This window comes from Chlorocebus sabaeus, chromosome 1 (assembly GCF_047675955.1).
Source record: "Chlorocebus sabaeus isolate Y175 chromosome 1, mChlSab1.0.hap1, whole genome shotgun sequence".
NCBI classification, from domain to species: Eukaryota; Metazoa; Chordata; class Mammalia; order Primates; family Cercopithecidae; genus Chlorocebus; species Chlorocebus sabaeus.
In genome coordinates, this window is record NC_132904.1 from 108,107,568 (window position 1) to 108,251,300 (window position 143,733).

The 143,733-nt window shown below is 41.2% G+C and overlaps 6 protein-coding genes and 2 pseudogenes across 17 annotated transcripts in view; 4 read left to right on the top strand and 4 right to left on the bottom strand.

Annotated features, from left to right (window-relative positions):
- Positions 1-2,502: 2,502 nt before the first annotated feature.
- Positions 2,503-96,518, bottom strand: ALG9 (ALG9 alpha-1,2-mannosyltransferase). Of its 7 annotated transcripts, none has more exons than XM_008020826.3 (16): positions 96,186-96,497; positions 95,070-95,208; positions 93,074-93,208; positions 87,352-87,422; positions 82,709-82,797; positions 79,826-79,961; positions 75,564-75,651; positions 75,295-75,400; positions 66,187-66,309; positions 62,192-62,346; positions 60,108-60,237; positions 59,333-59,480; positions 58,035-58,164; positions 30,436-30,566; positions 6,709-6,827; positions 2,503-6,397 (listed from the first exon to the last, which is right to left on the bottom strand). In XM_008020826.3, the coding sequence occupies exons 1-16, from the start codon at positions 96,422-96,424 to the stop codon at positions 6,360-6,362; spliced, it is 1,977 nt and encodes a 658-aa protein (XP_008019017.1). In that variant the 5' UTR covers positions 96,425-96,497; the 3' UTR covers positions 2,503-6,359. The 7 variants fall into 7 exon arrangements, 3 of the variants coding, with proteins under 3 accessions (XP_008019017.1, XP_037861155.1, XP_008019020.1); XR_012094544.1 differs by lacking the exon at positions 2,503-6,397 and adding an exon at positions 23,725-23,983 and having other exon boundaries at positions 6,721-6,827; positions 96,186-96,512; XR_012094547.1 differs by lacking the exons at positions 2,503-6,397; positions 96,186-96,497 and adding exons at positions 23,725-23,983; positions 95,755-95,852 and having other exon boundaries at positions 6,721-6,827.
- Positions 85,753-86,628, top strand: LOC119626528 (guanine nucleotide-binding protein G(I)/G(S)/G(O) subunit gamma-5 pseudogene; annotated as a pseudogene).
- Positions 96,519-97,794: 1,276 nt separating the features above from the next.
- Positions 97,795-102,854, bottom strand: FDXACB1 (ferredoxin-fold anticodon binding domain containing 1). Its single transcript, XM_008020835.3, has 5 exons — positions 102,683-102,854; positions 102,179-102,335; positions 100,650-100,853; positions 100,324-100,482; positions 97,795-99,949 (listed from the first exon to the last, which is right to left on the bottom strand). The coding sequence occupies exons 1-5, from the start codon at positions 102,852-102,854 to the stop codon at positions 98,767-98,769; spliced, it is 1,875 nt and encodes a 624-aa protein (XP_008019026.1). The 3' UTR covers positions 97,795-98,766.
- Positions 102,855-102,878: 24 nt separating this feature from the next.
- Positions 102,879-107,793, top strand: CFAP68 (cilia and flagella associated protein 68). 3 transcript variants are annotated; one of them, XM_008020834.3, is made up of 4 exons: positions 102,879-103,158; positions 106,099-106,329; positions 106,860-106,926; positions 107,489-107,793. In XM_008020834.3, the coding sequence occupies exons 1-4, from the start codon at positions 103,135-103,137 to the stop codon at positions 107,596-107,598; spliced, it is 432 nt and encodes a 143-aa protein (XP_008019025.1). In that variant the 5' UTR covers positions 102,879-103,134; the 3' UTR covers positions 107,599-107,793. The 3 variants fall into 3 exon arrangements, with proteins under 3 accessions (XP_008019025.1, XP_037861158.1, XP_008019024.1); XM_008020833.2 differs by having other exon boundaries at positions 102,887-103,321; XM_038005230.2 differs by lacking the exon at positions 106,860-106,926 and having other exon boundaries at positions 102,879-103,321.
- A 4,921-nt stretch (positions 107,794-112,714) lies between these two features.
- LOC119626415 (putative ribosomal protein eL43-like) lies at positions 112,715-113,339 on the bottom strand (annotated as a pseudogene).
- A 19,066-nt stretch (positions 113,340-132,405) lies between these two features.
- The window catches only part of CRYAB (crystallin alpha B), a 14,276-nt gene continuing 2,948 nt past the window's right edge, over positions 132,406-143,733 (bottom strand). The window contains exons 1-4 of one of the 3 annotated variants that reach the window (XM_038005221.2): positions 142,478-142,582; positions 135,286-135,684; positions 134,083-134,205; positions 132,406-132,753 (exon numbers count right to left, since the gene is read on the bottom strand). In XM_038005221.2, coding sequence (XP_037861149.1) covers positions 132,550-132,753; positions 134,083-134,205; positions 135,286-135,486 — 528 coding nt within the window. In that variant the 5' untranslated portion in view covers positions 135,487-135,684; positions 142,478-142,582 and the 3' untranslated portion in view covers positions 132,406-132,549. Of the gene's footprint in view, positions 132,754-134,082; positions 134,206-135,285; positions 135,685-136,865; positions 136,924-142,477; positions 142,583-143,733 lie in introns of those variants that run through there. The other 2 variants (XM_008020848.3, XM_038005222.2) reach the window with 2 other exon arrangements.
- HSPB2 (heat shock protein family B (small) member 2) lies at positions 136,495-141,408 on the top strand. 2 transcript variants are annotated; one of them, XM_008020845.3, is made up of 2 exons: positions 136,495-136,684; positions 137,192-141,408. In XM_008020845.3, the coding sequence occupies exons 1-2, from the start codon at positions 136,591-136,593 to the stop codon at positions 137,644-137,646; spliced, it is 549 nt and encodes a 182-aa protein (XP_008019036.1). In that variant the 5' UTR covers positions 136,495-136,590; the 3' UTR covers positions 137,647-141,408. The 2 variants fall into 2 exon arrangements, with proteins under 2 accessions (XP_008019036.1, XP_008019037.1); XM_008020846.3 differs by having other exon boundaries at positions 137,354-141,408.
- The window catches only part of C1H11orf52 (chromosome 1 C11orf52 homolog), a 7,164-nt gene continuing 6,055 nt past the window's right edge, over positions 142,625-143,733 (top strand). The window contains exon 1 of the mRNA XM_038005225.2: positions 142,625-142,721. Within this exon, the coding sequence (XP_037861153.1) occupies positions 142,690-142,721 (32 nt within the window). The 5' untranslated portion in view covers positions 142,625-142,689. The remainder of the gene's footprint in view (positions 142,722-143,733) is intronic.

Here is a 143,733-nt window from a genome sequence, read left to right on the forward strand (position 1 = left end):
ATCTCTAGGCATCTCAAGCCCAGAAACCTGAGGCAAAACCAAAAACAAACAAAGAGCCCTACCACCTAAAGTATTTTATGAGAATTCACTGAAAAAAAGGAAAAAAAAGCTCATACTCAAGTAAAATGTTATTTAAACCCAATTGTTAATTTTAACAGACTATTTATTCTACCAGCCTACAACTGGAAATTCCCAGTCTTTCCTTGTCACTGTAATTCCATAATCTCACATCCCTAATCTAAATTTCCCACATTATATTTCTCACATGTGTTGGTTATCATTTGTTTAAATGTCAGGGCTATGCTGAATCTACAGCTGAAGAGAGCCAAAACAGTTTCAGTTTTAAAATATCCCTTGCTACTTAGTATTATTCAATCTAATGTATTTAATACGGTCATCTTGCAGTCAGACTTCCTTTTCCTAGCAGGACATGTAGCTGGTAGAGTCCCCAGCACCTCCTCACACCTGGAGGAGAGGCTTTCTGATCCAAATTTGTTCAGAAGGTCTCCTGGGCTAGGTCCGACCCTCTAAAAGCAAGTCATAATAGGAATATTCAGTAAAGGTACCCTGTCTTTTTAGAAGCTACCTTTCTAAAATGCTTTTGTGAAGAAGCCCTTGTATTTCAGGAGAATTGGCGAAATATACACATTCATATCTTCCAAATTGCCCTTTCTGAGTACTACAGGCAGAATTTATTATTTGACTTTTTTTTTTTTTTTGAGACAGAGTCTTGCTCTGTCACCCAGGTTGGAGTGCAATGGCATGATCTTGGCTCACTGCAAACTCCACCTCATGGGTTCAAGCGATTCTCCTGTCTCAGCCTCCCGAGTAGCTGGGATTACAGGCACCCACCATCATGTCTGGCTAATTTTTGTATTTTTGTAGAGATGGGGGTTTCACCATGTAGGTCAGGCTGGTCTTGAACTCTCGACCTCAAGTGATCCCACCCACCTCAGCCTCCCAAAGTGTTGGAATTACAAGCATGAGCCACCATGTCCGGCCAACTTGTCATATTTTCTATGGTTTAATCCATGCCAAGTTGAGAGCAACAGTTGGTACATTAGTCCCAGGTCTCTTTTTGTTTTTCTTTCTTCATTGTCAATAAACATGTACAGTACCAAAATGTTCGGGGAACCATGCTGAGCACCGGAAATACATAGCAGTGTGATGTGGTCTTTGCCCCTCATATGCCAACAATGTCCTTGTGAGACAGGGTTGCATGGTTTATATGTTAAGGTTCTACGCCATTAGTAAGGACACTGGGTAATCAAGAAGGCTCAGAAAAGAATGTAATCAAAGAGTCTGAAGTATAGAAAGCCTTCTTAGAAAAAGGAGACTCAGCCCTAAAAGTAAGAGTAACAAACAGGGAGAAAGATGACATTCTAGACAAGGGAAAAGAAATTAAGGTTGTGGACTTCTTCCTGGAATTATACTAATAAAAGCATCGTTTCTTCAAACAATTTGGGAGAAATAAATCAAACCAAGTTAAGGGCATCTGGGGTCCTATGGGAAGAAGAATGATAACCAATGGCACAACACCAGATAGCTGCTAGAAGTTATAGGGTATAAAGCCGATGGCATAGCAAGGACACTAGGAATTAATTTACAAAAAAATATTTATTCCAGCTGGGTGCAGTGGTGCATGCCTGTAGTCCTAGCTACTCAAGAGGTTGAGGCAGGAGGACTGTTTGTTGTTCAAGGCCAGCCTGGACAATATAACACATGCCATTTCTAAAATATAAAACAAGAAAAAATTTTAAAAAATTATTCCTTCTGACAACCCCAGCAAATGGGGAAATTACCTAAGTGTTAGATATAACTGGATCAAGATTTCTAAGAAAATTAGACTCTCACAGTCCAGTGATTCTCATTCCAAAAACTTAAGATGGATCCAGGAACTTCACCTCTTTTAGGTACAATGTTCATATACTGAGTAATTCTTTTTAATTTGTATTCATTTATTATTATTTTTTTGAGACGGAGTCTCACTCTTGCTGCTCAGGCTGGAGTGGAATGGTGCAATCTTGGCTCACTGCAACCTCCACCTTCCAGGTTCAAGCGATTCTCCTGCCTCAGCCTCCCAAGTAGCTGGGATTACAGGCATGCGCCACTACGCCCAGCTCTTTTGTATTTTTAGTAGAGACATGGTTTCACCACGTTGGTCAGGCTGATCTCGAACTCCTGACCTCAAATGATCCACCTGCCTCGGCCTCCCAGAGTGCTGTGATTACAGGCGTGAGCTACCGCGCCTGGCCCACATATTGAGTAATCCCTACTGTGCGTGGTTTTAACATAGGTAAAATAAAACTAATCTTCACTGGGTTTCCTGAAGTCTTCTAAAGTTTTTAGAATAAACATTCTGGGATATTTGGCCTGTAGAAGGCAGGTCTCCATACCGAGGAATAGGGCTGGAGTCAGGGAGAAAGAAGGAGTTGAGCTCCTTCAATTTCCACTTTCCAAGAAAGATTTAACAGCACAAAAGAAAACGTCACATTAAGAAAAAGAAAATCAAACTGCTACAATTTATTTAACTTTTTAACAGGAAATATAAGTATGTAATGTAAACACTGACACGTGAAATAAAGTACAAGGATCAGGAAGACAAGCGAATTGGATAATAGTCTTGCTTTAACACTTCACTGCTTCCTGATTTCATTTGCAGCATGAATCACATGGTTATACAGACTGGCAGAAGTAACGGCAACATTCAGATTTACAGATACACCAGAAAGCCTCTGAAATCCAACAATGCCGTATGGAAGTCTGATCTTTCTGCTGCAAAAAAAAAAAAAAAATTAAAGCTGGGCACAAGTCCATTTATCCATTTACCCAAGGCATTTAATGTAGGAGCATAAGAATGCACTGATTAACACATGAGCTTTAATATGCTTGTGGAGGCCAAGATTAAATTGTGCCTATCCTCCCTCTTCAGATAAAATAAAATTAACCAAATTAAAAGCAGAGCTGCCTGATACTGGCCAGAAGACTACATAATCACAGTGAATTCTTATTTCAATAAATCCCAGGAAATGCAAAACACAATAAATGATTGCCGTTGGAGCTTTGCCCAAATGGTCACCCTAGACCTCACGCTGCAGAATCGTATCGGGTTTTCAAGGTTCTTTCCTAGAACTCCAAAGTTGGAAAAATGACCTAGATAAATGGTTGGGATAAAGACCCATCATGATTTAAAACAAAGGGCCTATTTCCAAACTTGAATTCGGTAATAAAGAGTATGGGCTGTAATTTTCTGTGATTATCTCAAAAGATTAAAATAACCTGTCTTCTTTCTTATCAGATGACACCTACCAGATAGGAAGTAAATTTTGGTAATAGATGCCTACCGTGCAGACTGGTTCAGTAATGGTACTCAGCATCACAAGATTTGGGGATTCAGATAAGGCTGCTTTAGAGCTAGAAATCACAGAACCATGCATTTGCCAAGTATACCTACTTCCTCACTCACCCCATGATCAAAGGCTACTAAAAGTCATCTGGGCCGGGCGCGGTGGCTCACGCCTGTAATCCTAGCACTTCAGGAGGCCAAGACGGGAGGATCACGAGGTCAGGAGTTTGAGACCAGCCTGGCCAACAAGGTAAAAGCCCACCTCTACTAAAAATAGAAAAATTAGCTGAGCGCGGTGGTGCATGCCTGTAATCCCAGCTACTCGGGAGGCTGGGGCAGGAGAATTGCTTGAACCTGGGAGACAGAGGTTGCAGTGAGCTGAGGTCGCGCCACCGCACTCCAACCTGGGTGACAGAGCAAGGCTCTGTCTCGCAAAAAAAACAAAAAAAAATTATCTGTAGTCCCACATCCCTCTATACTCCATAATCTATGGAGAAATAAGTATCTTGCATGCTTCCTCCTTATGGCAAGCAGAACAGTCAGTGTAGGCGGAACACTGATTTTCTGAGGGAGAAATGCTACTCTGAGCAGGTGTTTTGAAACTGGTTTTCCCAGGCAAAGCTATCCTTCCTATATTACAAAGTGATGGAGATTTTTAAAAACGTGTTTATATCACATGGAAACACCTTCACAACAAAAAACATTCATTTCTATATTCCTTACCTATAACATTTGGCACAGTGTCCTGCCATTTATTGTGCTCTCACTAAAGACATACATAGAACAGTGAGATCCAAAATCAGGTTTTAAAAGTGTTAGGAACTGCTATTTCCAAGGAATCCCTGCATCAGTCCTGGCCTTTGTTTGTGCTATATTATAATTAAGGTGTTGTTTAAAAAAAAAACAAAACAAGCAAGATGATAAAACAGACCAGCATTATACTACTTTGATTAGAAAAAAGCCATTCATCATAGATGGACCTCCATTCCTGGATTCTTATTTACCTCTGCGAAACATAGAGGGCCTTAGCTACTGTGAAGAACAGCACATTATCACTGTAAGGCAAATGTTTCACTTATAATTCTCTGTCCTACAGTCAGATCATATGTGCCAGTTTTACACTGGAAAATAGTAATCAAGTATTGAGAATTAAATACTAGAGATCTTTCAAGCAAGGAGGAGCCCAGTCTATCTTTACACACTCCCCAGTTATTGTTCTGTACTGTCTAGACCTATTACCTCTCCAGTGCTTCAACTGTCTCTGATATTCCTGCAGAGCAGATCTCAAAAAGGAGCTTTTTAATATTGTAACTAGCCATTTCTTCTGTTATCACTTCTTTTCTTCTCTCTTGGCATCAGTTCCTATTAGAATGCCCTCCTCTTTGAAAATGAAAGATGGGGCTGGGTGCAGTGGCTCATGCCTGTAATCCCAGCACTTTGGGAGGCTAAGGTGGGTGGATCACCTGAGGTCAGGAGTCCAAGACCACCCTGGCCAACATGGTGAAACCCCAACTCTACTAAAAATACATAAATTAGCTGGGCGTGATGGTTCATGCCTGTAATCCCAGCTACTCGGGAGACATAAGAATTGCTTCAACCTGGGAGGCAGAGGTTGCAGTGAGCCGAGATCACGCCACTGCACTCCAGCCTGGGCGACAGAATGAGACTCCACCTCAAAAGAAAAAAAGAAAAATGAAAGATGGAACTTGTGAAAAATAGATTCATCCTATTTGCAGATATTCAGATCAGTTACCCTTAGGGAAATAAGGCACCTATAATGTGACCCCAGATTGACTACAGGAATAGTACTAATATTTGGATCCCGTGTGGCTGCAAAAGAAGACGACTTCCAAACAGAAGCACTACTTTCCTGCCACAGGTCAGGCTGCATCACACAGCACTGCTGTGCTAGTCTAACATACAGGCAGACTGGAGGCTCCAAAGAACTCAAAGAAATAGATACAATTCTTCCTTAAAATAGAAAGTTACAGTATCAGTTGGGTCTCTGGTTAACCTCATCAGTCCTTTCGAGTAATGTTTTCATGGTTGAGTGAGGAATATGGAGGAGCAACAGATGAGAGAGAGTAAGGAAACCTAGGTTCCAGTCCCAGCTCTCTTACTTACTGGCTGTGTGACCTCAGGCAACTATGTTTACCTCCCCTCACTCCCCACCCCAGCCTGTTTCCTTTTCTGTAAAATGGGGATAAAAATCACCTGCCTTGTCTACCACATGTTGTGACTGTGAGGATCAAATGAGATGCTGTGAAAGTGCCTTGTAAACTGAAGTACTGACAGTAAAGGCTTTTAAAGTAATAGTATATACTTATTACATTTTAATTAGGTCCTTATAATTGCCTATTTGACTAGAAGTGCCCCATGCAGGATGTGCCTCACAACAGACAGAACTAAAAAATAGGTGCTATATACACTGGTCCTTTTCACTGGGGGTGGTTAAAAAAAAAAGGAAAATTCTTCATTTCCTCAGCAGTGGCCTCAGATTACATTACTTAAAAATGTGATGTCATCCAAGTCTATCAATTGATAAAATTTTCTCCAAATATGTCCTATACAGTTGTAGTTTTGTCTGTTGATATCTTCACACGGAGGAGTCTAGAATTCAAAACATAGCATGCTAAAACTAAACAAAAAAACAATACAACCATATAGTTACAGTGGGTTGTAAAGGAAATGAAAATTAGAGGCATCATTATAATAAAATTAGGTCACAGTTTCTCAAATGGTCGCCTTTTTCCTGAGATAATTCCAGGACAGGGTCCTAGTCCTGTGAAGTGCTTTAAAGAAGCTTAGTCTTGCTGGAGGTGAAAAGGACATGTGGGCTGGCAACTAGGCTATGTTCATTTTCAGCACGAGGATTTGAACAAGAAGGTCTGCTAGGAGCTGCCAAACAGCTTTGGTGGAGAAGCCCATATGGCCTAAGAGAGGCTTGCTAGTTCTCAGATGCCAGGCCAGAGTGTGGAGAACAGCTTAACACAGCCATCCAGTCCCAGGATTTTCAATTCTTCCTGTAAGTTGGTTCTGCTCTTCTCCGGTCTAGTAAATAATTGAACAGAGGAAAAACAATGAGATATGGAGCAATATATCTATCTGTGCTTTAGGGCCTTTCTCTGCCTAGCTGCAAAAAGTTTACATGCAGAACAGAGACGTGACACAAAAGGAGCAAATGTGATTTTTGACTAGAGTTTGAAATAGACTTTGACTAGCCCAGAGCACCCAGATTCCAGCATTCGTGTCAGAAGACCTTTATTACAAAAGTTACAGGCGATGACTTGCAGGGAGTCAGGTCACTGGAATCACTAGTTAACAAGACCGTTGTCCTTTGGGGCCACAGGTGTGTTGCTAACCTCCACTTTTCTTCCTGATTTGCTTTGCTTTCCGGGGTTTGAGGATGGTGTAGTTTACATACACTGTATACTGATCTGACAGGAAAGGGACATAGAATGCCCGCAGCAGCTTTGAAGATCTGAAAAACAAGGGTTAAAAAAGAGAATTTTATCACTTGGGAGAATTTACTAATGGTACTAAATGTAATTAAAAGAAATAAACTAAGATCTGCAGTAAGGATTATATTTTATTCAAGTGGCACAGAAAAGTCTATTACTTAGGTACTAGATCATGATAAAAGACTTAATCAAGGCCGAGTACCTTGTCACCTAAATGAAAATTTATTATTGTCCCTAATAAGCTACAGTATATCCTTCAGAAGAGCCCTAGGTCTTCATTTTGCATTAGAATGTGCCATATAAAAATTCCACGTCAAAGGACTGCTATTGCTGAAACGAATTCTTAACACCAAAATGGTTTCTGCATCTAAGAAACTGTAGAGATGCCAAGTACTCAAATGACCTGGACTCCAGCTGTAAGTTTTCCTGGAGAGGGGAAGAAAACTACATCCTGGGTGCCTGTGCATAGTGTTCCAGTATTGTCTAAGTCAAGGAAAGCGTCTACACACAAGTTCATATTGTGACAACATGTCCCTGGTAAATTATAATATATCTACTTATTACTGAAACATGAGAACTGAAAACCTAAATTTCTCATCAATTTCTGAAGAATGTGAAAAGTGCTTATATTTTAAATATATTATCGGCCGGGCACAGTGGCTCACGCCTGTAATTCCAGCACTTTCAGAGGCCGAGGCAAGCAGATCATTTGAGACCAGGAGTTCGAGACCAGCCTGACCAACATGGTGAAACTCTGTCTCTATTAAATTAATAAATACAAAAAAATTAGCTGGGCATGGTGGCATATGCCTGTAATCCCAGCTACTTGAGAGGCTGAGGCAGGAGAATTGCTTGAACCCGGGAAGTAGAGGTTGCAGTGAACCGAGATCATGCCACTGCACTCTAGCATGGGCAACAGAGCGAGACTCCATCTCAACAAAAATTAAAAAATAAATAAATATATATATGATTTAATCCATTTGATAATTCTATGAGGAAGTGGTATTATTATCCCTATTTTATAAAAGGGAAACTAGGGCTTCAACTTGCACAGGGTTACACAGTAAGTGACAGAGGCCTCATTCAAATCCAGGTTTGACTCCGGAGTCTACACTCTTAACCATTACGGTTTATCATGCATCCCAGGAACAGACTAACAGGATTTGTCATTTCCTAGAAAAAGTTGTAGTGATAGTTTTAAATTCTGTATGGAGTATTACTTCCTCACTCTGATTTCTGAGTCTGAAAATCAAAAGTTGGCCTAGTTACTGCCATCCTGAATGAGGTAGCTGAAGGTGTTCCACTGCCAGTCCTTTTCCAAATTCTAAACTTGTAAATGTCATGTCAACGTGGCATTTGTACTGGCAGCCTACCCTTGGGTTTGGCAGACTCCTACAATGCCTGCACACAATGACACTGTGCTTGGCATGCATGCCTCTTAGAGATTCTTCCCAACTAGGATGCTGGCAGTGCCCTGTGCTCTGTGAGATTCACTTTACTTCAACAGTGAACTCTATCAAGGGCTCTGATAGAGAAAAGAGGTTTGGAGAAGAGACATGAGACAAAGCAGGGCTCCTACAAATAAAATGAACAGGAGGAAGCATCTACCCCAGTCAAGGAGAAGTTAATGGCCAGGCACGGTGGCTCAGGCCTGTAATTCCAATATTTTGAGAGGCTGAGGTGGGAGGATTGCTTGAGCCCAGGAGTTTGAGCCCAGCCTGGGCAACAAAGTGAGACCTGTGTTTACAAAAAAATGTTTAAAAATTAGCCTGGCAGGTTGGCACACACCCGCAGTCCCAGCTATTCTGAAGTCTGAGCTGCTAGTACAGCACGAGCCCATAAGCCCAGGAGGTTGAGGCTGCAGTGAGCTGTGATCATGCCACTGCACTCCAGCCTGGGTGACAGAGTGAGATATTGTCTTAAAAAAAAAAAAAAAAAAAAGAAAGAAAATTTACCATTTTCATCTACACTGCACAAATAAGGTGAAGGGTGAAGGGTAGAACAGAAAGATGCAAAATAGGGCAAATTCCTACAAGCTTTAGTAAAAAAAGTATAAAACTAACAAGTGTAATTTCCATTTTAGTTGACTCTATAATAAAAGTTTCATTAATATAGTCATTGTATATTTCTGGTCAACTCAGTCCTTGGTATAACCTCAGGGTCCAGTGGACCCAATTTTAGTTTTCAACTTTTTTTTTTTTTCCCAAGAGACAGGGTCTCACTATTTTGCCCAGACTGGCCTTGAACTCCTGGGCTCAAACAACCCTCCTGCCTCGGAATCCCAAAGTGTTGAGATTACAGGCGCGAGCTACCTCACCTGTCCCAGGTTTTTACTTTCTTTTTGTAGCAATTCCTTACTATTTGGGAGGATTGCTACTTCATAATTTTATTCTTTTTAGAGCCTTCCAAAGAACAAAGATAAATTATACTTATTTTCATTTATTTATTTTGAGACAGGGTCTCGCTCTGTTGCCCAAGCTAGAGTGTGGTAGCATGATCATAGTTCACTGCAGCCTTGACCTCCTGAGCTCAAGCAATCCTCCCGCCTCAGCTTCCTGAGTAGCTGGGCTACAGGGGTGCCTAGCTAATTTTTTATTTTTTGTAGAGATGGGGTTTCATTATGTTATCCAAGCTGGCCTTGAACTCCTGGGCTCGATAAATCCACCTGCCTCAGCCTTCCAAAGTGTTAGGATTACAGATATGAGCCACCATGCCCAGCCTATAAAATAACTTAAAAATAGGCCAGACGCAATGGCTTACGCCTGTAATCCCAGCACTTTGGGAGGCCAAGGCGGGTGGATCACGAAGTCAGGAGTTCAAGACCAGCTTGGCCAAGATGGTGAAACCCCGTCTCTACTAAAAGTACAAAAATTACAGCGTGCCTGTAATCCTAGCTACTCAGGAGGCTGAGGCAGGCCAATTGTTTGAACCTGGGGGGTGGAGGCTGCAGTGAGCCGAGATTGGGCCACTGCACTCCAGCTTGGGTGACAGAGCGAGACCCTGTCTCAAAAAAAAAAAAAAAAAAAAGGTAAAAATATAGAAGACAAAGAGGGTCCACTGGACTGAGATAGTAAATGGTGATGACTATTTTCCTGGTAGGCTGATAGATCATGTTCAAAAAAATGATCATTTTCTTAAATTATCAGAAAATGATCTTATTCTGATTCCACTCAGGAGTTGGAAAAAAAATATTTCCTGATCACTAGGTGTGAATAAAAGAGAAAAAAAAGAATAACAATAATTTAAAAAACTATCTTGGTCTGCACATGGGATATATCATCATCAAAAACACTGACTAGCAGCTGGGCGCAGTGGCTCACTTGAGGTCAGGAGTTCAAGACCAGCCTAGCCAACATGGTGAAACCCTGTCTCTACTAAAAATACAAAAATTAGCCAGGCATGGTGCCGGGTGCCTTTAATCTCAGCTACTTGGGTGGCTGAGGCAGGAGAATTGCTTGAACCTGGGAGATGGAGCTTGTAGTAAACTGAGATTGCGCCACTGCACTCCAGCCTGGGTGATGGGGCAAGACTCTGTCTCAAAAACAAAACAAAACAAAACAAAACAAAACAAAATAAAACACTGACTAGGCAGGTGTTGTGGTATGTTCCTGTAATCCTGGGTACATGAAAGAATTGCTTGGGCCCAGGAGTTCAAGGGCAACCTGGGCAAACACAGCAAAATCACATTTCTGAAAACCAAAAAAAGTTAAAAAATAACTAGCTGGACTGAAATAGAAGAAGGACTACTATGCATTATTGTTGAGTTCAAAAGAGAAGCTAAAACAAGGGTAAAAAATAAAAGAGATTGGGAGAAAATGCAATATATGTACCAGATGATTTGAATCTAGACTATATAAACTGTTTGGGCGATCAGTAAGACAATTCAACAGGAAAAATGACAAAAGATATGATTACAGAAGAGAAATGCAAATGGTTAATAAACATGAAATAATGATCAATCTTACCAGGAATCAGGGAAATGTAAGACTAGACACAATTTTCAATAATCAGGTTTGGAAAAGTTAAAAAGCCTGACAGTCTCAAACACTGATGAGGAATCAAGAAACAGATATTGCCAGCAAAAGTGTAAACCTGCATAGCCACTTAGAAAGGCAGTTTTAGCAGTATCAATTAAAACGAAAATTATGCAGTCCCTATGATACAGCAAAGGACTTTTACTTTGTACTTTACGCTATGTTATTTATTTATTTGCTTGTTTTACAAACAACCTACTTGGTTTTCCATTTGCTATGATTAAAAATTTCAAATATATATAAAAGTAGATAAATTTATTACTTATAATAATGTTTTAAAACCAGTAGACAAATTTTTAAATAAAGGAAACCCTCAATTTTCAAAAACAAAAAGCAACCAAACAAACAAAAAAATCAATGTGCCTACTATGTAAGCATTTGTGTGCTGGCTCTGAAGATATATAAGTCTCTCCTCTCAAAGGGCTAATAAGCTAATTGGGTAGAACAGATTATGAACGATACATCATCATAACTTAGCATATGGTAAATTCTAAACAACTGACACAGAAGTTCAAAGTGATAATGCAAACATTCAGACAGGAGGTCAAATGCTGAGGGCTGGGTAGGTAGGTGTATAAGCAGCATTTAATAAACATGTAGCACATCATTTCATTTTATCCATCCAATATTCCAAGGTACACTAAGCAGGAAAAGCAACTTGTCTAACCATAACCAAATCTACAGGCATCTCAGGTTAATACTCTGTGCATTCAGCAGCAAATAGAGGTGGGCTGAATAAAACCCAAACTCTTTCTCACTGCCTACAAATCCCTAGGAGATCCAGCCCTTGCCTGATTGTCCCACCTCACCTTGTGCCATCTTCCTCCTGGACCTCTACACTCCGGTCACACCAGCCCCCTTTCAGTTCTTCAAAAATACAAGCTCCTACCTTAGAGCCCTTGCATATGCTGTTGCCTCAGCCAGGAACACTCTTCCACCCTGTTTTTCTCATGACCGAGTTCATCTCATTTTTCATGTCTCAGCATAAAAGTTACCTCCTTTGGCCAGGCGCAGAGGCTCACACCTGTAGTCCCAGCACTTTGGGAGGCCAAGGCCAAGGTGGGTGGATCACTTGAGGTCAGGAGTTCAAGACCAGTCTGGCCAACATGGTGAAACCCCGTCTCTATTAAAAATACAAAATTAGCCGGCTGTGGTGGCATCTGCCTGTAATCCCAATTATTTGGGAGGCTGAGGCAAGAGAATCACTTGAACCTGGGAGGTGGAGGTTGTAGTGAGCCAAGATTGTGCCACTGCACTCCAGCCTGGGTGACAGGGCGAGACTCTGTCTCAGCAAAAAAAAAAAAAAAAAAAAAAGTTACTTCCTTTGAGAGGTCTTCCAACAATCCTAGGAAACCCTAGGTTTCCACCTCTCACTTCTTTTCTCTCAGCGCACCTGTGCGTTTCTTCATTATACAGTTCACAATTTGTATTATTTATTTGTTGGTTAACTAGTTTATTATCTACCCTCCCCCACAAAACACACCCAAATTCCAGGGGCCATGCCTGTTTTATCTGCCAACATGTGCCTGGCATATAGTAAATGCTGAAAAACAAATGTTGGATGGATGGAAGGAAGGATGAATGGATGAACTGCTGAAGAGAGTGAGGGAGGGATATCACACAAATGAGATATGAGTTTAATTCAATTTAGTTTAACTACAAGTAAATGAGCTCCATGTCAAGCAATGGGTTAAATGTCAGGAACACAATGATGGTTCCTCCTACTCTTAATGAGGAATTCAAAGTCCAAGTGAATTTGTGGTTTGGAATAACCATCTTGCTAAGGACAAACATGGGTCTGACTTAGCTACATCATGAGATCCAAGAAACATCCTGATTTGCCAAGCTCCCTCAGTGTATAATCACAAGAAATTTGGCATCAAATTCTAAATAATATATTCAAGAAATAAGGAGGCATTTCTAGTTAAACCAGAACACAAAACTACAAAAAAGGCGAGAATTACATAGAAGGAAAAGCTAAGAAGGATCTATTTAACATCAGAGTGTGGCACTGGAAAAAAATCCTTTAGAAGACAAAAACCTCCTTTTCTCCTGCAGATTCTGGTTGTGATCTTTAATAGCATTATCTATCTATAACACACAAAGCCACTAACTAATTTTTTCCAGAAGATGGAATCAGAAAGCAGCCAATATATGCTTAGGCCCATTCTCATCTCTAAGCTGGGATGGGAATATATTGTAATTTCTTTTTTTTCTTTTGAGACAGGATCTCACTCTTTCACCTGGGCTGGAATGTAGTAGTGTGATCCCAGCTCACTGCAGCCTTGACCTCAAGGGTTCAAGTGATCCTCCCATCTTAGCCTCCTGAGTAGTTGGGACTAAGGTGTGTGCCACCATTCCCAGCTTTTTACTTTTTGTAGAGACGGGGTTATACTATGTTGCCCAGACTGGTCTCAAACTCCTGGGCTCAAGCAGTCCTCCCACCTTGGCCTCCCAAAGTGCTAGGATTACAGGTATGAATCACTGCACCTAGCTTGTGTGTGTGTGTGTGTGTGTGTTTTTAAACAAAAGAACAAGCTGGCTTGAATTCTTCCTTTCTAACATTCCAGCTGCTTTTCTAGATTATTTTGTCATCAAAAGCTTTAATATACTAAGCATAACTGGGCCATTTTGAATTGTTGTATTGTTATTGAAAAAAGGAAACCAAATTGGTAATTTACCTTTATAAAAGGAAAGAGCAGGCTGGGCGCAGTGGCTCACGCCTGTAATCCCAGCACTTTGGGAGGCCGAGGGGGGCAGATCACGAGGTTAGGAGAGCGAGACCATCCTGGCTAACATGGTGAAAACCCGTCTCTACTAAAAATATAAAAAATGAGCCAGGCATGGTGGTGCCCGCCTATAGTCCCAGCTACTCGGGAGGCTGAGGCAGGAGAATAGCGTGAACCCGGGAGGCGGAGCTTGCAGTGAACCGAGATCCAGCCACTGCACTCCAGCCTGGGTGACAGAGCGAAACTCTGGCTCAAAAAAAAAAAAAAAAAGGAAAGAGCAGTTGTGCACTGGAATGACATGTGGTGCACACATTTATACACATGGAAACAGAGATCAGACTGATTCACAGACAAAACTAATACCTATCAAAACTCATACAATAATGTCTGTAATAAAGTGAAATGCCAAAGTACTGCCCTAGGGCAGCACAGGCAGCATGATTTAGGGAGACATAAATATGTGCCTCTATCATGGAAACTGAAATACTTCCCCTGCCAGTGAGAAAGTCACTCAAGTGATTCAAGGATGAAACAGACCTGGACAAAGCAATTGCCTGAACAGCATAATTAGCTCACGGCTCAGAATGTTTTCTAATTCAATTACCAGCCCTATTTATCAGGGCTGAGGAGCATTCGGCTGTGGAGATTTAAATCTGCTCTTGCTGACGTCAATGAATGACTGGCTGCCAGTCCCTGATGTCACCAGTTCAGCAGGCACAAATGGAAATGCTGGGTCAATTTTTCATTTTAAAAAGAAAACATCCTAGTATCCAGGTTTTCTCTCTCTTTTAAAAGACAGGCTCTTGCTCTGTTGTCCAGGCTGGAGTGCAGTGGCATGATCATAGGTCACTGCAGCCTTAACCTCCTGGGTTCAAGTGATCCTCCCTGATCTGTCTCCAGAGTAATGGGGACTACAGGTATGTGCCACCACACCCAGCTAATTTATTATCATTATTATTATTTATAGAGACAGAGTCTCACTATGTTGCCCTGGATGGTCTTAAAGCTTCAAGCAATCCTGTGGTCTCAGCCTCCCAAAATAGTGGGACTGCAGGCATGAGCCACCATGCCTGGCCCAGGTCTTGTCCTGTCTTCTTTCTCCTCTTCTCTCTTCTCTTCTCCTCTCCTCTCTTTCTTTGTTTCTTCTCTTATCTATCTATCTATCTATCTATCTATCTATCTATCTATCCATCCATCCATCCATCCCATCATCCATCCATCCATCCATCCATCCATCCATCCATCCATCCATCCATCAGTCCAAGCATTAATATCCCCTGTAAACCTGTAATCTAAGCCCACTGCCAGTTGTCTTTCCAGCTGCAGCTTTTTCAAGTTAGTTTCTTTCTCTCTTGCATTTAGCTCACCTTTCAGTGAGAGATTTTCTACAACCGTTAGTGCAGAACTTGGCTTTTGCAGCTATCTTCAGTTCTGAAGAGAATTTCAGAATTCCTTCAAGACTTAGTGACAGTCAACCTATAGTTCCATATCAAGCAATTTAAGCACGTCTCAAAAAGCTGGTATGCAGCAAAAATGTGATGGTTATGTTTTTAACACGAAATGTGGTGAGAGACATTATTTTAATGATAACTAATGCAAAGGTGACTTACAACCCTGTTATACAAAAGAGGAGTTCCATGCTGTATGTTATACTCCACCAGTCCCTTGAGGATGGAATTTTATCTAACTGCTCTATCTCTAGTTTTTAGGAAAGTGCCACAGAAAGTCCTCAACAAATAGTCTGTGAATGAATGAACGCCTATGCTGTGACTCTTAAACCAGAGCATCTGGTTTACCTCCCACCCTTCTTACAATATTCATCTTCCACAAGGAAAAGGAAATATCAAAAATAATCTGGTTATTTTTTCTGTTCTCTTCCTAAGCAATTCAATCCTAAAGCCATTACACGGGGCAGAGCAAAGCAGAAGTCTAGAGTGGGGAGTTGGGGGACTGTGGTGGCTATGCGATGTCAGAGTGCAAGGGAGGCATGGAAGGCGTGTGGCAAAGAAAATACACTGCAGAAGGTCCCATAATTGTATAATGGCAATATACTCCGCAGGTGGCCGTTTATACAGAATTTGCTGAATCAGCATTACCCATGTGACCAGTATATTTTACTTTGAGCAGGCATGTTCAATAGACCCTTGATGTTCAATAAATATTCATGATTTTGACTATCTCGAGCAACCTCCAAAAATCCATTATGTGTAATGACTAGGAAGTTTACTGAGGCACAAACCAGAATCGTGGCATCGTGAGCCTGGCACACAGAGTGAATCATTCCACCGATTTGTGGCCTTGGCCAACATCTGGCATAACATCATAACCTTTTGATCAGTCACCTTTAGCAAATATTCAGAATGAGGAACTGGGGAAAAATGCTATTAGGCAACTGGCTATTTTCTGACCTCAGTCCCATCAAGGTTGCTGGAGAAATGCTCTTCACCAGTCTTTTTTCCCATCTGACAGTTACTTAGATACAAAAGGTACTCTATGTTCCATTCATCAGTCCTGTGGAGAAGATGCCAACATTTGAGAGAGTTTTTATCCCTGCTCTTCGGACCCTCATTTGGGCTTCTTTTATGTGACAAATAGAAGGATTGGGGGTCACATCAGCAAATGATTCTGGCAAGCTTTACAGAGATGAAATAAACAATGAGTATGCTTTAAAATAACTCAATAATCTTTATTTTACCAAATAAGGGCATCAGAAGCTTCTGAAGAAAACCTTATACCATCTTTTTTCTATTTACTCTAGTATAAATCCAGTTTTAAGAATGTGAAATACATAATCAATACATATTTTCTAAGACTCTATAATGTGCTAGGAGTTGTAGAGAATCAACATGTAATGTGGTTCTAACTCTCAAGGAACTCAGAACAAAGACTTCAGATGATGCTGCCTGCTTAGGCTAAGGCAGCTAAAAGTAGCAGTGGTCCTAAAACAGGTTCATGCTCTTCAAACCTGAGAGCCTCTATGGCATGGACTTAGAGAACAGATGGTCTGTAAATGGTTTCTTTCTAGAGAACTCATTTCACAACAATAGAAAACAGACTCTCTAAGCTTCAGAAAAATGAAAAAAGGTTTATTCTTCTTAAAATGTCAGCAGATTTTAATGATTAACAACTGAATAATGGCAAAACACCATGTGTTTTGAAGCCAAATCTGGCCTGGGGTAGCTCTGCCAGATGAAGGGTCTCAAGAAAGCATCCTGGGAGAATAAGAAGAGGAAAAGTCAAAAACTGACAGAGAGTGAAACAGAAAGTATAAGAGAATAAAAGTTGATAAATACCAAAGTATAGAAACTCTGATCTCTTCTTCCTGTTTCTCAGTATTCTTGGCATTGCTGAGGAAGCTAAGGGCACCACCATGATTGACATGCAGGGAAAAAACAAAAACACTTCAATTACTGCTTAGGAGGGAGAACTAATTCTACCCAAAGGATGGAAGCACCATCTGAAGCATGTCAAACTGTTGGCCTGTAACCAAATTCTGCCATGGGGTGGAGTCTCCCCTTCCACCTGGGTAATAAGAAGCTGCAGATGGAAACAGCCTGCTGGACTATTGCGTATACCATATGCCTCTTCTGTAAGAAATCACCTTTAAAAAGAAAAGTTCCAAAGATTATCCAGTTTGGATGGAGAATGGCATTACAAGATATGTAGTGGCTTTAAAGCATGTCCATACTTCTTTGACACTCCTCCCATCAACAGAGGAAGCCTAATTCTTTTCCCCTTGAGCATGAGTTATTCAACTGGCTTGCTGCCAACGAACAGAATGAGGAGGAAGTGATACTGTGTGACTTCCAAGGCTAGGTCAAAAAAAACTATGCAGATCTTGAGATGCTTACTCTTGGAAGTCAGCCACCATGCTATAAGGAAGCCCAAGCCACATAGAGAAGACACAGATAGGTGTTCTGGCTGACAGCCCCAGCTGAGATCTAGCCAAGAGCCAGCATCCAGACATATGAGTGAGAAAGCTGCCCAGCTGCCTCCAGCCCCAGCCACTATCTGATGGCTAATGCATTAGAGATCCTGAGTAAGAACTGGCTGGCTGAGCCCATCAACTCCCAGAACCATGAGAAGAAACAATAATCAACTATTGTCGTTTTATGCCACTAAGTATGGATGACTGTTACACAGCAATAGCTGGAACAAATGCTTCTGGCTAATTTGCCCTTTATAGTGATCAATCCAATGGTCTTATCTTCCACAGAGAAATAGTTCTGCTTATGCTGGAGCTCAGGGCTGGCTCCCTTCAACCAGATTACTCTCTACAACATAGGACAAAAATGAATGTAAGTGCCATGGACTCTTTAGGCCTCAGAGCTGCTGGGTTCACCTCTTAGAGGCTAAAAGGAAAGCCATGGTCTTAGTAAAGTCCCCAGAACAGCCAAAGTTCAGTGGCTACTGAGAATCTTATGCTAGGCACTGAAAGAACATAATAAGCAGCATATGTTATCAGCACAGTCCCCAACTTGCTGCTGCAGAGGCCCTTTGACTAGAAAAGGCCCCTCTCCTGCCATACCTGCTAAAGGTTTCAACATCTAACTCCTTATTTGTATTTACTCTTCATCTGCAATTGCCTGGCCAACATGGTGAAACCCTGTCTCTACAAAAAACACAGAATTCAGGCGTGGTAGTCCGTGCCTGTAGTCCCACCTATTCGGGAGGCTGAGATGGGAGGATGGCTTGAGCCCAGGAGGTGGAGGTTGCAGTGAACAGAGATTGTGTCACTGCATTCCAGCGTGGGCAACAGAGCGAGACCCTGTCTCAAAAAGAAAAAAATAGAGAAAAATAAAATCTCACAATCCCCAAACTAAAGGTGAAAGCAAAGCAAGCAAGACAAAAGGGACCTATAATGAAGGAAGAAACAGCGGGTGGAAAGTGGCTGTGCAAAGCACTGACAGGGACTCCCAACTTGTTTCCGAAGCTACAAACAGGCCTTGTTGCTCATGAAGCCAACTCCAATATCCTGGAGAGGCATTTCCCACCAGACTCGCACAACCAAACACTCTCAGCACACTTAGATAGGCACCCACCATTGAGCTGGTGATTTATTGCAACCCTCTCCCTTCACTCCTCTCTGGGGACTCTCAGAGTAGGCAATACAACTGCCCACTTGTCAGCTATTTCATTCGTGTAGCAATTATATCATGCTTTGAAGAAAAAAAAAATTCTCTTTTATTTTAGAAAGTATGTAATATGAGATGGCCACAGAGTAACAAATGTGTCTGGTCTAAAAAGTGATATTGTCAAATAGCTTGGATTCCATATCCTGAGAGTTTGATAAACCTTTATAAAATTAGCCAGAGAGACATGGCAAACTCAGGGAATGGAAGTTGCAGCTCTGGTACTAGTTGTGTGAGCAGGGACTAGAACATGGTGATTAAGATCTTATGCCTGGATCGTCTCTCAAACTAATGGGGTCTGGGGTTTGTAGGCCTCTAATAAGGCAAAGCAGCAGCCAATTAGGAAAAGAAGTGAATGAACATCTGGGCTGTCATTCTCCCAAATGGTCTAATACCATTTAGCCTTATTTAGTAAGTACTACTCCATCAGTACAACAATAAGGATGTTGCTTATCTTGCAACAACTTCAACAGGCTTCTTCATACATTCACAGACATGTGGAATTCCTAAATTTGCCCCAGTCACAAACTTGTCCCAATCATCTTTTGGTTGCAACTCCCAGAAGTGGAGACTCCAATTACATATAACTCACAGTATAATTTTTTTTTTTTTTTTTTTTTTTTTGAGACTCAGTCTCGCTCTGTCACCAGGCTGGAGTGCAGTGGTGTGACCTCGGCTCACTCCAACCTCCACCTCCCGGGTTCAAGCGATTCTCCTGCTTCAGCCTCCCAAGTAGCTGGGACTACAGGCACGCACCACCACGCCCAGCTAATTTTTGTATTTTTAGTAAAGACGGGGTTTCACTATGTTGGCTACAACGGTCTCGATCTCTTCACCTCATGATCCACTCGCCTTGGCCTCCCAAAGTGCTGGGATTACAGGCGTGAGCCACCGTGCCTGGTCGATTCCATTTTTTTTTTTAAACAAACAAACAAACATGCTGGTACTGCCTTCAAACTACACCAACTGCTTCTCTTTCAGATAGCTGAGGCCCAATCTAGGCTACAATAAGAAGAAATGTCAGCAAGTTAAATCAAATAAGTAAACTACGGGCAAATTCATGTAGTAAATGGACTGTGGAGCAAAGAAACTATATCTATATATCTTCTTTCTGCTATCCTGCTTTTTGGAACAAGTCTCTTTATTCGGGTCACATTAAAGCAAGATGATCATATATTTCAATTTATCCAGGACAGGACCCCTTTTACTTTCAAAAGACTTCTGATATGGATGATACATTATAGATTACCTTACATAAAAGCAAATTCAAACCACCCAAAGAAGTAAATAGAACTTTTTGATGTTGACTTTTAGGCCTCTCATCCAACAGGCATTTTATATTTTTCCACTTTTACTCATGATTGCTTCTTGAATTAAATAAGTGATTCTTCCCTCTTTACCACCAGTACTTATTTAATCCTACTTTTCTTCAGCTCAAGCACCCCCTCTTTCAGGAAGCCTTCCAAGTGTACTCTAACCTCCATAGGTCCCTCCTTTTTTTTAAAGTTCTAGCATGATTTGGTGCCTCTATGGTCTTAACACTATTTTCTTTTTTTCTGAGATGGAGTCTCGCTCTGTCGCCCAGGCTGGAGTGCAGTGGCACGATCTCGGCTCACTACAAGCTCTGCCTCCCAGGTTCACACCATTCTCCTGCCTCAGCCTCCCAAGTAGCTGCGCCTACAGGCGCCTGCCACCACGCCCAGCCAATTTTTTTTTGTATTTTTAGTATTATTTTTTTGTATTTCACCGTGTTAGCCAGGATGGTCTCGATCTCCTGATCTCATGATCTGCCTGCCTCGGCCTCCCAAAGTACTGGGATTACAGGTGTGAGCCACTGCGCCTGGCCTGGTCTTAACACTATTTTCAAGTTGTTTTCATATGTGTAGGTCTTCCTACAAAAGTTATGTTATTCAAGGGAAAAGTCTGTGTCTAATCACTTCTTTTATGTGCCTTAAAGAATCTAACTCTAGGCTGGGCGTGGTGGCTCATGCCTATAATCCCAGCACTTTGGCAGGCTGAGGCAGGTGGATCACAAGGTCAGGAGATTGAGACCATCCTGGCTAACATGGTGAAACCCTGTCTCTACCAAAAAATACAAAAAATTAGCCAGGCGTGGTGGCATGTGCCTGTAGTCCCAGCTACTTGGGAGGCTGAGGCAGGAGAATCACTTGGACACAGGAGGCAGAGGTTGTAGTGAGCCAAGGTCATGCCACTGCACACCAGCCTGGGTGACAGAGCGAGACTCCCTCTCAAAAAATAAAAAATAAAATAAAAAAGAATCTAACTCTATAACAAGGACATACCAGATATTCAGTAAATACTTTCTGATCTCCAAACCTGCCCAACCAGCTGACTTAGGAACATACCAGGAAGACTCCAAGTGTCTCACCCCTGCTCCACTTGCAACACCCTGTACTTTCCTCTTCAAGCACATAGTACATATTGTAATTACCTATTGATTTGCGTGGCTATTTGTTGAAGGTCAGCCTCACCATTGTATTGTAAGGTCCAAGAGGACAGGGACCTGGTATGTACTGTTGTTTATCCCTGTCTACCTACAGTCTATCATAGTGCCTGGCAGTGTTCAATCAATATTTGCTAACTGGAGAAGAGTGATGGGTGGACAGACAGACAATGGAAGAAAGAATAAATGATCTGAGAGAAATAAACAATAAAAAAAGCAGGTTTAGATTTTAGGAACTTAAACATTTGAGAAATTAACCTACTTACATTTCTAAACAGATCATGTGGCTATGTGTCATAGGCCTATTAAAATCTTTTCCTTTTCTCAGAAAGAGCCAGTGAATAGTGAGGTGTGCAGTCCCATCTTATCTAGGGTCTAAGACATAAGTGACCATTATATATGAATGGACCATTATTTCTCCTTAATATATAAATTGCTAAAGTACAAAAACCATTGTTTCAAGATGACAGAGGAACTTTAATTGCTCCAGTAAATAAGTGTGAAGGCATTTCAAGATTATGCTCACAAAAGCATTTCATGCACCATCTCAGCTCTGAGGCACACAGGCTCTGACAATATAGTCTACCTTAATTGGCCCAAAGTCAGCAACATCATATGTCATGGTGCTCACAGATAGAAACTGCTGTGGCAAAACTGGCTGTAGCATCCTGCTGTTTTTGCAGTTAGACCAATATATGCTAGAAAATGCTGAGGAAGATAAATGTAAAGAAAATCGCATAATTCTGGAACGCTAGATAGCCTGCTAATTAATTAAAAGGCTTAACATTTCCATAATGTTTTAGAATGTAAACGGACTTTCATATATTCAATCTCATTTAATTCTTATACAATCCTAGAAAATACATAAAATAGTTACCTGTTTTACTGATATGGAAATTTTGGAATCAGAATGGTACGAACACCAAGTGGCCAGGATTAAATTCACAGGTCTTCAAACCCCATGCTGCCTTCACTGTCCTTTACATATGAACTGTACCTCTTTGGCTCTTGACCCAAATGATTCTTTCTTTCTCAACAGGTGGTTGTGAAAATCAGGCTCTGAACAGTTTATGGGAAATGAAAATTCTCTGAAGGCATTCCCCAGTTACCAGCAAGGTTGCTTGAGATCTGCTGTCCCCTCAGAGCTGGGGATCTTTCCAGGCCCAGGTCTCGTGTTGTCACAGTTTCCTCAAATCAAAAATGAAGGCACAATAGAGCCCCACCCCAAATATTATAATAAACAACAAGCCAGGTACCAAAGAACACGTGTGATGCTGAGAACTTCCTACCATCACTGCTGCTTCTATCTCTCCAGCTGTCTATTACTACTCCAGTTCTGGCAATGTTTTGAACACCCATCCATGATCCTACCACCTTTCACTGTCTCCCACTCTCCCAATACTTTCCCCCAACTTCCCTCCTTACCAGCTTCTTAAAGTCATGGTCACTCATTAGATCACTTCCCTGCAGAAACCTTCAGTTCTCTTGTCCCTTCAGGCTGTGTTGAACTTTCTTAACTAAAGCCCAAGCCCCTACACAAAGATGTACAGAGAAGGTTCATAGCAGCATTATTCCTAATAGCCAAAAAGTGTGAACAATGGAAATGTCCACCAGTTAGTGAAGGATTAAACAATGGAACAGTCAGTATTCAGCAATAAAAACAGACAACTACTGATAAATGCTATAACATGAATGAACCTCAAAAACAGGCTGAGTGAAAGAAACCAGACTCTAAACTCCACATATGATTCCACTTACATGAAATGTCCAGAAAAGGCAATCTACAGAAGCAGATAATAGATTAGCGGGATCCCTGGAGATGGCAGTGGGAATGAGGTATCTTACTGGAGTGATAACAGTGTTTTAAAATTGAACTGTGGTAATGGTTATACAACTTGGTAACTTCAGTAATAATCATTTAATTGCATACTTTAAAATGGATGAACTGGATGACATGTAAATTACATTGCAATAAAGTTAAAAAACAAAAACAAAAACAAAACACCCTGGTTAAATTTACCTGTTTTGTGCCTCACAGTGAAGCTGTAACTATACATAAGTGAAGAAGAAAAAAGCAACTACATGGCCCCATTTAAGGCTCCAACGGGTTCTGGATCCTATCCTCCAATCACACTGTATTTCTCCAGCTTCTGTGTCTCTCGCTCTCCTCAATTATTTCACACCTTCTTTCTCCTCAAATCTCTTACCACCTCATCCCTTAAGCTCCTTTCTCAGCTGATAATCCCACTTCCTACTTCACTGAGAAAGGCAAGGCCATTGGAAGAAAATGTCCAGATTCCTACCATCACACTCCCAAAAATGCAATACTTCAGTATAAATTTAGCAACATTCATGGATAGGATGACTCAGTATTGTCAAGATGTCAGTTCTTCCCAATTTGATCTATAGATTAAATAAAATCTCAATCAAAATCCCAGCAAGTTATTTTGTGGATGTTGACAAACTGATTCTAAAGTTTATATGGAGAGGCAAAAGGCCCAGAATCCAGAAAATAATATTAAAGAAGAATAAAGTTGGCGAGGTGCAGTGGCTCATACCTGTAATCCCAATACTTTGGGAGGCTGAGGTGGGAGGATCACTTGAGGTCAGGAGTTCGAGACCAGCCTGGCCAACACTGTGAAACTCCATCTCCACTAAAAAAAAAACAACAATAGCCAGGCGTGGTGGCACATGCCTGTAATCCCAACTACTTGCGTGGCTGAGGCAGGAGAATCTCTTGAACCCGGGAGGCAGAGGTTGCAATAAGCCAAGATCGTGGCACTGCACTCCAACCTGGATGACAGAGTAAGACTCCATCTCGGGGAAAAAAAAAAAAGAATAAAGTTGGGGGATTGACACTACCCAACTGTGAGACTTACTATAAAGCTACAATAATCAAGACAGTGTGATACTGGAAAAAGAAAAGACAAATAGGTCAGTGGAACAGAATAGAGAGCCCAAAAGTAGATCCACATAAATACAGTCAAATATAAATCTCTGACAAAGGAACAAAGGCAACACAATAAAAAACAGATAGTCTTTTCAACAAATGGTGCTGGAACAACCGTGCATCCTCATGCAAAAAAAATTAATTTAGACACAGATCTTATACACTCCACAAAAATTAACTCAAAACAGGCCATAGACCTAAATATAAAAAGTAAAAGTATAGGCTGGGCATGGTGGCTCACACCTGTAATCTCAACACTTTGGGACACCGAGGTGGGGTGGATCACTTCCGGTCAGGAGTTCCAGACCAGCCTGGCAAACATGGTGAAACCTTGTCTCTACTAAAAATACAAAAATGAGCTGGGCATGGTGGTGGGCGCCTGTAATCCCAGCTACTTGGGAGGCTGAGGAAGCAGAATCGCTTGAACCTGGGAGGTGGAGGTTGCAGTGGGTTGAGAGTGTGCCACTGCACTCCAGCCTGGGCGACAGAGCAAGATTCCGTCTCAAAAAAGAAAAAGAAAAAGAAAAAGAAAACCAACAAAGCTGAAAGTATAAAACTCCTAGAAGATAATATAGGAGAAAATCTAAATGAACTTGGGTTTGGCAATGACTTTTTAGATACAACACCAAAGGCATGATTTATGAAAAAAGAATTGAGAAGATGGACTTCGTTAAAATAAAATATTTCTGCTCTGTGAAAGACACTGTCAACAGTGAGAAGCCAAGCCACAGACTGGGAGAAAATACTTGCAAAAGACATATCAAATAAAGGACTGTTATCCAAAATACACAGGGAACTCTTAAAACTCAACAATAAGACTGGGTGTGGTGGCTTATGCCTGTAATCCGAGCGTTTTGGGGTGCTGAGGTGAGAGAACTACTCGAGCCCAGGAGTTAGAGGTTACAGTGAGCTATGACTACACCATTGTACTCCGGCCTGGGTGACAGAGTGAGACCCTGTCTCAAAAACAAACAAAAAACCCAACACTAAAAAAACGAACAACCCAATTAAAAAATGCCCAAAGACTTAACAAACACCTCACTGAAAAAGATACTCAGATGGCAAATAAGCACATGAAAAGATGCTCTGCATCATATTAGAGAAATGTAAATTAAAACAACAATGAAATACCACTATACACCCATTAGAATGGCCAAAATTCAAAACACTGATAATCCCAAATGGCTGCAAGGATGTGGAGCAACAGGAACGCATTCATTCATTGCTGGTAGGAATGCAAAATGATACAGCCACTTTGGAAGACAATCTGGCAGCTTCTTGCAAAACTAAACAGACTCTTACCATACAATCCAGCAATCATACGCCTTGGTATTACCCGAAGGGAGTTGAAAATGTATGTCCACACAAACACCTGCACAGGGATGTTTATAGCAGCTTTATTCATAATTGCTATTATGGGCTGTTTGTGTCCCCTCGAAATTCATATGTTGAAGTCTAATCACCAATGTGATGGTATTTGGAGGTGGGCCTTTGGGAGGGAATTAGGTCATAAGAGTGGAGCGCTCAAGAATGGGATTAATGTCCTTATAAGACGAGGCTAGAGAGCTGGCTTGTCTTCTTTCAGCCATGTGAGGATACAAGTCAGCTGTCTGCAGCCAGAAAGATGGCCTCTACCAGAACTTTACTATACTGGCACCGTGATGTTGGTCTTCCAGCCTTCAAAACTGTGAGAAGTAAATGTTTGTTGTTTAAGCCACCCAGTTTATGATCATTTGTTATAGCAGTCTGAACTAAGACCACTGTCAAAACTTGGAAGCGACCAAAGATATCCTTCAGTAGGTGAATAAACTGTGGCACATCCAGACAATGGAATATTACTCAGAGTTCAAAAGAAATAAGCTATTAAGCCATGAAAAGACTCAGAAGAAACTTAAATGCAGCTTGCTAAGTGAAAGAACTCAATATGAAAAGCTTGCTGTATGATTCAAGCTATACAACATTCTGGAAAAGGCACAACTATGAAGACAGTAAAAAGATTAGTGGTTGTCCGGGAATATAGCAGGGGAGAATAGAGCATGGAGGTAGAGCACAGAGTTTTGGAGCAGTGAAACTATTTCACATGAAACAGTAATGGGAGACACATGACATTATGCCATAGAACTGTGTAACACCAAAAAGTGAACCCTGGGCCAGACGTGGTGGCTCACGCCTGTAATCCCAGCACTTTGGGAGGCCGAGGCGGGCAGATCACGAGGTCAGGAGATCAATACCATCCTGGCCAACATGGTGAAACCCCGTCTCTACTAAAAATACAAAAAATTAGCCGGGCATGGTGGCGGGCGCCTGTAGTCTCAGCTACTCGGGAGGCTGAGGCAGGAGAATGATGTGAACCTGGGAGGCGGAGCTTGTAGTGAGCCGAGATTGAGCCACTGCACTCCAGCCTGGGTGACAGAGAGAGACTCTGTTTCAAAAAAAAAAAAAAAAAAAAGAGTGAATCCTAATGTAAACCGTGCGCTTTGGATGATAATGATGTGTCTATGTAGGTTCATCCACTGCTTTTTTGTTGTTGTTGTTGTTGCTGTTTTGAGACAAGGTCTCGCTCTATCGCCCAGGTTGGAGTTGGAGTGCAGTGGTGCGATCTTGGCTCACTGCGACCTCTGCCTCCCAGGTTCAAGCAATTCTCATGTCTCAGCCTCCTGTGTAGCTGAGACTATAGGTGCGCACCACCACACCCAGCTAATTTTTTTTGTATTTTTAATAGAGACAGGGTTTCATCATGTTGGCCAGGCTGGTCTCGAACTCCTGGCCTCAAGTGATCTACCTGCCTCAGCCTCCCAAAGTGCTGCAATTACAGGTGTGAGCCACTGCACCTGGCCATACTAAAAGTTTTTTTAAAAAAGATAAAAAATCTCCAGTTATCACTTTTCCTGACACCCACCACCAGATATAGTCCTATTTCCCTGCTTCCCTGTATAGCAAAACTCTTCAAAAGACTTGCCCATATTTGCTATCCCAATTCTTCTACTGTTCTCACTTCAACCTTTCTAATCAATCTCTCCAGTCCCTACACCCCACCCACTTCACCCAAATTGCCTTTACTAGTTGCCAAATCTAATGGACAGTTGTTATTCTTCATTTGACCTGTTTTATGAACAGCTTCTGACACAGGTGACCACTCCTTCCTCCTGAAAACATTTTCTTCCCTTAGCTTCCAGGGTACTCTCCTCTCCTGAGTTTCCTACTACTTTACTGATGATCGCCCTCAGTCACCTTTGCTGGTTCCTCCTCTTCTCCCTAATCTCTACATACTGGAGTTTCCCTGGCCTCATCTCGTCCCTAAATTCATTCTCTCCTTTGGTGATCTCATCTAGTCTCATGTTTTTAAAAAATATCATCTAAATGCCAACAGTTCTAAATGAGTCTGAGTCTCTAGCTCAGACTTCCCCATTGAACTCTAGACTGTATGTCTAGCTGTGGGTTCAATAATTCTATTTGCCTGGCAACTGACCAGTTAAGTTTGACTGATATCGAACTTAACTAAAGCTTATCTCTCACTGTACCCCTAAAACCTGTTCTACTTGCAGTTTCTCCCATCTCAATTAATAGCAATTTCAGTTTTCTAGTTTCTTGGATCAAAATCCCTAGGGATCATCTTTCCCTCCTTTCTTTCACACCTCAAATTCAGTGCATTTCTCTATATCCTCAGCATAACTACTTCTCATTATCTCCACTGCCCTCTCCCTGATCTGAAGAACCCTCATCTCTTGCCTGGCCTATTGCAAGAGTGGCCTAACTGGTCTCCCTGCTTCTATTCTTACTTGCTACCATTTATTCTCAGCACAGAACTGAAAATGATCCTTTTAAAAGTTATATCAAGTCTCTGCTCAAAACCCTACAGTGGCTTCCCATTTAATTGAGAGTATAGGCCTTTCAACAGCCTACAAAGCTCTTTATAACCTGCACTCTCACTCCTACTGCACTCTGACCACACCACCTGCTATTCTTCACTCTTGCTCAGCTCCAGCCTCACTGGCCTCCTGTTTCTTCCTCATGCCACAGCGTTTCACTAGCTGTTCCCTCAGATGTCCACATGGCTAATGCCCTTACATCTTTCAAGTCTTTGTTTGAATATCATCTTTTCATTGAGGGCAGCTCTGACCACTCTAGCTCAAAGTGTAACCCCCAGCTCTCATGGAACTCTCAATGCTTCTCTTAACCTAATACACTTTTTCCTTGCATTTATCATCCTCTAATATACTATATAACTTATTTTCTTATACATTATATGTCTTCCCTACCCACCTCCAAACAAGCTTCACTAGAAGAAAGTCTTTGTTTTATTCACTGTATGTCCAAATCACCTAGAACACTGCAGGCTCCCAAAAAATATTTGTTAAGGGCCAGGAGTAGTGGTGGCTCACGTCTATAATCCTAGCACTTTGGGGCTGAGGTCACGCCACTTTGCTCCAGACTGGGAGACAGAGCAAGACTCCATCTCAAAAAAAAAAAAAGAAATTGTTAAGGCTGGGTGCCATGGGTCATCCCAGCACTTTGGGAGACTGAGGTGAGCGGATAGCTTGAGTTTACAAGTTTAAAACCAGCTTGGGCAATATGGCAAAACCCCGTCGCTACAAAAAATACAAAAATTAGCTGGGCATGGTGGCAGGTGCCTTGGGAAGCTGAGGTGGGAGGATTGCTTGAGCCCAGGAGGTAGAGGTTACAGGGAGCTGAGATTGTGCCACTGCACTCCAGCGTGGTGAGAAAGTGAGACTGTCTCAAAAAAAATGTTTGTTGTTGTTGTTAAGAAGAAGCACTATTTCCCATTATGTAGAAATGGCACTCCTAGAAATTATGTATCAGATACTTGAGGGAATGACTTCAGGCTACAAAAAGACTTACAGGATGAGAGTGTGGCTCAAGAGACTATATTCGAGAATCACTCAAGAACTCAGGTGCCTCTTGACTGCCCTCCTCTCCCCAACCATCCCATCCTTGCCAGTTGTAATTATCTATAAAGTCACTGAAGAGATTCAGTCTAAAAGCACAATGACCTGCCTGGGCTACCACAGCTCACCAAACTCAGTTTTGGCCTCACTTCTATGACCAAGCTAGTGACCTGGTATCCAGGTCAGCATCTCGGCCTTCCTGCTAGTCCAGCTTTAACTGAACTCACTCAGAACTAGATTCTTGCTTACTCGTGAAGAACCAGCCTTATACCTCCATTTCAGTAATTAGGGACCCTTGCCTTTCTCTCCATATTTCATTTCCTGTCTTGGTATCCTGATCAATATTTTGGTTCCTCAGACTTACACCTAGTACCTGTGCTTACTTCACCTTTATGGAGTCCTGTCCTGGGCCCAGTCCCAGTTTCTGAGCCCCAGACCTGACTCTCAGGACCAGGTCCTCTGTCTTTTGCTTCCTTCCAGACCTCCTGGCTCCTGGGCTCTGCTCACCAGGCCTCCCTGTATCTCCCTAACTCCAACTGTCTATTTACCTGGACCTCTGCCCTCAGACAGCTTGGCCCCTCCAACTCCCCTTCCCCATTACTCCCTTACCTGAATGCTTGATCCCCTCTTATCATTAATTCTGAGACCTTTCTGAAGAGCGAGCCAAGCCCTGGTCCATTTGGTCTCTCTATTTAAGACTGAATAAGGTGTATCTCAGCCCTGGCTGAGCCTTGAGCCTGAAAATAATGAATATGAACTTCTAGTTCCTCAAAGGGCATAGTCAATCTTCCTAACAGTGTCAAAATGCTCTCAGCTGAAGCTGGTTGCCAAAAATAATCAGTGTCAAACACTTGTGCTTTCTTCAGCAGACCTATGTGCTTTACTTGGATCCTTTCACTTGGGTGAAACCAGAATATACTTTGCATTCTGCTGCCTCAAAAAAGAAATCCTTTAGATTTATCAGGAAACTGGGCCCAAATAAAAAGAAAACGATGGGCCGGGCACGGTGGCTCACGCTTGTAATCCCAGCACTTTGGGAGACCAAGGCGGGTGGATCACCTGAGGTCAGGAGTTGGAAAAGAGCCTGGCCAATATAGCAAAACCCTGTCTCTACCAAAAATAGAAAAATTAGCCAGGCGTGGTAGTGTGTGCCTGTAATCAGGTACTTGGGAGGCTGAGGCAGGAGAATCACTTGAATCCGGGAGGCAGAGGTTGTAGGGAATTGAGATCACACCAGCCTGGGCAACAGAGTGAGACTCCATCTCACACACACACACACACACACACACACACACACAAACACACACACAATGGCTACTAGAGTCAGCCCAGGACTGGAAATTATAAAATCCTAGAATCCAATTTTTACCCTTACTAGTCCTGGAATATCCCATAGGATTAAAGTCACATACCTAGAAGCATCAAGGAATGGTCTATAGGCCAAGCTGATCCATTCTTCTTTATTGGATGAATATTTTGGCTCCCGAGGTGTTTCTCTCATGGTGTCCAAATCCACTAAATAATGGCATTTACTGATATCGATCTGAAATGGAGAAAGGCCAACTCTTCATTAGTAATTTCAAAGGTTCCTTCTGGGTAGAGAACAGCAACTGCAATCCTAAGAATTCACAGAGCTTTGGAGGAACAAACATCCAAGTCTTCAGACAATGTTGCCTGTGCTCTCTCCACTCAGATAAGAGTATTCAGGCTCTTGTGGGGGACAGGCACACTCATTCAGACATATGTAGGCTTTGGCTGGTCTGATTCCAGGTTGAGTTCTTAAGTCCTTCTAGTCCCATAGACACTTCCAAAGCCACCACAAGCCCACAGTCTACCTCTGGAAAACCTATCGTCTTCTGCTCACTAATGCTCCCTTCCAGTCCATCACCTCTTATTCCACAGACTCAAAGGGCATGACTAAACACAGATGCTAATGTGTGAGAAGGCCTGCCTCTCCTGACAGCCATGGGAGGTTACACTACACCTCACAGGGGTACAGAAATATCATGCATATCATCTCCTTCAAATATTCAACAGAATTGACAGAGACATGGGAACAGCCCCTGCAGCAAAAGTTTAGTAAAAGTGAGATATCAGAACTCTGCTTCTGTTAATACTATGTATTATATTAATATTGTGTATTAACAAAAGCAGAGTCAGCCAGTTGCTGATAACATGGATCTATCAGAATATTATAAATGCTCAAAGGAGAATATTAAAATATTTCATTTAAAACAATGCTGAGCCAGGTGCGGTGACTCTCGCCTGTAGTCCCAGCACCTTGGGAGGCCGAGGTATGCAGATCTCGTGAACCCAGGAGTTCAAGACCAGCCTGGGCAACATGGTGAAACCCCATCTCTATAAAAAATATATAAAAATTAGCTAGGTGTGGTGGCACACACCTTTAGTTCCAGCTACTCACGAGGCTGAGGTGGGAGGATCACTTGAGCCTCAGAGGTCAAGGCTGAAGTTAGCCAAGATCATGCCACTGCATTCCAGCCTGGGCAAAAGAGAGACCTGCTTCAAAAAAATATTTTTAAAACAATTAAAACCAAAAAAGAGTCCTCTTAGGTAGTTAGACGTCAGCTAAGATAAAGACTATTTGAAACATGTACAGATATGCAGCAAATATCACACTTGACGTTGAAGGACTAAAAGCTTTTCCTTTGGGATCCAGAGTAAGTCAAGGTTGCTTGCTATCACTACTCTGTTCAACACTGTACTAGAGAATCTAGTCAGTAGGGTAAGACTAGAAAAAGAAACACAGGGCAGAATAAACAGAAAGGAAGAAACAAAACTCATTCATCACAATGATATAATTGGTCCAAAAGACTCTACAAATAAATTTTGGAATTATTAAGAGAGTTTAGCAAAATTCAGACTTAAAGGATATCAATCAATGTCATATACTCCATAGCAATAAACAAAATGAAATTTTATAAAAATACAATTTAAAGCATTTGAAAATGTTTACCTTAGAATAAATCTAATAAAACATGAGAGTGCTCTATAAAAAAGTACATAATCTTATTGGCCAGGCACGGTGGCTCACGCCTGTAATCCCAGCACTTTGGGAGGCCAACGCGGAGAGATCACTTAAGGTCAGGGGTTCGAGACCCACCTGGCCAACATGGGGAAACCCCATCTCTACCAAAAATACAGAAATTAGCTGGGTTTGGTGGCACATGCCTGTAATCCCAGCTACTTGGGAGGCTGAGGCAGGAGAATTGTTTGAACCTGGGAGGCGGAGGTTGCAGTGAGCCGAGATTGCGCCATTGCACTCCAGCCTGCAACAGAGTGAGACTGTCTCAAAAAAAAAAAAAAAAAAAAGAAAGGATAGAATTTTATCAACAAACACCCATCAACAGATAGATTCATGTGGTATATCCACATCATTAAAATGTGGTATATCCATACAATAGAATAGTACTCAGCCATAACAAGGAATGAAGTTCTGATACATGTTACGTCACAGATAAACCTTAAAAATATTGCTGTGACTGAAAGAGGCCAGGCACCAAAGTCCACATATATATGATTCCATTTATATGAAATGTTCATAATAGGCAAATCCTCTAAGACAGAAAGCAGAGGTTACTATGAACTGGGGAGTGGCTGCTTAATGGATATTTAATGGGTACTGGTTTTTTTTGGGGGGGCATAATAAAAATCTTCTAAACTTGGATACTGGTGAGAGTTGCACATTATAAATGTACTAAAAGCCATTGACTTGTATACTTTAAAATGATTAAAATTGTAAATTTTATGTTGTGCACATTTTACAATTAAAAAATCATTAAAATTGTAAATTTTATCTCAAATAATTTTTTGTTACACAATAAAGTAGACCTTATTAATGAAGTGATATATATTCTATTCCTAAACAAAAACCTTACTATTATAAAGATGTCAATTCTAAACAAGTTGATTGATAAATTAAATATAACCTCAATCAAAATCCCAACAGACTTTTTTGAAACTCAACAAGCGGATTCTAAAACGTGTATGGAAAGGCAGAAGGACAAGAATAGCCAAGGTACTCTTAAAAAAGAAGAATAGGCTGGGCGTGGTGGCTCACACCTGTAATCCCAGTACCTTGGGAGGCCAAAGTGGGAAGATAGCTTGAGGCCAAGAAATCGAGATCAGCCTAGGCAAGACAGTGAGCCTCTGCTTCTACAAAAATTTAAAACTTAGCCGGGCATGGTGGTGTACACCCATAGTCCTAGCTACTCAGGAGATTGAGGCAGGAAAATTGCTTGAGCCAGGAAAATTGCCTGAGCCCAGGAGGTTGAGACAGCAGTAAACTATGATCATGCCACTGCATTCCAGCCTGGATGACAGAGCAAGACCTCATCTCTACAAAGAAAAACAACAAGGTGGGGGCTTAGTTACTATGAAGCTATAGAAATTAATACAGTAGGCCATGTGCAGTGGCTCATGCCTGTAATCCCAGCACTTTGGAAGGCCGAGGCAGGTGGATCACCTGAGGTCAGGAGTTTGAGACCAGCCTGGCCAACATGGTGAAACCCCGTCTCTACTAAAAATACAAAAATTAGACAGGCATGGTGGTGGGCATCTGTAATCCCAGCTACTCAGGAGGCTGAAGCAGGAGAATTCCTTGAATCCGGGAGGTGGTGGCTGAAGAGAGCCAAGATCGTGCCACTGCACTCCGGCCTGGTGACAGAGCAAGACTCTGTCTCAAAAAAAAAAAAGAAAGAAAAAGAAAAAGAAAAAAAATTAATACAGTGAGGTATCAGTGCAGGAATAGATCAACAGACCAATGAAATAGAACAAAGAGCCTAGATCAGACACAGGTACATGTAGACCCTTATTTATGACAGACGTGACACCACCAAGAAGTGGATGGTCTTTTCACCAACTGGTGCTGGGACAACTGGATATCCCTTATGGGAAAAATGAAAATGAACCTCAACCTCACTCCACATGCAAAAATCAACTTTAGATGGATTATAGGCCTAAAAATGAAAATATAAAGCTCTTAGAAGATAAAAGAATAGCTTCAAGATCTTGAGTAAAAGAGTTTGTAGATAAAGCATTAATTATAAAAAAGAATGACAGATACATTTGACTATATTAAAGTTGAGAATATTTTTTCATCAAAAGACACATTAAGGCCAGGTGCAGTGGCTCACACCTGTAATCCCAGCACTTTTGGAGGTTGAGGTGGAAGGATCACTTGAGGCCAGGAGTTCGAGACCAGCCTGAGCAAAATAGTGAGACCCCATCTCTACAAAAAATAAAAAAATTAGCTGGGCGTGGTGGTGCACACCTGTGGTCCTATTTGGGAGGCTGGGGCAGGAAGACTGCTTGAGTCCAGGAGGTAGAGGTTGCAGTGAGTCAAAAAACATTAAGAATTTAAAAAACACAGAATGAGAGAAGATATATGTAATACATTTAACCATCAAGGATTCGTATCTAGAATATATAGAACTCCCACTAATCAACAAGACAAAGACAAACCACCGAAAAGAAAAACGGGAAAGTGACTTAGGTACTTCATAAGAAGAAACTGAAATGGCCAAAACAAGTGAAAATGTGTTCAACCTCATTAGTAACCAGTAAATGCAAATGAAAACCACAATAAAAAATCACAGTATCGAGTGTTGGCCAGAATGTGAAGCAACAATTATAAATTACTGGCAGGAAATAAAGTTGGTAAGAGATCTTTAGAAAACTATTTGGCAAAATCGACTAAAATTGAACATATGTATTTTCTATGATCTAACAATTCTACCCCTAGTTATTAGATTGAACCACATGAAATTATTATTTGATGTTTGAGCCACAAAAATGGTAATTTCATACGGTTCAACCTAATGTATATCCAACAGAAATGCCTGCACCGAAAGAAAAGAATGTCCAAAGTGGTGTTATTTGTAGTAACCCAGATTGGAAACAAAAACACCCATCAACAATAAAATAATAAATAAATTGTGGTAAAGTCATACAATGAAATATTAGTAAGAGAGAATAAATTATAGCTATAGCAATAACGTGTGATTATTATAAACAAAATGTTGAGTGAAAGGATCAAGACACAAAAGGATAAATGCAGTGTGATTCAGGCAAAATGAACCTAAATCATTTAGGGACACATGTAAAAGTCATAAATCTAAAGAGAAAAGCAAGAAAATCATTACCACAGGAGTCAGGAGACTCCCTCAGAACAGGGGTGTGGGTAGGTGATCAAAAAGAATGCTGGGGGAGCTCCTGGGTGCTGGCAATGTTCTATTATTTGACCTGGGTTACCCAGACACTTGCTCTATTATTATTACTACTAATTTACTGTACAAATACTTTATACACATTTAGGCTTATAGATTATACATGACTAGAAGGTTTTTTAAAAGTGCATACAAGAACAAGTTGGTCATCTCTGGCTTACAGTAAACTCTGTTCTTCCCCAACCTCCACCTTACAGGAATGTTCTCATTCTCTCCCAGCATTATTTATATGTAAAAAAGACTTCAGTCTCACATCTGTCTCTACATATGGCCTATTCCTCCAGGGGAGAGAAAGCACACTGAGAATTGACGTCAGACCCAATTCCATTCCACATAACTCTCTAAAAATGATCCTTTGCATAAACACTTCAGGAAGTAGCCTTTTTGGTCTGAACACCCACTCTGTATCTCCCAAGGATTATAAGAACATGAAACAAGTTTTTAAAAGCTTTACAAGTGCCGTGCCTCTGTAAGCAAACAGAACCAGCAACAGACAGAGACACTGAGGGTCTTATGCTTAGACTTCTTTTGGTTAGGGAGCCCTCAGTATGACATTTTAATACTTGACCTCAACGTGGTTTTTTCTGGCCAGGCACACTACAGGTCTGGTTATCTAGATTTGGTGTCGGGTACAAGGCCTACCAGGGATGTGGGTGGAAACTAATTAATACGTGACTGTATCAGTCAGATTAGGCTTCACTTACCATATCACCCCTAAGCAAATTCCATTTAAAGTAAAGGTCTTAGAAAGATATCAAGGCCCAATCTGAGCAACATAGTGACAGCCCATCTCTACAAAAAAAAATTTTTTTTAAAATTGGCTCAGCGTGGTGGCTCGCACTTGTAGTCCTAGTCACTTGGGAGACCGAGGCGGGAGGACCGCTTGAACCCAAGAGTTCGAGGCTACAGTCAGCTACGATTGTGCCACTGCACTCCAGCCCAGGAAACAGAGCAAGACCCTGTCTCTAAAACAAAAAAAAAAAAAATAAGAAGGACACCAAAGCAAAATCATATTAATCAAGAGGCTAATCCATTAGAAAAACTTTTAACCTCTTTTTCACCATCTCTGAGAAGCAGCTGATGAACAACTCAAACACACAAGGACAAAGGCCTCCAGCAGAAAATGATTAGGTATGATCAAGGACAAGTTCTTCATTCAAGAACAACTAAGGTTATTAGAAAAGGAGCTCAAAGTCAGCCAGCCCAGATTCAGGCCTGGGTTCTACCACAAACTGGCTGAGTGACTCACAATCTTTTTAGTTCTTATACCTCATTTTCTTCTTCTGATAATAAAGATAATACCACTTACCTCAAAGAGTTATAATGAGGATTAAATAAGATGATTCATTTAAATAAAACTGGTAAACTGGAAAGGACTATAAAAATAGCTGTAATAGCGGAAGGAACCCTTGACCAGCTCTATGAAATGTGAGTATTCAGCTGGTAGAAACAATCCCTGGAACAGTAGCACCCATTAAAATAAATGATCCTTGTTTCAACCTAAGTTAGTGTCTATTATCAATTTAAGTTAAACCCAACATACAGGACAGGATTACAATGTTAACCACTCACAGTCCCCAATTAGCAATGAATTAGCAGTATCCACCAAATGATATCAAAATAAATCTTCTTGGTTTTAGGTTACATTTTCTTGCCTCTTCACAATTCAGTAGTTTTGATTCGTTGTGGGGCACTATGATTTTACACTTTTGAGTATTGAATTTGTTGAATTTGTTTGAAGGGTGATACAATTTGCCCTGACAGGCAATAAAATTGTTTGCAGATCAAAAAGCAAAAAAGGAATCTTCTAGGCATCCTCAAAGCATTTATTAAATATCTATTTGGTGAATCCTAAACTAGAGTATATAAAATTGCATATAAGTCATAACATGTCCTTGTTCTTTTCTTCTGCTCACTGCAGCCTCAACCTCCTGGGTTCAAGTGATCCTCCCAAGTAGTTGGCACTACAGGCATACACCACCATGCCTAGTTAATTTTTTTATTTTTATTTTTTGTAGAGACGGGGTCTTGCTATGCTGCCTAGGCTGGTCTTGAACTTCTGGCCTCAAGCAGTCTTCCTACCTCAGCTTCCCAAAGTGCTAGGATAAGAGGTATGAGCCACCATGCCCAGCTGACCAATCTTTCTTTCTTTCTTTTGGAGACAGAGTCTCACTCTGTCACCCAAGCTGGAGTGCAATGATGTGATTACAAATCACTGCAGCCTCAACCTCTTGAGCTCAAGTGATCTTCCCAGCTCAGCCTCCCAAGTGGTTGGGACCACAGGCATGTGCCACCATGCCTGGCTAATTTTTACATTTTTAAAAAATACAGACCCCAGGTTGGTCTTGAATTCCTGGGCTCCAGTGATTCCTCCCGCCTTGGTCTCCAAAAGTTCTGGGTTATAGGCATGAGCCACCACACCCCAGCCCCAGCCATTCTTAAATTTATAATTTAGGTAAGGAAATGACATCAGCATATATGAAATACAGAAAGTGTTATTAAAAATTCAGAGTTCAGAGAGGATGAGATCACTGGAGGCTACAGTAGTTGAAAAGACTTCCTAGAGCTGGTAATAAAAGTTAAAGAGAAAACAAAGGGAAAAAGGCAGAAAGGAGCATGGTTGACAGGGGGAAGAAGAAGAGTATCTACCTGTCCCAAAAGGTGTCTGTTGAGAAACAAAATGAGAGCGAGACAGTCTAAGGACTGATAATAGACGATCCAAAGGAAGAGAATCTGGATTTTGTGCATCAGCAATCTATTCTAGGTTTTTCAGCCAAGAAGTAAGATGATAAAAACAGGGACTTAGAAAGAGAGGTCTATACTGGTTATGCTGCAGAAGATGAGGCAAGAAAGTGTTGGAGGAAAAAGTTGAAGTAACTACTCTAGTTACTACTGTAATATCCAGTTGTGAAGTGATATTGCCTTCTGATATTTCTTTCTTTCTAGACAGGGACTCAGTCACCCAGGTTGCAGTGTAGTAGTGCAAATCACAACTCACTGCAGTCTTGACCTCCCCAAGCTCAAGTGATCCTACTACCTCAGCCTCCTAAGTAGCTGGGACAACAGGTGCACAACACCACGCCTGGCTAATTTTTTTTGTATTTTATAGAGTCGGGGTTTCACCATGTTGCCCAGGCTGGTCTCGAACTCCTGGGCTTAAGTGATCCACCTGCTTCTACATCACCTTCTGATATTTCTGTGGCAGTGGGAATGAAGAAGAAAGGACAAATCTCACTTTTATTTCTCTCCTTTTTTTTTTGAGATAGATTTTGCTCTGTTGCCCAGGCTGAAGTGCAGTGGCGCGGTCTCGGCTCACTGCAACCTCCACCTCGCAGGTTCAAGCAATTCTCCCCTGTCCCAGCCTCCTGAGTAGCTGAGATTACAGGCGCCCGCCACCACGGCTGGCTAATTTTTATATTTTTAGTAGAGATGGGATTTCACCATGTTGGCCAGGCTGGTCTCAAACTCCTGACCTCAAGTGATCTGCCCACTTTGGCCTCCCACAGTGCTGGGATTTCAGACGTGAGCCACCACACCTGGCCCTCACTTCTGTTTCAAATGAAATCAGTGACAAGTGAACTAAGGCTGCAGTGAAGAATAGGTTTGGGTGACATTGAGGAAAGATGATAACTTGTGTCTTACACCTAATGAGGTGGAAAGAAGCATGGTGTATTCAAGTACAGTCATGCATCACTTAACGAGGGAGACAGGTTTTGAGAAATGTGTCTTAGATGATTTCATCATTATGTGAACATCATAGAGTGTATTTACACAGACCTAGACAGTATAGCCTATGACACACCCAGGCTATATGGTATAGCCATAATAATCTTGTGGGACCACCATCAAATACGCAGTCTGCCCTAGATCAAAGTGTCACTGAGCAGCACACAACTGTAATTGAAAGAAGACCAATATGACTAAAATACTGAGTTAGAGAACTGTTTTCTGTTCCTACTCCTGGAACACTCCTTGTTGTCCCCTCATAAATTCTTACTCACCCTTCAGATTTCAGCTAAAAATGATTTCCTTAAGAAAGACTTCACTGACCTCTTAAACTAGGGCAGGTCCTAAATTACATGCTCTCATAGCAACCAATACTTCTCAAAACATTTTACAATTATATTCTATTAATTAATTGGGAAATTCACTGTAAGCTCCATAAAATCTGGGGTTGTGTCTATCTCATTCACTCTTCTATGCCAAAAACCTAGCACAGTACAAAACATACGGCAGGTCCTAAGTAAATGTCTATTTAACAAATATGTGCAAGAATGAATGAAAAAAAGGGAGAGGAAGTGAAGGAGGGAAGAAAAACTGAAAGAGTAGAAGAGAGACAAGAAACAAGCAGATAGGGCCAAAGACCACAGATAAAGCTGAGAAGACACATGTAGTACTCGGAAGAAGGAAGAAGTGGAAGAAGCCAAGGATGAAAGGAACCAGAAGACAGGACATAGAAGAATCAAAGAAGTACACAGTTTTGAAAATCTGGGTGGAGAGTAGATTTCAAATGCTACAGAAAGGCTATGAGGAGCTGAAGACTGAGAAAAGGCAACAGGAGGAATGGGTTCAATGGTTGTATCAAATAATTTTATCGCAGTTTAGAATGCCATGTGGGGACAAGGAAAGAACTAATAGTCCAACCTCCTATTCTCAGTGACCTTCTCTGCTGTCTATCCAGCTGCCTGAGCCAAAGCCCCACAAGTCCTAAGACAGGAAGGATGTGAAGTTGCATTCAATCATCTATCAGCTGGAAATGACAATGACGCAAGTAGCTGTAAAAATAGAGATCTCTGGCAAGGGCCAACATGAGGTTCAGGGAACATCACAGAGAAACCATCTCCACACAGAAGACAGATCTTATTTCTCAAATGTCACTGAAAATCCTCTGGTAAACAACTGTCATCATGACTCCTCTAAGAGTCCAAGGGGATAATGTGAAAGATCAATCTAAATCAGCTGCCCTGTAAACTCCTGGGCAAGTGGGAGGATTAAAGCTGAGAAAACTGTTTACACAGTTTGCCCACAGCTAAGTAAAATTTGGTCATAACTGAGGCTATCCAACAGCCACAATGGCTGACATATGTTATTAATTTAATACTTAGCTTTTAAGCAGCATTCAAAATGTCTTCCTTCCAAACACATAATAAATTCTGATTCATCACATCTCCTCAAATCCCTCTGTGAGCAACTGCAGCAAGGCCCAAGCCTTCTTATAGCTGAACCTTATGAGCTCTGTGAAAGCAAGAACTGAATCTGTCTTTATCAGTACAATAAACCTGGTGACTGGTACAGTACCTGGCATACCTCAGGCAGTCAAAAAGTATTTATGGAAGGAAAGAATGGTGACCAGCTGCACCAGGATGCTGGACAACTTCCAACACCAAGCTGTTCAAAACTATGACCAGCTTATTTGTAAGTGCCAAGAATTTCTTCCCTTCGCTTTTAGCCCCTGGAGGACAATCTATTTCCTCCCTAATACCATACAATAAAGATCACATCATATTATAATAAATCCACTAAACAAAATCAAGGTGTTGGCATCTGGTAAGGGCCTTCTTACTGTGCCATCAAAATGTATGACTCCATTCAGATCTATGAATGCGTTCCTGCTATTGGGAAAGGGATTAGAGAATCCAAAGGAAATAAACAGAATAATCACACTTAAGAGCAACTGTTTTAGTCCACTCTGTGTTGCTATAACAGAATATCTGAGACAGGATAATTTATAAAGAACAGAAATTTACTTCCTTACAGTTTTGGAGGCTGATGAGTACAAAATCAAGGTGCTGGCATCTGGTAAGGGCCTTCTTACTGTGCAATCTCATGGCAGAAGGCAGCACATAGTAGAAAGGCAAAGACATGGCAAGAGACAGCAAGAGAGGGAGGAACTCATCCTTTTATAACGCACTAACTCTCGAGATAAACCACTCCCGTGATAATGGCATTAATCTACTCATGAGGGCAGAGCTCCCATGACCCAAACACCTTCCATTAGGTCCCACCTCCTAACACTGACACATTGGGGATCAAGTTCCCAATACATGAACTTTGGGGGACACAAACCATAGCATTAACTCAAAGTCCAAATTGGTATTTCTTGCCTTTCTCATTTCACAGACAAGATGTTAGAGATAATCAAGTCCAGTTCTGCAACCTTCCAAAACTTTCTGCATGTAAAGAAGTTCTAAGATGTCTTTCGACTTCATTTTAGCCGCAACTTTTTTACTATAAAAAATACAAATGTAGGGCCAGGTATTGTGGCTCACACTTGTAATCCCAGCACTTTGAGAAGCTGAGGTAGGAGGATCACTTAAGGCCAGGGGTTCAAGGCCAGCCTGGGAACATAGTGAGACCCCGTCTCCAAACACACACACACACACACACACACACACACACACACACAAATTAGCCAGGTATGGTGGTGTGCACCTGTAATCCTCATTACTCGGGAGGCTGAGGTGGTAGGATTGCTTGATATCAGGAATTTGAAAGTGCAGTGAACTATGAATGCACCATTGCACTCCAGCCTGGAAAACAGAGTGAGACCTTGTCTCTAAAAACAAAATTTTTTTAAAAGTAAAAAGAAATCCTAATGCATATGCTCTACATATTTGAAAATGGATTATCAGTACTTTTTTCCTATAAGGTCCTACTTTCATGCTCTGTATTTGTACAAGTGGGCTTTTCCCCTTCTGCTCCACAGGAGGCTTCTGTCCTCCTTGAGTTCACCTTAACACACCTGCATTACTGTTTGACAGGTGTACCGCCCCAGTCAAACATCCTACTTGGCACTCTCCCCAGAGCAGCACCAAAAGCCAAAGCCCCTTGGAGATCATCCCCAACTCCTGGAATCTCCAGCTTATTCTACATTTCTCATGTCTCTCCATCATGCCAGACTAGAGTCAAGCTCAACAGGGTCTTCTTTTCCCAGTGACTCCGCCAAGCCCATTCCGTTGGCTGTGGTTTTGCTTGATCATAGGTAGGAACAGTGGGAATCTGTTCCTACAGAAATGGTCCATTCACATGTATCACTAACGAGATGACGAGGCATTTGGCTGAGTCACAGTGACTTCCGCTGTTTACCCAGGCTTCTTTGAATTTCTTCACTTTGACATTCAGAGCACTGGGCAGAAATCACACTGCATTAATATCCACTTGTGGGACTTTGAGATAGATACAGATTATATCAGCAAGCAACCATAAAACAAACATTGGGAGTGGCTAATGCTCCAAAATGACAGCAACAGAAAAGCAGATTATAATAATGTTCTGTGCTGGGCCCAGTGGCTCACACCTGTAATCCCAGCCCTTTGGGAGGCCAAGGTGGGCAGATCACTTGAGCCCCGGAGTTTGAGTCCAGCCTGGGCAGCAGGGTGAAATGCTGTCTCTACAAAAAATACAAAAATTAGCCAAGCATGGTGGCACGTGCCTGTAGTTCCAGTTACTCGAGAGGCTGAGGCAGGAGGATCACTTAAGCCTGGGAGGTCAAGGTTGCAGTGAGCTGTGTTCGCACCACTGCACTCCAGCCTGGGTGACAAAGCACAACTCAGTCTCAAAAAAAAAAAAAAAAAACGGCCAGGTGCTGTGGCTCACACGTGTAATTATAACACTTTGGGAGGTCAAGGCAGGCAGACTGCTTGAGCCTAGGAGTTCAAGACCAACCTGGGCAAAATGGTGAGACCTCATCTCTACAAAAAATACAAAAATTAGCTGGGTGTGGTGGTGTGCACCTGTAGTCCCAGCTACTCAGGAGGGCGAGGTGGGAGAATCACCTGAGTCCAGGAAGTTGAGACTGTAGTGAGCCATGATCACGCCACTGCGCTCCAGCCTGGGTGATAGTGCAAGACCCTGTCTCAAAAAAAAGGCCAGGCACAGTGGCTCATGCCTGTAATCCCAGCACTCTGGGAGGCAGAGGTGGGAGGATCACCTGAGGTTGAGAGTTCAAGACCAGCCTGACAACATGCAGAAACCCCATCTCTACTAAAAATACAAAAATTTTGCCGGGAATGGTGGTGCATTCCTGTAATCCCAGCTACTCGGGAGGCTGAGGCAGGAGAATTGCTTGAACCTGGGAGGCGCAGGTTGTGGTGAGCCGAGATCACACCATTGCCTTCCAGCCTGGGCAACAAAAGTGAAACTCCATCTCAAAAAAAAAAAAAGCTCTGTATCTTCTGCCTCCGACTAAGTGCTCTTTTTATTTAAATCTAGCTAATATTTTCATTTGTATCAGGAAATGGGACCGCTGAATACTCTGCCTCTAGCTCTGTGATTTAGGGAAGTAACTTAACCTAGGCTCAGAGATTTTACCACCTTTCCAAAAGGTTTGGAGCGCAAACCAATAAGATCCCTCTCAACTCTAGAGAAAGCAATTTCTCAACTCTAGAGAAAGCAAATGTAGAGAAAGCAATTTCCTCACAATTGCAAATATATTCCCCTTTGCTGATTCTACTCTTCTCTAAACTACTGCTGTTCATCATTACATACATTTCCATATTAAAAGCCCTGTGCTGGAGGTAACAAATATACAGGATTTGGTTTTACACTGCCAAGTCTCGGGCAATCAGAAAGTCTACGTCTTGCTTCTAGTACTGAACACAGTTAAGAAACATGTCACAAATGGCAAAGGCAAAGTAAGATCATTCAGTTCTCTCAATTTGTTGATGTCAAGGAGCTATTTAAAGCCAATGTTAAATATAGAAAGGTTAAAGAAATTTTGTGGGCTTACGTGCCTGAAAAATTCTAAATTTTTACAGTGCTTCTTCATCTCTAAGTGCTTTACCAATATAAAAAGTCTGATTTGGGAACAGGTCACATGTCTTATCTACAGAGCCTAGATCACCACACAGATCTATCCTGAAGTTAGGTGATGGCAAATACAGAAAGCTCCAGCTGTTGTTTCCTTTCCCACTGTTCATATTCGACATCACCAATCAATTGCGGCACTCTTCCACTGAGCTTGGATTCAATGTCATCATCCTCTTTCATCCCAGGCTCCAGTGAGCCACTACCAACTGATGAGAGGTGTTACATGAAATGAAACTATTTGTCCCCCTTGTGAAACTAGTACATAAGGGTGAACACCCAGGATGGTGGTGCTGCAACTCAGTAAAGCCCAACTGGGTGATTATCTCTTAGTTCTCAACAACATGTCTCAAAATAAACAAGTTACTTTATACAAAAATGCAGATTTAGAAATCTGAGAAATCATGGGAGACTGCTTGCTTTCTTTCGTTTCACAATAACAAATTCTGCGTTTCTTTCATAAATCGGACTTTTGAAATATAGGTGTATATAAAATATTTTAAGAATGCATCTATGATATAGAATGAAATTCATTAGTATTTATGACTAAAGTCACAATCACTGCCATCAAGAACGTCCTATTAAATACTAAATTAGGAAACAAAAGAAAAATCACACAAAGTTTAGAGAATTTCTACTTACAGAGTTAAGTCGACATATATACAAATAGTCACCATTTTTGTCAAAGTCTCCATTTTTTTCTTTACGGGTTGTGTATTGTTATTACAGTTTAAAAGGGGACCAGAGGAAGACAAATAAATGGATAGATATCTTCCCTTTAGGAGCTTCCAACTTATGATGGACAATATCAGATGTATGAACTTTAAATGGCATTCACCCAGCCAATAGAATAAAGCCATTATACCAAAGCATAAGTAAAAAGTAATGGGAAGTTAATTTTCAATTATCCAGAGTTGGCAAAACATGCTTATAAAATCTTTTCCTATCATAATTTCTGTGCTTCATCAGTTAGTTTGCATTATCATCAGTTCTTGCTATATACTTTACAATCTAAGAAGAGGGAATGTCTTTTTAAACGCAAACCTTTTCACAGTTCTTTTCATCACTCATTCAGAAGAACATAAATTCAATAGATAAAGTTCTACCCAGGTTAATATTTGCATCAACGTATGAAATTTTATTAAGTTGCATGAGGGAGGCGTGGCTCCCAGGCTTTGAATTCGTTTCCATAAATGATCCTGAACAGAGAATTCAGAAACATCTGTGTGAAATAGACCTATCATAGCTAAAAGAAAAGTATTCCATCTTCCTGCAACATATCAAACTTGATAGGGAACCAGTTAGGACACAAATCTGCCAAATACAAACCTTTGTCAATTTACATTAGAAACAAATGACAGGAGAAAGCTAGACATGATCCCTGTTCTTCAGGTTCTTGTAACCTGGTACTCTCACAGGAATATAAACAATCTTGAAAAATGGTAGTGGCTGGGTGCAGTGGCTCATTCCTGTAGTCCCAGCACTTTGGAAGGAGGAGGCAGGCAGATCACAAGGTCAGGAGATCGAGACCATCCTGGCTAACATGGTGAAACCCCATCTCTACTAAAAATACAAAACGTTAGCCGGGTGTGGTAGTGGGTGCCTGTAGTCCCAGCTACTCAGGAGGCTGAGGCAGGAGAATGGCATGGACCTGGGAGGCGGAGCTTGCAGTGAGCCAAGCTCTTGCCACTGCACTCCAGCCTGGGCACAGAGTGAGACTCTGTCTCAAAAAAAAAAAAAAAAGAAAAAAAAAAAAAGAAAAGAAAGAAAAATGGTAGTGCTTGGGTCCTAATTGGTCCAAATTTCTACTATTAACAAGGTTTGGGGAGGCCTCTCTTTAGTTCAAAGGGACTAAATGAAGGGCTACCTGGGTATTTCACTTAAATTTTAAAAAATCACCTGCTATGTATAATCCCTATGTCAGGCACTGTGAAGGTTTCAAAGATTAATGAAAAACATGAACCCTTGTTTTTAAACAAATGTAAAATTTGCCAGAGAATACAGTCACATACATAAATATGTGAGAACAATGAAACAGAGAAGAAATGAGAAATGCTTCTGCTCAATTAACTAAAATCTAGAAACCTCAAGCCATTTAATTTTCCCCAAATATTTAATGTTCTTTCATACTTCAAGTCTTTGCATAAGCTGTTCCTTCTGACTGGAATGTCAATTTCCCCTTCCTCTGCCAGAAAATTCTTAATCAGCCTCTAAGACTCAATTCCTATGCTACCTCTTACGTGAGGCTGAAGTAGCAGGAGTTCTCTCACCTTCCCTATGCACATTATGGCACTCAGTACACCGTTTAAATAATATTTTAAGTTTGTTTATTCTACTAGATTCTGAGGGCAAGATTCATGTCCTTTTCTAAATTCACCTTTAGGTTTATCAAAATAATATATGCAGCCAGGTGAGGTGACTCACCCCTGTAATCCCAGCACTTTGGGAGGCTGAGGTGGGCGGATCACCTGAGGTTGGGAGTTTGAGACCAGCCTGACCAATACGGAGAAACCCTGTTTGTACTAAAAATACAAAATTAGCCGGGCATGGTGGCGCATGCCTGAAATCCCAGCTACTCAGGAAGCTGAGGCAGGAGAATCGCTTGAACCCGGGAGGTGGACGTTGCGGTGAGCTGAGATCACACCATTGCACTCCAGTCTGGCCAACAAGAGCAAAACTCCATCTCAAAAAATAAAAATAATAATAATAATAATAATAATATATGCAGCCAGGCGCAGTGGCTCATGCCTGTAATCCCAACACTTTGAGAGGTCAAGGTGGGAGGATCTCTTCAGTTTAGGAGTTTGAGACCACCCTGGGCAACACTGCCAGACACTGTCTCTACAAAAAACAAAAAATGGCTGTGCGCGGTGGTTCATGTCTGTAATCCCAGCACTTTGGGAGGCCAAGGCGGGCAGAATGCCTGAGGTCAGGCATTTGAGATCAGTCTGGTCAACAAGGTAAAACCCTGTCTCTATTAAAAACACAAAAAAATTAGCCAGGCGTGGTGGTGTGCGCCTGTAACCCCAGCTACTCGGGAGGCTGAGGCAGGGGAATTGTTTGAACCAGAGAAGTGGAGGTTGCAGTGAGCCGAGACTGCGGCACTGCACTCCAGCCTGGGTGACACAGCAAGACACCATCTCAAAAAAAAAAAGATAGGAGATGAACATGATTGTGCTGATAATATTTATAGATCATTGTCTTCTTGAGCCAGTGATTCAAAACTGTTTGAATTATGCTGCCAATGGATAGTCTTGAGCATGCTTACGGGACAGACAAGGCTTTCTGTCCAAACCCCAACAATAGGAAAATCAACTTTATTTAAATTTTTATTTAATTCCTTAATTCACTTCTGCCTGGAAGAGTTTAATAACCTACTTGCCTTATACACTGCGGCATCCTCTTTAGTCCTAGGTTTCTAAAAAAAAGTGTTCCTCGGAGCTTGTAAATCAGTGAACCACATCTATTTTTTTGAAGTAATCAAGATATAATTTGTGGAAAGAGTAGCGAAGACAGTATTAAATACGACTAAATGACTTAAGAAGAGGTCCGAAGGCTAAGAGGGAAAAATTACTTGATAGAAAACTTATCTTCCAATTTTGAGTTGAAAGTCCTTATGTTCAAGGAAGAAAAACTTGAGGTCAACTGAAAACACACTGAACGTTGCTCAAGTCCACCACAGATCTTCTTGGTAGGGGTATCAAAGATTTCACAGTGACAGCCCCCATTATGGTTATTTATTTTTTTTCCATGATGAAATTAAAACATTATTTATTACAAAAAAAAAACTTTAAAAATCACTCACAGTCCTCCCACCCAAAGAAAATCACCATCGGCCTGTTAGTGTATATCCCAGAACTTCTCTGCAGATACTGATTTTTTTTTTTTACAAGATCTGGATCATGCTATATATATATTGTTTCACTGTGACTATTTTTAGCTTGAGAGTCCTCAGTTTATATCCCTGAAAACACCAAGTATCTACTGCCCCATAGGTCTAAAAGCTAAAGTAACATGACTTGAATTACAACCAGAGAGAATAAATTTATTCTCTCAATTTTATAAATATCTCACACTGCAAAATCTGAGATCATAACCACATCATCTACAATTCAAAAATCAAAAGACTGGATTTAAATCTGCCTTAAAGTATAACCAAAGAGCCCATTTTTTTTTGTTTCTTCAGATTTAATCATTCTTTCTTGCATCAAAAATAACAAAATTGTAGGGTGACATTAACACATGATCATGAAACAAAAATGTGTTTCATTTCATTAGTCACAGGCTACATATCAACCAGCTGTCGAAGCTAAAAATATGGCTTAATTTAAATTTTGTAAAACACAAGCATTTAAGACTCATTTTGAAAGAAATGTGACTTCTGTTTCAACCCACTAGAAGCTTTAGAGAAGAACAAATAAGCACCTCTAAACCAAAAGAAAAAAAGGTAATAGTGGGGGAATTCAAGCCAATTTATCGATCATCAATATCACATTGTTTACATCTTATCAACAAGCATATGTTAAGGATAACAATTTAATACCACTCCAGATGTAAACAAAACTACATATTCTCAAAGGAAATAAAAGGCCTGAAACAGAGGTTGAGATCCCAATAATAAAAGGTATGTATTTTGTCGGGGGAGGAGCGAGCTAAGGAGAGCTGGGTAGTAATAAATACTGTCACAGCTTTTCCCCATCAGCTGTAACAGAAACTTTGTCAGGGTTGCAGTCTTCAGTGACATCATCTCGACTCTCAAACACCAGCATCACACTCTTGGAGTAGGACACAGCACAGAGTAAGCCTCTAACAGGACTCATCTCTTCCAGGATAGAAGCAGCATGTAGACTTTCATCTCTGGTCATGAGGGCCCCGGCTCAGGACACATGTCTCAAGGTAAACTGTGCTGCCATAAAATATTTCACAGGAAAATAGGTAATGGGATGTTGCGGGAAGTCAGGGACCCCGAATGGAGGGACCAGCTGAAGACATGGCAGAAGAACATAAATTGTGAAGATTTCATGGACATTTATTAGTTTCCCAAATTAATACTTTCATAATTTCTTATGCCTGTCTTTACTGTAATCTCTGAACATAAATTGTGAAAATTTCACGGACACTTATCACTTCCCCAATCAATACTCTTGTGATTTCCTATGCCTGTCTTTGCCTTAATCTCTTAATCCCATCATATTCGTAAACTGAGGAGCAATGTCACCTCAGAATCCTGTGATGATTGCATTAACTGCACAAATTGTTTAAACAATATGAAATCTGGGCACCTTGAAAAAAGAACAGGATAACCACAATGTTCAGGGAACAAGAAAGATAATCTTAAAGTCTGGCTGCCTGAGGGCCGGGCGAAACAGAGCCATATTTACCTTCTTTCAAAAGCAAATAGGAGAAATATCGCTGAATTCTTTTTCTCAGCAAGGAACAACCCTGAGAAAGAGAATGTGTTCCTAAGGGGAGGCCTCTGAAATGGCTGCTTTGGGAACGTCTGTCTTATGGTTGTAGATAAGGGATGAAATAAGCCCCGGTCTCCCATAGCGCTCCCAGGCTTATTAGGACGAGGAAATTCCCACCTAATAAATTTTGGTCAGACTGGTTGTCTGCTCTCAAACCCTGTCACCTGATTAAATGTTATCAATGATAATGTGTGCCTGAAACTTCATTAGCAATTTTAATTTCTCCCCGGTTCTGTGATCTCACCCTGCCTCCATTTGCCTTGTGATATTTTATTACACTGTGAAGCATGTGATCTCTGTGACCCACACCCTATTCGTACACTCCCTCCCCTTTGAAAATCACTAATAAAAACTTGCTGGTTTAGCAGCTTGGGGGGCATCACGGAACCTGCCGACATGTGATGTCTCCCCCAGACACCCAGCTTTAAAATTCCTCTTTTGTACTCTTTCCCTTTATTTCTCAGACCAGCCAACACTTAGGGAAGATAGAAAAGGACTCACGTTGAATATCAGGGGTGGGTTTCTCCCGATAATGGGATAAGCTAAAATATAAACACTCTGATTGGATTTCAGGTGTAGTTTCAGCAAATTGGAAAGGTGTCCAAAGAAATGTCAATGGTCTTAGAAATTCCCAGTCATTTAAAAGGAAAATACACTTCGCTTGATTCCAGAGAAGAATCACAGACTCTCTTAACTTCCAGTCAATGCTCTTGCCACTATCATGTGGCCAATCATCAATACCCTCCCATGATATTTCCTTTATTGAAATAAGGACATGGAGGCCTGGGAGAAAACATCTGAAAGGGAAAAATTTCAAGTATTTTTCTGTCTTTTCATTTCCTCTTTTAGATATGCTCCAGTTAAATTTTAAAAAGTAGTTGTCCTCCAGAGCCACAGACTGTCTTAGTTTTTTGTCTCCCATATAGCCTTGCTAAATACATATTTGTTGATCGAACCTTTAAACTCACAAGTAAAAATTTATTGCACTGTAAAAATCTAAACTCACAGGTAAAAATTTTTGTTCATTCAATCATTATAGATCACGGGCACATTAATTTCTAAATGCCAACATAATGGATACTAAAAAATTAATTTTAAAGAAGTATTTTGAACATTCTTCAATTAAATTCTTAGTAGATTCTAATCTAATTGCACTGTATATATTATAGCAGTTTGAATCTGCTTGCCTTGATACCCAAGACTGATAACAATTCGTGAGGAAACAAATAGGGCAAGTTATTTTTTCCTCCAACAAGGACTTCCAAAAAGGGCAGGAGAAAGGAAAAAATGAGAGAAAGGAAGAAAAAGAGAAGAAAGGAAAGAGTGTTAGAGGGAAATCCTGATCATTTTTATTCACTGTTAAACATGATATTTACTACTTAAAGTACCCGTCACATATAAACTAGAAATGGAAAGTAATTTTTTTAAAAAGTAATGAGTTGGGCACAGTGGCTCACACCTGTAATCCCACCACTTTGGGAGGCCAAGGCAGGAGGATCACTTGAAGCCTGGAATTTGAGACCAGCCTGGGCAAGAGAGTGAGGCCCTCTCTCTACAAAAAAAATTTAAAAATTAGCTAGGGGTAGTGGCTAATTTAATTTTTTTTTTTTTTTTTTTTTTTTTAAACAGAGTCTTGCTCTGTCACCCAGGCTGGAGTGCAGTGGCGCCATCTCAGTTCACTGCAACCTCCGCCTCCCAGGTTCAAGCAATTCTCCTGCCTCAGCCCCCTAAGTAGCTGGGATTACAGGTGCATATCACCATGCCCAGCTAATTTTTGTATTTTTAGTAGAGACAGAGTTTCACCATGTTGGCCAAGCTGATCTCGAACTCCTGACCTCAGGTGATCCACCCACCTCCCAAAGTGCTGAGATTACAGGCGTGAGCCACCATGCCCAGCCAAATTCTTTGCAGAGACAGGGTCATTACAGCATCTGTAGTCCCAGTTACTCAGGAGGCTGAGGTGGGAAGATCGATTGAGCCCAGGAGTTTGAGGCTACAGTAAGCTATGATGATGACACTGCACTCCAGCCTGGGTGACAGAGTGAGACTCTGCCTCTAAAAAACAAAACAAAACAAACAGAAAGTAATGCTCAGCTACTTAATGTCTATTTGGCCTTGTAACATCAAAGAATGACTATCACACAAAAACAAGAAAGAGGCAGTATGAAATAATATTGAAGAATCCTGAAACCAAGCCTTTTATCCTAGGGCTAATCTTTATCAAGTTATAATCTCTCTAGATCTCAGTTCTTTCACCCATAAAATAAAAAGATCACAGACTATATTTTAAGTTCCCTTCTAATCTAAGATTCTTTTTACTGGTTACATTGGAAAAGCAGGGATAAAAAAGAATGAAATAAAGAATGTTTTGACTGATATATAGTCAATTCTGTTCTAATACTAGTTTTGAAAATGCAAATTTTTTTCCAACACAAGGGATATATTAGGGAACACTTTGAGCATAATTTAATTTTTGTATTTGATTATGTCATTTAATTCACAGGAAACACTAGGTGAATGCAGAAAAGTACACTCAGTGGAACCAATCAGCATAGGAATACACATAGTGCATACACACACAAATATATCCACCGGCTTTCTCAGTTCACTGTGTTATAAGCCACATCCACTTGTTCATCTTTGTTATTATAACTTTTGTTAAGATTTCAGATAATCCTTTTACTACTACAAGCTGCAATCCTTCCAATGCCAGGCCACAAAGAAACTTCAAGTCTTCTGCAAAGTAAACTGCCACATTTATTGTAGTATTTATGCACTTTTAACCATTTAACATATGTAAAATCATGCTACCATTTTTTTTTTTTTTTTTTTTTTTTTTTTTTTTTTTTTTTTTAGGCGGAGTTTCGCTCTGTCGCCCAGGCTGGAGTGCAGTGGCCGGATCTCAGCTCACTGCAAGCTCCGCCTCCCGGGTTCACGCCATTCTCCTGCCTCAGCCTCCCGAGTAGCTGGGACTACAGGCGCCCGCCGCCTCGCCCGGCTAGATTTTTGTATTTTTTAGTAGAGACGGGGTTTCACCGGGTTAGCCAGGATGGTCTCGATCTCCTGACCTCGTGATCCGCCCGTCTCGGCCTCCCAAAGTGCTGGGATTACAGGCTTGAGCCACCGCGCCCGGCCCATGCTACCATTTTTAATCTTTTTTTAATTTTTATTTTTTTCAGAGACAGGGTCTTGCTATGTTGTCCAGGCTGGAGTGTAGTGGCATGATTGTAGCTCACTGTAGCCTCAAACTCCTGGGCTCAAGCAATCCTCCTACCTCAGCCTTTGAGTAGTTAGGACTACAGGCATGAGCCACCATACCTAGCTAATTTATTTATTTATTTTTGTAGAGATGGAATCACCCTATGTTGTCTCAAACTCCTGGCCTCAAGCTATCCTCCTGCCTCAGCCTCCCAAAGTACTAGAATTATAGGCATGAGCCATCATGCATGGCTAATTTTTAATATCTCTTTTTTTTTTTTTTTTTTTTTTCTGAGATGGAGTCTTGCACTGTTGCCCAGGCTAGAATGCAGTGGCAAGATCTCAGCTCACTACAAGCTCCACCTCCTGGGTTCACGACATTCTCTTGCCTCAGCCTCCTGAGTAGCTGGGACTACAGGTGCCTGCCACCATGCCCGGCTAATTTTTTGTACTTTTAGTAGAGATGGGGTTTCACTGTGTTAGCCAGGATGGTCTCGATCTCCTGACCTTGTGATCCACCCACCTCGGCCTCCCAAAGTGTTGGAATTACAGGCGTGAGTCATTGCGCCTGGCCTAATCTCTTTTTCAACTGACAAAGTTTTTTTAAGTATTATGTCCCTAACTCCGTTTTCCCAACAAGCTTTGTGGTTTCTACTGCATAATAATTTTTTGTAATTTTATATCTTATTGTAGTAGAACTGACTATATTACTGCTTAGGAAAAAAATCAGTGACCAATCTATGTTTTCAAGGATAACAGATGGAGGACAGGCACGGTGGCTCATGCCTATAATCCCAGCTCTTTGAGAGGACAAGACAATAGGATCGCTTGAGACCAGTCTGGACAACACAGCAAGACTTTGTTTCTAGAAAAAATAAAACTATTAACTGTGCATGGTGATGCATGCCTGTAGTCCTAGCTACTCAGAAGCTTGAAGTGGAAGGATCGCTTGAACCCAAGAATTTGAGGTTACAGTGAGTTATGATGGCACCACTGCACTCCAGCCTGGGTGACAGAACAAGATACAGTCTCTTAAAAAAGAAAGAAAACAGGAAAACTTCCAGCAAGTCTGCTTAAGCATTAAAGTCAGAAAAAAGTCTTTTTCTGTAAGCTGTCTCCTGAAGAGCTGTTTTTTCCTCCAAGGTTTCATCCACTGACTAGGTAGCTCCTAAATCATATACCAGATTTGGAGCTGGAAGTGTACCATTCACCTTGAAATAGTGAACAAAAATTTGAATTTTTCAAGAACTAAAGAGGTGACACTGAATGTATCTTCCAAATTTAGACCTTGATTCTGGCAGAAAATCTTGGCAATCTTGGCATGTACCACTGTAAATGCTTCCTGTTCAATAATGAGATATTCAATAGCTACTCAATACTTACTATGAAAAAATATGCAGCAAAAACATTATTTCTGCAATATAGTTATAATGATACAGTACAAAGCACAGAACCTTTACACTTATTCACTCCTAATTATTGATTAGCCCAGAGGTAAAGAAAATAGTGAAATAAAAAAAGTCATACATCTTTCCTCGTTTCCATGCAGAATAGAAACAGGACAGGTTGGAGGACTTAGCACAGAAGCCAAAGCCTGGCTAAAACCTGCCACTCAGAGCTAAAGGGCAGGTAAAAATAATGCTGCTATTTAGCACGCACAAGAAAGATAGAGAATGTCATTGTTTTGTCTTCTTGAATAAACCTGGACAAAAAACCAGGACTTATGCCAAAAGTAACAAACATAAGCATTGTACAACATGTCCTTCTATACATGGGGCAAAGTCATGGGCATTACAGTCATGAGCCTGGCACTATTTCTTTTTTTTTTTTTTTTTTTTTTTTTTTGAGACGGAGTCTTGCTGTGTCACCCAGGCTGGAGTGCAGTGGCCGGATCTCAGCTCACTGCAAGCTCCTCCTCTCGGGTTCACGCCATTCTCCTGCCTCAGCCTCCCGAGTAGCTGGGACTACAGGCACCCACCACTTCGCCCGGCTAGTTTTTTGTATGGTTAGTAGAGACGGGGTTTCACCGTGTTAGCCAGGATGGTCTCGATCTCCTGACCTCATGATCCGCCCGTCTCGGCCTCCCAAAGTGCTGGGATTACAGGCTTGAGCCACCGCGCCCGGCCCTGGCACTATTTCTTAAACAATTAAACGCAACACCCTTTAAAAAATAATTGTGACTTTTGTTTACATACAAATGCACATATCTATGCAAAGGGGAAAAAGTGAAAGGAAAGAAACACCAAAATGGCAACAGTAGTAATACCTGGGTAATGAGATGACAGATTGATTTTTTTTCTTGTCTATAACTTCCATTATTTTACGATGAATATATATTACTTTTACTATCACAGGAAAACAAATATCTTTTTAAACAGTTAACTGAAAGAGGTAAATCCCTTATCATAGTTCATGTAGAATGAATAGTAAGCCAGAATGAGAGTCAAGTGGATGATGAAAAACAGAGTAGTAAGCCAGCAAACATCCCTGCTACTTCCAAAGGGTCAAAGGTGAGTAGACTGGATTTGGAGAACACCCCATCCCTGACCCCCATGAAGGAAAATCACTGAAACTAGAGCACAAAGGCAACTCTGCAGGAAATCTCATCTTCAGGAATGTGGATGGGTGCAATGACAGACACTATCTATGGATGTCCAATCTTTTGGCTTCCCTGGGCCACACTGGAAGAAGAATTGTCTTGGGCCACACATAAAATACACTATCACTAACAAAAGCTGATGAACTAACAAAAAAGGTCCATGCCTAATTTTCATGATTCTGTCACCACAGATAAGCAAAAAAGTCCTCGCATTCAAAGGGCTGGACACAGCTGCCACCCGGCAGACATAAATCACTTGTTTGTCCCTGCTTTTATCAGCCAGCATTTTGGTGATTCCTATTGGCATTCTGAAAAATCATCACCTTTTGGGCAAAGCTCATATAGAGTCATTTAATCAAATTTAACACTGTCTAACAGCAGAGAATATGGAAATACAATATAACTAAGACAACCAGTGATAAAAGCATAAGACATGTGCAAAAGGCCACTACAAATTTTCTAGCCAGCTTTCTCTCAACAATATTACCACAATGACAATGAATATTCATTACCCATTGAGAAAGCACATAAAAGTGAACTACTGGGCATATGACACTGTCCTAGACACTATAGTGAACACAAAAGCAACAAAGTGCAGTCATTCTCTTCATAGCATTCACACATTTGATGGGGAAAGATATGATATCAGAAATACTTAAATCAGACCAAGATAATTAAATGGTTAAATGAACTGCACACATAAATACTGAAGACACTTAAAGGAAGGTCTGCTCAATATGGACTTAAATAGTTCGCTTCAAAGAGGAAGATAATTTTGACAGTGTGAGAAGAGACACAAGGGTGGTTCAGGCACAGTTACCACTGTAAGCGAAGTCACTGGGGTGGAAAAGGCAATGATGAGTCTGGACACACTGGAATAAAATTACCAGGATGGGGAAAAATAAAAAGAAGGAAGGGGAGAGATTGGGTTTCTTTACCTCAAATCTGTCTAATATACCATTATGAGATTAAGAACACTTGTGCAAGCATAAGAACATTGCATTTCTGCTAAGAGAGATATAATATCAATCATCATAATTCCAAAGTAGGTGCCATTTTACAGATAGAAACTGAAATTAAACAGAGAAGCTAACTAATTTGCCCAAGGTTATCAAGTTTAGCAACAGAGATGAGATTTGAATACAGGCCTACTCAACTCTAAAGTCTATGCTCTTTTTTTTACTACTCCATTTTTACTACCTCTTCCTAAAGCAAAGCTCCGATAACATCACTGAATTCATACTGTCCCCCTATGACAGTGTATTTTCCCACCCTTTGACTGCCCAGCATCTCTAGTGATGCCCTGCACTCAGGAGACTCATATCTGCAGATAAAATTAAAATGACCCGTAACAGTCTACCCTGCTCAAGGGTATTTCCATTGTAACAGGAATCAGAGCCTTAAATTAAAAGAATCAAGCTTCAATATAAACCATGTGGTAGAAATGCCTATCTTACAAGGGGACAGCTCAAGGCTGTGTCTTTAAGATGTCCATTTTCATAGCTTATAGTTAAAACTCATACAATAAGAATCTCACTCATAAATGCTGAGGGTCTCCATGGAACTCTAAGCAGCTCCAATCTGGGCGACAAAAGACCAGATGTGGCTGCAGGTTTGCTTCAAAAGAGAATTGGACGTCTCGCTATTTTACATTTTAAGCATATGACATAAGAAAATGTAAATTAAATAAAGCTGACATTTAAACTGTCACATATTTCTTTAACGGACAGGTTGCCAAAAAATGTGCTTTCTAATCATTCTAGACAATGATCTTATACTGTCTTTGTGACCCGAGAGAGGCATTATGTTTATTACTTCTTACCTTTTCCATTATCAAAGATTTCACAGGCATCAAATGTCAAAAGTGTCATCTTTCAAAGGAACTGAAATAAAATTCGCATGGGATCTCAGAATGTGTAAAGACAAGTAGGGAGAAGATCATGGTCCTGACAGAAGTTGCTCCCTGGCACTCACCATGGAAACAGTCTTCACTGTTCATTTGTTAAAATTGGCATATACTAATAGCTAGGTCAAAGGTCCACCTGATAACTTGAAAGTTCCCCATGGAGGATTTTAATAGGCCAAGGAATTATATGAGTTTCGGAATAATGGTTCAAATTTCTACCACAGGAAAACTTCCAGCCTACCCAAAAGCTTCGAAATTAAATTATTCAGAAAATAAAGAGGTTACATTTTACACAGAAAATAAAGAGGTTAATTTGAAAATAAAAGTGATACTGTTTACTCTTTTTCAACAAAAGCTGTTATACCCCTCACCCTAAAAATATCAGTTTTTTCTAAGACAGGGTCTCACTCTGTTGCCCAGGCTGGAGTGCAGTAGTGGAATCATGGCCCACTGCAGCCTTGAACTCCTGGGCTCAAGGAGTTCCTCCTGCCTCAGCCTTCTGAATGGCTGGGGTTACAGGCGCAAGCCACCATGCCTGGCTTATTTTTTAATTTTTTGCAGAGATACAGTCTTGCTGTGTTGCCCAGGCTGGTCTCAAACTTCTGAACTCAAGCAATTATCCCACCTCTGTCTCCCAAAGTGCTGGGATTACAGGTGTGAGCCACAGCGCCCGGCCTTAAAAATTGCTTTCTAAGAAATTCTCATTTTATCAATGCTCTAATATACATGCCAATAGACTTTTAGGCATAGAATTCCTTTCAGAGATGCAAGAAGAGAATGTAGCCCTTACATATCTGGATGGCTCTTCTAGATTCTGGTCATTCATGTCAGTAGGAACAATCCGGGTAGCCAGTGGTCCTTCTGCAAAAGGTTTTGGTAACTGACCTCTGAACTCTGATGGAATGAACTGAAGCTGCCAACTGTCAGAAACACAAGGAGAATAAGAAAAACACAGGGGGATAATATTGCTAAATGTACTTGAAACAAGCAAGCCAGAAAAAATCATGTGAAAAACATTTATCTTGAAGAAAAAATATTTCTGCTAAAACCTCAACCAGGGAGCATAGAGGCAGAGGTCACAAGTCAGTCCAAAATCATTGAGAAATTTACAATTAGCTGTCTCTTGACCCATTTCACCAACTGTTAGCAGTGAAATTCAGAACCAAATGGTCATATCATCAAAAAACCAGAGAAGTGCCAATGTTTATTATCAATTACCATGTGGGCAGAGAGACTTATCAAATAAAGCAAATTAGCAGGTGTAGAGAAAAAGAATGAAATGTAATATATGGCACTGAGAACACACTATGGGAGAAATACTTTGTTCCAGAGTAACCCTCAAACATATCTCTATCTATAAAACTATTTCAAATGTAAAAGGCAAAGGCCAAAGTCAACACTTAAAAAACAAGTTTTAATTTAATAATTAATGACTGACACAGGGTCTTTATGAAGCATAAGAAACTACTACCCAGTAAAGCTAAGCTAAAGAAGCCAGTTCTCAAATGGAGCAACATGACTCAACCAGATTTCCCTTTAACCTACACAGGACTCTTCTCTGGCCAAATGAAGCAACCTGCAAAGAACTTTAGGGCCTACGCTCTCAGAACCACAGAAAGCATAAAGAAAACTGGTATAGATATTTTAACCACAGCCTTCCCCAGTGTCCATATAATGGTGGAGAACTTTCACTATTGTTGGATCAAAAATGTCTTCTCTCTTCTAGCTGGAGTTTCTAGACCGCTTTTAGAAGTGGATTAACATGAGGTAATTATAGAAATGTAAATATGAATCCCCAGGAAGAGCCACTGGCAAAAGCCTAGGACCCAGGGCATTTTCAGAAGTTCCCAGACACCTGCAGTTATGGGCAGTACAGAATGCCTACCTAGATCCAGCCCTCAGTCTAATGAGCCCAATGAACACAGGAGGCAGGTGTACAGTACACAGGCCCCACAGCTCTCTAAGGTGGTAAATAATTCAATAACTCTCTGTGAAAATTCCAAAAGAAAACAAAAATTCAAAGACACTGACATAGAACTACTCTATTTACTCCTTCATTAAAACCCTGGGAATTAAAGGACAACTTACTTATCGGGAAGAAGGAAGCTGCTGGGAAATCGATACCACTCTTTTCCTACACAGACATTCACAGGTCTGCCTTCTGGGACAGTGTGGATGGTTGGATCTGTAGCAATTCGGTAAAATTCTGGATACAAATCAAGGGGCCCGTGATATCCTGGAAGGGAGAACAGTTAGTGAGAGCCAGAGATGAGTAAGATGAGATTCTGACTTTAATTATACTGCACATTAATGTCACACTCTAAGCCACACGAAATTTAAAAGGCAGGAAGGGCCACAGCTATTCCAGCACGAAGCCTGCTCTACATGTATAAAACGTCTCTCTAGCTGGGAACATGGTTACAGCAGAGGCCCTATTCTGCCAAAAATAATTGGCTTTCTTGCCCCTCTCTTTGCTCTTTCTCCTTTTTAACTTCATTTTCCTTGAACATATTTTAATATTATGGATCCAAACAATGATTATAAGAAAAAATATAATCAGGAGAAGTTAGCCCAAATTTGCATTTTAAGTTTAAGTCTTCCTTAATTTACCAGCATTCATTAAAAGAAAAAAAAAATAGACAAAAAATGTACAGTTAATCACACTAAAAGGAATTCTCAATCTTCTCTTCAATCCTATGATGTAGAAGTCACATCCCACTCATTAATATTAAGTCTACAGGTTCTCTTTTTAGAAATGGCCTTCTTAGTGTAAGCCAAATGTGTATTATATAATCATGAATCAAGTAAAACCTAAGGGGAAGCGACTCGTCAGTGTAGGTTAAGATATTCTTAGAAGGTCTACCTCTGAACAGTGCCACAGAGCGAGAAAACGACAAAAGCCCAAACAGGAAGACAGTTCCTAATGCCAGCCAATTCGACGTCACAGTATAGTGCTCCAGGCGGTATCGTTGAAACACAAAGTGGTAACATTTCTGGAAGTACAGAAAACTGGCTGATAAAGGAAAATATAACTTGTAGAATAGACATAATTACAAGACATCACAGTAACATCAAAAGCGAAGCCAAAAAAGAGGTTCTATTAGGGATCTGAGCATTTGCAAACAGTGAGGTACCTACTCAAAACTCTAAGATAAAAGCCAGCTCCTCTAAGACTACCTGCAGTCTTGGCCAGGCAGAGGGCTTGCCAACAATGAAATCTCACTAGCTGCACAGGAAAATTATTTGAATATTTTTCTAGCATTTATAGTCCTAATAAGTTATTTTTTTAAGTATTTAAGCAATGGTTTTTTGGTAGTTTTGACATATAAAGTATTTCAATTTGTTTTTGATACAATGAGTACTAATCTTTACTATCAAAGTTTTTATGAAAGCTTTTAGTATCAAAAAAAGTCTCATGACCAAATAAAAAAGCATTCCCTTTACAGAACACTAGGCACATGCTCTTAATTATATGCTAAATGACTTTGCAAACTAGATGAATATAATATAAACATGCATGCATGAATTCTGCTGTCTTTGAGTTCCTTCTACTCAGACTTCTTCCCTTCCTTCCTTCCCTGCTAGACAGAAACTACTTTCAGAAAGCAATTTTCCAATATATAACAAATGGCACAAATCTGTTTGAACCCTTTTCATATTTTTTGGAATCTATCCTGAGGAATCAATCCAAATATCTAAATGAAGATATTTATCCTAGCAGTATTTATAATACTGAATAAATGAGCAACCTAAATTCTACCATGAATTATATCCAATAATTATATTATACAAAATCAAGTCAATATATTACATGTTACATGATAATGTCATATATTATATCTGACTCAGAACATTCTACAGCTACTAAAATGATAACCACAGAGAATGTTATAATATTAAATTAGAAGGGCTATAAAGTTACATGTATACTTATCACAACTATAACAAACCTTGGTATATGATATACAAAAATACTGGGAGGAGTTTTTGTTAGGTTAATGGAACTAATTTTTCTTTTACCACTTCCCAAATTATCTGCAATAAAGTTCAATTACTTTTATAATTAAAATTATTTTTCAAAACTATCAACTAATATTGATGAACCTTGAAAACATTATGTTAAGAGAAGCCAGTCACAAAAGACCACATATCATATGTTTCCATGTATAGGAAATGTTCAAAATAGGCAAATCTGTAGGAATAGAAAGTAGAGTAATGGTTATTTAGGGTTGGGGAGAAATGGGAAAGGGAATGGGGGAACAAAAGCTAAAGGGTACAGGCTTTTTGATCTAAAACTGACTGTGGTGACAGTTGCACACATCTGTGAATAGACTAAAAACCACTGAATCATACCCTTTAAATAGGTAAACTATATGGTTTGTGAATTATATCTCAAAAAACCTGTTAAGAAAAAAACCTATCATCCTAATTATTTTTTTTTCTGCCAACTGCAAATGGTAGCAGAGGGCAATACAGGGTTCTGAGGGTACTGAAGCCGTCAGTACAGAGTTGTTCAAACAGAGTTAAGATGAGCTCTGCCAGAGAATTGACCTGGGCAGGTTTTCAACCAGGATTACAAAGTACCCCATACTGTGAACTGCCTGCTGTGATCCCAAACTCTTGAGCAAGTTTTGTTATGATCTAGCAGTTCAAAGAGCAGACGTTCCATTACCTCTGCCACAGAATGGAATTCTGCAATTGGATTCTTGTTGGTAACAGAGGCAAAGTAACACACAAATTAACACTGCAAACATGTAATCAGCAAATATGAGTATGGTAAACAGCTAAGCAATATAAGAAGCTTTAATAATATGATCTATATCAGGTTTAATGTTATGGATAAAATATCTTAGGTGGAAGCATTCTGTAATTTGCACTTAAGTTTTGTGAGCAATTATTTAATAAGTAAAAAAGAATGAGGTAGATATACTTCTCCCTGAAACTTACCTGAAGTGCAGAAAGAGCCACGGCACCACAGAGACATATAAGTGGATACACGGGGAAAAGAAATCTCTCCTCTTTGTGAGGCTGGATGAAGAAAATTATAAACCAAATATACATTGGAGCCAAAGTAAGCCAATATGGGTGGCCTAAATTCTGAACTGCAAGACACAGAAAAACATTCATCTTTCATTATATTAGAACAAAATGACGTATTTAGTTTCAGTGTTATCTTGATCTCATATTTGGGAGTATGCCCTAGGACACTCCACAAAATGTTTCTACTCTTGTATTCACACTTTCTCCAATGCAATACAGGCATCAAAAGGAGAGAGGAATATACTCCTTAGCTCTCCCAAGAGATCTAAACTCTAACAACAAGCACAATACTAGATTTGGTTAGGACACAAATGAATGTAAAGTTAATGGCTAATAGAACTTAATAAATTCCACATTAGATGAAGAAAAAAAAAGGCGTCTCCTTTAATGAGTCCTGCCACTAAGACGAAAGGTTCCTGAGTTTAACCAAAAACATAACATAAATTCATTTCTTGGGTTTTAATTCTGATGTTGTGTTTAATACATGAATCCTCTTATCTATACACCAATCAGTCTGTTCAAATAGCCATGGATGGATCAAAGGAAAAAAAAATTGTTGGATTCTCAAACTCATTACTGGTTTTCATCAAGCCACAAATGACAGAGTTTGCTTCAAAGCAAACATAAAAATGCTCTTAAAGGAAGTTCAGTGATTGTTTTCTCTCCATTTTTTGCAATACGCATCCACTCCAGATCCCCAAATTGGAACAAAAATGTACTTAAAGCATGTGAAAGAATTAAAAGAATGTAATGAACACGAAAACCCAAGAACCTGCTGGAAAGTTCCCGTGGTTAGGTACATGAGCAATGAGTGACAAGCCTGCAACCCACAGTGAAGGCATCTCCTACTGCGTTTACATGAGCGATAATGAGCAATGCAAACACAGGCAAATGGTAGATAGACAGCGCCACCTGGTGTCCACCATGTTAATGGTAAGCTACAAGATCAGGACTATCATCAAGACCCTCTTTAGCTATGCCTAATTTAGCATTCCTAGGCTATCAGTATCACCGCAGAAATTCTTTAGGAATGATAAAAATTCTTGAACAACAATAACAAGATTTTTTTTCAACTTTTGCTCTAAGATATTATGGGATTTTAGATTAGATTATTTAGATATTTAGGATATATACCTTTCTAGGTAGTATATTTTAAGGTGGAGGTTTTTGTTTGTTTGTTTTTTGAGATGGAGTCTCTCTCTGTCGCCCAGGCTGGAGTGCAGTGGCATGATCTTGGCTCACTGCAACCTCCACCTCGCAGGTTCAAAGATTCTCCTGCCTCAGCCTCCTTAGTAACTGGGATTACAGGCATACATCAACACACCAGGCTAATTGTTATATTTTTAGTAGAGATGGGGTTTCACACTGTTGGCCGTGCTGGTCTTGAACTCCTGACCTCAGGTGATCCACCTGCCTCAGCCTCTCAAAGTGCTGGGATTACAGGCGTGAGCCACCGTGCCTGGTCTAAGGTGGGGTTTTTTAATTAGAATAAAATAAATCCATTTATTGTCCACAAGTAAATGGTCCTTTTCTCTTCTGTACCTTAAAGGCTAACGAGTAATCTTTTTTTTAATAAGGCAAAAAATTTTGAAATGTCCTCCATAAAATATACAAAATCACAACCACAGCTAGATATGATGAAATCATGGGTAATTTATTTCCTGCTTCTTTATAATTTTCTATGGAGGACTTTTTTTTCTCTTCAGACAGGGTCTCTCTCTGTCACCCAGGCTGGAGTGTAGTGGCACAACCATGGCTCACTGTAGCCTTGACCTAGGCTTAAGCAATCCAGCCTCCCAAATAGCTGGGACTACAGGTGTGCACCATCATGCCCCGTCAATTTTTTAATTTTTTTGTAGTGACAGACAGGGTCTTGCTGTCTCACCCAGGCTGGTCTTGAATTCCTGGGTTCAAGCAATCCTTCCACCTCATCCTCCCAAACTACTGGGATTATAGGCATGAGCCACCGTGCCTGGTCTTTTTTCTCTTAAAAAGGTATTGGTTCTATTGTAAAAATCCCATTAAAATATAAAGAAGAAAACAGAAAATGTTTGTTTTCTTACTAGGTAGACATGTGCATACATTATGCATTTTAAATCAATTTTTATACTTAAATTTTTATCATACTGTAGGGAACAGCTTAATATTCTGGTTTTTTACTGATGTTACAAGCATTTCCAAATTTTCCAAAAGCATAAATAATTATTATTGTTTTTAAAAACAGAGACACAGGTCTCACTATGTTGCTCAGAGTGGTCTCGAACTCCTGGGCTCAAGCAATCCTCCCAACTTAGCCTCCCGGGCAGCTGGGACTATAGGCACGTGCCACTGCTCCCAGCTATCATAAATTATTTTTATAGTCAGAAAAATAGCTATTTTCAAAAAAAGAAAAAGTGATCCTTAAGAAATAGAAGGGATAGAGGAATAAGTTAACACCTCAAGGGAGCAAACAGCTGAGTCTAAAATGTGGGACATTATGCAAGATGATGGCCTGGTTTCTTTAAAGAAATCTTTGAAAGAAAAAAAGTAAGATGGGGGTCTTCTTAAAAAGCTTAAGACACTAAATTCAGTATGTGACCCTTGTTGAGATTCTGCTTTTAAACTAACTATAAAAGGCTATTTTTCAGACAATCTAGGAAATCAACTGGGTATTAGATGGTATTAAGAAATTACTGATAATTTTGTTAGGATAATGGCATTATGGCTATGTTAAAACAAAAGTCCTAACACCAAAAAAAGTGACTCTGAAGGCTACTCTAATATTCTTATAATAAAATGAACTCATTATAAACCATTAATAGTAGAAAAGCAGAATGGAGGTGGGATGGGGGAACTGATCATATGGCATCCAAATCAGACTGAAAAGTCTGAAATTAAATCTTTTTCAAAACCTCATATGAATTTCTGCTCAAATCTGTCTTCCATAAAAGAAACGAGAGGCACTAGATATCCAGAGCCACGACAACTTGAGAAAACACCAGCTGTGCATTACAGAATCAGAGCAAGCAAAGCAATGACAAACCAAACTTTCTCCAATAAGGCAGACACAGAAACAAAAAGGAACAAAGAAAAGCATCACGCTTCTGAGGAAGTCCAAAGCTTCCTGTACTTCAATGTCAAATTTGGGGAAATCCCTGTATGGTTCAGATTTTATACTTTTGTTTGAAAAAATCTCATGGATTACCTTAAGCAACCTATCAGGTTAATACACACTTCTTTAAAAGACAGAAAACTCAGATAGGCTTGTACTCTTCTGAGATTTTTTTTTTTTTTTTTTTTTTTTTTGAGATGGAGTTTTGCTCTTGTCGCCCAGCTGGAGTGCAATGGCGCAGGATCTTGGCTCACTATAACCTCTGCCTCCTGGGTTCAAGCAATTCTCCTGCCTCAGCCTCCCTAGTAACTGGGATTACAGGCGCCCACCACCACATATGGCTAATTTTTGTATTTTTAGTAGAGATGGGGCTTCACCAAGTTGGCCAGGCTGGTCTTTAACTCCTGACCTCAGGTGATCCAACCACCTTGGCCTCCCAAAGTGCTGGGATTACAGGCGTGAGCCACCACGCCCGGCCTCCTTGTGAGATTTTATAAACATTTTTACTTCCCTGGGTGATTGTGTAAATTATATTGACTTCCTCACTTAAAGCAATAATGAAGCTCTTCCTCCTGTCAATTTAATTTGCCCCAACGTACCAAATCTTCATAATGGTTCAACAGATCAACAAATACAGACTGAAAATTCAGTAAGCCAACCATTTCCATAGGAAGAATGTGGAAAACGAAGTAAGTAGGATTTTCCTTCAGTTCTTGGTATACATCATTACTTGCTCTTTCCTCCCAAAACACCTATCTGGTATCAAGGTATCTCTTACACCACTCACCATGGTATCTCTTAGACCACTCACCATGAAATCTCTGCAGCAAGTATTCCATAAGAGAAGTCAGTGGTAGGACTAGGAGAGCCAAAGCAAAGCCTACATTGAAATTCAGAAATCCATTAATTAAATAGAAATACCAGGGTTCTGTACCTGAGGGAGACATAAAGGTAAGAAATCATTAGTGGATGCCTTTAACACCTATTACGGTGCTTGACATAAAATGTTCTTTGTTTGAGTAACACTGATGATCCTATGTCTCATGGGAATGAGAGTCCACAGCCCACTCTTCCCATGCTAAGCCACACAAAAGAAGCACAAGATGGAAGAGAATGGGACTGGTCATGAGGATTTAGGGAGAAATCAAGTTTCAAATATTTTCTATACTGTATTTTCTTTTTTATTTTTTTTTTTTTTGAGACGGAGTCTCGCTCTGCTGCCCAGGCTGGAGTGCAGTGGTGCGATCTTGGCTCACTGCAAGCTCCACCTCCCGGGTTCATGCCATTCTCCTGCCTCAGCCTCCCGAGTAGCTGGGACTACAGGCACCTGCCACTACGCCCGGCTAATTTTTTTGTATTTTTAGTAGAGACGGGGTTTCACTGTGTTAGCCAGGATGGTCTCGATCTCCTGACCTCGTGATCCGCCCGCCTCAGCCTCCCAAAGTGCTGGGATTACAAGTGTGAGCCACCGCGCCCGGCCTATACTGTATTTTCTATACTGACCACTATATCTAGCCCAAATTGCTATGCCCAAATGGAACTAATACTTTTGAGAACCACCAAATAATTTAAATAGCTTTAGAGTCACACAAGGCTAAAATAATAAAACTGCCATTTCAATTTAACTATTCTCTCAACATCGTGCAGACTGAAGGAAAGAGTGATAAAAGAACTTAGCTGGTGGCTGGGTGTGGTGGATCATGCCTGTAAGCCCAGCTACTAGGGAGGCTGTGATGGGAGGACTGCTTGAGCCCAGGAGGTTAAGGCTGCAGTAGACTGTGCCACTGCACTCCAGCCTGGGTGACAGAGTGAGACCCTGTCTCAAATAAAAATAAAAATAAGGAAATTAGTTGGAGCTATTCAGGCCTGTCCCATTTTGTTTTCACCTGCTTGTCCCATTTACATTCTAGCATCTTTCCCCTTGATATGCTCAACCACTATTTTATAGTCGCGTACACTGGGCAACATGTGTTTGGTAAAAAGCAACAACCTGTTTTTCTTAGATCATGTTCAGAGACCCAGGCCTTGCTCAGAAGCTTTAAGGATTCAGAATGAAGCAAAATCACTAAAAACACAAGCCTCACTCACACTCGTTTTTATTCTTGAACTCAAAATCCTTACACCCAAATGATGAGAAGCAGATCCCCTCTGCACATTTAGCAGGTTTTTCATCTGCTTTTCCCCTCTGTATGATTACTTCAATCAAGCAGTGAATGACACATGCGGGTTTTAATCACTGTGTGTTGTGACACCCGCCTTGCACCATAGCAATTTCCTGCAATCAGCATTGCTTAAAAGGGTAATCAGAAGGCAGAGGAATAGTCAGAAAAACCTGACATTCTTGCAGCTTGCACAGCAAAATAAGATTAGAAACCAAACCCATAATGCTAGGAACATTTAGGGGAGAAGTAAGAGAGAAGGAGGTTACACTAAGGAAGAGTTCAAGTTCAACTGTGTGTCACTTTTGGGGGAAGCTCACTCCTTCCTGTCTCAATACGATGATAGAGATTATTCATGAACAGAGGTCCTATTCCAGGCCCAGTTCATCAGGGACATTTTAATCTTGTATTCTTTACAAATATGCATTTGGGTTACAGAAAACCAACGGATGATTTTATTTTCAAATAAAAAATGTCTTCTCTGAATCTTAATTAGAATTTAACAACATATTTTTTAAACTGAGTCCTTTAGAATCCAATTTCCAGAGAGGTAAGCTTTTGCACAATCCTCTCCTGACCACCAGTGCGGAGGCAGTGCTAGCAACCTCTGACTCACCTTTTTCTTAACAGGATTCTGGAAATCTGAGCTTGTGAAGAAAAACCATAGAGTGACCAGACAGAAAGGGAGTTATCCTTTCTATTATCTATTGCAGATGTTAAGCACCAATAAGAAAAGTCACTTGTCTCTTTGATATTTGCAAATATAGACTGTTTTTTTCAGGAAAGTACTTTAGCTTCCAGAAAATATTTGTCTCTAACACAATTTACTATACCTTCCTGTTAGAGCTATCTTTTTATCTAGGTATACTGTACTCTGAGATGAGGAAACAAAAGTATTAAGTTGGTAAATGCAATCATTTTTATGTGTTCAGAGCTCATAAATCAAGTTTCCAACTAGGCTGTGAATATTTCATAATAGACTGTTATTTCCCTGAAAGATGGGGCAAAAACTGGGGGATAAGCCAATAGTGAAGAAGGTTCAAGTGTCAACAGTCTTAAAAACAAGGGCAAAAGGGAACAAAAAGAGTGACTTCTCTCAGCCAGAGTCCTCCCCCGCTTGATGACACATCTGCCTTAGGAAAGGAAAGGGTATAAACTTTTATCTCTTTCCAGGGAGATATTTAATGCTGCTGCTCAGAAAACATCAGAGCTGAACTATGCAAAAAACCATGTCAGAATGACAAGCTAAGCGCTGAACTGGTACAAGATGTTTAGGTGAAGGAAAGCTGGCAGCAGGGTCTCTGTAGGGGGTGACTCACCCATCTTCCTCTTTATGGAAAGTGCCTCAAGTCCTTTCAATCAAATGAGCTAAGGGAAGCTTTCAAAGAAGCTAAAAGAAGGGATAATGTTTACTGCTCCATAGATTGAACGAAGAAGAACTACTTCCCAAAGTTATAATTTTATAGAACTGTAGGAACTAAATCATAGTAAGTCATCCTTATAAATGTCAAATTTGTACCACCGAGAGGGAAAAGCCACTAAGGTTCAAGAGAGATGACTAACAGAAGAGCAAAAGCTCTAGAACAGTTCTGGCTGGCAGTGAATTCTAAGAAGGACTGATAAGACCCCACTGGGGCTTCTTCCTCTGCCACTGCAATTATGGAAACCTGTGGGCCTCCCAACAGAGGGCATTTGTGGGTATCGTCTGAATCTTTCCATCCAGTGATCAGACAGATGTCGATAAAACATATAAACAGGCAATGGGATCCTGTCCTAAGCTGCAAAGTGGCATCCTGAGCAGACTCACTGTTCTTTCTGAGGCAAGAGCATTTCCTGTAAGTGTATTCCCATGCCTTCTCCAGGCCTATGGACACCTCAGCAGAGAGCACCACTCTTCACTCACCAGACAAAAATAGTTGCCAACATCAACATCTGAGAACTTGAAAAGTTATGAGGGGCAAAATCAGAGCCAAGACCAATCATTTTCTTTTCTGCAACACTAAATTTCACCTCTTCATCTCTGACCCCACAGAGATGTTTTGCCTAAGACTTCACAATTCTAGTCTAGCCTCTAAATTTTTTAAGTGCCTAGTATTCTTTACCTTATCCAAACACTCCTTCTTTCTTCAACAAAAGGGTCTGGTACGGCGCTCCCAAGTGAAAGAGAACTTGCCAGTGTGCATGTCACTCTGCCACTCAAGCTCACTAGGGGCTCCTGATCACTTGCCAAGCCAAAATGCACAAACCTTCAAAGGTATAATTTTCCACCTATTCTATAGATTGGATTCTATCTTCTGCCACCCTCAACTCATGTTCTGTTTTTGTAAGCTTATTCTCTGGTAAAGTCTCAGTAGTCACACTCCAGGGTTTTTGCTAAGGGTCTTGTTTTTGGTGGAAAGAACACGGGCTTTGAAGTCAGACAACACCGGACTCTCATCCTACTTTTGCTACTTATTTAACTATGTGGCATATTCCTCACCATCTCAATCTCAGTTTCTTCATCCAGGAATAAAGATAAGTAAGGACTGTCTCAGAGTTTTCTGAGGGGAAGAAGATGGTATGTGAATAACTTCTGACGCATAGTAGGCACTCAATAATCAGAAGATACTGTAATTAATATCTTTGAAAATTTACTCCCTTTATTTCCCCCAGCTTCAAATGAAAGGTGTCAGCTCAAGTCTAGAATGTCTCACTAATACGTGCTATCTAGCCAGGAAAGTGTAGAAAGGTCCCTTTGAAAACCCCAAGAAGTTCATGACCAGCCTGACCAACATGGAGAAACCCCGTCTCTACTAAAAATATAAAATTAGCTGGGCCTGGTGGTCCATGCCTGTAATCCCAGCTACTCGGGAGGCTGAGGCAAGAGAATTGCTTGAACTCAGGAGGCAGAGGTTGCGGGGAGCCGAGGTCGCCCCATTGCACTCTAGCCTGGGCAACAAGAGTGAAACTCCATCTCAAAAAAAAAAAAAAAAAAAAGAAAGAAAAGAAAAGAAAACCAAGAACAACAGAGAGGGTAAATATATAATCATAACCACAATGGAGTGACTGAAATCATCTTGCTCATGTGTGAATAGTTTCTACCTAAAATCCAACCAATGCTGTAAAAACAAGTTTTTATAAAGAACTCAATATTCAATCTTTTTGCCTCAGTAGTCCCTATATTTGACATTCCATTTGTCAGAAATGTATCCCCCTAGCATTTACTAAGGACACTCCTACTCTTCCTTCCAGGCTCAGCTCAAGAGCCACACCTTTCTTGACACCACCAGAGGGACTTGCTCTTGCTCCTATGATTCCCTATCTTTCCCCTGTAGCACATAAGACACTGTCCTGTAATTATCTGTTTGTGTGTCTGCAGCCTAATTAGACAGTAAGTACTATGAGGACACAAGATTAATGCTCAAAAGCAATTTATTCAATTTTTTTTTTTTTTTTTTTTTTTGAGACAGGGTCTCACTCTGTCACCCAGGCTGGAGTGCAGTGGTGCAGTTTCGGCTCACTGCAACCTCTGTCTCCTGGGTTCAAGCAATTCACGTGCCTCAGCCTCCCGAGTAGCTGGGATTAAAGGCGAGCACCACTACGCCCAACTAATTTTTGTATTTTTAGTAGAGACGGGGTTTCACCATGTTGGCCAGGCTGGTCTCGAACTCCTGGCCTCAAGCGATCCACTCACCTTGGCCTCCCAAAGTGCTGGGATTACAGGCCTGAGTCACTGCACCTGACCTTCAATGTTTCTTTAACTGAAGTCCATTTGTCCATCCATTCAAGAAATATTAATAGCCTTAGTATGTTCTTATATATGAGAAATAGCACTAAGAGATATATGCAAAAACTATCAGCACAATGCATTTTTTTCCTGTTTTTAAACTTTTTTTATTTTAAGTTCTGGGGTACACATGCAGGACGTGCAGGTTTGTTACACAGGTAAACTTGAGCCATGGTGGTTTGCTGCACAGATCAACCGATCACCTAGATATTAAGCCCAGCATGCATTAGCTATTATCCTATGCTCTCTCCCTCTCTCCCTCCCACCGTCCCCCTCCACAGGCCCCAGTGTGTGTTGTTCCCCTCTGTGTGTCCATGTGTTCTCATCGTTCAGCTCCCATTCATAAGTGAGAACATGTGGTGTTTGGTTTTCTGTTTCTGTGTTAGTTTGCTGAAGACAATGGCTTTCAGTTCCATCCATGTCCCTGCAAAGGACATTATCTTGTTCCTTTTTATGGCTGCATAGTATTCTATGGTGTATACAGCACAATGCATTTTTAATTTTCAGATAAGAAACTGTGTGCTTAACATAGCTAATGAGGCAGCTGGAGCAGGAGACTCTTGTAAAACAGCCAAAACAATGCCAAATAGTGCCCAAAATGTAATAAAGTGAAAGAGCTGGTATTTCCAATACAAAAGACATGCTATTTCGCTGTCTGACAAGTTTACTACCTCAAAACATCTAGTAAAACACAAGGCTTTTATATATACAAATGGACTCACCAATTATAATAAAATTAGCTGACAATCATGAAGTACTTTTTTATTTAAAAAGTATTTTATTTATATCTATTATAGTATTCTTATTTGGTATCAAGAAAATCTCAAGCTAGCACCACAACAGGTCTAACTAAACTGATTCTAGGATACCATAGTAAATGACACACTAATGTAACCCAATTTATTCTTGACAGATCTTTACTGTAAGTCTGGACTATACAAGGAATTCCTACTCCTAAGATGGAAGAAGTATTCTCTCTGCAGGGCTCCTAAACCAAAAAGGAGTTAACATTCTAAAAGAATGGAAATCAGGCTGGACATGGTGGCTTATGCCTGTAATCCCAGCACTTTGGGAAGCTGAGGCAGGCGGATCATTTGAGGTCAGGAGTTTGAGACCAGCCTGGCCAACATGGTGAAATCCCCATCTCTACTAAAAAATACAAAAATTAGCCAGGCATGGTGGTGGGTGCCTGTATCCCATCTACTCAAGAGGCTAAGGCAGGTGAATAGCTTGAATCTGGGAGGCAGAGGTGGCAGTGAGCAGAGATCGCTCCACTGCACTCCAGGCTGGGTGACAGAGTGAGATTCTGTCTCAAAAAAAAAAAAAAAGAATGGAAATCAGACAAAATTTTTTTTTACCAAATTCAAAGATGAGGTAAAGGCACACAAATCCTGACATCAAGAAACAACTCTCTGAAGTCTGGCTGACTGCAGCACTGTATCAGTCCTATTCATGGTTGGTAAGGCAATTCTCTGTTTCAACAAAGTTTTTGCTACCCCCAGGAAAGTGCTCAGTTTCTATACATCCAAAATAGCAAAATCTGAACTGAAGCTATCCCAGGTTCATTAGAGTAGGCAGAAAGAAGTTCCAAGGACTCTTTCCCAGTAAAACGCTGACTGAAATGAACAGCAAATGCCAATGTTCCAGGAAAGACTGGCCACTGCTCCACTGGATCTCAAAACCTACCGCAGGGGTTCCTGAATGACCCACTGTTAAACTAGCACTGTAAACTGAAATCAGAATTTATTCCTTCTTTCCTACTTTCCCTACCAGCCTGATTATTCCTATATTTAAGAGCTTCATCCCTGGGCACGGTGGCTCATGCTTGTAATCCCAGCACTTTGGGAGGCCGAGACTGGTGGATCACCTGAGGTCAGGAGTTGGCAACCAGCCTGGCCAACATGGCGAAACCCGGTCTCTACTAAAAATACAAAAATTAGAAGGGTGTGGTGGCGGGCACCTATAATTCCGGATACTCAGGAGGCTGAGGCAGGAGAATTGCTTGAACCCAGGAGGGGAGGCTACAGTGAGCAGAGATCACGCCACTGCATCCAGTCTGCGTGACAAGAGTGAAACTCCGTCTCAAAAATAAATAAATAAATAAATAAATAAAGAGAGAGAGATTCATCAATCCAGAGGGATACAAAAACATCTGTCACTTTCATAAGTCTCTCACAAAAGCGTTTTATAAATAAGGAGTCAGAATATCAGCAACCCATTATAAAGGTGAAGTCAACTTTTAAAAATTAACATAAATTAACTCAATTTATTCACCCATACAGAGTAGATATTGTGTTACTAATAGGCTCTCTGTGAAACAATTTCTACTGTGCAATCTAGATCTAAGATCTTTTATTGTCCTGTGAAATAGAATAAAATTTTACAGGTAAACTAAAACAAGAGGCAACCACAAACATGCAAACTCTCCCTAGCTAAAGGGAGACACCTAGAGGCAAAAGCTTAACACTGGGGCCTTTTCTCACATCCCTGGGGGTCTTAGAGCCATAAAGGAGCTTTTTTAAAGTTCTTTCACTTAGTAATTATTCTCTAATAGTGCAGTCTGCGAATTCAATCCACTGAACAAAGCACTGCTTATCTTAACCTATTACTTGCCATCTAGAATCATATTCCCAAAATTCCAGGAGACTCAAGTAAATCTCATTCATATTCTTTCTTTAAATCTCCTTATTCAATCTGTTGGCTCTATTGGCAAAATGGCACAGGCAAATGATGGACATGGCTAGTGATAAGATTTAAATTGATAGGGGTACAGATAGACACAATCTTAACCTGCTTCATAGCAGAACCCCAAAGCAAGCACTTATACAGAATGTTCCAAGACCCTCAAAAGATTAAGGCCGAAGAAACTATAATTATTTTAATGAAAAAACTGCCTCTCTCATGAAATGTTTGCTGACCTTGCTGATTTGATCCAAAAGATCTCTAGTTCATCCCCCAATTACTGTAACTAACTCAAATTCCTTCAGAGGCCGAATGAAACTGGCTGGTGGAGTGAAAGGCATCAGGGAAGCAGTGGAGATGGGGTAAACTGAAGACTGCATTCCCAGACTAAAGGCATTCCATTTTTTCTTTTAACCCTAAGCTCATCAACTTCCCCACCCTCCCATGCTGACCCCAGACCAGCCCCATTCACTGTAACTTTGTCTACAGATTTTCCAAACTTTCTCCCCAAATGCTGGAATTGAAGTAAAGCAAATCTGGAAGAGAAAAAGTAACATCAAATGTGTGTATATATAGAAAATGTCTGGGCCAGGCATGGTGGCTCATGCCTGTAATCCCAGCACTTTGGGAGGCTGAGGCGGGTGGATCACCTGAGGTCAGGAGTTCAAGACCAGCCTGGCCAACATGGAGAAACTCTGTCTCTACTAAAAATACAAAAAAATTAGCCAGACATGGTGGCGGGCTAATAGCTGTAACCCCAGCTATTCGGGAGACTGAGGCAGGAGAATTGCTTGAACCCGGGAGGTGGTGGTTGCAGTGAGCCAAGATCATGCCATGGCACTCCAAGCCTGGGCAACAAGAGTCTAACTCCATCTCAAAAAAACAAACAAACAAAAAAATGTCTAGGGTATACTCCCATGTGTTAGTAATAGTTATATGGAGAGTATTATGCTTTTATTTTCTTCTCCTATCATACTGATTTTTTAATAAGAAGAGAAAAAAGTAACTTTTAATTAAAAATAAAAAAGCATCAAAAGCCACAGCATACCCAGAGTCCTCAAAATTCTGAAAGTGAAAACAACAAACAGGAAAAATAGAGAGCCAGTATTGGAATATCACATTCATCAAGAAGAAATATTTGAGTGGCTATGTGTCATCATTGTGCTATACTCAGATGTCATTTTTAAATAGGAAAAGATAAAATCAGCAAAGAACTGCTATATGTAACGAAATGAGGCAACTGAATTAAAATGTTGAAGTTTAGGCAATTAAGCCATCTCCTAACACTTGCCCAAATTTCACGAAGCCTTACCATAAAGATCAGGTCCATGAGGAGTAAAGACATTATACAAAACAATGTTGAGTGGTGCAATCACCAACTTCCCATAATAGTAGCTGTCAATGACCACCACAGGCACCTAAAACAGAGCAGAAAATAGTTTTGCTCTGGAAACATTCTCAAAATGCTAATAGTATAAACCTGAGAATGAAAAACAGAATAAACTCCTAATGTTCCTTTTTTCACATCAAAGTTGCTTTCATTACAACTTTAGGACAAAACAAGTAAAAAAGAAAACTCACCAGAAAGAGTATGAGGGCCACCAGCGACCAATGAAAGAAACTCTTCCACCTGTGTTTCATGACCAGCAAATCAAAGGCGATGGGTAAACTATTTAACAGAGAAACAGACAGTGGGGAGTTAAATAAATACTGACAGAGACAGGTCAGATTCACACATACCTCAAGCTGAACTGAGCATACAATGCCTCTGTCAGTTATACTGAGGGAAGAAACCTGGTATGTGAGAGGATGTCCTCATAGGACCCATCAGAGTGCACTGTATCCCATGGATGCACAAGAAATAGAATTACTGAGCTGCTGGAATTAATTCCATTTGATACACATTTATGGGTAATGGAAATTTAAAATATAAGTATATGTGCCCTACTGTCTTTTTTTTTTTTTTGAGATGGAGTCTCGCTCTGTTGCCCAGGCTGGAGTACAATGGCGTGATCTCGGCTCACTGCACGTTCCACTTCCAGGTTCATGCCATTCTCCTGCCTCAGCCTCCCAAGTAGCTGGGACTACAGGTGACCGCCACCAGCCCTGACTAATTTTTTGTATTTTCAGTAGAGACGGGGTTTCACTGTGTTAGCCAGGATGGTCTCGATCTCCTGACCTCACAGTCCACGTGCCTCGGCCTCCCCAAGTGCTGGGATTACAGGCGTGAGCCACCGCACCCGGCCTCTGTGCCCTACTGTCTTATACCCACCCTGCCAAAGAAGTAAGTACTAACCTCTCCCTTCCATGATTTACTAGGATTTTAGTAATAATGTTATTACAGACTTTTTTTTTTTGAGACAGGGTCTCACTCTATTGCCCAGGCTGCAGTGCAGTGGTGCAATCTCGGCTCACTACCACCTCCATCTCCTAGGTTCCAGCATTCTCCTGCCTCAGCCTCCCAAGTAGCTGGGACTACAGGCACACACCATCAGCCCCAGCTAACTTTTTTTTTTTTTTTTTTGAGACAGAGTCTCACTCTGTCACCTAGGCTGGGTGTAGCGGCATGATCTTGGCTCACTGCAACCGCCGCCTCCTGGGTTCAAGCGATTCTGCTGCCTCAGCCTCCCAACTGGGACTACAGGCGCGCACCACCACACCCCACTAATTTTTTTGTATTTTTAGTAGAGACGGGGTTTCACCATGTTGGCCAGGCTGGTCTCAAACTCCTGACCTCAAGAGATCTGCCTGTCTCACCCTCCCAAAGTGCTGGAATTACAGGCATGAGCCACCATGCCTGGCCCCATCTTTGATTTTATATGGCATCATCATCTCTATCATTGATTTAGCAATGTTGTGTGCTGTCATGGTACCTCTTCTGTGATTTGAACCTCCATGTTGTTACGTAAATTCTGCATTAACATTTTGTTTTTATTTTTTGTCACCCCAACTCCTTCCATTTCCATAGTACTTGTATTTCTCCTTTGATAAGTCATACTTTTAATTACTTGTCCAATATCTGTCTTTCCTACTAAACTGTTAAGTTCCAAAAGGGCAGGAAGCATGACTATCTAATTTCTAAAATATCAGTAGTATCTAGCACAAAGCATTCAATGAATGACAGTATACTGATTGCTAACTGACTGTGATCCTCAAATCACTTATCTTGGTAAAGGCGGACTCATCGAAATGTGGCACCCAAGAGCTATTTGAGGAACTCAGTGAAATTCAATGTAGATGGAATAGAGAATGAAAGGAATGGAAGAACTGACAAAAAGAAGCTGGAGAAGTAAAAGAAAGACCATGCAGGGCGTTGTGTGTTATCTTTGAGTCTGGATACCACAGGGCAGGGGTTGGCCTGACAACCCCTTTTATTTAAAGGACCTGACAGTATATATTTTATTTAAAGGACCTGACAGTATATATTTTAGGCTTTGCAGGCCACATATGTTCTCTGTTGCATAGTCTTCCTCCTCTGTGTATGTTTGTTGTTTTTTAAAAACCCTTTAAAAATGTAAACACTATTTAGTTGTTGGGCTGTACAAAAACAGATCAGTCAGCCAACCCTCATGACATAAAGCAATGGAGAAGCTACCACAGAGTTTAAAACAGGGAGGTGATACAACCACATCTGCATTTGAGGAACATAACTCCAGTGAGTTTGGAGAGCTGATTTACAGGGGTCAATACTAGAGACAAGGAGATCATTTAGGAGGCCGTGTAGTGATCCAGGAACAAGGGGGAGGGAAGACAAGTAATCAGATTTAAAAGATATTCAGGAGATACAATCAATTAACACGGATGGGAAAGAGAGAAGAGTACAGACAATTTTCAGGTTTCTGGGTCAGTACTGAGGAGACAGCAGTACTAGTTACTGGAATAGAAACACAAGTAAAGGAACAGCTATGGAGAGAAGATAACGAATTCAGCAGCCATCTACTAAGCAGCTGGGAATATATGAATGAAGCTCAAGAGAGATAACTGGACTAGACATTAAGCTATGGGAATCACCAAGATGGCTGAGAGACAGCAGAAAGTACAGAGGAGGGCCTAAGATACAATCCTGAGGAATATGAAAATCTGAGAACGTGCAAAATAGAATAGAAGAAAGGAATGGAGGTAAGGAAACCAGCCTTTAAAAGGCAATTAAGAAAATTTAAAATGGCCTATTCTCTCAGTAACTCCCCTTATAAAAATTTACCCCATAGGTAAATTTCTATAAGTGCACAAAGATATCTGTATAATAATGTTCACTGGGCCGGACACGGTGGCTCACACCTGTAATCCCAACACTTTGGGAGGCCGAGACAGGCGATCACGAGGTCAGGAGTTTGAGACCAGCCTGGCCAATATGGTAAAATCCCATCTCCACTAAAAACACAAAAATTAGCTGGGCGTGGTGGCATGCACCTGTAATCCCAGCTACTTGGGAGGCTGAGGCAGGAGAACTGCTTGAACCTGGGAGACAGAGGTTGCAGTGAGCCAAGATCATGCTACTACACTCCAGCCTGGGTGACACAGCAAGACTCCATCTTAAAAAAAAAAAAAAAAAATTGTTCACTGAAGCATTGGGTATAACAGTAAAAAAATGAAAACCAAATGTCTACCAATAAGGCAATAATTAAGTAAACCATGGAATGTTATGCAACCAATATAAACAATGATATAAATCTATTAATATGTAGAATACCTATATATATACAGAATAATTCCATTTAAGAACGTAGATTGGTATGTATACAAATATTTATACACACAGGATAATTTTTCTGGAAAGACATATACCAAACTATTAGCAGTGACTATCTTTGAGGATTGAGCTAGCGGAGAAGAAAATTAGGAATTATTTTTACCTTATACAATCTGGTACTTACTTTTTTTTTTTTTTTTACAATAAAGATATAATCCTTCTAAAATAACCTTAACATCAGATTAAAATATTTTCCTAAATTACCTGTGGTACAGGTAAGAAATTAAGGCAGCACACATTAGAACAGAAGTAGTGGGAACAAAGAGTATAGAAGGAGCTTGGTGGGAAAAAAGATGTTGGGGGCAAGAAAGAAGACTGGGCCAGGCGCAGTGGCTCATACCTGTAATCCTAGCACTTTGGGAGGCCAAGGCCGGCGGATCACCTGAGGTCGCGAGTTCAAGACCAGCCTGACCAACATGGAGAAACCCCATCTCTACTAAAAACACAAACTTAGCCAGGCATGGTGGCACACGCCTGTAGCCCCAGCTACTTTGGGGGTTGAGGCAGGAGAATCGCTTGAAACCAGGAGGCAGAGGTTGTGGTGAGCCAAGATCATGCCATTGCACTCCAGCCTGGGCAACAAGAGTGAAACTTCATCTCAAATATAATAATAAATAAATAAATATAAAGAAAGAAGGAAGATAGGAGGAAACTCAGATTTCAAACCCGAGTGAAAAAATTCACAGAAGAGGGTGGTGCCGTGTGGAGAAAACATCAGCTGTAGAGTCAAAAAGGCCTGGATTCAAAAGCAAACATAATCTTAAAGGTAAATTATTCAAACTCTCGGAGTCTACTTTCTCATTTATAAAGCACTAATAATTGTATTTCTCCTGCAGAGTTGTTGTAAGGTTTCAAGATAAGGTTTACAAAGGGTTTCACTGTGCCTAACACATAGCAGATGCTCAATGGTCATGACTCTTATTAGAATTAATCATAATAGTAAGTGCTAAGAGAAATATTCTTACATTTCCCAGAATCTTTGAAAGCCCAATTGATTAACTTCAGATTCTATGCAGATAATATGGAGCTAATCCAACATTAAGGTTTACTATATGCCCAGAGATACACGGGAGAAGAACTGTTAGTTTCTTACCCAAGAGCTGCACTGAATGGCCAGCCTAAGATAGCCCCAGCTGCTACTCCCAGCACAGCAATGGAAGTCTTGTCCATATACCATCCAGTCATGGCTATCAACGTAGTGTACATACAGAAGCTACTAGGAAGGAATGCTGCAAGAGTAAAGAAGTAAAAAAAGGCAGGAGGACAAGAGTTCGAGGTTAACTAGGTATCAATTAAAAACTGATTAACAATTTACCTACATTGTAAAATGTCAATAAACAGGTACATATTTTGGGAAATGCTATATTAGAAAGGACAGCAAAGTGATATTCCTTTAAAAAAAAAAATGAAGTTCAATGACTCTTATTTTCTCACTCCTGGTTTTTTGGGTTTTTTTTTAAGACGGAGTCTTGCTCTAACACCAGGCTGGAGTGCAGTGGCCAATCTCGGCTCACTGCAACCTCCGATTCTCTGGTTCAAGCGATTCTCTTGCCTGAGCCTCCCGAGTAGCTGGGATTACAGGTACACACCACCACCCCCAGCTAATATTTGTATTTTTAGTAGAGACAGGGTTTCACCATATTGGCCAGGCTGGTCTTGAACTCCTGACCTCGTTATCCACCCACCTCGGCCACCCAAAGTACTGGGATTACAGGCATGAGCCACCGTGCCTGGCCTCTCCCTCCTGTTTTTTTAGGTACCAACCCAATTATACAATTCTAACCATGTAATTCCTCTCCCAACCTACACCTCAAATCAAAAACTCACAGAATTCCATGCTCCTCAGGAACACCCCATGATTATATTTCCAGGAAGGGAATATGCTTTAAAAGACTCAGAACCATTGTTGACAATTTCCTTCTGAAGAAGCTTATCTTCCGTTGGTCTTCTGAGACTGTCCTGGTCCTAAACTCTAGCCCAGGAAATTCTAGAAAGCCTCCTCAAGGGCGAGATATTGTATGGCAGCAATGCTTTGTACCCTCCATCTGCTGACACAGATAGTCTGGCCTTTAGATAGCCCCCTAATTAGTTCCATCTACCTCAACCTTGTTGTTGTATACAGCAGAGGACAGACAGGGTCTCTGGAACAGAAACAATTGATTAAAGTGTTTATAGTAACTCTGAACAAAAATGCACATCTGCCTCTTCCACTGCAGAAAGTCTGATTCAGTAGGGAAGAAAAATCAGTATCAACTACAAAACAACCACAATTAATAGGAGTGAGGTTTTTTTAAACTCAGCAAACGGTTCAGAGGCTCTGTATGAAAAGATGCTTTCAACTTATCTGTGTCTCAAATGAGATTACAAAACTAAAGATATTCTCAGGAATTTTCCACATATAAAGATCAATTGTAGGAGTAGCAGGCCAGGCACATGTCTTTAATCTCAGTACTCTGGGAGGCCAAGGTAGGGGGACTGCTTGAGGCTAAGAGTTTGAGACCAGCCTGGGCAACACAGTGAAACTCCATCTCTACAAAAAATTTTAAAACTAGCCAGGCATTGTGATGCATGCCTATAGTCCTAGCTACTTGGGAGGCTGTAGCGGAAAGACTGCTAGAGCCCAGGAATTCAAGGCTGCAGTGAGCTATGATTCTGCCACTGCACTCTAGCCTGCCTAGATGAAGAGCAAGACCTTGTCACTTGAAAGAAAAGATGCCGGATGCAGTGGCTCCCACCTGTAATCCCAGCACTTTGGGAGGCTGAGGCAGGTGGATTATGAGGTCAGGAGTTTGAGACCACCCTGACCAACATGGTGAAACCCCATCTCTATTAAAAATAAAAAAATTAGCTGGGCACGGTGGCACGTGCCTGTAATCCAAGCTACTCAGGAGCCTGAGGCAAAAGAATCGCTTGAACCTAGGAGGAGGGGGTTGCAGTGAGCCGAGGTGGCATCACTGCACTCCAGCCTGGGCAACAGAGCAAGACTCTGTCTCAAAAAAAAAAAAGAAAAGAAGTAGCAAAGCAACTTTAAAAACATGTGAGGTATACCCTTTACCAGTAAATGTCAAATAACAGTGATGCCATCCAAAGCTGTCAGTTCCAGCTGCAGTGTAGAGGACAAAGGGAGCAGAGTAATCTGAGGTAGGGCACAGATGCATTTAGGACAGGCTCTCAAAGTCACTCTAGAGTATAGCCCTGACATCTCTGCAGAACAACATCAATTTTGATATACTTAATACGGGAAAAGTAAGTACGTAATTTTGTGCCAGATACTATGTTTTTGCATATACTCAATGTATATACTAGATCCGGGAACACACAAGCAGAAACTAAAATTAAGACAATTATATCCAGTAACTTAATTTTTCTGGAGAACTGGGAATAGACTACCATTTGGCAGTGGGCTACCTTGATTCAGCTTATACAACCCAAGTGTTCAATGGCAGCACAGTCTGAAAGCCAGTGCTCTAGAGTGAGGTTTTTATTCTAAATTTCCAGAAGCTTATTATCAAAAGAAAACCCAACAAAAGATGTACATAGAATACATCTCAAATAATGTATCATCAGTGGAAAACAGAACCATCAACAACAAGGTCTTTATGTACAAATAACTTCCTTAAACAAAATAAAAGAATTACTTTCTTTCCCCTAATGGCCAAGAAAGGAAGTGTGTGGTTGATGCAAGAATGGAATAAAAAACATCCTGGTGAGACTATCAGCTCTACCATTTATGAATTTTGACTTTTAGTAAATCATTTTATCTACATTTCAATGTCTTTACCTGCAAAAGTAAGAAAATATTTTTCTCACATGGTAGGACTGTTACAAAGTTCAATCAAGATAATGTAGATAACAGCCCTCTGGAAATTATTGACATGTTCTACAAATATAACCTACATTTGGACAAGTGCTTCCTTTAAATGCAACTGTCAACTATTGGTGAATGTGCAATTCCCTTATCTCCCCTTTTACTTACCTGATGATGAGCAAAACATGCCAGTGCTGAGAACCAAGAAGGCTAGCATCATTCGACTCACGTGCAACCCAAACTTCTTGCACACAGCCCTAGGAAAAACACAAGATTATCAGCATGGAAAATATTAGGAATAGACATCTCAAATCGAAGGAGAAAAACATGCACCACAGGTAACACTCAAGATCTAAAGTCAAACACAAAACTACCTTGACAGGTTTGTTAGCAATTCACTGTGCATAAGAAACCCAAACATTCTTGTTTCTGACACAGAAGAGAAGCTCTCTACCTAAAATAAAATGTATTCTTTACATGCTAAGATTATATCTATCAAGTGGAAAATAGAATGATGTGGTGAAAAACAATAGACCTTAGATTCAGGTGGGCACACATTCAAATTCTGTCTCTGCCACTTACTAGCAGTGAAACCCTACTCTGGTTGAATAATCTCTCTGTCTGATTCCTCAAGCATAAAATAAGGACAATAACACAAACTTTGTAAGGTTTCTGTGAGGACAATGCAAGGAAAAGTGCTTAGGAGAGTGTCTGGCACACAGTTGCTCAATAAATGGTAGTTGTCAGAAAAAAAAAAAGGCTAGGAGATAGATGAAAATGTGAGTAAGTGGTTAACTAAACCAGCGTTTCTCAAACTTAATTAATTACATATCTTCTACTTCTTTCTCGTAGGTGTGAACCCCACAAATTAAACGTATTTAGGCATTACTACTGCTTTGCTTAGTCAATGTTTGTTCAGACACATCCGTGTGTTCATCATTTCCCAGCTCAGATTCCTTACTGCATTTCAGAGCTTCTTTCTGAAATAATTTTGCTTTTTCCTACGTATCTCTTTTAGAAGTTCTTTTAGTGAGAAATCTGTTAATGATAAATTCTGTCTTTTTGGTTGGTTGGTTTCCTTTTCTTTCCTTTCTTCCCTCCCATCCCCCCACCCGCCCCACAGATAGGGTCATACTCTCTGTCGCTCAGGCTGGTGTGCAGTGGCATGGTCATAGCTCACTGTATCCTTGAACTCCAGTGTTCAAGGGAACCTCCTGCCTCAGCCTCTCGAATGGCTAGGAGTAACTGTGACTAAAGGCATGTGCCATCATATCCAGCTCATTTTTTGTAGAGATGAGGTCTTGCTATGTTGCCCAGGCTGATCTCAAATTCCTGGGCTCAAGCAATCCTCAACGATCCTCCTACCTCAGTCTTCCAAAGCATTGGGATTACAAGCTTGTTCCTTTTTTTTTTTGTTTTCCTTTCTCTCTCTCTTTTTTTTTTAACTGAAAATCCGTATTTAGCTCTTGGTCTTAAAAGATGGCTTAACCTAATATACAATTTTAGGATGAGAGTTCTTTTCTCTCAGCACTTTGAAGATATTCTTTTTTGGTCTTCTGGCTGTTAAAAAGTCTTCTGTCAGTATAACTACCTAACACTCCTTTGTAGGTATTCTATTAGTTCTCTGACAACTTTTAAAATCTTTTTCTTTGTCTCTACTGTTTTACACAGTTTCACTACACTAATTTTTTTTGTATCTAGCTTGGGATATGTTAGGTTTACTAAATCTATGGATTAGTATCTTTTTTTCCCCATCATTTCTGGAAAATTCTCAGCTATTAATACCCCAAATATTGCCTCTCCCCATTCTATCAACTCCTTCTACAATCTGATTAGATGTATATCAGTTCTTTCAACTCTGGCTTACACATTTCTTTTCTTTCTTTTTTTTTTTTTTGAGAAAGAGTCTCTCTCTGTAGTCCAGGCTAGAGTGCAATGGCATGATCTTGGCTCACTGCAACTTTTATCTCTTGAGTTCAAGTGATTCTTGTGCCTCTACCACCCAAGTAGCTGGGGCTACAGGCATGCGCCACCACGCCTGGCTAATTTTTTTGTTTTTAGTAGAAATGAGGTTTCACCATGTTGGCCAGGCTGGTCTCAAACTCCTGACCTCAAGTGATCCACCTGCCTCAGCCTCCCAAAGTGCTGTGATTACAGGCGTGAGCCACTGCACCCAGCTGTGGTTTACACATTTCTTAACCTCTACTATATTACCTTTTTTTTTTTTGGTCTCTCTGTACTGCATTTTGAGTAATTTATTTAAATCAATCTTCCAATTTACTAGTTTACTCATCAGAATGTCTAATCTGCTGTTTATCTACTGAGTTTTAAGTATAAATATTATATACATATTATTGATATTATATAATATTACATTTTATATGATCTTGTAAGTTCTGATTTTTAAAAAATTTATTTGGTCATCTTGTTTCTTGTTCATGTTTTCGGTTCTTTTACTTGTTTGAAAATGTTAAATATACTTATTTTATATTCCTATTTCTCAAGAAATGAAGTTTTTCAGGTCAACATTCTATTCTCACTCATAATGTTTTGCTCCCTTCTGTGCTCTGATTTATTTTTATTATAATTTCTTGTTCATTAGAACTTTATCTCTGGTAATTTTCAGACACTTGGGTTAAGGGTCCATTTCTCTAGAGAAATTTTTACCAGATGCCAGGGGCACTACCAACCCAGAACAATTTAAAATAAATTCTCGGCTGGGCCTGGTGTCTCACACCTGTAATCCCAGCACTTTTGGAGGCCAAGGCGGGCAGATCACGAGGTCAGGAGATCAGACATGGTGAAATCCCATCTCTACTAAAGGTACAAAAAATTAGCCAGGCGTGGTGGTGTGCACCTGTAGTCCCAGTTACTCAGGAGGCTGAGACAGGAGAATGGCTTGAACCCGGGAGGCGGAGGTTGCAGTGAGCCGAGATCATGCCACTGCACTCCAGCCTGGGCGACAGTCTCGAAAATAAAATAAAATAAAAAATATATAATAAAATAAATTATCAGTTTAGGGCTTGAAAGACCATGTAGGTGATTTGAATTCAGGCCCAAACCCATATGAAGACCAATTTATGGTTACAATTCTCAAAGGCAGTACTAGCTTTACTTTTTTTCCCTCCACTTCACTCAGAGTCAAGGCTAAAGATTTTTTAAAATCTGACATTTTTAGCTGTGGGAAGACTTTTAATAATGATCACTAAGTCCAAATACCTTTAAATATATTACTAAAGCATTATTAAAATAAGACGTTTGTTAATTAATCACGTAAAAAAGGTGGCTATTTTTATTACTGGGACACTTAAATGCTTAATAGTCCCAACTAATATTAAATCAACTGATAGGTACTTGGTGAAAGACAATATATTGGGTGCAAATAAGAGCAGTGATATCCCACACTGGGAGTAGTTTATCAACTAAGCTGTAGGGCAGAGGCAAATCACGATCCTGTATCTTAGGACCAAAAGTAGAGTTCTACTAAATCCTATCAAGTAAAGACCAGTTAGATAGTTTTTAACAGAATTAAAATGAATGACGTAAGGTTATGGTATTTATGACCTCAGGAAAGAAAACGATAATTAGAAGTATAGTGTTCCTCTTCAACTGTTGGTTTCAAACAAGAAGTCACACTTCAGATTTAATATCAGGAGCTACAGGTGAGGGGTACATCAAAATCTCAGAAATCACCACTAAAGAACTTATTCATATAACCAAAACCCACCTGTACCCCGAAAACTATTGAAATAAAAATAAAAATTAAAAAATGAAAAGAGAAAAATAAATAAAAGCAAGAAGTTTTCAGATAGGCCCTGTTGACCCATGACCCACCAACCGACAAACTGGCCTGGCCCTCACGGACACCATGTCTGACTCCTCCAGCATCGCCGCTATGAAGAAAGTGGTTCAACAGCCCCGGCTGGAGGCCAGGGTCAGCTGCATAAAAGTTTCGCAGGCAGCTGCAGACTTGAAACAATTCTGTCTGCGGAATGTTCAACACGACCCTCTGCTGACTGGAGTATCTTCAAGTACAAATCCCTTCAGACCCCAGAAAATCTGTTTTTTGGTAGTAAAATGAATCTTTCAAAAGTTTCCCAAACCACTTCTTATGATCCAGTGGATATTCAAAACAGAACTAAATTTGAAGTCTGTACAAAAGCTTATCCCTGTAGCACATGTGCCATACTACACAAACTTCTACTTTCGTCAGTCTTTAATATCTACCTCTCTGAATTTTCATGAATTTCTATTTCACAAGGGTAATTGTTTTATCTACACTGGCAGCAGTATACAATAAAACTCAGTATGAAAAAAAAAAGTTTTCTTTCTCAGAAAAGAAAAAAAAATATATATATATATATGATATATATATCAGGAGCTAGAAGGAAAGTGTATTCTATTTCTTTCTTTCTTTTTTTTTTTTTTTGAGATGGAGTTTCACTCTTGTTGCCCAGGAGTGCAATGGCACAATCTCAGCTCACCACAACCTCCACCTCCCGAGTTCAAGTGATTCTCCTGCCTCAGCCTCCTGAGTAGCTGGGATTACAGGCATGCACCACCACACCCGGCTAATTTTGTATTTTTAGTAGAGATGGGGTTTCTCCATGTTGGTCAGGCTGGTCTTGAACTCCCAACCTCAGGTGATCCACCTGCCTCGGCCTCCCAAAGTGCGGGGATTACAGGTGTGAGCCACCACACCCGGCAAAGTGTTTTCTATTTCTAATCACTGCCTAGACTATCACAAGAGATAATCTATGCAATAATGGGTTTCCTCATAGCATTTTTAGAAGCAAAGTTTTTATACTCACTTGTAAAAGTAAAGTTCACAAATACAGCTCACGAAAGCCAGAAGACATCGCAAAAAGTAAAACACAAGAATCTGAAAGAAACCCAGAAAAAGAAAACAGAAGTCACAGATATGAGCTAGAAAAACTCGTAAACATGAACCACTCTCATTTATTGTCAATAACACTGTAAATTGGCATAATTCTTTTGAAAAGCAACATGGACTAAGAATTTTCATATCCCTTGACTTAGTATCAGAATACCTACTTCTATCACTCCAGCTGGTGGGGGTTGGGAGGTGGAGCTCCATTCACAAAAATGTTAATTGCAGTTTTAGTAAAAACTGCTTCAAAAACTACAAAATATTCAATTATAGGGAAACGATTAAATAAACTAGGCTACATCTAGCTCATGGACAATTATACAGATATTAAAATTTATGGTTACAAAGACAATGAAAACATTCTTGCAATATAACGCTCATTCATTCAACAAGCACTTCTTCAACAACTATAATACATCAGGTAGTGATTATGACAAAATATTAAGTGAAAATGTACAATACAATATTATTTATACATCAGTTACAGCTATGGACACTATATGCATATGGAAAGACTGGAAAGAAATGTAATAAAATGGTAAAAGTAGCTATAACAACCTGGTAGATTTAGGTGAGTATTTTTCCTTCTATCTTCCAAAGTTCTGTAATGTGGTTTTATTAATTTTATAATTGATAACAATCAATTTAAAAAATAAAAATAATAAAATATGGGTTATACTGAATAGCTTTATACTACAGAATACCATATGGTTAAGAGCACTGAATTTCTCAGAACATAAACACTACTTAATATATATTATAACTGGCCGGGCGCAGTGGCTCACGTCTGTAATCTCAACACTTTGGGAGGCCGAGGCGGGTGGATCACCTGAGATTAGGAGTTCAAGACCAGCCTGGCCAACCCGACAAAACTCCATCTCTACTAAAAATGCAAAAAAATTAGCCACGCATGTTGGTGGGCGTCTGTAACCCCAGCTACTCAGGGTTAATAAAAAAAATTTATTAAAAGACACAGAAAACTTGACTAAATGGATAAATATATCATTTTAGGGACAGAATGACTTAACACTATAAAAGTGTTAATTCTGCTGAGTGCAGTGGCACTCGCCTGTAATCCCAACCCTTTAGGAGGCTGGGGCAAGGCGTGTGCTTCAGGCCAGGAATTGAAGACCAGCATGGACAATATAGCGAGGCTCCAAGTCTACAAAAAATTAAAAATTCGCTGGATATGGTGGCATGTACCTGCGGTCCTAACTACTCCAGAGGTTGAAGTAGAAGGATTCCTTGAGCCCAGGAGTTTGAGGCTGCACCTCAAACTCAAAAAAAAAACAGTTATTACTGCACCACTGCACTCCAGCCTGGGAAGAAGAGCAAGGCCCTGTCTCAAAAAAATAAAATAAAATAAAATAAAATAATTCATTCTCAAAATAATAGGTAAATTTAGTACAACTCTAATCAAAACCTAGCAGAATTTGGGTGAGGGGCAAACTGATTCTAAAATGATTTTTAAAATACAAATTTTAAAAAGGACAATGTAAGAAATTCATTCACCAAATAGTGACATACATTACAAAGCCATAATAATAAAAGCAATATGGTAATAAACTGACCAATGACAAAGAATAGACAACAGAAAGAACCCATATACATATGGGAATGAGGTGAATGATAGAGGTGGTATTACAAATCAGAAGGAAAAAGGTGGGTTATTTGGTAGATGGTTCTAGAAAATCCAGTTCACCATATAGCAAAAAATAAAGCTAGATCTTTCCACAATTTATAAAAATAAACTTCAAATGATTCAAGCCTTATATGTAAAAGATAAAATTAAAAGCTAATTGAATCCTAGCATTTTGGGAGGCCGAGGTGGGTGGATCACCTGAGTTCAGGAGTTTGAGACCAGACCAGCTAACATGGCAAAAACCCATCTCTACCAAAAATACACAAATTAGCTGGGCGTGGTGGCACATGCTTGTAGTCCCAGCTACTGGGGAGGCTGAGGCAGGAGAATCGCTTGAACCTGGGAGGCAGAGGCTGAAGTGAGCCGAGATCGCACCACTGCACTCCAGTGGGTGACAGAGCGAGACTTCATCTCAAAAAAAAAAAAACAAAAGCTAATTGAAGAAAATACAGAAGAATATCTCTATGATCTGTGGTGAAGGAGGATTTCTTTTACAAAGACCCAAAATCCACCAATCACAAGAGACAATGGATTGGTTTGATCATATTGAATTAAAGATTACTGTTCAACAAAGGACCACAGACAAAGGTAATAAAGGTAAGAGAAAATATATGCAATATCTAAAACCTATAGGGGGTTACTACTGAGAATGTCTACAAATTGGAAGAATAAAATAGAAAACCCAACAGAAAAATAGGCAAAGGATGTGAATGTGTAATTCACAGAAAGGAAGCTCTAAATGAGTAATAAATGTATGAAGAAATGCTCCTCTTCACTAATAATCACAGAAATTCAATTAAAATGAGAAGCATCTCACATACATGAGAAAGACTCAGGAGAGGAAGATGGAGCCTGGAGTACTGCTGCAGAGAACATAAAGTTGTACAGCCATCTGGAGAGCAATCTGGCAGAACTCTGAGATTCAGTAAGCCCATGGGTCTATGTGTGGGATCTCACTCCTGAGTGTACACTTCAGAGAAATTCACAAACAAGTCCACGAAGAGACAATACAAAGGTGCTTTCAATTGGGGTAGCAAGAGATTGAGAAGGTAGTTATCACTAGAGGTGCCAATTGTTACCACACTATCTCTCAGAAACAACCACCCTTCTCTACTCAGCGTTATGATGCTGGGGCTAAGACTCTCTAAGCTATAATTCCCCTTTGCCAGGTGGCTGGGAAAAAGGAGATCGGAAGTCAGAACAAGAGAAGAGAAATCTTGCTTTCCATTTCACTTGCTGTGCACATCAGTGATGTAACAGGATTAGAGAAGAGGAAGAATTCTGTGTTGAACATGTAAAATTTGAAGTGATAGTAGATATCCAAGTGGAAATGACAACCCTCTGCATAGCACATTGTTAGTTTTCTACTGAGCCCTTCACCCTTTATTATCTTTCCTTTGACAAATTCAAAAAAAAACAAACAGAAATGAGGCCAGGTGCAGTGGCTCTCGCCCATAATCCCAGCACTTTGGGAGGCCAAGGCAGGCGGATCACTTGAGGTCAGGAGTTTGAGACCAAACTGGCCAACATGGTGAAACCCTGTCTCTACTAAAAATACAAAAAAATTAGCCAGACATGGTGGCTCAAGCTTGTAATCCCAGTCACTCAGGAGGCTGAGGCAGGATAATCACTTGAATCCGGGAAATGGAGGTTGCTGTGACCTAAGATCGCACCACTGCACTCCAGCCTGGGCGACAGAGTGAGACTTCATTTCAAAAAAAAACAGAAATGAGATACTGGATATGGAAGGGAGGGATAGAATTTTTGTCACTTTCTGCAGGTGCTACCTTTCTGAACATTCTAAAATGCAAATGCAATCATACCTCTCTTTTGTCTGAAAACCTTTCAGTGGCTTCACACAACAGACTTGTGGGGAGAAGAACAACAGTCTGATACCTTAATAGATCCTACCAGGTCTTGTAGAAATCTGGTGTCTTCTTAATTCTCGTCTCATCTAATCTATTCCACCATTCCCTCTTCCAAGTGTAAACCTGTTTATACAAGAAAGCCACGCTGTCCTTCTTCCCAGCCTCAGGGCCATCAGTCTAGAAGACTATTCCCAACTTTCTCCTGCATCCCCACTCTTCCCTTACCTAGACAACTCCTACTTATCCTTCAGTTCTCTAGTTAGGGACTTCTGCTTCATGGAAAATGGACTTTTCCCCTATTCCTGGACACTCTATTTATAACAACCAAAAAAACCACCAGAAACTCTGGACAATCTATTTAAAACCAACCTAAGAAGACTCTCAAGGTGGAGAGAAGAAAGCAGGCTGGCTACAGACTTCAGGACATGAGAAACAACACAGTGGTAAATTCCATGGGTTTTCTTTTTGCTTGGTGTATTCTAGGCATGAAAAGCTGGCAACTGAAAATGCCAATGGGCACAGAAGACAAAAACAACCCAACCAAGGTCTGCTGTGTAGCCAAAGGACCAAAGAAAAGGTAGCCTCGCATGACAAAAACTTTTAGACAGTAACTACTCCATTCAGGACAAATACCCTGGAGAAATATCCACTCCTACCCATGCATCAGAGGTCAGATAGGAAGCCAGGACTTCCATCCCCACTGGTAGTAATGAGCCTCTCCTTCATCATGGTGTCAGTGGCAACCACTTTAGGAGCCTGGACTTCCATACCCAACTTCAATCTGTCAAGATGCTTGGACTCTACCTGTAAGGTGGTATCAGTGAAGGCCTAGTAGGGAGTGAGACCTTCAACTCTTGCCCACCAATAACAAAAAGGACCCCCTTCCTCAGATTTCAGTGGAGGCCTGGTAGGGAACCTCAAGTTCTACCTCCACTTGGCAGTAACAAGGTAGAAACATCCCACTAATGCTCTTTTCCTGCTGGGTTAGTGGGAAGTAGTATCAAAAGAAGCCAGCTGAAACAGAAGGCTTAAATAAGATCCAAGGAGCACAAAACTGCAAAGAAAGCATGCTGAGCCCATGAATAATCCAGAATCTCATCATGCAACACCTAAAATGTCCAGCTTTCAACTGAAAATGACCTGTCATACCAAGACCCAGGAAGATCTCAAACTGAATGAAAACAGTCCATCGACAGATTCCAACACCAAGATGACAGAGGTGTTAGAATTATCTGACAAAATTTAAAGCAGGCTTCGTAAAAATATTTCAGTGAACAATTAAGAATATGCTTGAAGCAAATGAAAAGGAGAAAGTCTCAGTAAAAAAAAATTAGAAGATAGAAAAACCAAATGGAAATTTTAAAACTGAAAAAATACATAGAACAAACTAAAAATACAATGGATGGGGTCCACATTGGAAGAGGGGACAGAGGAAAGAATCAGTGAAGTGGAAGACAGAAGAACAGAAATTACTTAATGTGAACAACAGAGAGAAAATAAATTGAAAACAGAGTCTCAGAGACCTGGGGGACTAATAACAAAAGATCTGACATTCACATCATCAAAGTTCTATAAGAAAAGGAAAAAGAAAAGGGCTGAAAAAGTATTCAAAACAATAAAAACTAAAACCTTTCCAAATTTGGCAAAAGGAATAAGCCTAAAGATTCAAGAAGCTGAATAAACTCCAAACAGGACAAACCCAAAGAAATCCACACCAAGACGCATCATAGTCAAATTTCTGAAAACTAATCAGGTTAGGTCCCAGTTAACACCTAATTGTTTCTCAGCACTCTACTTAAATTAGACCCTCCTAATATGCTATTCCATTGTACATTGTACTTTTCCTCCATAAGACCCATCATATTTAGAATGATTTGTTCAACGTTCATCTTCTCCACTAAACCACAAGTTTCATTAAGTCAGGGGCTTGGTTATTGTTATAGCCACAGCCTTAATACAGTGTCTACCAAACAAAAGTTGTTCCATTAATGCTTGTTGAATGGTGAATAAATGATTCTTCTTCAAAAAAAGTTCCCTTTTAACTTCCAATCTATTTTGTCCTTTTCTCAAAATTATACCAGAGACTCACCTCTTGATCAATTGTGATTGCTTCCAGGTTGGTCTGCCCTTACCTTATTAGTTTGTAGAATTCTTGCATGAAATGCAGCTGGCCAGGCATGAAGCAATAGGTAAGCATAGGAGCGAATGGCATATGCTGGGGAATATTCCCAAGTCTGAAACCCTTCCCCATAGATGAGGTAGTGTGTCTAAAAATACAAAACAGATAGATTCAGGGTTATATTGGCCAAAAATCTCTGTTAAGCAGATGAAAGTGAAGTTTCTGAGCAGAAATATTAAAGACAAAGGCAGGCCAGGCACGGTGCCTCACACCTATAACCCCAGCACTTTGGGAGGGCAAGTCAGGCAGGTTGCTTGAGCCCCATAGTTAAAGACCAGCCTGGGCAACATAGCAAAACCCCGTATCTACAAAAATATATATATAAATATATTAGCATGGTATGGTGGTGCATGCCTGTAGTCCCAGCTACTTGGGAGGCTGAGGCAGGAGAATCAGTTGAGCCCAGGAGGCAGAGGTTGCAGTAACCCAGATCATGCCACTGCACTCCAGCCTAGGCGATTTGCAATTGATGGATAAAAAAGGAATCAAAATGATATAATATTTTAAATATTAAGACATTATACATTTTACAAGATTGCTGTTTGGTCAACACTGAAAGCTCGAATTTTATCTTCTACTTATTTTTTCTCAACACTCGTTACCCAAAACAGAAAAACTCTAAATTACATATTTTCCTTAAACAACCTACACTTAACATTCTTCCTTCATTTTTTTAATTCAAAATGTGATCAGAAAATTTTACCTTTGAATTTTCTATAATAGGAGTCAATAGGTAATGTGTAAATCAAGAAATAGCAATAAAAGCATACTATTTAGTAACACTATTTTGGTAACCATAAGACATAACTTAAAAAGTGAAAAAAAGGCCGGGCATGGTGGCTCAAGCCTGTAATCCCAGCACTTTGGAAGGCCAAGACGGGCGGATCACGAGGTCAGGAGATCAAGACCATCCTGGCTAACACGGTGAAACCCTGTCTCTACTAAAACAATACAAAGAAACTAGCCCGGCGAGGTGGCGGGCGCCTGCAGTCCCAGCTACTCGGGAAGCTGAGGCAGGAAAATGGCGTGAACCCGGGAGGCGAAGCTTGCAGTGAGCTGAGATCCGGCCACTGCACTCCAGCCTGGGCGGTGGAGCGAGACTCCATCTCAAAAAAAAAAAAAAAAAAAAAAAAAAGTGAAAATAAGTGGTTGCCTCTGGAAAGTAGGATTTGGACATGAGAAGTGGAATAGAAAGCTACTGTTTTTCCTTTAGGTATTTTAGTATTTGTTAACTTTAAAAACTATCTCCAGGTATTATTTTCATTTAAAAAAAAAAAGAAAATTACAAATTAGACCTTGGTGTAAACCAGCTAAATTCCTTACAGCCTTCAATAGCAGGTAAATCATCTGCTTAGAATACAAAAGTGAAAACATGTTACTGGCCAGGCCCAGTGGCTCACGCCTGTAATCCCAACACTTTGGAAGCAAGGCGAGAGGATCACTTGAGCCTAGGAGTTCGATATCAGCCTCAGTGACATAATGAGTCCCCATTTCTGTTTTTGTTTTTTTTTTCTGAGACGGAGTCTCGCTCTGTCGCCCAGGCTGGAGCACAACGTTGTGCTTTCAGCTCACTGTAAACTCCACCTCCCGTGATCAAGCGTTTCTCCTGCCTCAGCCTCCTGAGTAGCTGGGACTACAGGTGCCCACTACCACACCCAGCTAATTTCTGTATTTTCAGTAGAGACAGGGTTTCACAATGTTGGTCAGGTTGGTCTCAAACTCCCGATCTCAGATAATTCACCAGCCTCGGCCTCCCAAAGTACTGGGATTACAAGCGTTAGCCACCGTGCCAGGCCTGTTTTTTTTGTTGTTGTTTTGTTTTGTTTTTTTAAAGAAAATACATCTATTTTACTAGGAGTGACACTTGTATATTATTTGTCTCTCGATTCGTAATAACACCTATGCTGCAAAATCAAGAACAAAAAGAGAAAACTAAAGAAATCACCTACTGGCTCCCAATAGTTGAATGTTTCATCACAGTCAGAGATGTTGCTCAGGAGAGCAGCACATAACCTTGCTGAAAGCAGACACTTGAAAGCAGTAGATCCTTCAGGTGCCCAGACTTGTCCTGCTTTGTTCCCAGATAACCTGCTCAAAAGCAAAAAAAAAAAAAAAAAAAAAACGGCATGTCAGGAAGGACCTGCTAAGCAGAAGACCTAAATCTAGAAAGAAAGGACAAAAAGAACAAGAGACATCAAAGCACTTAAGTTATTCACCTAAAAAGGTGAATGGCTAGTTGTTCTCTCTCAGTAAAATGAATAAAGAATTCAGATTTTTAAGAAAAAAATTTTATGATAGGGTCTTGCTATGTTGCTCAGGCTGGACTTAAACTCCTCGGCTCAAGTAATCCTCCTGCCTCGGCCTTCTGAAGAATTGACTTTAATCTCAATCACTCCTTCCACTTCCTGCTTTTAAGGCATAAATTAACTCATACACTTTAGCTCAATGCATTTATGACACTCCATCATTTGAAGGCCACAAAGCTGTCATTCTCCTTTTCTTTCCTTTCTTAACAAGGTCATTGCTTTTCATGGCTTTATTCATTCATCCTTATGTTCAGATAGAAACCTAGATGCTAGGTACATAGCCTACTCCAATTCCATATGTTGACAGCTCCCTTAATGCAGTTCTAACCTGCAGCCTCCCGGGTTTGGGAAGAGGTGGTGGTGGGTTGGATGGGCCCAGTAAAGGGTCGGGACTTGAGGCAGAATAAAAGGAGCTGTGAGGAACAACCGTAAAAGGTATACTCTTTGATCCTGTCAACATCTCCCACAAAAGCTATGCCCACTCTAGGCCTGGCCCGAGAGCATCATAGATCCGCACTCCAAGGCGGTTTTACAAGAGAGGGGAACCTGCAGTGGAGGGATCTAACGTGGGCGAAGACTGAATGCTGACCCGCCCAGGAAGAGCAATATGACCTAGCTGAAGAGGGAGCTCAGGCCTCCGGCGGGGAGGCCAGGCCTGTCGGAGCCCCGCGCGCCACTGCTAAGACCCTCCCGGGGGCAGCCCCGAACCGCGCCGCCGGCCGGCCGGGCGGCCACGCCCCTGCCGCGCCGCACACGTACTCGGTCCTGTGCTCCGCGCCGCCCGCCTCTCGGCTGCCCAGTAGCTCCCGCAGCTTGTCCGCAACGGGGGCCGTATCCCCACTGCTGCCCCCGCTGCCCTTCAGGCGCTGCCGAGCCCCTCGACTAGCCATGGCAAGCTTGGGGAAAAAAGACAGAATTCGGAACCCTATGAAGTCGGTGAGCGCGACATAGCTTTGGCTGGCAAACGGTGTCCGCCGAGGGACAAAAGATCTTGACATGCGCAGAAAAGACTAAATTATAGTGTTACTGGGCCAATTGGGGCAGATCCCCGAGTAGCGAAGAAATAGAACCTGAGCCTTGAGTTTCTTCATCAGGGCTGTCCCATCCACCTGCTTCTAATTCTGGCCATTCCTACCTCCCTCCAACCCTATTTTCCGTCACTTTTCAGCATTCTCCATTCTCAAAAAAAAAAAAAAAAAAAAAAAAAATCACCTCTCAGCTCCCCTATTTAAATGAAAAAACAGAAAGTGATTAAAGGAATCTACATAGTAAGATGTGAAGTATTCAGTTAAATATCATAGCGCAGCTATCTACTAAAGGTCCTTAAAATGTCATTTTTAACACTTTGCCTTCTTTGTATTTTGGTGAGAGTGTCAGAGACAGCCTGTAGCTAAAAACTGCTTCAGAGAGACAAACCGGTAATGGCAGAATGTAGACTGATGAAATTCTGTGCGGCAAACTGAACCAGACGTCCATCACTGTCATTGCTACTACAGCATTGTGGTAGGCATTTTACGTATTTTATCCTTTTTAAACTTAGTACAAACCTAAGTACAAACCTTAGTACAAACCTACTTAGTAGTAGAAACCCACTATTTTCCTATGCACACTTTACGTTCCAGCTAACTAGCCTAGAAAGTGCCCCCAAATGCTCCCTTATCTATATCTCTGTTCATGGATGTCCTCTGCCTGAAATGCACACCCTACTTGACTAACAATTCTCCCTTCACATTCCTAACCTTTTTTAAGATCCAGCTCAAACACTACCTCATCCACATACCAAGCACTATTGAGGATAGAAGAAAGGGATAAATCACATTACCTGCCATCAATTAGCAAAATAGTCTATGTGGAGAGCTCAGCAATAGATGCGTCCATAAGAGATCCCTTGATTCTTTATCCCACTCCCCAAACTTACTCCTATGGCAGTGTTTCCATCCCAGTTAATGATACTTCCAGTCTTCTAAGTATTCAGGTCAAAAACCTAGGAGTCCTACTTAATCCCTTTATTTCTCTAACCCCAAACCTCTCTCACCCACACACGAACGTTTAATTCATCAGCAAGTCCTTCCAAATATTATCCAACCCAACATTTTACCACCTTGGTCCAGGTCATCATTATCTCGTTTGCATTACTGCAATAACCTCCTAATTTGTCTCTGTTCTTCCATTCTTGCCTTCCCAAATGCTTTTCTCCAAGAATAAATAAGACAGTCATGTCCCTCACAGAATATAATCCCAAATGTGGAGTCTAACTATTAACAAGAACATACATTACTTCACATTAGAATGCTGCATTCTGCAGAATCCTAGGCTAAGTTAATTTTCCAGTGTCCCTTAGAGATACTTACAATAGAAGGCCCCAAAATCTAGAGAGGCAAAGTTTAATCACAGTTGAATTACTGTTAAAGACTAGGGAAGAAGTAACAGAAAGTGGCAGAAAGAACATGGGCTTTAGAGTCAAACAGACCCAAATGTTAACCCTAAATCTGGCACTTTATTAGTTCTACGGCTTTCAACCACAGAATTAAAATGTTGATGATGATAATAATAATACCAAAACTAATGTGGAATATTTGCAACTTACCAAGCTAATACATGTTAGTCTGACTCCAAAAACTACTCTCATAAGGTGATTTAATGAAATGATACAACAAAGTTAAGGGAAGAGTAATTGACAGTGTGGAAAACATACTTATATTTGATGAGACACCTAAGTTCTACTGCCTCTTCAGCAACAGAGCATCTAAAGTACAATATGCTGTTTTGTTTATTGTTTTAGTCACTTCTCAGGACCAAAATATTACACAACTCCAAATGTCACCAATCACATTATAATCTATAAGTTTCAGTGATAGAGTCAAGGTATCTTTTAAGATCAACCAACAGGAGGCCGGGCACGGTGGCTCACACCTATAATCCCAGCACTTTGGGAGGCCGAGGTGGGTGGATCACGAGGCCAGGAGATCGAGACCATCCTGGCTAACATGGTGAAACCCCTTCTCTACTAAAAATACAACAACAACAACAAAATTAGCCAGCGTGGTGGCGGGCGCCTATAGTCCCAGCTACTCAGGAGGCTGAGGCAGGAGAATGGCATGAACCTGGGAGGTGGAGCCTGTAGTGAGCCGAGATCGCGCCACTGCCACTGCACTCCCGCCTGGGCAACACAGCAAGACTCTGTCTCAAAAAAAAAAAAGATCAACAAACAGTAGCTATGGTCACAAAGTGAAAGATTTTACAAAAAAAAAATCCAGAAAGGACTACTGGTTACAAGTTGGTTATTTTCCTCCACATCTCCCGCAATGAAGGATCACACTGCGGAAAAGGATTTACTAAACTACCGAGGTATAACATATAGGCGTTGTTGAATCTCCTTCCTAAACTGGGACTGCATTGATGCTACTTGCTGCTGGGTGAGGGCCTTGTCACAGGTCTGGTAGGTCAATCTATAGCAGAGACTGACCTGTTGAGTCTTTGGATGTTGAAAACGGCTAAGAAACTGTATGGATATAACAGTGTCCTGGGACACTGCTCGGGCCACAGTGTGAAACTCTAGTTCATCAAATCCTTTCTTCTCATCTATCCAAAAACTAATATCATGCACATAACATGGAGGATACAGAGAATGACTTTTGAAGGGTTCTATTTTCCCAGGGACAAAATTTTTCAGGAAACGGTTATCAAAAGTCCACAACATTCTCCAGTCAGAGATACACCAGACAAGCATGGCTAGTAAGTCCAAGTTCATAGACACAAACACAAAACACTGGTCTTTATGTATAACACTAGTGGCAGATGTGGTAACAGACCCAATAATTAGATCCTCAGTACAATCTGGGCTAAAATTGTGAGTCTTCACACGAATCATATAATCCTTTCCATTTGATTGAAGGACAAATTCGACTAAACTGCTCAGCTTAGAGCTCTCCAGCAATGTCTGGGTTAGCAGGCTATCTAGAATGCCTTTCAGATGATCCAGCAGTGATTGAAGACAGCCATCCTTGAGATTTTGGTTAAACCCAAGGATAAATAAAGTCTCATGAAATGCTGGCATTGTGAAAGGCAGAATGTGGCACTTCTGAAAGACAGGTCCACTGAGGATGTGCAGAGAACCTGAGAGGAAGTCTGGTACTTCGATGACATCCTGAACATGCACTAGGAGAGAAGGTCTAAGGCAGACCTTGGCCTGGCCATAGGTTCCTTCACAAGCTTCTTCTTTACCGTCTCTTCCAGGATTCTTGGGAAGGCTAAGTTCTGAAAATGACACTAGAAAGTCTTCCACATCTTGTGATGTCCCACCAGTCAGGGACTCAGAATTTGAGTTATCCTCATGGAGACTAATCCAAAAAGCAGCTGATAGAAAGTCACAATTCCAGAAAGGAAGAACACTGGCATCTTCCTGTGGCAGCAAAGGGAAGGAACACTTCAGCCTTTTTAGAGGGAAAGCTTTGCCTAATTCAGCAATGAGTTTCTCATTTATGGTTTTGATAGGATGACATGAAGGTGCTTCCAGGAAACCCCTGTTTAAACATACACAAAAATAACTTTTCTAACTTAAGATAGTAAATAATTATAATGTAGCTAGAATTAAAAATACAAATAGCTGGACAGAAAAGAATTACCCTTAAATTGATCTTGAAAGGAAACAAAGAAATCATCTACCATAAGGAGAAAGAGGTGTATTTCAGAACTCTGACAGCCACCATCCCTGCAATATATCAGAAAATGTGACCATTTTTAATTCTAGAGACGCTTAAGGAGGCCAGGCTGACAAATAAACATAGCACCCACGTCACTAACAATTTATGTACCATCCATTCAATATATGGTTGCCATCAAGACAATCAGGATACAACTGGAGATGGAAGTGATTTCCAGCAAAATAACTGGTTACCTGTTTAACTTTCCTACAAGTGCTTCTGGTTCTGGAAAGGAAAACCACTGGTTACCCACTTTGATCCTGAAGATTCTGGGTTGAGAAACTTCGAAAGGTAAGCTCCTGGTGAAGACATGGTTCAAAGCACCTTCTACATGAAAGGACTTATCTTGACTCCTGGCAAAATAGACACCAATATGAAATCTGTCATTATTAAAATAAGCAAGTATTTTTACAGACTGAATCAGTTAATTAGCAGGGTCTATGAGTCTGTTTATGAGATTTTGTTATCATTAGTGAGAGAGATGAAAAAGCAGAAGGTTTAGACCTATGCTATTACCTACCTATATCCAGTGCACTTGTACCCTGGCACAGCCTTACAGCTGAATGGATATACATCACTTAAAATGAGTCCCCCCAGGGCTGCCATGGCAACCACTTGCCAACTGTTGTGCCATTCTCTCTGGGGCTTATCCGCAGGAGTTCCACCTTGTCCTCTACATAATGCCACGTGGACTTCTCCTTTCTCTGCAAGAACGTCTGCACAGCTAATAGGGAGAAAAGAAACACTAACTAATTATCATAAACAAGTGGAAATTACCACAGGAGTTGGCAACATACACATGGTTTGCCTGTGAAATAATTAAAATCCAATCATACCTATGTGCAAAAATCTATTAGACCTCAAAAAATGCAAAGAAAGTAGCTGGAAGTAAATACAAATGTAAATTAAATGTTCAACCCACTAACTGATACTATTGGTTGACCAGGGTCTGCTTTGCATTTGTGTTGTTCATGCATATGTCACAGAAAGGTCAATATCTGCACAGTTTCTATATATGATTCACTGCTTAGGCTGTTTCTTCCCATTTAGAAAGTTCTTTTCATTGCCCTCCTGAAATTCAAATACTAGTTTAAAATACTGCCTCTGTCAAAAGTTTATTGACAGCTGTGCCCCTTCGGACACCTGCAATAGTATCATGACTTGTGGTATAATAATGTAGAGCATTGTTTTCAGTTCACAATAATTTCATGAGGCTGTTACTTTTTTTTTTTGAGATGGAGTCTTGCTGTGTTGCCCAGGCTGGAGTGCAGTGGCACAATCTCAGCTCACTGCAACCTCCACTTCCCAAGTTCAAGTGATTCTCCTGCCTCAGCCTCCCAACTAGCCGTGATTACAGGCGCATGCCGCCATACCTGGCTAATTTTTTGTATTTTTAGTGGAGACAGGTTTCACCGTGGTAGCCAGGATGGTCTCGATCTCCTGACCTCAGGTGATCTGCTCACCTCGGCCTCCCAAACTGCTGGGATTACAGGCGTGAGCCACCGCGCCTGGCCCAATTAGTTACTATTAATATCCCTAGTTACACTTGAGAACACGGAAGCATGTAAAGATTCAGTAAGCTTGCTTAAAATAACAACTGTTGGCCAGCTTAAGGCAGGAGAATGGGGGCGGAGCTTGCAGTGAGCCGAGACTGCGCCAGTGCACTCCCGCCTGGGCGACAGAGTGAGACTCTGTCTCAAAAAAAATAAAAATAAAAAAATAACAACTGTTAAGTGGTGGGCTGGGATTTGAATCCAGGCAGTCCGGCTTCTAAGTGAACGTTCTTAGCCATTAGACTATATGGCTCTCATTATTTTGCACTGTCAAAAATAAATGATCCTCTTTTACACACCAAAGAGTACACTATTTGTACTTTCATTTAGCATTTAGGATTTATATATGTTTTTCCAACTAAATTGGGGGTTCCTTTGAGGTTTTATGTTCTCTTCTAAACATATAGTAGCTTGCACGTGTGCCTTATGTTTGGGTACAATAACTATGTTATGGACATCTTAAACATTTTCCTTGTGAGGGCACTCCTTTCCTCACCTTTGGAAAAACTTGGCAAGCAGTTCCCTGTTCTTAGCTACGCCAGCTTTGCGTCCACAATGCGGAAAGTTGAAATAAATTTGATTAAATTCTCTGTCGTGCAGTTCAAAGACATCTGCCAACTGGGTGCAGTCCACACCGAAACGTACATCAATACCTGGCAAAGATAGTTTAGGGGCGCAAAATAGAGATAGGAGGACGCCTTAAGACATGGAACAGAAAAACTCTTCCTAACTTACACCGTGCAGACCAGCCCAAGTCTGGGCACAAAACCGGCTTTATGTGAATATCCGTGGGACGATCAAGAACAGTCTCCACGGCGGAGCTTGCAGTGAGCTGAGATCTGGCCACTGCACTCCAGCCTGGGTGACAGAGCAAGACTCCGTCTCAAAAAAAAAAAAAAAGAACAGTCTCCACGTGGGTTACATCCCCACGCCCCCACCCTTTCCACTTTGGGACGCGCCAGCCGCTGGGCGGGGCTTCGCAGAGGGGCGGGCTCGCTACCTCGCTCGCGCAGGTACCGCAGATTCTCCCGGGCCACTGGATCCCGGGTCAACTCGGCCGGGCGCTGGAGGCAGGTGGCGGTAAGACGAGTGTTCTGATCCAGGGTTTCGCTCAGAGCGGCGGCGAAGGAGAAATTCCCCTCCCCAACCAACAGGAGGCGCCGAGGGGCCATGGCCTCCACGGACTCACGGCTCGCGTTCTCTGTGGCGCTCGTTTTACGTCACTTCCTTCGCGGATCTCCGCCCGCCCCCTCTTCACTCGTCGCTAGTTGATGAGGCACACTTGGCGCCCAGTTGTCTAGACGAACGGGTGCACAGACTCGTTGGGAGGATAATAACTATGAATGCAAAAGCAAGACGCCCACTTTCCTGTCCCCTCGCCCTTTCAGCCCCTCGGGAAGATCATAGTGCCTTTAGCCCAAGCATGGCCTTGAGCGACTTCATCACACCTGCATGAGGTCACAAGCAGTCACAGGGGTGAGGCGAGTTCTGAGTGAAAGAAACGGGGCGGGGCTGAGGCCAAGGAGAGGTTGGACTGTGTGTCTCGCATGCTCTTGACGCAGAAGGTTTTGAAACTTTTTTCACCTCGTCCGAAATGGCTGCCTCCCAGTGTCTCTGCTGCTCAAAATTTCTCCTCCAGGTGCTTAAATCTCCTATCTTCTATTCATTCAAGAAAGATTATTGAGGTCTGTTGCGTGCCAGGCCACTGTGAGAGTGGTTACGATATATGGATGAACAAGATGTGGCCTGTGATTTCAATGAGCCTGCAGTCTGGTGGGGAATGCACAGAGCAAAAGAGGCAACTCTGATATGGCAGGGTGTGTGCTATGCGTGGAGTGATTCAGTGTGCAATGGGAGCACACAGAAGGAGAACGTTACCAAGTTTTTGGGCGAAGTGGGTCAGAGTCCTTGGATGAAGTGAACCCGAGTTGAAAGCTAAGAGGGTAAAAGTACATCCTAACTGGGTTAAGAGGCGTGAAGAGGCAGAAAGAGCAATATATGCAAAAGCTTGATGGAGAAACAGAATAGTTGAATTGGGCTGAAACACAGTTGGAGGGAGAGTAACAGATGAGACTGAAGAGTTAGGCAGGGGCCAGGTCACAGGGAGCGTTGTAAGCCTTTTAAAAAAAATCAACTTTTATTTTTATATGGGGGTACATGTACAAGTTTGTTACGTGGATATATTGCATCCAGGTAGGTTGCAGGTTTGTTATATGGGTATATGGCACCTAATAGTTTTTCAACCCACACCACCCCCCTCCCCACTTTAGTTAGTAGTCTGCAGCATCTGTTGTTTCCATGTTTAGGTCCCACTTATAAGTGAGATTGTCAGAGGTATTTATAACAGAGCAACTCCATCTTGAATTGGGGCTAGGTAAATAAGGCTAAGACCTGGGCTGCGTTCCCAGTAAGTTAAGGCATTCTTAGTCACAGGATGAGATAGCTCAGCACAAGATACAGGTCATAAACACCTTACTGATAAAACAGGTGAAGAAGCCAGCTAAAATCCACCAAAACCAAGATGGCGATGAGACTGACCTCTGTTCATCCTCACTGCTACACTCCCACCAGTGCCATGCCAGTTTAAAAATGCCATGGAAACGTCAGGAAGTTACCCTATATGGTCTAAAAAGGGGAGGTGTGAATTAATCCACCCCTTGTTTAGCATATAATCAACAATCTTAAAAATGGGCAACCAGCTGCCCTCAGGGCTGCTCTGCATATGGAGTAGCCATTCTTTATTCCTTTACTTTCTTAATAAACTTCCTTATGCTTTATAGACTCACCTTAAGTTCTCTCTTGTGTCTCTTGGGGTCTGGATCAGGACCCCTTCTGGTAACAAGAACATGCTGTATTTGGTTCTCTGTTCTGTTGTAAGCCATTTTAACAGGCTGAACCTTACTCTGAAAACAGTTGAAAACCACTGAAAGATTTTAAATGAGAAGATGATACAATTATACTTTCATTTTGAAAAATTCTGCTTTCGTGTGGAGAAAGGTTTGGAGAGGAACAAGGCTGATGGCAGGATAAGACAAGAGGCAGCTGCAATAATGGAGACAAAGCTGACAGTGATTTGAATTGAAATTTGGCAGTGGGAATGGAGGGTAGCGGTCTGATTCAAAAATCAACAAGACCTAGTGACTGGATGAATATTAAAGACAAGTCAGCGTCAAAGATAAGCCCCAGGCTTCTGGTTTGAACAACTGAGTGGATGGGATGTCTGTCATTCCAGCCCTAGAGACAGTTACACCTAGATCTCCAGTATGAATACCAGGCCCGTTGGACTTCATGGGACCAGCTACTCTGGTCATCATGTTGTTTGGTAACATCAGTGCATGCACCTGTCTTCACAAAGGCAGATGGTATGAGGGTAGTTACCTGGGATGTCATCCTTCAATGATGCGTTATTGGCTTTGTTTCTGCCTGTGGAAAGGCAAGTGGGTGGTGACTTCCAAATCATGGCCACTTGCCCATGGTAATCTGGGTGAATCTTTCTTTGCTTGGAGAACTGGGAAAGTCAGGTTTGTCTGCATCTTTAAAGAACATGGAACAGCCAAGTAAAGATTTCTGTCACTCTCATAAGAAATCTTCAAACGGCTCAACCTACTCAGCATCAAGTTACTCTTCTTCAGGAAAGGTATCACCTTGTTCCTAAGCCAGGGGGCCAGACTCACATTTTGGGGAAAAAAGAAAGATTGAGCTTCTACCTTACAAAAAAAAAAAAAAAAATGAAATCAGACATTGATCATCTGGTATATGCAAACCAGATTGATTGGGAGAATAGGCAGAAGGACAGGGTACAATAATGAATCAAACAGATCCTGTTCTTAAGGGGCATACAGCTCAGTCAGTATAAGAGATATAATGCAGACTTAAAGAACTCTAATGTATGGTAGAAAGTTATAAATACAGGGAAAGATAAGAAGATAAAGTTTTATGTGAGATAAAAGGAAAGGTGCTAACTTCAGGGAAGGCATCACTTGAGCTAGCAGGAAGGAAATGATCATTTATTACTCATTTATTGTGTTATCTAGTTATTCAACTCTCACTTCTTTCTATTCTCTTTGACTGTAGCAGTGCCCTTAGTCCCTAAATGCCTACATCTCAAAATTACCTAAAAATTTAGCTAATTCTCCATATTGTATTGGGAATACTGAAGTTTTTCCTGTCTTTTCACGGGGCCTGGGGTGCAGGGGTGTGAATTTAATCCATGTAGTCATCCACTGTTGCTGATTGAGAGAATAGATCAAAGGGTTCCAGGACTTAGAGAGGAAGAAAGAGAACTATAACAAAAGCTTGGATCATTAGTATAGTGTGCTTATGTTTTACCTGGCTATGTAAAACAAGGGCGGGAAAGGATGCTTTCTCTCTTCTCTGGTTTATGCAATAAGCTTTTCTATTCTTGTCTTTTCCCAGAGACAGAACCTCGCCTGTTTCCTCACAAACCCACATTGTGGCAGCATCATTAATGCAGATGGCCATGGTGAAGTGTGGACAGATTGGAATAATATGTCCAAGTTTTTCCAGTATGGATGGAGATGCACCACTAATGAGAATGCCTATTCGAACCATACCCTGATGGGCAACTGGAACCAGGAAAGATATGACCTGAGGAATATCGTGCAGCCCAAACCCTTGCCTTCCCAGGTACTCTAACTTTCTCTTTTTTGTTTGTTTCCTTTTGGCAAAAGAAATGCAGTGGCCATTTGAAATGCAAGTATGTAATAACTTCCAGTGCAGTGATATCTCAATTTTCAGTGAAGTGTTTGGGACAGAGGAACAGTCTGCAGCTGAACCACCTATGCCACTTTACTGTCAAGTTGAATATTTTATTATCTGTAAGGTTTCAAAAGGACAGGCAGTCCTCTTTTTCTCTTTCTTCTGTTTGGACTGTATCTCTTCATCTACGGAAATTTATAACGTCTTCTGACTTAGGCTAGCTTTTCCCCTGGTCCTTGCCTATCTAGACTTGTCATTTATCTGAGTCTTGTGCTTATATCTCTCCTAAACAAACAAACATACAAAAGATATGAAAGTTAGACGGATATAGACTAACACCATAGACCTCAGTCCATCTAAAATATGGCAGTCCATGAGAATTCATGTCATATTGATCTTTATTTCCTGATGTTAACTGTAGACTTCCAGATTCTTAGTCTGTTAATTTTTCTTTCCAGTTTGGACACTACTTTGAAACAACATATGATACAAGCTACAACAACAAAATGCCACTTTCAACGCATAGTACGTGTACTGTTTTTTCTAATTCTTACATTTTCAGAACCCCTCGGTGACTGGCACATAGAAGGAACTCAAATAAAAGTAAATTGAATAGGTGAATAAGTGAGGCTGGGCACAGTGGCTCACACACGTAACCCCCAGCACGTTGTGAGGCTGAGGCAGGCAGATCACTTGAGGTCAGGAGTTCGAGACCAGCCTGGCCAGCATGGTGACACCCCATCTCTACTTAAAAAATACAAAAATTAGCTGGGTGTGGTGGCTCATGCCTGTAGTCCCAGCTACTCATGAGGCTGAGGCAGGAGAATCACTTGAACCTGAGAGGTAGAGGTTTCAGTGAGCAGAAATCAAGCCACTGCCCTCCTGCCTGAGTGACAGAGTGAAACACCGTCTCAAAAAAAAAAAAAAAAAAAAAAAAGTGAATAAATGAATGAGTAAACAGGTTTTTTCTTCAATTTTAACAGAACTTACTGTCTTTTCCCTAGAAATAGGAGCAAGATCAGTTTCTAAAACTCCTTATTGTTGACTGTTTTCATTTGTCTTCCCTTCCCTTTTTTGGTTCCCTCAGGATTTAAGCGAGAGCCTCACTGGTTCCCAGGACATCAACCTGAACTGGATCCTCCCCGATACAAATGCACAGAAAAGTCAACTTACATGAATAGCTATGCAAAATCTTAAATCAGGCATCACTCAGGATGTGTATAATATCTTAATATTGACTAATTTCAGCATCCAGGTTTCTAAGAAATGATAAGATACTTCACTTTTCCACAGTAAAAAGTAGAAGGGAGCACATTCTAAGCACAGCTAAAAATTTAGCTCACTGTAGCACAGTTTGATTCTCTGAATAAATAAAGCAAAAAACACAGAAAATATTCTTTATCCCTTTTTTGTTGTTGTTTTAACCAGGATTTAAACATCAAATTTAATATAGCAACTCAGTTCTACATTTGGGGTGTTGTAGAAGGGTCTTAAAAAGAATTATTTTGGGCTGAGTGTGGTGGCTCATGCCTGTAATCCCAGCACTTTGGGAGGCTGAGGCGAGTGGATCACTTGTGGTTAGGAGTTCGAGACCAGCCTGACCAACATGGTGAAACACTGTCCCTACCAAAAACACAAAAATTAGCCGAGCGTGGTGGCTCACGCCTGTAATCCCAGTTACTCAGGAGGCTGAGGCAGGGGAATCGCTTGAACCTGGGAGGTGGAGGTTACGGTGAGCTGAGATCATGCCACTGCACTCTAGCCTGGGCGACAGAGCGAGACTCTATCTCAAAAAATAATAATAATAAATAAAGAATTATTTATCTAAAGTCTACAGCCACTCTGGCCTTCCCTTCCTTCTGTCATTGTAGCAAGACTACAGAATCCAGCATAACTTAGGCTAGGTTTGGCTAGACGCTTTCTGGGTAAAGCCAGGTAATCAGAGTCATATAGTGCAACTTTGCTGTGACCTTAGTGAACATCCGCTCTTGAGGACTACAAAAACAAACATAACTTTAAAAAATTATTGTAGAGAATTTAAAACATAAAACAAAAGTAGACAGATTAGTCTAATGAACTCCCATGTATCATTACCCAGTATCAACTATTTATGACTAATCTTACCTACTTCTACTTTATCTTATTGAATTAATTTTGGAGCAGATCTTAGAATTTAATCTATAAAAATCTTGGTGGGCTGGGTGCAGTGGCTCACACCTGTAACCCCAGCACTTTGGGAGGCTGAGGTGGGTGGATCACCTGAGGTCAGGAGTTCAAGACCAGCCTGGCCAACGTGATGAAACTCTGTCTTCTAAAAATACAAAAATTAGCCGGCCTTGGTGGTGGGCACCTGTAATTCCAGCTACTTGGGAGGCTGAGGCAGGAGAATCGCTTGAACCCAGGGGGCAGAGTTTGCAGTGAGCTAAGATGGTACCATTGCACTCCAGCCTGTGTGACAAGAGTGAAACTCCATCTCAAAAAAAAGAAAAAAAAAATCTTGATATACTGACTGGGCACAGTGACTCACACCTTCTAATCTCAGCACTTTGGGAGGCTGAGGCAGGAGGATAGCTTGAGGCTGGTAGTTCAAAACCAGCCTGGGTAACATAGCAAGACCCCATCTCTACCAACTTTTTTTTAAAGATTTCAGTATATTTCTCAGAAAGATAAGGACTGTCAGTTGTCCACTCTCCCACAACAAAGGTCACTAAGGAATCCTGTTGACTAAACAAAGCTCATTAAACCTATTGTAGCGTAGCAAAGGAGACCATCAACTTGACACAAAGTCTTGGTAATGAATCAAAGGGAGGATGTTAGAGTAAGGTATTTATAAGGATTTGAGATAAGGATCTAACTGGTTTAAAATGGGTCTTTCAAAGTAGGGAACTAGTAGAGACTGAGAAAGGGTTGTGAATAGCTTAGGTTTGGTAAACTTAGGAAAACAACAGTCTTAATTTTAATATGGTTAAACCCATCAGTATTTCCTATTTTTTTTATGTACTGTGTAAGAAGACACTATAATATATGGGCATTATTGAGAGATATTGCCCATATGTTGTCCTCTTAAACAAGGAGATATTTTTCATCTCCCATATATTACCTCTCAAACCTAGTTTCCAGAAGATAGATCTGGAATTTATGTTGTTATTCAGTAGTGAGGAAGTTTCTTTTTCTTCTAAATGGCTATCAAGTTGTCCCACCATTAGTTATTGAAAAGACCATAATTTCTTCACTGCTATTCAATGCCATTTTTATTGTAAATAAACTATTTACATGTAGGTCTGTTTCTGGGCTACTATATTCTATTAGTTTAATTGTCATTCCTTGTATTATCTTAGTTATGATGCCTTGATAGCACCATCTTAATTATGATTTTATTACATTATTATTATTTTATATCTTAATACCTAATAGATCAAATGCTTTCATCTTGTTTTCAAGAATATTAGTTATTATGTTTGAACTTTTGCATTTCCATATAAAATTTAGAATCAGCTTGCTCCATAAAATGACACTGTTAGGATACTGATTGAAACTGTATTGCACCGTTAGGTCAGTTTTAGAATTTGAGTTCTCATTCTAATAATTTATTTGTATGTTCTTACAATATAAATATTGTTTTATAGGCACTTTTTTTTATTATACTTTAAGTTCTAGGGTACATGTGCACAACGTGCAGGTTTGTTACATATGTATACTTGTGCCATGTTGGTGTGCTGCACCCATCAACTCATCAGCACCCATCAACTCGTTATTTACATCAGGTATAACTCCCAATGCCATCCCCCCCCCATAATAGGCCCCGGTATAGGCACATATTTTAAGTTTACATATTATATGTCTTACTCTATTTCCTAGGTATCTAGCACATTTTACAAATTGAGGTAAAATATACATAACAGGGCCAGGCGCAGTGGCTCACGCCTGTAATCCCAGCACTTTGGGAGGCCGAGCTGGATGATCGCTTGAGGTCATGGGTTTGAGAGCAGCCTGGCCAATGTGGCGAAAGTTTGTCTCTACTGAAAATACAAAATTTAGCTGAGCATGGTGGCGGGTGCCTGTAATCCCAGCTACTCCGGAGACTGAGGCAGGAGAATCTCTTGAACCCAGGAGGCAGAGGTTGCAGTGAGCCGAGATCACACCCACTGCACTCCAGCCTAGGCGACAGAGTGAGACTCCATCTCAAAAAAATATGTGTGTGTGTGTGTGTGTGTGTGTGTGTGTATAAACATAACGTAAAATTTACCATTTTAGCTTTTTGTTGTTGTTCATAGAGACAGGGTTTCACCATATTGCCCAGGTTGGACTCAAACTCCTGACCTCGAACAGTCCACCTGCCTCAGCCACCCAAAGTGCTGGGATTACAGGCATAATCCACCATGTGTGGCCCATTGTAGCTATTTTAAGTGTATAATTTAGTGGCATTAAGTATTTTCACACTGTTGTGCCATGTTCACAATGTTGTGCAACCATCACCACTATCAATTTCCAGAACTTTCTCATCATCCCAAACTAAAACTCTGTACCTATAAAACAATAACGGCTCATTCCCTGACCCCCACTCCCTCAGCTCTTGGTAACCTGTATTCTACTTTCTGTCTCTATGAATTTACCTATTCTAGGTACCTCATTTAAGTAGAATTGTGTAATATTTGTCCTTTTGTGTCTGGCTTATTTTACTTAGCATAGTATTTTCAAGGCTCATTTATGTTATACCATGTATCTTCTTTTTTGTTTTGAGACAGTCTCTGTCACCCAGGTTGGAGTGCAGTGGTGTGATGATAGCTCACTGCAACCTTAAACTTTTGGGCTCCAGGGATCCTCCACTCTCAGCCTCCCAAGTATCTGGACTACAGGTGCATTCCACCACGCTCAGCTAATTTTTCAAAACAAATCTGTGTAGGGAGTAGGGACAGGGTCTCATTTTGTTTCCCAGGCTGGTGTCAAACTCCTGGGTTCAAGCGATCCTCCCACCTCAGCCTCCTCTTCTTTAAGATTGAATAGGCTGGGCACAGTGCCTCCCTCACACCTGTAATCCCAACACTTTGGGAGGCCAAGGCAGGCAGATTGTGAGGTCAAGAGATTGAGACCATCCTGGCCAACATGATGAAACCCCGTTTCTAAAAAAAATACAAAAATTAGCTGGGCATGGTGGTGCCCACCTGTAATCCTAGGTACTCAGGAGGCTGAGGCAGGAGAATTGCTTGAACCCAGGAGGAGGAGGTTGCATGAGCCGAGATTGCACCACTGCACTCCAGCCTGGTGACAGAGGAGACTCCGTCAAAAAAAAAAAAAAAAAGATTGAATAATATTCCATGCCTGTATATTCCACAGTTTGCTTCTCCATTATCTGTTGATGGATACTTGGGTTGTTTTCACCTTTTAGTTATTGTGAATTATGCTGTTATGAACATTGATATACAAGTTTCTGTTTGTGTCTCTGCTTTCAATTCTTTGAGGTATACATTCAGAAGTGGAATGCTGGATCATACCGTAATTCTATGTTTTCATTTTGTTGTTGTTGTTGTTGATTGTTTTTATTTGAGACAGAGTCTTGCTCTGTCACCCAGGCTGGAGTGCAGTGGCGTGATCTTGGCTCACTGCAACCTCTATTTCATGGGTTCAAGCGATTCTCCTGCCTCAGTCACCCAAGTAGCTGGGACTACAGGCACACACCACCACACCTCACCAATTTTTGTACTTTTAGTAGAGACAAAGTTTCGCCATATTGGCCAGCTGATCTCAAACTCGTGACTTCAAGTGATCTGCCCACCTCGGCCTCCCATGGTGCTGGGATTACAAGTGTGAGCCACCATGCCTGGCCGATAATTCTAGTTTAACAATTTGAAAATGCCAAACTTCTCCATAATGGCTGTACCGTTTTATGTTCCTACCAGTAATACACAAGGGTTTCAATTTCTCCATATTCTCATCAACGCTTATTTTGTTTTTGTTTGCATCTTATAATAGCCATGTTAGTGGATATAAAGTGATATTCCATGGTCGTTTTTATTCATATTTTCCCTAATAGCTAATGATTAAACATCTCTTGTTCCTTTTTTTTTTTTTTTGAGACGGAATCTCGCTCTGTTGCCCTCTGTCGCCCAGGCTGGAGTGCAGTGGCACCATGTTGGCTCACTGCAACCTCTGCCTCCTGGGTTCAAGCAATTCTCCTGCCTCAGCTTCCCAAGTAGCTGGGACTACAGATGTGCGCCACTGTGCCCGGTTAATTTTTGTATTTTTAGTAGAGACGGGATTTCACCATGTTAGCTAGGCTGGTCTTAAACTCCTGACCTCAGGTGATCCAACCGCCTAGGCCTCCCAAAGTGCTGGGATTGCAGGCTTGGCCTTGAACATCTTTCTGTGTGCTTTTTGGCTATTCATGTATCTTCTTTGGAGAAATGTTTATTCAAGTTCCTTGCCCACTTGTGAATTGGGTTGTTTATTTATTTGTTGTTGAGTTGTAGGAGTTCTTTATACATCTTTACATGTTCCAGATACTAATTTCTAATCAGATATAAGGTTTGCAAATATTTTCTTTGATTGTGTAGATTGTTATTTCACTCTCTCTCTCTCTCTGTTTTTTTAATGTAAATTAACGCATTTATTATAGGCCAGTGATGTCTCAAAGAGTAGAGGAGCATCTACTGGTCTTTCAATTCCTTCAGTTTTCTGATGGCAGACTTTACCATGACAGCCGAAGTGGTATTGTAAGTCCCCACACTGCCAGCTACTGTCTTCATGCAGGAACCACAGTGCCTGATTTTCACAGCTCATCTCTTCATTGTGGTTTTGCCATAGAAAGAGCAAGTGTACTTGGCGTGCAGGCCGATTTCAATTTCCTTCACCATTTTCCAGAGGGAAGCCCCACAGTGGGTCCTGTATTTACCAACTATTCCAACTTTCTTTTTTTTTCTTTTCTTTTTTCCTGAGATGGAGTCTCACTCTCTCGCCCAGGCTGGAGTGCAGTGGTGCAATCTTGACTCACTGCAAGCTCCGCCTCCCAGGCTCAAGCTATTCTCCTGCCTCAGACTCCCCAGGAGCTGGGACTACAGGTGTGTGCCACCATGCCTGGCTAATTTTTGTATTTTGATTAGAGATGGGGTTTCACCATGTTGGTCAGGCTCGAACTCCTGACCTCAAGTGATCCAGCCACTTCGGCCTCCCAAAGTGCTGGGATTCCAGGTGTGAGCCACCGCACCCAGCCTCATTCCAACTTCCTTGGTGCGTTTGGCCATGTCACCGCAAACTATGTCTGAGCCCAGAGAGGAAGATGTTGTTTCACTCTCTAGATACTGTCCCTTGATGCACAAAAGTTTTTAATGTTGATAAGTCCAATTTATCTATTTTTTGTTGGTGGTGCCTATGCTTCTGATGTTATATCCAAGAAACCATTGCCAAATACAGTGTTACAAAGCTTTCCCCCTATTTTCTTCTAAGAGTTTTATAGTTTTAGTTCTTACAAAATAGGTCTTTGTCTGGGCACAGTGACTCATGCCTGTAATCCCAGCACTTTGGGAGGTTGAGGCAGGTGGATCACCTGAGTTCAGCATTTCAAGACCAGCCTGGCCAACATGGTGAAACCTGTCTCTACTAAAAATTCAAAACTAGCCAGGCATGGTGGTGCATGCCTGTAATCCCAGCTACTTGGGAGGCTGAGACAGGAGAATTGCTTGAACCCAGGAGGTAGAGGTTGCAGTGAGCTGAGATCACGCCATGCACTCCAGCCTGGGCAACAAGAGCAAAACTCTGTCTCAAAAAAAAATTAAAAATAAATAAATAAAATAGGTCTTTGATAGTTTTGGAATTATTTTTTATCTATAGTATAAGGTATGTATAAGGTATGGGTCCAACTTCATTCTTTTGCAAGTGAATATTCAGTTTTCCCAGCACCATTTGTTGGAGAGACTGTCCTTTCCCCATTGAATGATCTGGTCACCCTTGTTGGAAATCACGAGCCCGTGTGCACTAAAGTTTACTTCTGGACTCTATATTCTGTTACATTGATCTACATTCTGCCTTTTGGCCAATATTACACCATTGTGATTACTGTAGTTTTGTAATAAGTTTTGAAATCAGAAAGTCTAAGTCTTCCCACTTTGTTCTTTTTCAAGATTTTTTCAGCTTTCAGGGTCCCTTGAGATTCCATATGAATTTTAGGGCAGATTTTTTTTTTCTGCAAAGTCATTGGAATTTTGATAGGGATTGCATTGACTCTGTAATCAGTATGACTAATATTGATATCTTAACAATATTAAGTCTTCCAATTCATGAACACAGATGTCTTTCCATTTATTTATGTCTTCTTAATTTCTTTCAGCAATACGTTATAGTTTTCAGTGTATAAGTCTTTTACCTTATTGGTTTATTCCTAAGTATTTTAGTCTTTTTGATATTATTGTAAATAGTATTGTTGTCTTAATCTTTATTTCAGGTTATTAATTGTTAGTGTATAGAAATGGAACTGATTTTTGTTTGTTGGTTTTGTGTCCTGCCACTTTGCTGAATTTGTATATTAGCTCTACTGGTGTGTGTGTGTGTGTAATCTTTAGGGTTTTCTGCATGTAAGATCATGTCATCTACAAACAGACAATTTTACTTCTTCCTTTCCAATGTGGATACTTTTATTTCTTACTTAATTGCTCTGAACAGAACTTCTAATAATACACTGAGTAGAAGTGGCAAAAGTGGATATCCTTGTCTTGATCCTGATCTTGAAGGAAAATCTTTTATTTTTTTTCCAAGAACCGGCAATAGACTGAAACTTTTAGTTTTGGGGGGAGTTTCAGTTTTTTTGTTTGTTTGTATGTTTGTTTGATTTTTATTTGTTGAGACAGGGTCAAGTGCTAGAGTGTAGTGGCACGATCTTGGCTCACCACAACCTCTGCTTCCCAGACTCAAGCAATACTCTCACCTCAGCCTCCCGAGTAGCTGGGACTACAGGTGCATGCCACCAGGCTCAGCTAATTTTTGTAGTTTTTGTAGTGACGAGGTTTCACCATACTGCCAAGGCTGGTCTTGAACTCCTGGGCTCACGTGATCCTCCAGCCTCGGCCTCCCGAAGTGCTGAGATTACAGGTGTGAGCCTCCACAACTGTCCGAAATTTTGAATTTTTATCATTGAGTTTGGTGTTTGCTGTGGGTTTTTCATATGTGGTCTTTATTATGTTGAGGTAGTTTCCTTCTACTCCTAGTTTGTTGAGTGTTTTTATCGCATAAGGGTTTTGAATTCTGTCAAATGCTTTTTCTGCATTAACTGAGATGATCCTGTGGGATTTTTTTCCCTCTATTTTGTCAATGTGGTGTATTGTATCAATTGATTTTAATATGTTGACTCAAACTTGCATTTCAAGAATATATATAATCCTTTTAATATCCTGCTGAATTTGGTTTGCTAGTATTTTGTTGAAGATTTATGTGGTATATTGGTCTGTAGTTTTCTTTTCTTGTAATGTCTTTGTCTGGCTTCGGTATCAGGGTAATACTGGTTTTCTGGAATGAGTTAGGAAGTATTCCTCCTCTTTGCTTTTTTTGAAAAAGCTTGAGGAGGACTGATGTTAATTCTTATATAAATATTTGGTAGAACTCATCAGTGAAGCCATCTGGTCCAGGGCTTTCATTGTTGGGGTATTTTGATTACTAATTCAAACCCCTTACTCTAAATTATAGATCTATTCAGATTTTCTATTTCTTAATGAGTCAGTTTTGGTAAACTATGTGTTTCTAGGAATTTATCTGTTTGACCTATGTTTCCAATTTGCTAGCAGATAATTGTACATAGTATTCTCATATAATCTTTTTTATTTCTGTTTGCATCTGCAATAATGTCCCCACATTTTTCTGATTTTAGTAATTTGATTTTCTCTCTTTTTTTCTTAGTCAGTCTAGGTAAGGCTTGTCAATTTTGTTGATCTTTTCAAAGGAACAACTTTTGGTTTAATTGACTTCCTTTATTTTTCTGTTCTCTCTTTTATTTATCTCTGCTTTTTTATTATTTTCTTTCTTCTTCTAGCTTTGCTTTGTATTTGCTTTTCTTTTTCTAGTTCCTTATGATGTAAAATTAGTTTTTTAATTTGCAATTTTTCTTTATTTTCATTGTACAGTAGGTCTTCAAATAATGTTGTTTATTTAACATTGTATCATTATTAGGTTGATGAGAAAAACGAATTACTTCCCTGCTGGGACAGTGTCTGTATAGAGTTTGCATGTTCTCCCCAAGTCTGCGTGGGTTTTCTTTGGGTACTCTAGGTTCCTCCTACATCCCAAAGATGTGCACATTAGGTGAACTGGAATTTCTAAATGGTCCCAGTCTGAATGAGCGGGGGCGTACATGGCATCCCATCCAGGGTCAGTTCCCTCTTTGTGCCCTGAGCTTCCGGGATAGGTTCCAGCCACCTATGACCCTGAACTGGAATAAGCCAGTCAGAAAATGAATGAATGAATGAATGAATGAATGAATACAAAGTTTATAAAATAAAAATTCATAAAGTCTACAATAATCATACAGATACACAACATAAGCAATGCTATACTAGAAAGCATTCAGTGAGGCCTCTGGATTTGTGATTGTTTGCCTTTGAACTGCGTGGTGGTAGGAGATGCTCCTTACAGTTTTCACTTTGCAAACATTTATTCCTTGATTTAACTCACCACTGCTACAAATGCTGTCACTCACTGATTTACCAAAAATTGGGTAAATAATTACCTTACTTATTTTTAATAATCTTTCTTTTCTTTCTTTTTTTTTTTTGTTTGAGATGGAGTTTCGCTTTTCTTGCCCAGCCTGGAGTGCAGTGATGCAATCTCAGCTCACTGCAACCTCCGCCTTCTGGTTTCAAGAGATTCTCCTGCCTCAGCCTCCCGAGTAGCTGGGATTACAGGTGCCTGCCACCATGCCTGGCTAATTTTTGTATTTTTAGTAGAAACGGGGTTTCACCATGTTGGCCAGACTGGTCTCAAACTCCTGACCTCGTGATCTGCCCGCCTCGGCCTCCCAAAGTGCTGGGATTACAGGCGTGAGCCACCATGCCCGGCCAGTAATCTTTCTTAAATGTATGTATACTTCACATTTATCTTGATGTTTAATATTAGAAGTATGGAGGAATCATATTACCTGACTTCAAATTATGCTAAAGAGCTATAGTAACCAAAACAACATGATACTGGCATAGAAACAGACACATAGACCAATGGAACAGAGTAAGGAAGCCAGAAACAAATCCACACACCTACAGTGAACTCATTTTCGACAAAGGTGCCAAGAACATAAACTGGGGGAAAGACAATCTCTTTAATAAATAAATAATAATAAATAAATAAACAGTCTCATTTATTAAAGAGACTGTTATCCTGCTGGGGAAACAGGATATCCATATGCATAAGAATGAAACTAGACTCCTATCTCTTGCCATATACAAAAATTAAACGAAAACAGATTAAACACTTAAAGCTAACACCTCAAACTATGAAACTACTACAAGAAAACGTTGGAGAAACTCGTAGACATTGGCCTAGGTAAAAGTTTATTGAGTTGTACCCTACAAACACAGGCAACCAAAGCAAAAATGGACAAATGGGATCACAAATTAAAAATCTTCTGCACAGGCCACGCACAGTGGCCCATGTCTGTAATCCCAGCATTTTGGGAGGCTGAGGCGGGCAGATCACCTGAGGTCAGGAGTTCAAGACCAGCCTGACCAACATGGAGTAACCCCGTCTCTACTAAAAAAAAAATACAAAATAAGCTGGGCGTGGTGGCCCATGCCTGTAATCCCAGCTACGTGGGAGGCTGAGGCAGGATAATCGCTTGAACCTGGGAAGTGGAGGTTGCAGTGACCAAGATTGTGCCATTGCATTCCAGCAACCTGGGCAACAAGAGTGAAACTCCGTCTCAAGGGGAAAAAAAAAAAAAAGCTTTGCACAGCAAAGGAAACAATCAAAGTGAAGACACAATCCACAGAATGGGAGAAAATATTTACAAACTACTCATCTGACAAGAGATTAATAACCAGAATATAAAAGGAGCTCAAACAACTCTATAAGAAAAACCTAATAATCTGATTTAAAATGGGCAAAAACTGAATATACATTTCTCAAAAGACACAATGGAAAACAAGCATATGAAAAGGTGCTCAACATCATTGATCATCAGAGAAGTGCAGATCAAAACTGCAATGAAATGTTAAAATGGCTTTTGTCCAAAACACAGTCAGTAACAAATGCTGGAAGAATGTGGATAAAAGGGAACCCTTGTACACTGTTGGTGGGAATATAAATTAGTACAACTACTTTAGATAACAGTTTGGAGGTTCCTCAAAAAACTAAAAATAGAGCCACCATATGATCCAGCAATCACATTGCTGGGTGTATATCCCAAAGAAAGGAAATCAGTATATGAAAGAGATATCTGCACTCACATGTTTGTGGTAGCTCTGTTCACAATAGCCAAGATTTGGAAGCAACCTAAATGTCTTTCAACAGATGAATGGATAAAGACAATATGATACTTACACACAATGGAGTACTAGTCAGCCATAAGAGAGATTGAGATACTGTCATTTGTAACAACATGGTTGGAACTCTGGAAGTCATTGTGTTAAGCGAAATAAACCAGACACAGAAAGACAAACATCGCATGTTCCTACTTATTGTGGAATCTAAACTTGAAACAATTGAACTCAGAGCAATAGAATAGAAGGATGGTTACCAGAGGCTGGGAAGGGTAGTGTGGGTTGGGGGAAGGTGGGGATGGTTAATGGGCTCAAAAAAAAAAAAACATAGAAAGAATGAATAAAACTATATGATAGCACAATAGGGTGACTATAATCATTAATAATTTAACTGTACTTTGTGTGTGTGTGTGTATGTGTGTGTGTGACAGGGTCTCACTCTGTCACCCAAGCTGGAGTGCAGTGGCGCAATCTCGGCTCACTGCAGCCTCTGCATCCTGGGTTCAAGTGATTCTTCTGCCTCAGTCTCCCGAGTAGCTGGGACTACAGCTGCACACCACCACGCCTAGCTAATTCTTGTATTTTTAGTAGAGATGGGGTTTCACCATGTTGGCCAGGCTGGTCACAAACTCCTGACCTCAAGTGATCCGCCCGCCTCAGCCTGGGATTACAGGCATGAGCCACCACGCTGGGCCAGCTGTACATTTTAAAATGACAAAAAGAGAATAATTGGATTGTTTGTAACACAAAAGATAAATGCTTGAGGAGATGGATACCCCATTATTCATTATGTGATTATTATGCGTTGCATGCCTGTATCAAAACAACTCACATACCCCATAAATATATATACCTACTATGTACCCACAAAAATTAAAATTAAAAAAAAATTAGAAGTGTTTTTGGTTTCTATTAGAAGTTTCATGATGTTTTCGTGACCAGAAGTATGTTTTTGTTTAGCGATGTTTTCATGACCAGAAACATAGTTTTGTTTATATCAGCCTATGGTAAAATTGTTATTAAAGTCACAGTTTCCAAGAACCTATCAACAGTATTAAGGACTTATTGTATGTGTTTACAGATATAAATTTCTCTTTAGTATTGCCTTTACTGTACTCCATAAGTTTCGGTATGTTGTGTCCTCTTTTTCTTTTCTTATTTATTTATTTATTTATTTATTTTTGAGACAGAGTCTGGCTCTGTTGCGCAGACCAGAGTTCAGTGGTATGATCTTGGTTCGCTGCAACCTCTGTCTCCAGGATTCAGATGATTCTCCCGTCTCAGTCTCCTGAGTAGTTGGGATTATAGGCGCCCGCCACCACGCCCGGCTAATTTTTGTATTTTTAGTAGAGACAGGGTTTCACCATCTTGACCTCAAGTAATCCACCTGCCTTGACCTCCCAAAGTGCTGGGGTTGCAGGCGTGAGTCACCACGCCCAGTCTCTCTTTCTTTTATTTTCTTTTTTTGAGACACGGTCTCTGTCTGTCTCTCTCTTTTTTATTTATTTATTTATTTATTTATTTATTTATTTATTTATTTTGAGACAGGTGTAAACATGGCTCATTGCTCTCTTGGCCTCCTGGACACAAGGGGTCGTTTCACCTTAACTCTCTGAATAGCTGGGACTTCAGGTACACACCACCATGCATGGCTATGTTTTTGTATTTTTTGTGGAGATGGGGTTTTACCATTTTGCCTAGGCTGGTCGAGGACTCCTGGGCTAATGTGATCCACCTGTCTTGGCCTCCCAAAGTGTGAGCCACGGCACCTAACTGTGTTCTGTTTTTCGTTTGTCTCAAGGTATTTTCTAATTTCCTTTGTGATTTCTTCTTGTTTTTTGTTTTTTGTTTTTTTTGAGACAGAGTCTCGCTCTGTCACCCAGGCTGGAGTGCAGTGGCGCGATCTCGGCTCACTGCAAGCTCTGCCTCCCAGGTTCACACCATTCTCCCACCGCAGCCTCCCGAGTAGCTGGGACTACAGGCACCGGCCACCATGGCCAGCTAATTTTTTGGTATTTTTAGTAGAGACGGGGTTTCACCGGGTTAGCCAGGATGGTCTCGATCTCCTGACCTCGTGATCCGCCCGCCTTGGCCTCCCAAAGTGCTGGGATTACAGGCATGAGCCACCGTGCCCAGCAGTGATTTTTTCTTTAATCCAGTAGCTGTTTAAGAGTGTATTGTTTAATTTGTGAATTTTCCCTTTTTCCTTCTGTTAGTGATTTCTAATTTTATTTCATTGTGATCAGAAAAGATACTTTGTATGGTTTCAGTCTTTTAAAATGTGTTAAAACTTGTTTTGTGGCCTAACTTTTGGTCTGTCCTATAGAAGCTTTCATGTGCACTGAGAAAAAGATATCTGCTATTATTGGATAGGATATTCTGCCACATTTTAATTTGCCTCTAACTCCCCATTATCAGACAAAGCTGCAGAGAACATCCTCAGATATGTTCCTTTATGGACCTGTGTAAATTACCCCTATGTTGAACTGGTGAGTCCTGAGCTATGTCTATATTTAATTTGACTATTGCTTTCAAGAATGACTGTGCCACTCACACACCCATCAATAGGGCCTGAGGCTTCTTATGTTGCCGTATCTCTGCTAACACTTAACATTAACATGGTGCCTCATGTCTGTAATCCCAACACTTCGGGAGGCCAAGGTGGGTGGATCACATGAGGTCAGGAGCTAGAGACCAGTCTGGCTAACATGATGAAACCCCATCTGTACTAAAAATACAAAAATTAGCCGGGCGTGGTGGCACGCGCCTGAAGTCCCATCTACTTGGAAGGCTGAGGCAGGAGAATCGCTTGAACCTGGGAAGCTGTGGTTGCAGTGAGCCAAGATCGCCCCATTGCCCTCCAGCCTGGGGAAACAGTGAGACTCCGTCTCAACAAAAGACAAAACAAAACAAAACGTTAACCAGCTCTCTATTTTTTGCCATGCTGATAGGTACAAAGCAATGGTTCTCGACCTGGGACAATTTTATCCTCCAGGAGATAACTGGCAATTTCTAGAGACATTTTTTATTTTCACAAAGGGGATGTCTATTGGCAGCTAGTGGGTACAGGCCAGGGATGCTGCCAAACATCCTACAAGGCACAGACAAGCCCCCACAACAAAGGGGCCCAAAATGTTGGTAATGCCAATATTGAGAAACACTGTTGTAAAGAGATAGCTTATTGTTACTTTGATTTGCATTTCACTGACTACTAGTTATTTTCAGCATTCCTTTGTATGCATGTTGGCTTCTTGATTTCCACTTGCATAAATGTCCTATGCATATTCTTTGTCCTTTTTTAAGAAAATTGGATTAGCTGTCCTTTTCTTGCTGATTCTTATAAATTCCTTATATATTATTGCTATTAATGCTATTATTCCTTGTGAATTTTAGAGATTTCATATACTTTCTCCCTCTCTGTATGCTCTTGTGGAGGATTAAGGTTGGCTGGAAACTCTTTTACTCTCCCTCCACCAAGAGATTGGGGGTCTGTGCCCTTCCCTTTGAATATAGAAAGACTTTGCAACTGCTTTGGTCAAAAAATTATGGCAAAAGAAACGCTGTATAAATTTCCAGCCCTAGCCTTAAACTTGCAGCTCCCACTTTCTGTCTTTTGGAACACTCTTTCTTGGAGACCTGAACCACCATATAAGAAATCTGACTATCTGCTGAAGAGATCTTGTAGAGAGATCCTGACACCATGTGGACAGGGAGAGAGGCCCAGCTGAGCCCACCTTTCCAACCATCCATGCCAAGGCATCAGGAATGAGAGTTAAGTCACCTTAAAACCTATAGATGAGACCATCTACCAGCTGAATACCACCTGCTAAGGTTTAATAAAATGATTGTTGTTTAAGCCACTAAATTTTCAGGTAGTTTGATATGCAGAAGTAGATAACCAGCACAGTATTTCATAATCTGAGATTATATGCTGCAAGTTTGCTGAACTCTCTTGTTAGTTCTAATAGTTTGTTGATTCTGATTTTTTTGGGGGGTGAGGGAGGACAGGGTCTCACTCCCATTTCCCAAGGCTGGAGTGCGGTGATGTGATCTTGGCTCACTGCAGCCTCGAATCTCGAACTCCCAGGCTCAGGTGATTCTCCCACCTCAGCATCCCAAGTACCTGGAACTACAGGTGTGCACCACCACGCCTGACTAATGTTTTTGTTTTTTGTTTTTTGTAGAGACGGAGTTTCACCATGTTGTCCAGGCTGGTCTCAAACTCCTGGGCTAAAGTGATCCTCCCACCTCAGCATTCCAAAGTCCTGGGGTTGCAGGCATGAGCCACCATGTCTGGCCTGTCCGTTGATTCTTTTGGGGTTGTTTTAGCAGATTATTATATCATTTATAAATAATAACAGTTTCATCTCTACCCTTCCAATTCTTACACCTCTTCTTTGTTTTTCTTCTGTTATGGCATTGTTCAGAACATTTACTGCTATGTAAAATATTAGGAGTGATAATGGGCATCTTTGTCTTGCTCAGGATATTCAAAGGAATAGAATGAATTAAATTTTCATTGGTAAGTATGTTTGTGCTAAGTTTTTGTTATATAATATTTACCAACTTGAGGAAATTTCTTTTATTTCTGATTTTCTGACAGAAGTTTCCCTCCATGTAAATAGAGAAGCTGAACCACACATTAGTTGGGATAATCATAAGATTTTATTTTCTTTTAGTCTATTAATACAGTAAATTTATATTGAGAGATTTTCCAATATTGAACCATCTTTGCATTCCTGGCATATTTTACTTTGAGTGATAACTTACCTATAACTATAAGTTAGCAGCTGTTTCTACCCCACCAGTACTTTGAAGCCGTTACTCTATTGTCTTTTAATTTTTACTGATGCTGAGAAGTCTGCTGTCAATCTAATCGTAACTCATTTGTAATTAATACATCTTTTTGTCCTCATATCTTTTCAGATTTTTCTCATCCTTATTATTCTGAATTTTCGTGATCATATATTTAAGTGTACATTTAGTATTATTTATCCTGCCCAATATCTGAAGACTCACATCTTCAATTCTGAAAAATCTCTTCAAGTAATGCTTTATCATTTTCTCTATTAATTCTTAGAAGCACCTATTTGGATACATACTGGTTTCTCATTTTCTCCTCAATATATCCTAACTGTTCTTATTTTTAAAAATCTTTTCCCCCAATTTGCTGTATTCTGAGTGAATTCCTCAGCTTTCTTTCAATTTGTAAATGTGTAACTTTGTTCCTTATAGCATTCATAACATCAACTAATTTCTAATACATTTAAATGGTTCTTTTTCATGTTCATCCACTTTTAAAATTCTGCTTGTTTTAATGTAGTATTTCTTGCCCTTTCTAAATACAATTATTACACCCCCCTCAACCTTTTTTTTTTTTTTTTTTGAGACGGAGTCTCACTCTGTTGCCCAGGCTGGAGTGCCCTGGCGCAGTCTTAACTCACTGCAGTGTCTGCCTTCTGGGTTCAAGTGATTCTTTTGCTTCAGCCTCCTGAGTAGCTGGGACTACAGACGTGCGCCACCACGCTGGGCTAATATTTGTATTTTTAGTAGAGATGGTGTGTCACCATGTTGGCCAGGCTGGTCTTGAATTCCTGACCTCAGGTGATCCGCCCATGCTAGCCTCCCAAAGTGCTGAGATTACAAGTATGAGCCACTGCACCCAGTCCCTCATTTTTATTTTTAAATTTTTATTTAATTTTTTTTATTTGGAAAAAGTGCTTCTTACAAAAAGGCAGCTGCAAAATATAGAAATGGAAAATACCTCTGCAACAATTACTTGTCCTTTTCTTAAAGTAAAAGAATGGGTGGGTTCCAAGGTCCTTCATTTTTCTTATTGCTGATTTTATTGTTGCCTATCTTTCTTACTATGGCATTTCTTCATGTATTTGGAATTTTGGTTTTCAGTAGATTCTCAGTTTGCTTTTCCTTCTTTATTTCTCTGCTTCTATGCCCACCACTCCTTACTCTATAGTGGTTTTGCAGTTGCCTTCATCACGCTTCTTACATCTCCTTCCCAATTCTAAATGGGATTTTATAATGATGAGTAGGGCTACTGTTCTGCTGTCGTATTGGGTGCTATCACTGAGCTACAAGATATCATATATAGGCTGGACACGGTGGCTCACGCCTATAATCCCAGCACTTTGGGAGGCCAAGGTGGGTGAATCATGTGAGGTCAGGAGTTCAAGACCAGCCTGGCCAACATGATGAAACCCCATCTCTACTAAAAATTTTTTTAAATTAGCCAGGTGTGGTGGCAGGTGCCCATAATCCCAGCTACTGGGAGGCGGAGGCAGAAAAATTGCTTGAACCCGGGAGGTGAGCGTTGCAGTGAGCTGAGGTCATGCCACTGCACTGCAGCCTGGGCTACTGAGCAAGACTCCGTCTCAAAAAAAAAAGATATCATATATAAATTCTTAATCATGAGACTATGTCTTCATCTTTCCATCTCACTAAGCCCAGCTTCTATTCAACTAAAACCTAGAAGGCAGATGGACAGGATTTTTCTGCCTTTCTTTCAAGAGTGGGAAAATCCCACCACAGCCACTGGCATTAAGTAATGAGCCAATTGCTTCTTCTGTCTTAGGCTGAGAATTTTTAGTCTCATTACCCTGTAGGAGTTGAACTCATCAGCTTCCACTGTCTTCTTCTATCTAGAGTCTAATAGGCCTATTCCCCTAAATTTTATTTATTTAAATATTTTGTAATTTAATTTGTCCATATTGTCATTTATCTTTTCTACTTTAAAAATTCTACCATTGCTATGTGTTTACAGTAGAGGGACTGCATTGAATATGAGCTTACTGTTCTATCTTGTCAAGAAGTCTGTCCCCCATTTCCTCTTTGACCCACCACTTTCCTACAAGTGTTTCTATGACAGGGAAAATTTTACCAGATCTAATGGATACTTCAGCTCACATGTTATTTAACTTTTATATTCTGCATTTGGTAATCCACTTGACAACCCACTTTTTCCTTCTTGAAATCTTATTCCCTTGGTTTCTATGACATTGTGCTAAATACGTTTTTCCCTCATTTCTCTGATCATTACTAGGTCCCTTTTATGAGCTCATTTTTCTCTGCCAATACCTTAAGTTTGCCTTTCCAATGATTCTGTGGTTGGCCCTTTTGCTCCTTGTTTTGCTAACCCTAGGTGGTACTATCCACTCCTATACCTTTAACTCCTATCTATATGCTTCCAAATTTTAAATCTATACTTCTATCCCAGATATGTCTGCAGAACACTGGATATAAATATCCAACTATTTATTGAATATCTCCCTTTGAATTCCCAAAGACCTCACAACCTCGACTTTTCTAAACTGCATTCATAATCTTTAATCTCAAAAAAATTTTCCCCTGGTATGTTCTGTATCTTGGTGAATTTCATAGCTCTTTTTAACCACTCTTATTTTTAAAGCTATATATTGTACAATAAGTTCACACAATTGTCAAAACCAGAAACCAGAGAATTATTTTGGTGTCCCCTTTCTCATCCTCCTTATCCAAATAGATACAAGCCCTATAAATTCTGTTTCCATATTATCTCTTGATACATCCTCCTTTTCCACATCTTTATTGCCTTTGTCATATTCCAGTGTTCCATTATTTATCACCTAGTCTGCTGCAACACCTTTTTGGTTGATGTCTCTGTTCCCCATTTTGCTTCCTACTTATTGATTGCTATGTTTTTCCTAGAGTGAGTTTAATATGCAAAGTTGATCATGCCACTCTCTTGGCTAAATTCCTTTATTGGCTTCTATGATCTTCAAAATGCATTCCAAACTCCTTAGCAGAGCCACTTTTCAACCCTCTTTCCTCATTTCTCACACGCTTTGTGATACATCCAGTGCTCCAACTAAACCTAAATACCCAGGCACTTCATGCTGTTCTTTCTTCCTAGGTCTATTTTCCTTCTTTCTGTATCTTGCTAAGTACTATATACCATTATGAATTCAGTCAGACACCCACAAGGATGGCTAAAATAAAAAAGATAATAACAAGTGTTGGTGAGAATATGGAAAATTGGAGTATTTATACACTGCTACTGGGAATGTAAAATGGTGCAGCCACTGTGGAAAATAGTTGGCATTTCTCAAAAGTTAAACATGGAATTATTATGTGACCCAGCAATTCTACTCCTAGGCATATACCTAAAATAACTAGAAACAGGTATTTAAAAATAAAAACCAGGACTGGGCGCAGTGGCCCACGCCTGTAATCCCAATACTTTGGAAGGGCGAGGCGGGCTGATCATTTGGGGTCAGGAGTTCGAGACCACCCTGACCAACATGGTGAAATGCAGTGTCTACTAAAAATACAAAAGTTAGCTGGGCATGGTGTCGCATGCCTGTAATCCCAGCTACTCAGGAGGCTGAGGCAAGAGAATCGCTTGAACCCGGGAGGCAGAGGTTGCAGTGAGCTGAGATTGTGCCACTGCACTTGAGTCTGGGTGACAGAGCAAGACTCTATCTCAAAAAATAAATAAATACATAAATAAGTAGTAAATAAATAAAATAAAAACCTGTGCATACATGTTCATAGCAGCAATATTCATAATAGTCAATGGAAACTCAAATGTCCGTCAACTGATGAATGAATAAATAAAATGTGGTATGCTTCTGCAATGAAATATTGTTTGGCAACAAAAAGAGTAAAGTACAGATACATGCAATGACCTGGATGCCTCTTGATTCTGCTAAGAAAAATAAGCTAGTCACAAAGGGCCACATATTGTATGATTCTATTTATAGGAAATGTCCAGAATAGGTAAATCAATAAAGAAGGAAAATAGATAAGTGGTTGCCTAGGGCAGAGGGGCAAGCATGGGAGGGTAATGGCTAAGGAGTGTAAGGTATCTTCTTGCGCTAATGAAATGTTCTAAAATTGATTGTAATGGATGTACAACTTTGTGATATTCTAAAGCCATCAAATTGTAGTTTGGTTGAATTGTATATTATGTGAATAATGTTTCAAAGAAGCCGTTTAAAAAATTCGGTCAGCAGGCCAAGTGTGGTGGTTCATACCTGTAATCTCAGCACTTTGGGAGGCCAAGGCGGGGATATCACTTGAGCTCAGGAGTTCAAGACCAGTCTGGGCAACATGGCGAAACCCCGTCTGTACATAAAATATAAAAATTAGCTGGGTGTGGTGGTATGCACCTGTAGTCCCAGCTACTCAGAAGGCTGAGGTTGGAGAAGCACTTAAGCCTGGAAGACCAAGGCTGCAGTGAGTTGTGATCATGTCACTGCACTCCAGCCTGGGTGGCAAAGTCAGACTTTGTATCAAAAAAAAATTTTAATTAACAAATTAAATTAAATCAGTCAGGAGGTCAGACGTGGTGGTTCACGCCTATAAATCCAGCCCTTTGGGAGGCCAAGGCAGGAGGCTCCTTTGAGCCCAGGAGTTCAAAAACAGCCTGTGCAACATAGTGAGACCTTGTCTCTAAAAAAAAAAAATCCCAGCATGGTGGCTCAGGTATGTAGTCCCAGCTACCGGGGAAGTTGAGGCAAGAAGGTGTCTTGAGCCCAGGAGGTTAAAGCTACCATGAGCTGTAATCATGTGATATTGTTTGGCTGTGTCCCCACTCAAATCTCATCTTGAATTGTAGCTCCCATAATTCCCATGTGTTGTGGGAGGGACCTGGTGGGAGATAATTAAATCATGGGGGCGGTTTCCCCCATACTGTTCTTGTGGTAGTGAATAAGTCTCACAAGATTTGATGGTTTTATAAGGGGAAACCCCTTTCACTTGGTTCTCATTTCTCTTTTGTCTGCCACCGTGTAAGATGTGCCTTTTGCCCTCCACCATGATTGTGAGGCCTACCCAAACACATGGAACTGTGAGTCCATTGAATCTCTTTTTGCTTATAAATTACCCAGCTTCAGGTATGTCTTTATCGGCAGCATAAAAACAGACTAATACATCATGCCACTGCAAACAATAATAACAACAACACAAAAAACAACCAACCAGATAAAATTCATCCAGGATAACTGTCTCCAGGATTCCTTCTGTGTCCAGAATAGGTATTTGCCTTCAGGGTCCCCATAACAGACATTTTGAATGGACATATTAGGATCTTTAAAAAGTGTCTTGGAATTATCTTTTCATTTGCCTGCTCTTCCACTCAATTCTTAATTCCTTAAGGGCAGAAAACATGTCTTATTTTTGTAGCTAGCACATAGAAGGCACTCCAATAATTACTGAATGAACAGTGATTATAAATCTTCAGAACAACAATCGAACCCAGTGTAATCTTCAAAATAAAAATGTGAAGGAAAAAGTAGCATAGAATTTTTCAAAGCATAAAAATATGTATCATTCCAAAAGCATTAGGCAAAGATAACCATCTCATTTTCTAAGTATTACATCTTACTGAAATAACATATATGTATTATACACACGTTCCCCAGAATTATTCTTTAAAAAATGAGTGCTTTAAAAAGGTTAAAGCACTTAGCACAGTGTCTACCACGTAGTAAATGCTTAATATGGCTTGGCTCTGCGTCCCTACCTAAGTCTCATGCCAAATTGTAATCCTCAATGTTGGCAGAGGGGCCTGGTGGGAGGTGACTGGATCATGGGAGTGGACTTCATAGCTGTTCTCATGATAGTGAGTTATCATGAGACCTGGTTGTTTAAAAGTGTGTAGCACTTCCCCCTTCGCTCTCTGTTCCTCCTGCTCCAGCCATGTAAGATGTGCCTGCTTCCCCTTTGCCTTCCTACCATGATTGTAAGTTTCCTGAGGCCCTCCAGCCATGCTTTCTGTGGAACTGTGAAATGATTAAACCTCTTTTCTTTATAAATTACCCAGTCTCAGCTAGTTCTTTATAGCAATGTGAGAATGGACTAATATAGTACTCAATAAATATTAGCTAATATTAAAAGACAAAACAAATGATAATTAGAATTGTCTCAGTAAACTTCTATAAATTCAGATATAGGGAATGAAGTAGAATCATGGATGAGGTAGCTATAAAGTCAAAAAAAAAAAAAACCTCTCAAACATGTGAATAGCCACAGCAAAGGGTGTGATCTAGAAAAGAATAACAATAAAGAACCAGTCTAACTTAGGCACTTATGGTAACAACAAACAAAAAAATGTGACCCTGCACATTTTTGAAACAAATATCATTATATAATAGTCAAAGTTGTGATTTATTTAAAACCAAGTCCATCTTTGCTTGGGAAATATACTGGTAATTCACTAAAATGATTAAAATTGACACATGGCTTCCAGGCATTCAGTTATGTTACACTATCTAATTCAGCCTTGATAATGTCAGATGTTTTAGCCTAGGAGTAACAGAAAACCCACGTCAAAACAGATTATTAACAAAAACAAGACATAATCAAACAGCCTGAAGTAGGGAAACTCTAGAGTTGGCTAATTCAGCAGTTCATTGACCCATTAAGGACCTGAGATTATTGTCTTTGTGCTCAGCATATCATGGATGCCCGTTCCACGTTTTCAAAACGGCTACAGTAATCCAGGCATCACATTCTCATGCTCCGACATCCAGAGCAAGGGAAAAAAAAAAAATCTCTCTCTCTTTCTCTCTGAATCTTTTTGAAACCTTTTCTTAGTTTAGAAACTTTTTCTAGAAGCATCTCCAACAGACTTTCCTCCTGCCTCATTTGCCATAATTGAGTCATAGGCCTTTCAAAAATAATATTGAAAATCAAGAAGAGGATTTCCCTGCTTGATTTGGACTAGTCAAGATAGACCTCCTTTGGCTGGAGCTTGAGTTCAGTTCTCTGAAGCACATGGCTAGGAAGAATATGGTGTATACCTAAACCAATCTGGGGTAATGTTGGCAAGGCTGAAGGTGGTAAATAGCTGTTGGTTAGGCAGCCAACAGTGTCTGCTACACAGCCACAAAAATTAGCTGTAAACTTCTGGCTAGATCACAGTATTTCAGACTATTAGGAAGTTGTTTTTTAAGATAAAGCATTTTTGAACCTGTATAGGTTTGCAATTTATATTGTCCTAGCTCCATACCCCTGCATCATTAAATTTTTTTATTTTTAAGTTTCCAATTTATTTATTTATATTTTTTGTTTTACTTGGTATAGTCAATTTTTCATTTTGGTCATTCTAATAGAGGCGCAATGGTATCTCATTGTGATCTTTTTTTTCCTTTATTTTGTTACATAGGTAAATGTGTGTCATGGGGGTTTGTTATAAAGATTATTTCATAACCCAGGTATTAAGCCTAGTATCCATTAGGTATTCTTCCTGATTCTCACCCTTCTCTCACCTTCCATCCTCCGATAGGCCCCAGTGTGTGTTGTTCCCCTCTATGTCATAAAAAAAATTTAGGCAGTTGTTTCATGTAGAATATTTCAAAACCCTGGTCAGTCCCCAAACTGACTGATTTCTGATTTTGCAAGAAATCAGAAATTAGCTGGAAGCTGCTGAAGAAAAAATAAGAGTTGTCAATAAACATTGATACCAGATCACCTACAGCAGTCCTGTTTATCAAGTGAATCAGAAGTTTTGTCCAGACCCACAGAAATGAAATGGAGGGTTGTTTTTTTTGGGGGGGGGGGATTTTTTTGCATAGTGGTATGTCTTTAAGCTAAATAATAGAACCACTTATTGATTGGTTATTAATTGTAATTCTAAAACTTAACTATTATGTGGTAGGTCATTGAATTGGATATTTCCTGGCCTTAGGTTAGTAGGTGTTTGCTCGATAATTTAGACCAGGGGTCCCCAACCCCTAGGCCATGGACTGGTACTGGCCTGTGGCCTATTAGGAAATAGGCTGCACAGTAGGAGGTGAGTGAAGCTGAGCTCCTCCTCCTGTCAGATCAGTGGTGGCATTACATTCTCATATAAGCATGAATCCTATTGTGAACTGCACATGTGAGAGATCTAGCTTATGTACTCCTTATGAGAATCTAATGCTTGAATCATCCCGAAACCATCCCCTGCTCCCCCGGGGCCACAGGAAAAATTGTCTTCCACAAAACCAGTCCCTGCTGCCAAAAAGGTTGGGGGCCACTGATTTAGCCTATACCTCAGAGCTTGTTAGGTGATAATCATCCAAGTCCTGCTTATTGCCCTTGTAAATCAGCTTAAGGCAATACTTATCAATAGGAAAACGTCAAACAATATTAGGGTCACCATGTCTTCCCTGATGATGTAATTAATTTTAGAGATGCAGTAAGGCCTTTTATGTAGCATTATCCAGAGTTCATTCAGATGTGTTCCAGTCCTTTAAACTGAGGGCTAAAATCAAAGAGGGCAGAGACAGAGTAACTAATATTCCTTGAACTCTGCCAGGGGCTTTTCCTGCTTCTTCTCCTTAATTTACTTCCTATAATAGCTCTGTACAACTCAGTAACCCATGTTATAAATGGAAAACCTGAAGACCAGGAAGGTTAAGCAACTTGCCTAAATTTATACCATTAGTAAATGGTGGAGCCAGTCATTCTGACTCTAAAATCCTTGGAGCCCTCTAAATCATAATGCAATCATAAATAGATCTGTGGTATCCATACATTTATTTAAAAGTGTGTGGAATATTCAAACACAAGACAGTTATCTGTTGCTGAATGATATTTTATTAGCTTGATAATTTGGGCCTGCCCTTAGCATTAATAAGCTTCAGCACTAGTCACAAGACTTTCATTCACTGGCGGGGAAACTTTCTTGTTTTAAAAAATGCAATTCAAGAAAGGGCATCTATTTCTTGGGGGCTGCGGTGACAGCAGGCTTCTCTTCACGGGTGATGGGAATGGTGCGCTCAGGGCCAGAGACCTGTTTCCTTGGTCCATTCACAGTGAGGACCCCATCAGATGACAGGGATGAAGTAATGGTGAGAGGGTCCACATCAGCTGGGACCCGGTATTTCCTGTGGAACTCCCTGGAGATGAAACCATGTTCATCCTAACCCAAAAGAATGAGGAAAGAGGCAGAGAGATAAGAATATGAACTACTATCACCTGCCCAGAACTCAGGCATCCTGATTTCCCCTTAGGTGAGACCAAATGCCATGACAACACAGGAAAAATAAACAGTGCTTTGTTTCAGGGTTGCGGCTAAGATGAAGTTACCTAGGTAGTCACTCCTACCAGTGAGAATCTGAGAAGTCTGAAACAGTACAACACTTCATTGTTTTTCAAACCCTGAGGCATAGATATGTTTAGGGGTATTTCCCAAAGGTTTAGATAATGTTGACTGGGCCTACAGAATTTGGAATCTCATTTAGAATCTGAGTCCCTGAGGAAGCCCTGAAATTGTCCTGACTCTTCAGGAATGTCCCAGAAGGTTCCAGAACAATAGGACTGCTGCTGGGGGGGAAAAAAAAAAAGACTCCATCCAAGGAGACTGTGACCCAAACCTAAATCATATGAGCAAAATTGAAACAGCCTGAGGACATTACTAAGGACAAACTGTACTGGTTGACGCACAGGTGCTGAGCTATCGTTAATTGGTGAGAAGGAATTTTAAAGCCCTCTTACAAAGTCATGAGAAGCTGTTCTATTTGTCAGAATTCCCCCAAAGAGTAGATGACCTTAACCCGTATGCCTGCTGACTCTCAAGCATGTAGCCAAACAGGTTCTCATTAACTGATTTCCGCATGGGCTATAGGGGATTAAAGACTGAGCACAGCTCTGAAATTTAGACAAACCAAGTAGTTCAGCATTAAGATGGGCTAAAGAAGAGACATGGATTCTTGCACAGCTAAAAGAGAATTCACAACTCAAGTGCCTTTAGGGTACCTGTAGTTAATGTAATTATGCAAAGCAACTAGGTGTCTGACAGCCCTATACCTAAATCAGTGGTCCTCAACCTTGACTGTAGATTAGAATTACCTTAAAAAATGTTGATGCCCTGGGTCCCACCCCTAAAAATTCTGATTTAATTGGTCTGGAGTATGCCTGAGCATTAGGTTTTTTGAAAGTTCCCCTGGTGATTCTAATGTGGCCAAGATTCAGAACCTCTGGCTAAGATGGGGCATCAACATCCCATCATCCCATCTAAGGCGATCAAATCAAACAAAGACCACATCTCTGGCCATAACAACAGTAACAACAGCAATAGGTCTATCCCTAACTTAGTCTTCTAGACATTGATTTGTAACCCCTGATCTAGACTATTATAGCTTGGGACTGGAATGTAGCCAGCCTCCAAAGCTGATAGCACTCCCTGGACTATTACAGTATACACTGAATGAATGAGCAGAAAACAAAAACAAAAAACCAAGCTACATACCTGGCGCTCTTCATGTTTGCCATGCACCTCAATCACATCTCCCAACACCTTAACTTTGAGTTCCTCTGGGGAGAAGTGCTTCACATCCAGGTTGACAGAGAACCTGTCCTTCTCCAGGCGCATCTAGAAATAGCAAGGTAAGGGAATGGGACGGGAGAAAGATGGCGAAAGTACTCATTATACTGGTGTTGTCTTATTCTGCAGAGTTGCTTTCTGTCCAGGTAATTCATCCTTCTCTTTTCTGCTTTAAAATATCCCCTTTTTAAATAAACATGGCTCTCTGCTTCAGGGAGCCACCACAGTGATACCTAAGGCTCATGGTGATCAGACCCAAACTTTATTTACAGGGACAGAGAAGAAGACAGATCACCCAGGGGACCAGTCGCAAGGATGGGTGCAGGCCTGGCATCTGCTGCCTCTCTGGCTCCAATGCCTGGCTTTGTGGTTTGTCTGTGAGACAAAGGCCTCTTCTTCTGGCTCAGGTCTCTTTGCCAGTTTTCCACCCACCCAATCTGGAATGTTCTGCTGGTCCTGCTTGTCCTTCCAAAGCCCTTGCCCACTCATCTCCTGTTTACTCACACTGGAATATTTTTAAACCAGAGCGTTATCTGTGACAGCTTCTGTCAACCTTATATGTTCACCCTGTTCTCTCACCCTCTTAGGACGAGTGGGGGTCCCTATATTGTTTCCTCATAAGGCTTGCTTGGACCCAGGCCAATGCCCTGTCACAGCCCTGAGAAACCCGGAAAATCACAGAAGAGGGAATAAAAAGGCAGAAAATGCCCATGAGGGTGAACAGCTCAGGCAGGGTGAGGCAGGGCTCTCTCCTGGCTCTGACACCTGAGATGGTAAAATTGGTCAAGAGTCCATGGTGTTAGAAGAGATGAGCAAAGGAGTTTGAAGGCAGTTCTTTCCCTGCAGATTGTTATGAACCAAACCAGAAAGGGGTACCCTGCAGAGAAGTTAGGGGACGGAGGATGAACTTGACAGTGCATGAAAAAATGTAATAAATGGGATACAGAGGACCATCAGGTAGAAACAGGTGATGGGGGAGGGAGGCACTAGCAACCTCCTCATTTTTCTTCACATTTGGATACACATGTGCCTAAAATGGTTTAGGCAGGAAAGGAGAGGAAAATGGATGGAGAAGTTTACAGGAGGTTCCAGTAAGGACTCTTCCATTCTAGCAGTGGGGAGACTCACCTCTGAGAGTCCAGTGTCAAACCAGCTGGGTGCCCGCAGGAAGGAGGGTGGCCGAAGGTAGAAGGGGCTCAGGGAAGTAGATGTCGGGAAAAGATCAGACTCCAACAGGTGCTCTCCGAAGAACTGGTCAAAGAGGCGGCTGGGGGAGTGGAAAGGAAAGAAGGGGCGGCGGATCCAGGGGTGGTGGATGGCGATGTCCATGGTGGCTAGGTGAGTGTGGGGGGTCAGCTGGCTGGTCAGCTCCTTCAGCTGCAGCTACAGCCAGCCCCTTATATATGCAGTCTTGTGAAGCTTCTGGAATGGTGATGTCAGGGGTTTTATTATCCTAGCTCACCGCCGGTTCATGGAGACTTGTGATCGGGGATTTGGCAGTGTGACACATACCCAGTACTCACTGAGCTAAGAAAAGAGAAACACAAACACGTCTGAGCCGGCCAGTGACTTGTCATGGTCTTGTTTCACTAGCTTTCTGTACACACCCAGTGGCACCCACCCCCACCCCAGTTCTCTGAAGCTGGTACAGAGTCAGGAATCCCAAGCAGGCACGAGGGCGGGTGGGGGGGCAGGCGGTGGAGTGTGCCCCTCCTCCTCCTCCTCTCCAGTCCTGAATGCCAGGGGAATCAGGCCAGCAACTATCTTGGGCCTGGGCAGGGACTGGAATCTTCCTAGGCTGGGCCCCAGGGACATTAACTCTTTGTGAGTCCTTGGAAGAGAGCAGTGATGGTCAACATGTCAGTACCAGCCATCTGCCTCTGCCCTGGGTTGACCTGGGTTTAGGAGAGGACTCCGACATCTGGGCAGAAAGACCCCACTCCCTGAAAAAAAGAGCAGAAAGATTTCTTGCATCTTTCATCCTATGTGGCTCTCAGAACATTAAATCCAGGAGTGCTTTAGGAATTGGGTGCACAGTGCCGGCCACCAAGGAGGAGAAAATGAGGTGTGGAAACGTGCAAACCATTTGTGAGGGTCTCAGCGAGGCCTCTTCATGCCCCAGGCACCACCAGCTCCCCCTTCCCAGCTCGTTCCCAACCAGGACCCTCAGCTGTCCTCTCAGGCCCCCTGCGACAGCTGAAGAGTGTGCGGGGGAGGGGACTAGGGGTCCGGGCGGCGCTGGTCACACCCTCGTTGCTCTCACTCAGGGCCCCCACTCCCCGCCCCTCCCCCCCAGAGGCTCGGCACTATTTTGGGTGGTGTCGACCCCGCCCCCACCTCCTATCGAGCCCTGGCTCTCCGGGCAGCTGGAGGGGTCGCGCTGCGCCTGTTGGGGCTGCACCTCGGACCAGGGCTCCCGCTGCATCTGCAGCCATGTCGGGCCGCTCAGTGCCACATGCCCACCCAGCTACCGCTGAGTACGAATTTGCCAACCCGAGCCGCCTGGGTGAGCAGCGCTTCGGAGAAGGTATGGCACAGACGCCACCCCTTTGCCTCCCACCCCCACCCCCTGAAATTCTGGGCTGACCTCCCAACGTTACTGGCCTCCACCCCACTCTGGGCTTAACTGATCTCCTGGGACCAGCCACCCCCCACCCCAGACTCCCTCTCATCCCCTCCAAGCAGAGCTCTTTCCCATTCCTGCTGACCTCAAGACACACTTGGTGCTTGCAGTGGTGATACCTGCCCTTTGCCCGCCTGGGTGTGCCTCCTTGTCCCCCTTCTATCAACCCAGGCCATTTGGTGCCTCCTCCTCCCCCCGCTTCTCCTCCTCCTCCCTTTCCTTTCTGTTCTCTTTCCCCTCTTCCCAGCTGCCTTCTCCTCCTAGCTACTGTGTGGCCTCCTTCCCGTTCCCTACTCCTCCTGACTCCCCTCTTGCTCTTCCCAATCCCTCCTCTCTCCAGATTTCCCATTTCGCCCCTGTGCCAGCCTCATCCTCCCTCATCCTGCCTCTTGCCTTCTCTCTGCCCCTTAGGCCTTCTGCCAGAAGAGATCCTGACCCCCACACTCTACCATGGCTACTATGTCCGGCCTCGGGCCGCCCCAGCTGGGGAGGGCAGCAGGGCAGGGGCCTCTGAGCTTAGGCTCAGTGAGGGCAAGTTCCAGGCATTTCTGGATGTGAGCCATTTTACCCCAGACGAGGTGACTGTGAGGACTGTGGATAACCTGCTGGAGGTGTCTGCCCGGCACCCCCAGCGCCTGGACCGCCACGGCTTCGTGTCCCGAGAGTTCTGCCGCACCTATGTCCTGCCTGCTGATGTCGACCCCTGGCGGGTCCGAGCTGCTCTCTCTCATGATGGCATCTTAAACCTGGAAGCGCCTCGGGGTGGCCGACATTTGGACACAGAGGTCAATGAGGTCTACATCTCCCTGCTCCCTGCGCCTCCTGATCCAGAGGAAGAGGAGGAGGCAGCCATAGTTGAGCCCTGATTGCCACAGACCCAGCACCCAGCAAATCCCTCTCTACCTCCCATGGTGATATGGGCAGCTGCCCACCACTCCAGAGGTAGCAGCATCCTTGGGGGAAAGGAAAGGTGCATGGTCCACAATGTATGGTTTGGTCCCATGGGACGTGTCATAGCCTTGGTTTAGTTTTGGGTGGAGCCGAATAAACCCAAATCTCAGGGCCTTGTTTGTGCTGCTCCCTATTCTGTGGCTGGGAAGCTGGGATGGGGAGGGAGGGAGGAGGTCACAGCCAGCTAGACAAAAAGTTCCTCAGTTTGATGTGCCCAACGTCATAGGACCCTGAGCTCGCACTTGGATACTGAGATCACACCCGGAAGCTGACTCTGGCTCCAGATCAAATTCCTAGCCGTAATTTTCTCACAATGCAACAAAAGAGAGAGTGATCCTGGGAGGGAAAAGGGATATGCCATCCAAACAGCCCAGAGGGCACTGTCTGAGCTGGTGATTAGAGACACAAAAACAAGGGTCTCCAGACTGTCTGGCCCTTTTTGGGTAGGGGCTGGGAAAATGGTTTTTGGCTGATGAGAGTTGCCTAAAGCCCTGAAGTAAATACTTTGTTTTCATGTACTAAGGTCTGTCCACTGAAATGGTCACTGATTTTGAGAGCCTGAATATGCATACACAGGGGCACAGACACAAAGCCTCTCCAATGATCATGGAACCCCATTACCTTCCCATCCTCTGGGGGTATGGTATATTCAGGAAAGCCTGAGGGTCTGTCCCCTCAGTTATTCTCTGCAATCAAGAGAACATCCAGCTATGTGATTTGGGGGAGGTGTCCAAAACGACCTTCCTGCCTCCAAATACATATTTTATTAAGCTGTGGTAGATACCTACAATTCTTCCATTAAAGTAGTTGTTTCTTGGCTGGGTGTAGCAGCTCACACCTGTAATCCCAGTACTTTGGGAGGCCGAGGCAGGAGGATCACTTGAGCCCAAGAGTAAGAGACCAGTCTGGGCAACAGAGTGAAACCTTTGTCTTTACAAAAAAATAAAAATTAGCCAGCCATGGTGGTGCATGCCTGTAGTCCCAGCTACTTGGGAGGCTGAGGTGGGAGGATGAGCTAGGGAGGTTGAAGCTGCAGTGAGCTGAGATTGCACCACTACACTCCAGCCTGGGTGACACAGTGAGACCCTGCCTCAAAAAAATTAAATTTAATTAAATTAAGTGGTTGTTTCTTAACTTTTGGGAGTTATAGACCCTTCTGAAAATCTGATAAAAGCTATAGCTGCTCTTACCAGAAAAATACATATGCTCCCAAATTTAGCAATACAATTTGAATAGATTCCCACAACTCTTCAGACCCATTCATACATCCCTCTTAGGGATCTGTGGACCTCCAGGATAACAGAACTCACTTGAGGAATTCAACTTCTGGTTGAAAGATTGCTGCCTATTAAAAATGAAAGCATGCCCCAGAGAAATAACATTTGATATATTTAATTGTTCATTCATTCATTCAATAAATATTTACCAAACCTCATGTAATACACCATGGGGGATATATATTGTAAATATAAAAACTATTAGCTTTTATTGTCAACTTTCCGGAATCTAGTTGAGAAGAAAAATAATAAGAAAAGGATTCCACTTAGACTTCAACCGGAATAACTTCACATTGATATGTTTTGTAACTGAGCTTTATTTAAGGGAAAGGGTTTCTTAGCTATAAAAAATTTGAAAACTTCTGATTTAGTCCAAATCCCCACTCCATTCAAATTCTTTTAAAGTTATTAATCAACTTATTCTGGGACATTCTGAATGACAGACAACTTAGAACTTCCCATGGTAGCCTGTTCTATGGTCTTTTCTTTTTTAGACAGGGTCTTATTCTGTTGCTCAGGCTGGAGTGCAGTGGCATGATCATGGCTCACTGCAGCCTCAACCTCCCTTGCTCAAGCAATCCTCCTGCCTCAGCCTCCTGAGTAGCTGGGACTACAGGTGTGTGCCACCACGCCTGGCTAATTTTTTACTTTTTCTAGAGACGAGATCTCGCTTTGTTGTCCAGGCTGGTCTTGAACTCCTGGACTCCAGCAGTCCTCTAGCCTTGGCCTGCCACAGTGCTGGGATTACAGGTATGAACCACTGTACCTGGCCCTCCATTTTCTTTTTGGTCTTAACTTAACCATTATAAATTCCTTTGATTTTGTTGAATCAAAATCTGCATTTCAGTAACTTCTCTGAAAAACAAATGCAATAGTTTTTTCACTTGAAAATCCTTCCGATATTTAAAGATAACCATCCTGTCTTCCTGAGGCTTCCCTTTCCCAGCTAAACATGCCTAGGTCTTTTTTTTTTTTTTTTTTGAGGCAAGGTCTCTCTCTGTCACCCAGGCTGAGTGTGCAGTGGTGTCATCTCCCCTCATTGCAGCCTCCTCCTCCCTGGCTCAAGCAATCCTCTCACCATAACACCGGGCTAATTTTTTGTATTGTTTTGTAGAGACTGGGTTTCGCCATGTTGCCCAGGCTAGTCTTGAACTTGTGGCCTCAAGCAATCTGCCCACCTCGGCCTCCCAACATGTTGGGGTTACAGGCGTGAGCCACGACACCTGGCCATGCCTTGTTCCTTCAACCATATCATATAGCACTTTCCACATCACATATTACCCATTAACTTTATTTTGAACATACTGCCTTTTGATAACGTAACTTGAATTTCAACATCTAGGCCTACAATTGTTATTCCAGTCATGGATTGACTGGTACAGACTTCAGTGGAATAATCAATATCCTTGTTTATCACTTCAGGCTTCTATTAATGCTGCTTTAGGCATATCAGGTTTTCTGGCTACCACAATGGTCTATTGCTCTATGGATTTCTTTGGAGTTTCTGGTCATCTAAAAATCCCTTAGGTGATTTCCTTTTCTTTTCTTCTTCCTCTTTTTTTTTTTTTTTTTTTTTTTTTTTAGAGACAGTCTCACTCTGTTGCCCAGGCTGGAGTGCAGTGGCGTGATCACAACTCACTGCACCCTCAACCTCTCTTGCTCAATCCTCCCACCTCACCTTCTGAGTAGCTGGGACTACAGGCACACATCACCACACCTGGCTAATTTTTCAGTTTTTATACTTTGTAGAGATGATGGGTTGTTGCTATATTGCCCAGGCTGATTTTGAACTCTTGGGCTCAAGTGATCCTCTTGCCTCAGTCTCCCAAAGCAGTGGGATTACAGGCATGAGCCAAGCCACTGTGTAAACCCAGCTGCTTAGGTGCTTTTTAAAACATTACAGAAGGGGTGGCTAAAAAGGAACCAGATTATGGGGGGCTTTAAGTGCTAGGCTAAGCAGTTTGAACGGTATCCTGTAGGTGATAGGAAATCATTAATGGCTTTTGAACTGGGAGGAGAAGGAGTGGGTAACAGGATGAAAAGGATACAGTTAATGGTAGAGTAGAATACAGAATGGATTGCACGGAAGAAGCATGGCCATGAAATAGTGCAATGATTAGGGCACAAGAAAAGAAATTAAGATGTGGGAACCAGGCGTGGTGGGAGGGTCACTTGAGGCCAGAACTTCACGACCAGCAGGGGCAACATAGCAAGACCCTATCTTGGCCAGGTGTGGTGCCTCACACCTGTAATCCCAGAACTTTGGGAGGCTGAGATGGGAGGATTGCTTGAGGCCAGGAGTTCGAGACCAGCCTGGTCCACATAACAAGACCCCATCTCACATTAGTTTAAAAAAAAAAAAAAAGACCCTGTCTCTAAAAAGATTTTTTTTTCTTTTAATTAGCTAGGCACAGTGGTGTGAACCTGTAGTCCCAGCTACTCGAGAGGCAGAGGGGCGAGAATCTCTTGAGCCTAGGAGTTTGAGGTTGCAGTAAGCTAGCCACTCAACTCCAGCCTGGGTGACAGATTGAGACCCTCTTTAAAAATTAAAGAAAGAAAGAAAATAATATGCTTTGTAATAATAACAACAACAATACCTAACTCTTACTGAGCGTGTCCCATATGCCAGACCCTGCACTACAGCTTTATTTTTCACCACAATCCTGTAAGATTGTCACTCTTACCCATGTTTCATAAGAGGAGTTCAAAGTCCAGGGTATTCTCTGTGGAGTGCAGAGCTGAGTGGTGGGCCCTGAACATCCACTTAAAGGACACACAAATAACCAGGCATCCAAGGAAAACACTAAAAATGGGGTGAGAGAACTGAAGACAAGAATGATGGGTTTCAATGGATTCTCCTAGAGCCCATATTTTCTAACTGGTGAGTGTGGGGTGAGTCAAACTTTGCGTTACTGGAAGGAGAAGCAGAGTTGAGGGGTAAGTGGAGAATCAGTAGCTCTGAACTGTGGATAGGGAAGTGAGTGGTTAAGAAGTGCTGAGGCCATCCCGATCATAGAATCATCTGATTTTATACCAGAAAGGGGATTAGATTCAGTTTTTTAATTTCACAGCCCTGGAAACTTAGACCCTATAAAGGTTAAGTGATTTGCCCACATAGATTTCAAAGATCTAGGGAGACTATATGAGGAACTCATTTTCCTAAACTTAAGTTTCCAAGAGACTCCAGTATCCCAATCCAGATTCAGGACAAAGATAATGAGAAACTGGTACCAATTGCCACGAAAGTGAAACTCAGTTAAACCAGAGTGGTGCTGAGCAAACTATTACATTAGGCACTCATCTATTATAGAGGATATATTTCAAAGACAGAGGGATGTAATGGAGAAGCATTTCCTAAGGAAATCGAGAGCCCTTTTCTATCTCAGGTTTCTTTTTATTGAAGCTTGAAGCTCAAGTTCATGGCTTCATCAAAAAACGCTTCAAATCCTGAAGCTGAGATAGCTCTCACCTGGAGCCCGTGTGTTGTTCTATCCTTTGCCTGGGAACGCAGTCACCTGGGAATCATTCCAGCAGGTGGCTTCCAAAGTCCAACCTGCTAGGTTGAAATCTGACACTGACACAGACTCCGGGAGCTGCGGCGGAAAGCTCAACCAGGAACCCGGAAATGCACAAGCCTCTTGATGCATAAAAACAGCTGGGCTCCCTTGGAGACAGCGCGCCATGGGAAACCGGGTCTGCTGCGGAGGAAGCTGGTGAGTAGGGTGGAAGGGCAGAGGGGAACATCTATCTCTATTGGTGGATGTAGAGCCCCTGAAAATCAGAGTACCTGGAGATAATTGTCTGCCAGCCTCCCACTGCCACCTTCCTTTGCCTGGTACCTCCTTGTTCCAACACCAGAGCCGCACCTCCTTTCAGGAGACCTTAGAAAACAGAGCCAAGTGGCCGGGCGCGGTGGCTCACTCCTGTAATCCCAGCACTTTGGGAGGCCAAGGCAGGCAGATCACCTGAGGCCAGGAGTTTGAGACCAGCCTGACCAACATGGAGAAACTCCGTCTCTACTAAAAATACAAAAAAATTAGCCGGGCATGGTGGCACATGCCTGTAATTCCAGCTACTCGGAAAGCTGAGGCAGGAGAATCGCTTGAACCCAGGAGGCAGAGATTGCAGTGAGCTGAGATTGCACCACTGCACTCCAGCCTGGGAAATGAGAGCAAAACTCCGTCTAAAACAAAAAATTAGGCCGGGCGCGGTGGCTCAAGCCCGTAATCCCAGCACTTTGGGAGGCCGAGATGGGCGGATCACGAGGTCAGGAGATCGAGACCATCCTGGCGAACACGGTGAAACCCCGTCTCTACTAAAAAATACAAAAAAACTAGCCGGGCGAGGTGACAGGCGCCTGTAGTCCCAGCTACTCGGGAGGCTGAGGCCGGAGAATGGCGTAAACCCGGGAGGCGGAGCTTGCAGTGAGCTGAGATCCGGCCACTGCACTCCGGCCTGGGCGACAGAGTGAGACTCCGTCTAAAAAAAAAAAAAAAAAAAAAAAAAAAAAAAAAAAAAAAAAAAAAAAAATTAGCTAGGTGTGGTGGTGCACGCTTGTAATCCCAGGTACTTGGGAGGCTGAGGCAGGATGATCATCTGAGCCCTGGGGGTCGAGGCTGCAATGAACCATGATCACCCCACTGCTCTCCAGTCTGGGTGACAGAGAGACCCTGCCTCAAAAATGAAAATAAAAATAAAAGGGCAGAAGTAGGAAAAAGAAGAATA

Excerpts from the sequence above, each read along its gene's own strand:
- ALG9 (XM_008020826.3), bottom strand. The coding sequence starts at position 96,424 with ATGTCAAGATCTTTTGTCCCTCGGCGGACACCGTTTGCCAGCCAAAGC. Across the intron at positions 93,209-95,069 it reads CATTCAACTATTGGGAGCCA|ACACACTACCTCATCTATGG; the intron begins GTAGGTGATTTC and ends TTGTATTTTTAG. Across the intron at positions 87,423-93,073 it reads GAATTCTACAAACTAATAAG|ATTCTTGTGTTTTACTTTTT; the intron begins GTAAGGGCAGAC and ends GGTTTCTTTCAG.
- FDXACB1 (XM_008020835.3), bottom strand. The coding sequence starts at position 102,854 with ATGGCCCCTCGGCGCCTCCTGTTGGTTGGGGAGGGGAATTTCTCCTTC. Across the intron at positions 100,854-102,178 it reads CTTGCCAAGTTTTTCCAAAG|CTGTGCAGACGTTCTTGCAG; the intron begins GTGAGGAAAGGA and ends TCTCCCTATTAG. Across the intron at positions 100,483-100,649 it reads TACAAGTGCACTGGATATAG|GAGTCAAGATAAGTCCTTTC; the intron begins GTAGGTAATAGC and ends CTATTTTGCCAG.
- CFAP68 (XM_008020833.2), top strand. The coding sequence starts at position 103,277 with ATGGCTGCCTCCCAGTGTCTCTGCTGCTCAAAATTTCTCCTCCAG. Across the intron at positions 103,322-106,098 it reads GCTCAAAATTTCTCCTCCAG|AGACAGAACCTCGCCTGTTT; the intron begins GTGCTTAAATCT and ends GTCTTTTCCCAG. Across the intron at positions 106,330-106,859 it reads CCAAACCCTTGCCTTCCCAG|TTTGGACACTACTTTGAAAC; the intron begins GTACTCTAACTT and ends TTTTCTTTCCAG.
- HSPB2 (XM_008020845.3), top strand. The coding sequence starts at position 136,591 with ATGTCGGGCCGCTCAGTGCCACATGCCCACCCAGCTACCGCTGAGTAC. Across the intron at positions 136,685-137,191 it reads TGAGCAGCGCTTCGGAGAAG|GCCTTCTGCCAGAAGAGATC; the intron begins GTATGGCACAGA and ends TCTGCCCCTTAG.